This window comes from Pleurodeles waltl, chromosome 4_2 (assembly GCF_031143425.1).
Source record: "Pleurodeles waltl isolate 20211129_DDA chromosome 4_2, aPleWal1.hap1.20221129, whole genome shotgun sequence".
NCBI lineage: Eukaryota > Metazoa > Chordata > Amphibia > Caudata > Salamandridae > Pleurodeles > Pleurodeles waltl.
In genome coordinates this window covers 574,748,746-574,892,924 of record NC_090443.1, presented here as the reverse complement: position 1 = coordinate 574,892,924, position 144,179 = coordinate 574,748,746, and the positions used below count along the sequence as shown (strand labels likewise).

At 44.0% G+C, this 144,179-nt stretch overlaps 1 protein-coding gene across 1 annotated transcript; it reads left to right on the top strand.

Moving 5' to 3' along the window:
- The first annotated feature begins 26,551 nt into the window (after positions 1-26,551).
- On the top strand, positions 26,552-128,845 carry LOC138293113 (calcium-activated chloride channel regulator 1-like). Its single transcript, XM_069232131.1, has 14 exons — positions 26,552-26,835; positions 35,321-35,458; positions 43,369-43,519; positions 51,473-51,581; positions 57,932-58,100; positions 71,498-71,725; positions 75,633-75,857; positions 79,045-79,222; positions 79,582-79,688; positions 80,667-80,894; positions 82,754-83,024; positions 91,768-91,938; positions 109,086-109,322; positions 117,931-128,845. Exons 1-14 carry the CDS (start codon positions 26,677-26,679, stop codon positions 118,281-118,283), a joined length of 2,724 nt encoding a protein of 907 aa, XP_069088232.1. The 5' UTR covers positions 26,552-26,676; the 3' UTR covers positions 118,284-128,845.
- Positions 128,846-144,179: the final 15,334 nt, after the last annotated feature.

The window sequence follows — 144,179 nt, the reverse complement described above, 5'->3', positions numbered from 1 at the left end:
TCCTATTCCCAATAAAAGGCAGCCTGAAAGGAATGCTTAAAGCTGTGGTGATTGGAACTGCTAACGCGTCCCTTTATGATAATTTGTTACAAATCAGGACTCGTTTTAGGCCAATGAATCTTTTGACCCAGTTGAGAGACACCTTAGGACGAGATAGCTGATCAATATGTCAATTAATACATCTATGATGTCATCAATATTTATCACAACAATACATTCCAATTTAGTCAAAGTCATTAATCAATTCAAACACTACCATGACCTTTCAGTCATGAATAACCACACCAGTTTAGTAAAATGTTATGAGTTTTATTCAATCTCAAAACCAAGAAACATAATAGCATAGTCACGATATGTCAACTTTGGTAAGATTTCATTAAAGCGAGAATCACAAACATCAGAACATAACACGGCGTGAACATAGATCAATTTAGCAGAGTATCAATAATGTGTCAGTTCAACAAAGCATAGTCAGTTTGGTAAACACCTGTCCTAAACACTGATTAGCATCTGCATGTTGGGCTTCATGCAAAACAATTTAGAACACCAATTTGGAAAACATCTAACTATGGTCTCTGTCAAAAGTAAGCAGTTGGTACCTAGAAAGGAAAAGCAAACAGACAAATTACAAATGCATTGTCATAATTACCCTCCAAAGATTAGGTCAGCACACGGGTTCAGTCTTTGTCTTCAGGACATCAGCCAATCGCCATCTGTTAGAACTCAGCTCTGGGGCAAAAGGGCACTTCCCTCATAAGGAGGTAAAGTGTAAATGGGCAATCTAAGGACAAGGATGGTATAAGTAAAACCAAGTAAGTCACCAAACAGAGTGGCAAAGTTTCTGTGACATGTGTTTTTATCCCTTATTCGTTGTACATTCCCCCAAAATTCTATTGGACATTTGTTATACCCCACTATCTTTAACCTATCAGAAAACACATTATGTCACCTAACTCTTCACCCCATATTATCTTACAAGTCTTTGATTGGTCTCCATAATTGACGTCTTCAGAGGTGGCACGTCCGGTATGATTTCATCTTTCTGTAATTCTTTGCACATCTTTTGGTCAGTAACTTCATTGTCTTCACCGGTTTGAATGACCTTGTACATTAGATTAATCTACACTGTTTCATTTTGTTTTTAACATTTATTCTGCAAGCATGGAAAAGCTATGGGAACGGATCTAGTATGGTTACATTCGTCTTCTAGCTTGGAGAAAAAAAACATACGGGTCGTATCCTTTTGTGAGTCAGCACACTGCAAGATAGAAAAATATATTTAATATGAGAGCCAAGCAGCTAAGCTCCGGCTCATGCTAACTTAAGGCCTATAAGGATTTTAGCACAGATTCAATAACGCAATCATTAGTACAAACTTAGTTGAACATAATATAAACATTTTAGTCATCTTTATTAGTCTACGTATACATTGGCGGCCACTCCCCGTGGTCACTTTTCAGGTATATGTTTAAGCAAAATTACTAATACAGTTTTATGCGGTAGTATCACACATAAATTTATAAACATTTTATGTTAATATGGATTATATAAGCTACGCTCTCTCATTAATATAAATCAAAAACCTCGGACTGATTGGCTGAAAAACATTTCATCTGATCTGTATCTGCTTCATTCACAAATGTCTTTATTTGAATGACCAATGTCTAGTGATCTATGAGATAAGTCTGCTCCAGTCACTGGTGACACAGAGAATTTGCAACCAAGTGCATACATATATTTTTGTCCATTGTTAATAAGAAAGGGATATTAGAGAATAAGTTGCTCCCTTAGCCAATATCTTATACCTTGGTGGCTTTTAGAGGGAATTCAAGAGCAGGCTAAAAATTGGAAAATAAACCCACTATTACAACGTAGGCTCTACAGGTAAGAAATCAGTCTTATAATAAGATCTTGATGATGTTCCTAAACTCTGATAAAAGTCAGCTTCAGTTTTTTCCATCTCTCCTAATTGAGCATTAATTGGTGGCCCAATGAATTAGAGGCATGATGTTTAAAGGATACACTCTCAAATAATTGGTCACAAATAGCACATAGAATGTTTCGGACTGCAATTTTATTTTGCAAGCCAAACTATGTACAAATAGGTCGGTTCAAAAATACCGGATTTCAGGGGGTTTTAAAGTGACCTGCAAAATTATTATATCAGGGATGATGGCCTTATGTGTGAATTTGTTCAATTAAAGATAATTAAAAAAAAATGCAACCCATGTCCCTTAAGAAACGGGACAGAATTAAAAAAAGATTTCATGTATTAAAACATTTCATTGAGAGTAATATTCCCACCGACCACCCACTACTCTTTCTGACCTTTTTTCATCATTCACAAAGTAGACGGGGTCTAAGAGAACCCTTTGTAAATCAGTTACCAATGCAACATGGGAGTTGGCAAACTGATCAATGGTTTGTAACCATCTGGTTTAGCAAATGACAGGGTTTTCAACTGTAAATCTTGTGCACATCAGCCCCTAGGGGCCCCTCCCTCACCCTCTTAATCTCCTCACAATTTGTTAGCTTTTGTCCGATGTTCATAAAAGTCATCCAGTTGAAGGTTTGTTTCCGACTCTACTACTATAAATATAAATGCTTCAGAGGAAGCAGAATTTTGCAATGCACTGTAAGGCCAAGTAAATGTTTCACTAGTTTGCTTGCTCTTCGCTTGCTTCTCCTACAAATTAAAGTGCTATTTAAATCACTTTGGCCCACATTTATAGATTTTGACACAAGACTGCATTAGCATAGTCTTGCATCAAAATCCATAGTGCCTGCTAACGCCATTCTAGAGCGCCAGCCGGGCTCATTATTAATGGAGTAGTGCACGGTGGCGCAAAGGACAGGCTAGCATCTACAGAAAAAATGCTAGCCGGGATTGGCGGGGATGGTAGGAGGGGAAAAGGTGTTAGTGGGCCTGGAATGATGCTAGGTTGGTTAGCGGCAATAAATATGCCGCTAACCAGCTTAGCATCATTTCCTGACACACTACCACCCAAACATGACTCCTGTCTCAGTAAAGACAGGAGTCATGCTCGTCACTACAATTGTGTTTAGCCATGAAAATTGGTCCACAGGTCCCCTAACACCTGGTCAGACCCAGGAATTAAATAATGGTGCTAAGCAGGCTTAGCAACAATATTTGTGTCTGCCTACTCCATACATGTTATTTTTACGCTGGAGTATAAATAAGGCATTAGGGGGTTAGAGTGATATTGTGGACAGGAATGCCTACCTTCCATCTAATTAGTGCAAGGTAGTTTGCTGCATCCACAATATGGCGCTAGGTCCTATATTTTGATGCAAGATGGGTCTAGCGTCAAAATATAAATGAGTAGCTAACTTTGCAACATTTTAGCGTCAGAATAAATTATGCTAAAACTGCGCAAAGCACGTATAAATATGCACCTTTGTGTCTGTCATGGTGCTGTTCATTCTGCTACGTGTAGTTACATTCAAGGGCTCTTCACTCACTACTCTCAAGCGATGGAATGCCACTCATAGTCTGTTCACATAAGATCTGTTGTGCTAAATTGGGAGGCCAGGCCTTCCCTTAGTTAGTGCCAAGACATGGCACTCTCTTCCTCTGTCTACTTGCTCTAATTCTTCTTGTCTATCTTTCCATATGCAGTTGAAAACATACCTGTGGTGTCTGTCTTAGCACTCCTCTAGCAAGGCCTGCTCAGTTTAATCAATGTGAAGACGTCCTGCACCTGGGTAATCATGCACTATATACATTATAAATCAAATCAAATAAAATTACAAATCTAGTGGTGACGATGAGCTACTTTTATGGAGAATTTGGAAAAAACACACCCCGTACAATATTGTTCAATCATTATTTTCAGTTTGTTCAGGGATACACATTCAGTTATGGTTACTAGACAGCCTAATGCCACTGAGAACATAATAAGTTTTAGGCTTGTTTCCACAGACCAAAACAGTTTGGAGCTTTAGTCCATTACAAGTAAGCAAAGACTGAAAATCTAGATTTTCACCAAACCCCAGGCAAGAAACAATATGTCCCACTCAAAATATGCCAACTTCACAGTCTAGTACATATTCACAATCGATAGTTTTGTTTACTTTGTACCTACGCTGTGCATGCAATTATTCAGTTTGTCAAAATGGTATGTATCAGAGGTTTTTCATTCGTTTTGGAACATCTGATTAATGAATTATATTTTGTAATTGTTCAATGAGAACATGTAGAGGATGAGATGTATTGTTGACTTTATTTTTTAACCCCTTCGCTGCCAGGCCTTTTCCCCCTCAGGTGCCAGGCCTTTTTTTGGCTAGTTGGGGAAGTTCGCTCTTCGCCCCTCATTACTTTTTGTCCACATAAGCTACCCACGCCAAATTTGCATCCTTTTTTCCCAACATCCTAGGGATTCTAGAGGTACCCAGAGTTTGTGGGTACCCCTGAAGGAGACCAAGAAATTAGTTAAAATACTGTGAAAATTTCGTTTTTTAAAACAAAATAGTGGAAAGGGGCTGCAGAAGAAGGCTTGTGGTTTTTTCCCAGAAAATGGCATCAACAAAGGATTTGCAGTGTAAAATCACCATCTTCCCAGCTTTCAGGAACAGGCAAACTTGAATCAGAAAACTCAATTTTTCAACACAATTGTTGCATTTTACTGGAACATACCTAATTTTTACTATTTTTTGTGCCTTCAGCCTCCTTTCAGTTAGTGACAGAAATGTGTATGAAACCAATGCTGGATCTCAGAGAGATAAACATTTCTGAAAAGTAGAACACATTCTGAATTCAGTAAGGGGTAATTTGTGTAGATTCTACAAGGTTTCCCTACAGAAAATAACAGATGAATTAAAAGAATATTGAAATTGAGGTGAAAAAACAGCCATTTTTCTCCACGTTTCACTCTGTCACTTTTTCCTGCGATGTCAGATTTTTGAAATCAATATACCAATATGTCTGCTGGACTCTTATGGTTGCGGGGATATATAGGGCTTGTAGGTTCATCAAGAACCCTTGGTACCTAGAGCCAAAAAATGAGCTGCACCTTGCAATGGGTTTTCATTCTATACCGGGTATACAGAAATTCATTCACTGAAATATAAAGAGTAAAAAATAGGTATCAAGAAAACCTTTGTATTTCCAAAATGGGCACAAGATAAGGTGTTGGGAAGCAGTGGTTATTTGCACTTCTCTGAATTCTGGGGTGCCCATACTAACATGTGAATTATAGGGCATCTCAAATAGACATCTTTTTTACATACTGTCTTACGTTTGGAAGGAAAAAATGTAGAGAAAGACAAGGGACAATAACACTTGTTTTGCTATTCTGGGTACCCCCAAGACTCCTGATAAAAATGGTACCTCACTTGCGTGGTAGGCAACGCAACATGGACACATCACATTTTTACATTGAAATCTGACTTGTTTTTTGCAAAGTGCCTAGCTGTAGATTTTGGCCTCAAGCTCAGCCGGCACCTAGGCAAACCTACCAAACCTGTGTATTTTTCAAAACTAAACACGGAAAGCAATCCAGGATGGGGTGACTTGTGGGGCTCCCACCAGGTTCTGTTACCCAGAATCCTTTGCAAACCTCAAACTCAAAATTTGGTTAAAAAACACCTTTTCCTCACATTTTGGTGGCAGAAAGTTCTGGAATCTGAGAGGAGCCACGAAATTCCTTCCACCCAGCGTCCCCCTGAGTCTCCCGATAAACATGGTACCTCACATGTGTCGGTAGGTCTAGCGCCCGCGACAGGAAATGCCCCAAAGCACAACATGGACACATCACATTTTCCCAAAGAAAACAGAGCTGTTTTTTGGAAAGTGCCTAGCTGTGGATTTTGGCCTATAGCTCAACTGGCACCTAAGGAAACCTACCAAACCTGTGCATTTAAAACTAGACACCTAGGGGAATCCAAGATGGGGTGACTTGTGGCGCTCTCACCAGGTTCTGTAACCCAGAATCCTCGGAAAAACCTCAAAAGGTGGCCAAAAAACCCTTTTTCCTCACATTTTAGTGACAGAAAGTTCTGGAATCGGAGAGGAGACACAAATTTCCTTCCACCCAGCGTTCCCCCAAGACTCCCGACAAAAATGGTACCTCACTTGTGTGGGTAGGCCTAGTTCCCGAAAAGGAAATGCCCCCTAAAAACTATCTGGACGCATCAAAATTATCAAATACAAAACTACCTGTTTTTGAGGGGGGCACCTGCGTTTTTGGTCCTGGGCTCAGCACCATACAGGGAAACCTACCAAACCCAGATATTTCTGAAAACTAGATACTCAAGGGAGTCCAGGAAGGTGTGACTTGCGTGGATCCCCCAGAGTTTTCTTACCCAGAATCCTCAGCAAACCCCAAATTTAGCACACAAAAAATCAAATTTTTCCCACATTTCTGTGTGGGATCACCGCACCGGGACAAATTTCCTAGCACCCAACGTTCCCCTCAGGCTCCCGGTAAAAATGATACCTCACTTGTGTAGGTGGGCCAAGTGCCTGTGACAGGGAAGAGCCAAAAACATGTCAAAATTGAGAGGGAACCAAAACAGGTCCAAAAGGGCAGTTTGAAAAAAAAAAAACATTTTTAGGCTTACAAGTGCAGCAGAATTTTATCAGTATAGATGAGAAAATGCTGGGCGATAGGAATTTTGTGGATTCCTGCAGATTCTGGAAGGTTCTATCACAAAAATGGGGAAAAAATATGTAATTTTCAGCAAAGTTGGAGGTTTGCAGGGCATTTTGGGTAAGAAAATGGTGCCGGGAGCATGTGAAGCACACCACCCTGTACTCATCCAGATGTTTAGTTTTCAGATGTGTCTAGGTCTTGTGGGTTTTTCTACACGGCAGCGTCCCAAAGTCCAAAAAGTTCAGCCCTCGATATTCCAAGTGGGAGATTTTGAGAGTTAGCCAAGCTCTCATGGCCCAAATGTAAAACTAAAATTCAAAATAATCAAATGTCCTCTTGCTTGCCATGGGATAAGTTGTTTTAGTGTGAGGGGGGAGAGCTGAAAGACTGTTACCCCCTTCAGTTGGGGTGGGGGCATAACCAGTAATGTGCCCCTATGGGGAACGACCCTTGCCCATGGGGCTGCCCCTCCAAACAAAACACACACACCAATCCCTGGTGCCTAAGTGGTTTCTGCCCCCCGAGGGGGCAGATCGGCCTAATAGAAATAGGCTGATCTGCCCCCAAGGGGAGCATAAATGGCCTAAAATAAATGGAGTCGCTCCCCTTGCGTGATATTGGCAAAAAAAAAAATCCCTGGTACCTAGTGGTTTCTGCCCTCTAATAGAAATAGGCCGATCTGCCCCCAAGGGGGACAGAAATGTCCTAAAATAAATTTGCCCCCCAGGGAAAAGACCCTTGCATAAGGGGTCATGCCCCTTGCATGGAATTGACAAAAAAAAAAAAAAAATCCCTTGTGTCTAGTCGTTAATAAAAATAGACCGATCTGCCCCTATCGGGGGTAGAAATGGCCTAATACTAATTCCCCCCCCCCCAGTAGAGCGACCATTGCCTAAAGGGTCGCTCCCCTCATGTGAAACTGACAACAACAAAAATCCCTGGTGTCTAGTGGTTTCTGCCCCCCTTGGGGCCAGATTGGCCTAATAAAAATAGGCCAATCTTCCCACAAAGGGGGCAGAAATGGCCTAAATTAATTTTGCCCCCAGGAAGTGACCCTTGCCTAAGGGGTCACTCCCAACATATAAAAAAAGAAGCAAAAACAAAATGATCCCTGGTGTCTAGGTGTTTCTGCCCCCCACTCCCCTGGGGGCAGATAGGCCTAATTATATTAGGCATATCTGTCTCAAGGGAGGGGCACAAACAGCTGTGAAAAAAATTGCCACCCTGGGGAGTGGCCCTTGCCCTTGTCTAGTGGGCATTTCTGCTGCCTGATCACATCACGATCGGGCAGCAGAAATGCTGAGAAAGACATCAAAGGAAAGGAAAGGCCTTTCCTTTTCTTTGATGTCTCTCTCGGCCCCTCCACGTGATCGGAGGAGAAATGCTCAGCTTCCAGCGCGGAGGGGTAGGCCTCTGATGAGGTCAGTGCGCAATTGCGCTCTGACGTCATCAGATGCCACAGGGGGGCCGGGGAGCAGGGGTGGAAGGGGAAGCGATTCTCTTTCCATCCCTACCCTGGGGGTGCCGAGGCGAGGCTCATCTAGCGCACCCCCCATGAGCCAGTCCAAGGACATAATGGTTACCTCGTTGGTGCCTGAGCGCCGCAGCCAAGGACGTAACAGTTACATCCTTGGCTGCCAACAAGTTAAGTTAAGTAGAATATGTGATAACAGAATTAAGCACCACCCTGCCCCAGATGGGCAACTCGGTCCTCTCCAGAACTCCAGGCCATCGCTCAACCACCAATAATTAACAACACTTTCAGACCACGTAATAGTGTAAACGTGGCCGCTGTATATTAGCAATTGTTCATAATCCACATGATTGGTCATAAATCATCACAACAATAATCAATAAATAATCAATCATATGTACATGACCATAAAATGGCATCAGCCATACATCAATTTGTTCATTCACAAACCATTGCTCCCCATTCGTAAGCAGGTGGGAAGTTACCTTAATCCTCTTTGACAGTTCTCTCTGGCTCAGTTCTATTCTATGCTGTGGAAGTGAAGGTATCCTGGGATTACACGCTGCAGCTTCCAGGTTTCCCTTGCTACCGATGTGTGGTATGTGTGGCACCCTCTGGCTGTGCCTGGGCTACAAGTGCTGTGTCAGCTTTGCGGTTATCCCCCTTCTAGCTCTTCCACTGCGTCACGGTGTTCCTGCCATGAAGCATCCAAAAGACACCGCCGTGGCAGTCCTTCCCATCCGACGGCCTGCCTGTCGCCCTACTTTGTTATTGATGCTTCTTATTGGTGCTGCCTCTGCTAAATGCCCCAAATCCCCACATGCTGTGACACCCGCTTCCAGGTAGGTGTGGGTGAGTTGGGCAATGTTTGCAATCAGCAGATGACTGTTGCCCCCCTGGCCTCCACTTTTGGCCTTGCAGGGGGACACGCTTTCTCTTCCACATTGGTCAGTTCAAACCATTCTGACCAATGCCACCAGTGGGTTTGCTGGGCCACGGCCATGCACCAACCTGTGTGTTCCTGTCGCCCTAAAGGGCACATTAGACACGGTCCTCCTGCGGTACAGCTATGCCACCCTGGCCCGCTCCTCTCACAATGACTTTGTAAAAAGCAATAAAAAATTACAATTTTTACGAAATACATGCTTAGAGGTCTGTTACTATTTTGTGATTTATTCTGTGAATAAAGCAATTCAGGTGAAGCTGGAATTTCAGCAATATATTAGTGCCATTTGTACCCCTTTCCTGATCCTCAAGAGAATTATTGGGGTTGCCATTTTTATATTGTTGCCTTAGATTGGAATGACCACATTTACAGTGCTAAGCCCGGTTGCCCGGATTTCAGTTCTTTTGTGGAGATTTCAGACTATGGGGGTCATTCCGACCCCGGCGGGCGGTGGAAGCCGCCCGCCTTGCGGGAACCGCCAGAGGACCGTACCGTGGTCAAATGACCGCGGTGGTCATTCTGACTTTCCCGCTGGGCCGGCGGGCGACCGCCAGAAGGCCGCCCGCCGACCCAGCGGGAAAGCCCCTTCAACAATGAAGCCGGCTCCGAATGGAGCCGGAGGAGTTGAAGGTGTGCGACGGGTGCAGTGGCACCCGTTGCGATTTTCAGTGTCTGCTAGGCAGACACTGAAAATCATTATGGGGCCCTGTTAGGGGGCCCCTGCACTGCCCATGCCTGTGGTATGGGCAGTGCAGGGGCCCCCAGGGGCCCCACGACACCCGTTCCCGCCATCCTGTTCCTGGCGGTTTTTACCGCCAGGACCAGGATGGCGGGAAGGGGGTCGGAATCCCCATGGCGGTGCTGCGAGCAGCGTCGCCATGGAGGATTCTTTGGGGCAGAGGTAAACCGGCGGGAAAACGCTGGTTGCCCTTTTCTGACCGCGGCTTTACCGCTGCGGTCAGAATTGCCCTTGAAGCACCGCCAGCCTGTTGGCGGTGCTTCCTCCGTCCCCCGCCAGGGTCTGAATGAGGCCCTATGTCTGAGGGTTTCAAAGATTTTTATCATTGCTAAAGAGCACTGAATTATCACACAAAAAGCAAGGGGACACACAGCCTGCTTTTCAATTGCATCACCTGAAAGGCAATCAGTGATGTCTGTCTATGCATTTAAAATATTGAATAATACAGAGTAAGAAATCACATTTAACTTTATGTAAAATAATTTTATTTCAGTGATTTTCCTATGACATTTTTGCCTTACAGAAGTTGGCTCCAGAGTCCAAGGCTAGTTTACAGAAATGGAAACTGCTATGTAGTAATATATTTCATATTCTGCAAGTAGACATCATCTACCTTCCATAAGAACTATCAAGAGGGCTCACCAAAATCATATTACTATTAATAATTTGAGAAACATCTGCCAAAAAGAAGTTAAATGAATTAGCCAACACTGGAATGCAGCCCTGCTTTTCCCTAGTGATTGTAGGTAGCAGCCATGTAAATTTCAATCCATTCTCAATTTGAGCCTACACCAAGTTTTTTTATAATATATAATAAAGTAGAATCTATCTACAAAGCCGTCTGTATCTCAGATGAAGAACTCATCCTGTCCATTTTGTTAAAGGTGTTACTAAAATCAGAAAAAGAACACTAGACAGCACCTTTTTGGACAATTTATTTGTCACAAATCACATTTACAGCTATTATGCTATGTTTAGCTTTAAATTCCACAATTCCCCGTGCAGAATTTGCTGATTGAATGCCAGTTATCAAGAATGGTCAGTAAACAGTTGGTGAAAACCTTGTCCTCAATATCAAGTCTACTAACAAGTCAATAACTTTTTCTCCACTCTTCTAGAGACTTTTTTCTACAATGGGGTTAAAACGCTGCTAAACCAAGAACTGCTACTTTGAAAAACAGAAAATGCTGACTTTAGCAGATTAGACTAAAAAGGAATATTTGCATTTAAGACTATTGCTGAAAGGCCATTCAGGGCCAAGGGTTGAGGAGTTAAGGAACTGACTAGGTCTGATTATTTCACACAGTGACAGAGAACCAAACTGACTGGGCACTAGGAAGCAAACGCTGTGGGGGGGGGGAGTGGCCAGCCATCGTAAGCTGATGGATGGAGTTTAGGACTGCTCAAACAAGAGAATTATGATCCGTCCACACCAGCTGCCATCTGTGCTCCTTCAACCCTGATACAGATGGTGCTGGGTTGGAGAGCGGTGAAATTTGAGCTGTCCCACATGAAGGGAATCGCTCTGAGTGGCGGCTAATACCATGAGCGGCTCTCTGGGCCTTGTTGACCCACATACTGATGAGCAGCAGCCGCTCATGCCTTGGTAATAAGGGCCCACCTCCCATGAGCTGACACCACTGCAGCTGAGGCGGCTGAGGTCATCCAGGTGCTTGAAGGCTGACACATCTGGCCACCCACCAGCATCTTGTTTTTCCTACAGGTCTCTGCATTGTACTGAACCGGCTGCTGCTGCCAGTGTCTTGTAGCAGATCTGGCCTTTGAACCTTGACCAGCATACCTGGAGCCGCAGTTAGTGTGGTCTAGGGTTTCAGAAAGAAGCACGAGGAACCTGCACCCCTTCACCTCCAACCTTTGCAGATACCCATCAATACAAACTTATTTTTGTGGGCCTAGGTGTGGGGAATAATTACCCTAAGAGGTGCCTGCGTCAGGAGAGGGTCTGCATTGAGAGTGAGGAGGTTGGGCAGCTACAGTTATCTGCAGGCCATAGAAAACCGATTGCGGAAAACCGCCTGACCTTCTTTTGGACTGTGCATGTCCCCCTTTGGAACAGTATCTGCATGGAGGGCCTCTTAGAGGCCTAGTCAGAGCTTTGCACAAATACTGGGAGGCAGGATCATGACACCCCCCCCCCTTTCCTCCTGTCTGCTGCCGGTGAACTCCCTTGTTGCCTCCTCAGAGATTAGTGTTTGGAGCCCCAGACATCTAAGGGGCTGTGGGACTGCTTGTGCACCCCATTATGCACTTGACAATGCTATGGGTCAGACGGGTCCCAATTGCCCCTCTTGTACTCTACTTCGAAGATCCCTTTGGCTTGGATATGCCACTGCAGCATTGATCATCCCCAATGGAATCGCCATGGGGCATAATGGAGGAGCAGGATCCAAGCTGTCGGACATCGATGCCCCAGGTTGCCCGGGCTAGGAGCTCGGCACAAACAGTTTGACTGTCACTAATGCGAAACTCAATCACATATTAGAAGCAATCACTGCTACTCCACAGGACCTGGAGCATGAGTGGATGCTGTGACAACTGAACTAAGCTTGCTCAGATATGACCATCTTAAGCTTGCAGCTCGTGTCATGCATGCTGAAAGCGAGATCTCTGAGATGTGCCCCTCAATTATAGAGCTGGTGGACTAGGTTCGCTCACTAACCACTAAGAAGCAGGAAATAGAGGAGGACTCAGAGGGTTGCTCTTGCTGAAATAACCTGCGCATAGTAGGTTTCCTTGAAGGGACAGAGGGGCCCTTACACAGTGAACTTTTTTGAGACCTGGTTAAAACAGATAGTACCCATTTATTGTCTGTTTCCGCACTTCCGGTTGGAACGTGCACATCGAGTCAGCAAGAAGGCTACCGACAGGAGCCCACCCTAGGCCAGTAGTAGCACAGTGAATGAACTACAGGCACAAGGAAGCCCTGCTGCAGGCGGCACAGATGGCTGATCCACTTCCCTATGAGAATGCCTGCATTTTTTTTTTTCCAGAATATACTCTTGGAGTGAAACACCACCTGAGGCAGCCATGGCTAAGATATTCTCTGCTCTTGCCAGCTACGCACAAAATGATGGTTGCAATAAGTCCTATTTTTTAACAGAACAAGCAGATGAGTGGGACTGGGTGGAAGAGAGCTCGTATGACTCCTTCCCTCCCACTTTTCTGGTACGTCAGACTTCCCAGCTTCGGGGCTACCGTCCTGGAAAGCGAGCGGCTTGCAAAAAGGGGAATACATCGCTACAAGAAACACCGACACTGGAGCAAGCAAAAGAGTAACACATGTAGGCACTGTCTGCTGTGGCCTCATTGTGGGCGTACCGATGATCTCCACACTCCCAGACACAGAGAGAAGGTACCTCGGAGGATAAATCCACCCATTCCGCCGACAGCAGGTTGACTACAATGTTGTCTTTTGTGACACCACAGTTGGCGGATGGAAGGATTTGAGGGGTCAAAGAAGGTGCAGGTACAGTTCAAAGGTTCTTGTGTGAATGTGAGGTGGTGAGATGCTGGAGCCAATGTATTGACAATAACTGTGGACAATGGTGACTAAGTGAACCTAGAGTAGAAATAAGTCTCCTATCCGGATACGTCATTAACTATACGAGTGAATTGTTCCAAGAAGACAGCAGCCCTTACCTGACTGGCAACCTTGTCGCCCTGTTCCTGGGCGATTCCAGAGCATACATGCCTGCAGTTAGGAGCACCATCGTATGGGACTCTTAATTTGTTGTTTAGGTGGCCTCCCTATTGTTCGGGCCCATCTGGGAGGGGAGTGGAGGGTTCTGGTTTTAAAGTTAGTAGGGCCATATGGGATGGAATTGATTTAACATGTGCAATGTGTCTTCTGTGAGTATGCATAGGGGAATGAGTGTGTGGCTCACGTCCTTGCTCGTTGTTAGACCTGCTATACTATTGTCGATATGGTGAGAATTAAAGACCTGACGTGGAATATTGTGGAATAGGCACAGCGAGCAAGAAATATGCAGTTCAACAATACACTGGACAGAGAGGTACACAAATTGCACTTCTATCCACATTGCAGCTGGAGAAGATACCCAACTGCAGAAGTGCTGGCGTGGACAGTGCCATTGTACAACATATTTGTGATTTGCAAGGGGGGTATAAGTTTGGGTCCAGCCAGGGGCCCGTTTCAATGCCTGACTACTGTAATAGACCCAGAAGGGCGCTACGTGTTAGCTGAAGGTCAGCTGGATGGTAGACACATAGTACTAGGTAGCATATATGGACCTAACATGACCCAGCAGGCCTTTCTATCCTGACTGTCAGACTTGCTTAACAGATAGGCGCACATACTGTGGCTGATGGGGGGAACTCAAAGTATGGACAATCACCTGGATTGCTCATATCCACCCCTTCCATCCTCCCCGGGGGTAGTGGCCACTGCTCATTAGACACAGTGGGTCACACACTGGTTCCAGCTCAATTGCTGGCATTCGCTATATCCTGGTGCCAGAGAATACTCTTATTGTTTGCCCCACCACGACTTACATGTGTGCCTAAATCGTACTGTCTGTGACCCAGCCTCAAGACTGCTGGTGCTGGGTGCCGAGTATTTAGGTAGGACTTTTTCTGATCACAGTCCTTTGCTTTTACACTTGGAATGGGGAGCGCCCAGACTGCTGGTCCCCACTTGTTCGATTACAACCGTCCATGTTTGAAGATCCAGTCTTCTGAGATTCAACTAATGAGGCAATCTCACAGTATTTCAAGGAGAACTGGGGCACAGCCTCTTTTAAGCTCATGGACTGGGAAGCACTGAGGATAGTAATCCGGGGGTACTGCATTCGCACAGTGGTGGGTGTCAGGGTGGCATTGTAGAGGGATTTAAAAAGTATCAAGGGATCATGGCAAAACCTGGAGACGGGCACCGAAACTGAGTGTACTAAGCAGAGGGAGCATACTGAGGCACTTGAATGACATGAACAATTGATTGAGCAGTTACGCTGCTTGGACTTACAAGCGTACCAGGTGAGAAAGCGCTCAGAAGGTGAAAAATCTGGCCAACCATTAGCATGGCTTCTACATAGTACCCAGCCACACACATCAGTCACCATGATTCTTATCCCTCTGGCTCAAGTAGTCACGTATCACTCAGACATACATCAAGCAGTTATGACTTATTATCAGTCTTTGTAAGATTCCCCCACCCATACAACACTTCCTTGACTCACTCGCCCTACCTGCCATTGCACCCATGGACAGGGAGAAGTTGAATGCACCCATTACATTTCAAGAAATCCAGGGAGCCGCATCGGGTGCTGCTTCACAAAAGACTCCAGGGCTGGATGGGCTTTTGTAAGGTTTATGAGCATTTACTGGCCCCTAAAATACTGGAGCTCTATCTGACCTTCTTGATGGAGGGTCGCCTCTGCCCCTCATTAGGGGAGTCCCTATTGAAATATCTTCCCAAGCAGGGAAGGGATCCAATGGAGATGTCCTCATACAGCCTACTATCAATGATCAGGTCAGACTATGGGGGTCATTCTGACCCCGGCGGGCGGCGGGAGCCGCCCGCCTGGAGGGAACCGCCAGAAGACCGTACCGCGGTCAAAAGACCGCGGCGGTCATTCTGGGTTTCCAAAGGCCGCCCGCCAGCCCAGTGGGAAACAGCCCTCCATGAGGATGCCGGCTCCGAATGGAGCCGGCGGAGTGGAGGATGTGCGACGGGTGCAGTGGCACCCGTCGCGTATTTCAGTGTCTGCAATGCAGACACTGAAATACAAAGTGGGGCCCTCTTACGGGGGCCCCTGCAGTGCCCATGCCATTGGCATGGGCACTGCAGGGGCCCCCACGGGCCCCACGACACCCCTCACCGCCATCCTGTTCCTGGCGGGCGGAACCGCCAGGAACAGGATGGCGGTGAGGGGGTCGGAATCCCCCATGGCGGCGCAGCAAGCTGCGCCGCCATGGGGGATTCCCAGGGCAGCGGAAAACCGGCGGGAGACCTGTTCTGACCGTGGTCGAACCGCCGCGGTCAGAATGCCCAAGGGAGCACCGCCAGCCTGTTGGCGGTGCTCCCGCGGTCCCCGGCCCTGTCGGTATTTACCGCCAGGGTCGGAAATGACCCCCTATAACATTTTGAGCAAAGTAATAGCAGAGAGACTACATGAGCACATACCAAAATGAATTCAATTGGATCAGAATGGCTTTGTGCCTAGAAGATCAACCTCCCTTAACACCAGACGCCTCCACAGGGTTATGGAGTTTTCTACGGCTCAGTTGCCATACTCTGAGTGTGTAGTGCTGGACCTGGTGAAAGCATTCAATACTGTAGACTGGGCTTACCTATTCTCAGTCCTCGCCACGTTTGGCATCACGGCTAGTCAATGCAGGCTGATCCAGTTACTGCACTCAGGACCCACTGCCAGGTTGAAAATAGGCCAAAGCATTTCTCCATCTTTCTTGGTGAGCAGGGGGATGCGGCAGGGCTGTCTGCTGTCCCTCCTGCTCCTTGTACTAGTGATGGAGGTGCTCACACAGAGGCTTCATCAGATGGGGAGGGAGTTGTAGGAGGCTGGCCTGGCTTGTAGTGGGTACCAGAGGTGCTTACACCTTGTGCCAGGTCCAGTTATCCCTTATTAGTGTAGAAGAGGTGTTTCTAGCAGCTTAGGCTGATAGAAGGTAGCTATGGCAAAGCAGCTTAGGCTGAAATAGGAGACATGTAAAGCTATGGTGTCATATGCACAATATCAAACGAAAACACAATACACAGAAGTACTAAAAATAAAGGTACTTCATTTTTATGACAATATGCCAAAAGTATCTCAGTGAGTACCCTCAGTATGAGGATAAGATATATACACAAGATATATGTACACAAACCAAAATTATGCAGGTTATAGCAAGAAAAGTAATGCAAGCAGTGTAAAGTTACAGTAGATTGCAATAGGAGCACATAGGTAAAGGGGCAACACAAACCATATACTCCAAAAGTGGAATGCGAACCACGAATGGACCCCAAACCTATGTGAGCTTATAGAGGGTCGCTGGGACTGTAAGAAAACAGTAAGGGTTAGAAAAATAGCCCACCCCAAGACCCTGAAAGGTAGGTGTAAAGTGCACCTACTACCCCCAGAGAGCACAGAAGTCGTGATAGGGGGATTCTGCAGGAAGAACAAACACCAGCAATGCAACAACAGTGGATTTCCGGACCTGAGTACCTGTAAGACAAGGGGACCAAGTCCAATAGTCGCGACAGTGTTGAGAGTGGGCAGGAGCCCAGGAAATGCCAGCTGAGGGTGCAAGGAAGCTGCCACCTGTTGGAAGAAGCTTGGAGTTCTGCAAGAAAGAAGAGGACTAGGGACTTCCCCTTTAGAAGACAGATGTCCCACGTTGCGTTGAAGCTTGCAGAGGTGTTCCCACGCAGAAAGACCGCAAACAAGCCTTGCTAGCTGCAAGGGTTGCGGTAAGGGATTTTGGGTGCCGCTGTGGGCCAGGAGGGACCAGGATGTCGCCACTTGGAGAAGGAGACAGAGGGGCGCCCAGCAACGTAGGGAGCCCTCACAGAAGCAGGCAGCAACCATGGAAGTACCTGAACAGGCACTTAGAATAAAAGTGAACCGGAGTCTACCCAAAGTCACAAAAGGGAGTCCCACAATGCTGGAGGACAACTTAGAAGGTTGTGCACTGCAGAAAGGAGTGTCAGGGACCCAGGCTTGGCTGTGCACAAAGGAAATCCTGGAAGAGTGCACAGGAGCCGGAGCAGCTGCAAAACATGCGGTACCCAGCAATGCAGTCTAGTGTGGGGAAGCAAGGACTTACCTCCACCAAACTTGGACTGAAGAGTCACTGGACTGTGGGATTCGAACAGAGTTGCTGAGTTCCAGGGGCCACGCTTGTCGTGCTGAGAGGGGACTCAGAGGACCGGTGATGCAGTCTTTTGTTGCCTGCGGTTGCAGGGGGAAGATTCCATCGACCCACTGGAGATTTCTTCAGAGCTCCTGGGGCAGAGAGGAGGCAGGCTACCCCCAGAGCATGCACCACCTGGAAACAGTCGAGAAAGCCGGCAGGATGAGGCAATACAAGGTTGCTAGTAGTCGTCTTGCTACTTTGTTGCGGTTTTGACGGCCTCCTGAGCAGTCAGCGGTCGATCCCGTTGGCAGAAGGTGAAGAGGGAGTTGCAGAGGAACTCTGGTGAGCTCTTGCATTCGTTATCTGGTGAAATCCCCAAAGCAGAGACCCTAAATAGCCAGAAAAGGAGGTTTGGCTACCTAGGAAGGAGGATTGGCTACCAAGAGAAGTAAGAGCCTTTCAGAAGGAGCCTCTGACGTCACCTGCTGGCACTGGCCACTCAGAGCAGTCCAGTGTACCACAAACACCTCTGTTTTCAAGATGGCAGAGGTCTGGGACACAATATGATTGGGAGGACAGGTATGGCGACATGGGAGGCTGCAGGAGCATTGTCTCACGATGAAGTGATTATACCACAACACACCATCACTCGCAACGGGTTTCCCACCGCAGATGGAACAAAGTCACTGAAGACCAACTGATCACTACCCTCTCCCGAAACCCACCTATCGACACCACCAACACTGACACTTGTTCGGGCAAGAATTATTGCCATTTCATATTCTCTCAGACTTCTTAGCTCAAAGTCTCCTTTTTCAAAAACCCTCACCCAATCTCAATTACCTAAACTGCTTTTTATCTAATTTAGGAATATCATCTTCAGCCAGATCAACCGACCTTCCAGTTTACCATATATGTGTAAATGTTCATCATGAGTAGGGTGTAGCAGTGCTGGACCAGGGAGAGGACTAACTTTAGCAAATTAGGTACTGCTATTATTCCCTGCTATGAGGTTATGAGGAGCTGAAATCCTTGAAGTACATAAGCATATTGGATAAGGAGCATTCAACTCAATTTTCAAATGTATACCTATGACCTCGTAACACTGGAGGCTTTGCTACCGGATCCCAGCCAGAGGGAACATTGGCTAACATTAAATTTTGCCCAGCCCCGCAGAATGTGATGAAGAGGCCCCAAGACGCCATTACCTCCTCATCCCTCTCACTCATTTCCACTGCACAGGCAGGCCCCTGTCGCTCGGAAATAAGCGGCAATAGGTCTCAGAGTAATTCAATTACCGGTGAGTAATATAAGCAATATCTTTCAGCTATCCAGTAGCCTTAGATCGAACGTGGGCCTCCTTCAAAGCTGAGCTCCCATACGGGCTGTACTAGCCTGCATTATAACGCCCCTACGGGGGAAGTCCAGTTTTTGGTTAACAAAACAGATAGCTTTATTGTTGAGCAATGCACTGCCCCATCCTTTACCTTGTCCTCCCTTCCCGGTACCGTTTGAAGTAAGAACAAAGTACTTGAGTTAAAAGCAGTAATTAGCAGCAGGCACATTAACCCTCTAAGATATTTTATGATTACTCAAACCTGTAATAAACACTTTAGAGACATGACTCGATATCTAGTAATTCACAACCTGTTTTGTGCCAGAATTAAATCAAACGTTTATAGATACATGTAATACTGCTCCACCACTAGTATATCGGAACAACCCTTCTGTAAGAAGACAAGTAAAATTGTGTGTATATTGTAAAGAGTATGCGGGGAGCCATTCGGGCTCTCCCTGTTTGGACAACGTGCTCTGCGTGTCCGGGAGGGGCGCAGAGCACGGGTATAAAATAAAGAACGAACTGCGGTGACGCAGTCGCACGTGTGTTAGCAAGCAAGCATGGTCTCCGTGTACTTATTACTAGGGCGCCCTAGCAGAAACTACAGTTGCGACGAGCGGGAGATCGATATGCCACGCAAGTGATGTGATACATAACACCTCAATGACGAGGTGAAGCCCGCCCCCGCCCTCAGCGAAAAATGTACCGGTGAGAACGAGGCGCGGTGTCGGCTGCTGCGAAGGTGGAGGCGCGGCATAGCCTCGGTGACGAGGGCAATCGTTGGTCCTGGCCCGGTGGAGCCCAACCGCCTCGTGTCCTGCCAGGAGAGTGTGCGGCCCGATACGCGGCCTGGCTTCCTGCCCGAGGAAGTCAGAGACGGTGAGCCACGCCCCCGCCCCAAAGAAAGCATTACGCGGAGTGAAGCGCTCCGTCGAGCGTTCCACCTTTGAGCGTCCTGTTGCTGCGGAAGAGCAGCAGTAACTGCCAAGTGCTTTCCCTGCAGGGGCGCGGTGAAGGCGTGTCTCCGTGTCAGAACACCGGAGACTGGTGCAAGAGAAAAGCGTGAAGCACAGCTGGCAGGCAGAGACCTGTATTTAAAAAAAAAAAACTATAAAAGAAGCACAAACAAGTAGAGGGTTATCTGCCACTGACCACAAGGTACAATCTCAAAGAAATAAAAGAAAAAATATATAAAGAAAAAAAAAGAGGGTGGAGTTCAAAGAAAAGAGAATAAGAATAAATAGGAATAAAACGTAAAATTTTGTAAATCAGTGGAGCGTGAGAGTGCAAATATGAGTGCCCCGCCCCAAGATAATGCCAATCCACCACCACCACCAGGGAATCCCCAGCTCCCGGCACAGTTAAACAATAGTGTTCACTCCTCAATCACATCACTACCACCGTTTAGCCAACTGATTGACCCAGCCACTGCCGCGCCCAGATGGCGTTTGTGGATAAATCGCCTAGAAAACTATTTTTGCGCTACAAGGGAAACGGATGGGGCAGTACGAAGATCCGTAATGCTGTTGATGGGTGGAGATGAACTACAGGATCTCTTTGATTCCCTTCCTGATACAGGGGACAAGTCTGATTTTGATGCAGCGGTAACCGCTTTAAATAGACACTTTGATCCTCAACTTAACTCTGATTATGAACGTTTCAAACTGAGACAGGCGCAACAAACAGAAGTCGAGTCAATGGACATGTTTTACGCCAGGTTGAGAAAGCTGGTGAGTTTGGCACAGGACTCAACCAGCAACAAGAGATCCGAGCGCAGATCATTCAAGGCTGCAGGTCCAATGCCTTAAGAAAGCTTATTCTTCGACAGCAGGGTATGTCCCTTGAAGATATTCTGATTCTTGCACGGTCGCATGAACTGTCTGCGGTACGAGCAGACGCGATGGAGGCCTTGAGAGGCCAGTCGTTCGCTGCAGTGTCATCGACCCGTGCTGTTCAGGTAAAAGAGGAGAAGGTGGATGCTGTCCAGACACGCCAGGCAGCACCGCGCAAACCGAACCCTGCCAAATCCAGTGATAGGGCCTGTGGAAGCTGTGGCTATGAACACCGAGCGAATATGGGGTGCCCGGCAAAAGGACAGTCGTGCAACCGCTGTGGTAAAGCAAATCATTTTGCAAAAGTGTGCAGCTCCAGGAGGAATAAGCCAGGGGATCAGAAGGGAAAGGATGCTAATGTCAGAGCTGTATCCAAAAGTACTGAAGAGGTAAGGGACCACGCGATGGCGAGTGGCCCGGTTTTTGAGGAAGACGAAGAAGAGGACATTTTTGTAATTTCTTTCACGGGAGGGAGGCAACAAAAAAAGAGACCGCCTCCCATTAGCGACGTTCACGTCAATGGCATGCTCGTATCAGTACTCATTGACACAGGGGCGTCTGTCAATGTCATGGATGAAACTCTCTTCCAGAAATTAACACCTACCCCGCCACTAACCCCTACGACTACCAAGATATATAACTATGGAGGACAAGACCCCCTTCCTCTCAAAGGAACTGTGGAGGTGTCTGTGAACAGTGGGGACAGATCAACAGAGGCAAAGTTCTATGAGGTGGCTGGGGATCGCGGCACTCTGTTAGGATGTCACACGGCAGAAGAGTTAGAACTGGTGATCTTTGCACGTCAAGTCTATGACACTCAGGTGGAACGCCTTCTCAATGAGTTCCCGCAGCTCTTTGAGGGGCTGGGACGTTTGAAAGGAAAACGCATTAAACTGCACATAGACCACAGTGTGGTTCCTGTGGCGCTAAGGCATCGTCGGGTACCGTTCCATTTGCGCCCTGTTGTTGAGAAAGAGTTGCAACTGCTGGAAGACCAAGGTGTCATTGAAAAGGTAGATGGGCCTACGCCCTGGGTATCACCGTTGGTGATCGCGCCAAAACCTAAACAACCTGGAGCTATTCGCCTCTGTGTCGACATGCGGTTGCCGAATAAAGCTATTCGAAGGGAGAGGCACATAACGCCCGCAATGGATGACATCATTGCAGATCTGAATGGGGCACAGTGGTTCTCAAAACTGGATCTTAACGCTGGGTATCATCAACTGGAACTAGACCCTGAAAGTAGGAACATCACCACTTTCTTGACGCATGTGGGGCTAAGAAGATATAAGAGACTAAGGCCCTCATTCTGACCTTGGCGGTCGGCGGAGAGGCGGCGGTCGGACCGCGAACAGACCGGCGGTCAGAAAAATGGCATTCTGACCGCGGCGGTCACCGCCGCGATCGACCGCCACTTCCCCACTCCGACCGCCACGGCGGGCATGACCGCCGGGCTGGAGTTTGCGCACTCCGGCCCGGCGGTCGTCCCAAGACCGCCAACGGTATCATGACCCTGCCTACCGCCGCGGTTTCTGGCAGTCGGGAACCGCCATGCGAACCATGGCGGTAAGCACTATCGGGGCCAGGGAATTCCTTCCCTGGCACAGATAGGGGTCTCCCCCACCCCCCACTACCCACCCGAGTCCTCCCCCCACACCCTCCACCCCCCTGCCACCCCCCCAGAGGTGGTACGAACCCCCTCCCCACCCCCATCCCGACATGCACATACATGCACCCCGACATGCACACACCCCCAACATGCACATATACACACCCCCTACACACACATACACAACGGGGACACATACCCGCACACATACATGCAGACATGCGCACCTGCCGAACAGCACACATTACCCATAGACACAGCAGCACCCCCCGCCCGCATACACGCACTCACACACCCCCTCTACACACTCACACGCACACCCCCATGCACGTCCACATCACACAACACCCCCACTCCCCCTCCCCTCACGGACGGTCAACTTACCTTGTGCGTTGGTCCTCCGGGAGGCGACGGGAGCCATGGGGAGGTGACCGCCAACAGAACACCGCCAACAGAAGACCGCCACACAGATATGTGGGTCGTAATTCTGTGGGCGGTGTTCTGCTGGCGTGGCGGTGGAGGTTGACCAGTCTCCACTTTTCCGCCGACCGCCAGTGTGGCTGCTGGCGGTTCCCCGGCGGAACGCTCCCAGCGGTCGGAATGCGCACAGCGGCATACCGCCGCGGTCGGCGGTCTTCACCGCGGCGGTAACTCGGCGGTCTCGCGAAAAGACCGCCAAGGTCAGAATGAGGGCCTAAGTTTTGGGGTGTCCTCGGCCGCTGAGGTGTTTCAGAATGCGATCAGAGAGACATTGTCTGGATTACCGGGAGTAATCAACTTGAGTGATGATATCTTGATACACTCCAGGACGAGAGAGGAGCATCATCGTCATTTAAGAGCGACGTTGCAAAGACTAGCCGAAGCAGGGTTAACACTTCACAAAAAGAAGTGTGCCTTTTATCAAACATCTGTAGATTTTTTCGGTTACATCTTTTCGAAAGATGGTCTGCAAGTGGACCCACGGAAAGCTGAAGCAATCCGTCAAGCCCCTGTTCCACAAAATCCCACTGAAGTTCGCAGCTTCCTGGGGTTGGCCACGTATTGTGGAAGGTTCATACCACAGCTTGCCACCATGTCAGAACCTCTTCGACAGCTCACAAAAGGGCAACACCATTGGGACTGGACTCCAGATGCACACAGGGCGTTTGTAGACATTAAAGCTGCATTGCTGGATAGGTCTACTATGGCTTATTTCAACCCTAGCAGGCGAACAGAAGTGGTGGTGGATGCGAGCCCTGTTGGGCTTGGGGCTGTTCTTCTGCAAGAACGGAGACATCAAGAGTGGATCCCTGTTGCATATGCCAGTCGGGCTTTGTCGGCGGTTGAAATAAGGTATGCGCAGATTGAGCGTGAAGCTCTAGCTATTCGATGAGCATGTCGCCATTTTCATTTGTATCTGTATGGGCATGAGTTTCAAATAGTGACTGATCACAAGCCTTTGGTTTCGTTGTTTGCGGGTAGCCCACGTCTTGCACCTCCGAGAATTGAACGATGGACTGTTCTGCCTCAGCCTTATAGGTTTACAGTCATTTATCGACCTGGGGCGAACAATCCCGCAGACTATCTGTCTCGTCACCCTTCTCCGAAGGTATTTGATGCTCACCAAGAACAAGATGAAGAAAGTACTGAGGTTTTTGTCAGCATGGTCGTGCAGTCGGCATGTCCTAATGCTCTTCTCGTAACTGACATTGTGAGTGCTACCCAGGATGATGTGATGCTGAGTCATGTTAAAGAGGCATTGAACCATAAGAAATGGAAATATTTTCTAGAGAAGACAAATGTGTCCTGCCCAGATCAGAAGTTGGCTATGCAAAGTATATGGAAGGTGTGTGACGAACTGTCTACCGATAATGATGGGCTGATTCTGAGGGGAAGAAGAATTGTGCTTCCTCAGTGTCTCTGGTCTCGAGTGATTGAGTTGGCTCATCAAGGGCATCAAGGTGCTGCTAAAACCAAAGCGAGGTTACGTGCCAAAGTATGGTTCCCTGGTATGGACAGTCAAGTTGATGAAATGGTAGGGAAGTGTCACTCCTGTATCATCACATCGGTGGAACCTCTGAGTTGCCCAGTGGTGACCGAGCCTGCTACTTTGAAACCATGGGCCAAGGTGAGCATGGACTTTGGGAGTTTTCCAGATGGAAGGCTGACTGCTGTTTTAATTGATTCCTACACAAAATTCCCTGTGGTCGAGGTTGTATCGTCCACAGCGTTTGAAAATGTACGGCCAGTTCTGCAAAAGAGGTTTGCATTGTTTGGCCTGCCCGACGAAATTAGAACAGACAATGGTCCCCCGTTCCAGGGGCAAGAGTTTCGCTCGTATCTTGATGGGTTGGCGATTCATCATCGTAAGATAATGCCCTACTGGCCTCAGGCAAATGGGGATGTTGAGAGGTTTATGCGAACTTTGAATAGGGCCCTCAGAATTGGAGTTGAGCAAAGAGAAGACAGTGAACAGTGTTTGTACCAGTTCTTGAGTGCTTATCGTCAAACACCCCATAGCACCACTGGGTGTGCACCCTCCGCTCTGATGTTCAAGGTGTCTCCACGTGACTGTATTCCATCAGGTCCTAAGTGGAAACTTCCTGTGCTGGATGTTAAGGCCACTCAAAGACAACAGGAAGTTACTAATCAGAGGGCCAGTGTCAAACGAAGAGCCAAGTATCGAGGGTTTCAAGAAGGAGAACGAGTGGTGGTGAGGTGTCGGCGAGGAGGAGGGAAGTTTAGGACACCGTTCGAGCCTGAGGTATGGGAGGTCATTGGTGTAAAGGGATCGATGATAACTGCGTCCAGAGGAAGACAGAGAGTGACACGAAACGTGTCACATTTTCGTAGAGCTGGCATGAGGGAGTCGGCTGAAGAAGAAGGAGAAATGGATGACATAACCGGTGGTCCATCAATGATGTCCGAGGAGACTGAGAGTGTCGCCGGGCCTGCGCTAACAGAGCAAACCCGGCCTGGCTTTGCTCCTGAGTATGGAGGTTTGCGCACTAGAAGTGCGAGGTATGACTTACGCCCCAATCCTGTACCAAGTAGTCAGCTGAAAGATTTTATCTGTCAAGCAAGTTGTTCGTGAACTGTGTGTCGTTATCATCTTTCAGTGACGGAACACTGTTGGAGACGGATGTTGACAGTATGAGAAGGTCTCCAGATGTCTAAAGCGGACAGTGTTTGTGGGGATGGGGACGCAGGTTGTTCCGGAATTGCAGTGTTTTGGGTTATTCGTTATTTCTATTATCTTCTTTCATTCACTCCCTTTTGGGGGGTCCGTGGGGTAATGTTTAATCATTTAAGTTTATCCGTTAATCCTTGTCCATGTGGAGTAAAACATGGGGGGGATGTAAAGAGTATGCGGGGAGACATTCGGGCTCTCCCTGTTTGGACAACGTGCTCTGCGTGTCCGGGAGGAGCGCAGAGCACGGGTATAAAATAAAGAACGAACTGCGGTGACGCAGTCGCACATGTGTTAGCAAGCAAGCATGGTCTCCGTGTACTTATTACTAGGGCGCCCTAGCAGAAACTACATATATATAATCCTACTTTTGTGTTACACAGGGGGTTGCAGAGGGACATTACGGTCCGCCTGGGAGCAGCTTAGATAAAACTCTGGATTGTCCTCGTAGCAAAGCAGGAACCATAGAATGTCAGGCACATGCAGCCAGATGTGCGGCTCGGGTGCCCTTCCATTCAAAAATACCAATGCGATTTCCACTGTGTATCGATTACTACTCTTCCCTCTTTATCCATTCTCAACATATACGCGAATTCATTAATTTCCCTTTGCTTTATCTATTCCCTGATCGTTTTGTTCGTGGTTTGTAAAGCTCGGAGCAGAACAGACATTTTAGAATGCATAAACGTATGACTTTGGCGAACGGCGTGAAGAGGCACTGCGCGCCCCTTGCGCTCTGGTCTGGGAATTTCCCAAACTCGGGATTTCCTCTCAATGTCATACTGTTCATCTATGATTCCTTAGAAAACTGGAATTTCCCTCGAACAGTAATGTTAGAAATAACCCATGCCACAGGAGGTGAAATCGGACGTCCCTCCGGAGATTGCTTTCGTCTCCTCGCTGCCGTGCTTTGTAACGGGACACCAGTGCCTGCTGCACATTGGAATGTACGGGAGGGGAGGCTCTCTCAATGACGTCACGGCCCGCAGAAAGATGTTCCCTTCGAACGAGAAGCTGCCTTCACTTTCGCTCTGGGTATCCCCGAGTTCACGTCTTTCTTAAGTATTGAAGCACAGCGCCCTTCTGCACCAAGGCTGCAATCTGCGCAAGAATCGGTCATGCGTTTCATTAGAGCTGCCCTTCTTGTTCTGCTGCAGCTACTGCCAAGTGCCCTGTTGGCGTCTACTGTACAGCTGAAAGGCAACGGTTACGAGAATGTGGTTATTGCTATCAACCCAGGCGTACCTGAAAATGAAGATATTATCACCAAAATTAAGGTAAAAGGAGGATGTTATTACTTCTGACTGTTGTCCCCATTTAGAATTTTTTTACCGTTCACATACTTTTAAAAAAGTCTCCAAACGCCATAATTATTTCATGTATGCGGTCACGCCTACCACTGACATGTAAAGGACAGTACATATTATTTACTTTTAATGCCTCGTGCATTTTAATGTCAAAGTTGTTTTCCTTCCTGACGTTACAAGGTCACAAAACACCCTGCATATATTATATTCTAAAGGTTATGAGTTGTAAATGTAATCAATTTGACAAAGTGTATTCTACCCCATGTCAGTTGGTGCAATGAGCTGCCGTTTCATGACGTCTAGTTTACCTAAATGACAAAAGTCAGCAAAACCTCTTTAAGTTTTTGTGGGGAGTGTTATAAAGAGTTGGGGACAGGTAGCAAGTTGCAGCTTCAGACAGTACAAACTTTGCAATCAATATGCTTGTCTTTGCTGTTTTTTAAAGCCCATGTGTATTACACAAAACTACAAGCAAAGTGATGTTGTGTACAAAGCCAGGAGTGACAGAACGTGTCAGACAAAACACCAAGGGGCATATTTATACTCTGTTTGCACCAAATTTGCGTCAACTTTTTTTACGCAAATTCGGTGCAAACCTAACACCCTATTTATACTTTGATGCCCAACCCCGTGAACGTCAAAAATTCAGCCTTATTTATACTCCCCCGTCATTTTGATGCACAGGAGGGGGCGGGCCTTAAAAAATGACGCTCAGCCTGATTTGCGTTGTTTTTTAATGCCTGGGTGAGGGCAGGCGTTAAGGGACCTGTGGGCTAATTTCCATGGTCTCTGACCATGGAAGCAGTCCACAGGTGCCCAGGGACACCCCATGCCACCCTCGCCCACCCCTGGAGGACACCTATGGATGGGGGGACCCATCCCAGGTAAGTACAGGTAAGTAGCGGTAAGTATTTTTTTTTTTTAAGTGGCAAAGGGGGTGCCTAACTTGGGCCCCCCTACATGCCACTGTGTCCAATAACCATGCCTAGCAGACAGAAGTCCCCTGGGCATAGCCATTGGGAAGTGGGGCATGACTCCTGTCTTTCCTAAGACAGGAGTCATTTCAATGGGGGTTGTGCGTCAAAAAATAGCGCAAGTCTGGTTAGAGCCATGATTTTTTACTCTAACCTGATTTGCACCATTTTTTGACGCACAACCCCCATTCTTCCCTACGCCTTCGCTGCCCGGTTAGAGTAATTTTTTTTACTCTAACCAGTCCGCAGCACCGGCTAACGTCAATCCATAAATAAGGTGCCCGCCTGGCACGTTGGAATGGCGTTAGCCGGCGGTAAATTTTTTGACACAAACCAGCGGCGGCTCTGGTTTGCGTCAAAAAAGTATAAATATGGGTCCGAGCTTCCCAGCAGCATGCAAATTTACACTCAGGCCCATATTTATAGTTTTTTTAGCTCCGCATTTGCGTCATTTTTTAACGAAAAAGCGGTACAAACTTACAAAATACAACTGTGGCCCATATTTATACTTTTTTAGCGCTACATTTGCGCCGCTTTTTGACGCAAAAGCGGCACAAACTTACAAAATACGATTGTATTGTGTAAGTTTGCGCCGCTTTTGCGTTAAAAAGTGTCGGAAATGCGGCGTTAAAAAGTATAAATATGGGCCTCAGTCTTATTATGGGTGGAGGCTTGGGTTTTAGGACGGACATGTGGCTTTGAGGTTTACAAATGTTTCCAAAAGAATACTTTTGATGTATCCGATAGTATTACAAGCTGCCATGCGAGTGTAGTGAGCGGTGGTGCCTGTTTACGAATTGTCAAGCAGTTTTAAAGCAGAATGCTTACGCCCATTAAAAAGCGAGCCTTCTACTTTAAATCAGAGGTCTCACGCTAGCTTTTACTACACAATGGTATGCCTTGTTGTTCATCCCTGCTCTATGACATGTAGGAATGTGCCCCTCTTTCGTATCCTGTTTATGCATTTTTTGTTTTTTTAGGGGCAGGAGCAGACTTGCACTTGCATCGGAATTCGTTTCATACGCTGATAACCCTGTTTGGAATTGTGTTTTTTCCTTTTAAAACTGCAATTTTGACTCAAGCAGAACTCTGTTTGATGTACCGGAAGGGCTGGTAATGTTGCCAATACACCCATTCTTTGGCACAGGAGAGGTGCGCTCACACCTACATTTCCTGAGCGTTTGCACACTTCCCTAGAACAATGTAGATTCACTGCGCACACTGTTGAATACAAGGGAGGGGGTGGAGATCGTTTATTTGTGTATGTGGGCGGGGCTTTGAAGGCTAAGGGGATTTGTGCAGAGCGCAGCCCGAGGCACTTTAATTTAACAGCATCCCCCTCCCACAAAAAAAAGCTTTTGAGGCTGCTGCTGATGTCCATTCCAGGGTGTGAAACCTCCACAGGACATCCGGCTGTGGGTTGTGCAAGACCAACAAACAACGGGCCTGGAAACGTGCATGGTTTCCATTTCATTTCGTGCAAACCATGTGACATCAGCTCGTCACTGGGTGACAGCGTGAAGGAAGCTGTTATCATGTCTCATGGTATGAGCTTCCAGGTTTGGCACAGGAAGGAGACACTTTCTTCATAGTGGCCTCTGAATCACCCCAGGAGACTGCAGGAGGAGCAGGAATAACCTCGTTCTGTAGGCAAGTGAGTGGAAAAGGACCAGAGATACATATTCCGATGAGGGTGACCTTTGTTATGAGGTATCTGTGAGCACAATAGTCTAACCCGAAGTCTTGTCAGTTCACATGTGTAACAAGCACCCCCTCAGACGCGGATGTGCTCGTTTACAAAAAGGGCAAATGATCTTGAGTTGGAGTTGGGCTATAAAATCTTGTTAAATAACTCTTATTTTCACCCACTTTTCCTGTGCTCCAGGCAGGGTCGGATTGGAACTCGAAATTGGCCCGGGCACCCAAAAGAAAGTGGCCCACATTTGTGGATCACCACCTTTCATGAATCAGTGTGTCATTTACATCAGGGACTTATTTAGGGGAGAAATGTGTGGTAAATTATTCTTTTTAAAGTTTTGAAGGCCACTAGCATCACCCGAGACTGTAAACACTGTTATTTCACTACATACCACCCTCCAAGACCGGCCTTTGCTCAAAAAGCACCCTGGACGAAATCAAATTTGGGTCTCCTCCCTCCTCGATTTCCACCCTCCCCTCAATTCAATTTCTACCTTTTCTTAGTGGTGTATTTAACACTACCTTTATCAAAAGATCCTAGCAGTGAATGTTCTGGATCAAGACCAAAGGTAGGAAAGGGAACATTATTGGGTTTTTAAAAGTCTATGCCATGCCACCTTCAATGCACCTGACCTTGTCTTTAATATTATTGCTGCAGATTATCTTAATATGGGGCGTTTTGTGTCCACTGGTCAGTCAAATCCTAGCTGATTACCTTAGCAGTGGCCAGCATCTGAACACACATTTCCCCCTCGCCTTAATCACTTGTTTATATGCTAAGTTGGAGGTGAGCAGTTTTGGGAGGGGGCAACAAAAAGAAAGGAGGGGGAAGAGGAAATGGAGGAAGACAACTGAACATAATGTTAAGTTTTACATAGTAAATGAACAGGAGCTGCCGGCTGAAGTAACACAAAAAATAATAATAATTAGGTGAGCTCATTGTGTGCCTCTCTAAACCTGGATGCCCTGGGCCTCAGCCCAGCTCACCAATGCCCAAGGCCGTCCCTGTCTCCATCCCCCCTTTGTTTCACAATTCACTGTTCACTCCTTTAGTCCCTTTGCCATCTCCGTTTCTCTTCACCTTTGTTTCCCATTCTTCACTTTCTGTCTATACCAATCCATCATTCATAGCTTTTCTCCACGCAATCTTTCGTCTTCCCCACTCTGTTTGTCTCGTCGCTCCACTCCCTGCCTCTGATTTCCTTTTCTCTACCCTTTCCCTTTTCATTCCAGAATGGAGGGTGAATGAGATTTTTTTGTTTTATAACAGCAACACTGCCAAAACGGTGTTTAATTTGTATCTGCCTCCGCACAACACCAAATCCCTGTTAATTGTGCTTCTCAAAGGTTCACTGTCAACTTTTGATCTCGGTAATGGAAAACCGCACCACATGATGTGCATCTTGCAGCTGCCCAATTGTCACTCTGCAAATAACAATTAATGGGCGTAATATGTAGCTTACTCAGACCACCTCTCAACTTTAGCCGTAGCAGTCTATTTGTTAGATAAATCATCCCTGGTATGTGGTGCTGCTTTATCCACAGATGGAAAAAACGGCCCACTAGGTGGCCTCGCCACTGGCCCCTCGGGCAGTGCCCGATTGCCTGCCCTGCCAATCCGACCCTGGCTCCAGGCACCACCTTCTGTTAAAGTCATATAAGCACATATTGATTTTTTTTGGTAAGAAATACATTTTCATTCTCTACAGCTGTTAGGAGATGGTGTGTCTGGCAATGGTACAGGGTGATTCAAGAAAGAGGCAGATGACTTCAGGGAACACTTAAAGTTTCCTGCAAATATAAGCCATTGGGTTGTCTGCGTGGACTATTCTTGTTTTATACTTTTATACATTTCACTCTGTGCTCACTTCACTTTCCTTAATGAGTGTGTCTGTATATCCCTGCATGCTTTTTTTTAGTACTGGGTTCTTTTGTTGATAAAATGCCCAGATGAGTTGAACTCTGGTATTTTCCGTTTTTTTACCCCAATTTTTATGCAAGCAGTAATAAATACATACAATGGATGCAGTAGGTGAGGACAGTGGGGAGAACAGTAGATGGGGTTATCCATGTGTGTAGTTTCCATGTACCACACATTTCATGTAGTTATGATAGTTGCAGGTACATTAGATGTATCGATTTCAAACGACAGGCATCAAATGAGAGTTATAAGTTAGAGTTATGAGAAGGGGGTACAGCAGAAAGAATAAATAAAACAAAACAGATGTGTTTTGATTATATAGTTCAACTTTTTTGTCTGGCAGATAAATCATCAATCAATTATTATTAACCACATATCTACCAGAGTCATATGTAAAACATTTAGAATCATAATTATTTCAACCCCCCACATAAATTACTTCCAAAAAGGATCTTCCTCAGGTCAAGTGATTGTAGCATCATACACGTTATGCTCATTAAAGTCAAGAAATTGATTCAGAAAGCATGGAGTAGAGCCTGGCTTTTTAGATAATTGATGATGCGTGATCTCCTTTCCCTTCTTGAATGTTATGGTCACCATCACGTCACAAGCATTTTATGAAAGTGAGATTCACATTCCTCCCCTAAAGTTTGCATACTTTATGAATCTGTGTGGCAATGAACTAATTGGTTTAGCATATTACAGAAAGATCATTGAACATAGGCACAGTTTTCTCCTTGGAAATCTAAGAGGACAGCTTTAATCCACACTTTGAGTAAAGAATCTAGATCTGTAATCAGAGCTAAAGAGGATAGTGTATAGTCCAATCCGCACAATCATATTCCAGTACCTACTGCCTTTTTCCATAAGGCTTGAATCAATAAATTGCTTCAAATTCACAAACTAACAGCAGAAGAAATTGTCACCTTTCAGATGCTGACACAATAAATCATTTGCAGTGCTCAGCTAATTCTGGTAGTACAATCTATATCCATGGATGTGTATATCATCAAAACACTACTTTATCTGACTCATAACTCCCACCAATATCACTTTGCCAACAAACCTGGAAAGCTCCATATCATGGCTATTGATTTCCCTTATTGAGGGGAAAACAGCCTTTACAATGAAGACTGAACCCCACATTGTTTTCAACACGCAGGTTTAACCACGGATGCAACATTACCATGCATGTCTTTACAATCAATATTCCTTTACCACGCATGGCGAATCTTGTTGTAAATGCGTGAATGGTAATGGCATATTTGTTGTAAAGGTTTTACAGATCTTTGTCACCGCTTAACGAATCTTCACAAAATTTTCTAAAGAAATGAGCCCCGTTGAGTCTTGTTGTGCACGGAATGCCTCCGGGTGATCTGTCACGCGGGGTCCAAGAAAAAAAGGGGGGAGTCAAAAAAGGTACATTACCCACACTAATTCCCATAGGAATTTTTGAACAAGGCTACAGCCGAACCAGTGGAGAGAATTACACCAAATATGGCAGAAAGCTAGGTTTCGGTACGCAGATTACACTTTTGCTTATTTAGTGTCAATCCATCCAGTAGTTTAGGAGATATTAAAGGAAAAACACATTTGTATATCTGAGGGCACAACAACTTTGCGAAGATTAAGAGCTGGTGCAAGGCAAATGCAGAGCTCTGATTGGCTGTCAACACTTCAGCCAGGATGTGTGGGCAACCATCTAAGCCGAGTCCCACAAAAAAGTTTAAAAAAAAAAGACAAGAGGCCAGGGTAGAGTCATTCTGACCCCTTAGCTCTGGTGCTGGGGGCCCAGAGAGACCCCCCCTGGCTAAAAAACACTTAAAAAAAATAATTTTGGTACGATTTCACAACAACATCGCAAATTCGCTGAAAAAAACCCAAACAAAATAAACAAGCGGTTGTTTTTTAGAAGTCCCTGGGTAGGCCATGTTCCAGGGGCATTCATATTTTGGAAGCCCAGGGACCACCACCTCCTTGGGGCTTTAATCTAAAATGGATGCAGGGGCCTCCCAGCCCCCTTGGTAGCCCCGGGGACTGCCACCTCCTTGGGGCTCTTGCTAAAATGGATGAGGGGGGCTTCCTGAACCCCCCCGCAGCCCCAAGGACCGCCACCTTCTCTGACCAGTTTTAAAATTGAGTGCAGGGGGCGTGCACACTCCCCCACAGCTCTGGCGACCGCACCTTCCTGGGGCATTGCTGTAATCTTATGTGGTGGACCGTGTGGCCTCCCCACAGCCCTGAAAACTACTACCTCCCCGGAACACACATTAGAAAGAGAAAAGGGGGCCTGTTTCAGACCACCACCTCCATGGGGCTATTATGTTGGAGGGGGGCCCTCAAGGAGCCACAGATTGTCCTGGGTACCACCACCCCCCAGGGCCAGCTCCTGCTATGTCCTAGGGAGCCCACCCTCGCGACATAGCTGTTTCCACTAGCTTGGCTGCAGCTTCACAGCTGCCACCAAGTCACAGCAAACACTCTGCTTGCAGTGAGGAGGAGCTGTCAAACAGCTCTACCTTGCTGCAAGCAGAGGTTTCTTCTGTCTTTCTGCCTACAAAGATGCACTTAGGGAGACAGAGGAGACTGCTTTCACAGAGAGGGAGCTTTAGTAGCGTCCTCTCTGTGAAAACAAAGTTGGCACCCGCAGAGGCGGGGAGCCAGCTGGGGCCATGGGGGCCTTCAGGCTCCCCCCATGGTCCCAAACATTGTGACTGGGTGCCCTGGGAGGGCACGTAGGTCACATGGCCGGGATCAGGGTCCCTGGGACTAAGAGCGGCCTGGGGAGGGGCCATGTGGCCAACCTCTCCCCCCCAACAAAATAAATAATTAGGACACCCCCAGGGGATGGAGTCTGCAGGGCTGAGATCAACCTGGGAGGGAGCTGCAGAGCCCCCTCCCCCTAAAAAAATTAAATGTTTAGGCCGGGCACAGGGAAATGGGATCCATAGGGCTGAGATCGGCCTTGGGGTGGGGCCAGGCAGGGTTGGGTTGTAATATGGGTTAGTCACAGTGACTGGCCGCATGCCAGGCCCTGCGGCCAACCTCCACTGTGCATGGCCAAAGGGCGTATGCAGTATAGGGTTGGGTGGTTATAGGTTTTGGCTGCTGGGCCTGGCTGCTGGCCAGGCACTGCTGCCAACCCCTGCTGTGCATGGCTGAAGGCCGTGCGCAGCATAAGGTTGGGTTCTTATAGGTGTTGGCTTCAGGGCCTGGCCATAGGCCAGGCTCTGCAGCCGACCACTGATGCACACGGCCAAAGGCTGTGCATGGTTGGTGGTTGTTGGATTAATGTATAGTAATGAAAATTACTTTACGTTAAAAACACTGTAGAAATTCAGTGAAAAAAACAAAGGTTACAGGGACGTTATAGTTAGGAAATAAAATTTAAAAAAACGTAGAAATTCACAGAAAAAAACAAAGGTTACAGGGACGTTGTAGTTAGGTTCTGAATTTACTCGCACAAAACCATAGAAATTCAGCAGTTATAGATTGAGTTCTTTGCCATGCACTGTTTTTCCTCAATTTGTACTGCAATATGACATTGATATTATCAAGGGTATCCTCATAACTCTGTATTATTGTTTTGGATTGTTAGTTTTCATGTAGTTTCCCAATACCATTACTTTCAATCAAAGCAAAAGTAATTTAACTCTGACCTTACACTCTCCATTTGTTTTGGGTGAATGTTGTGTTCCTTAAATTAACAGGTCTTTTATTGGTTATTAGACAAAAAGGAGATTCCCTTGAATTATCATATTTATTTTGTGGTCTCAAATTCATAGGTACAGATTAAGCAGGAACCGATGACTCAAACCATTCCCAGACAGAAGAGTAACTTTCTCTTCTATTTCCTCATCAGGGAATGGTGACTGATGCCTCATTTTACATGTTCAACGCGACACAAAGAAGATTCTATTTCAAGGAAGTAAAGATTTTAATCCCCAAAACATGGAAACCAAACGGTTACCAGAAGAGAAAGTATGAATCATATGAAAAGGTAAGATACGTTGGTCTATAATGTGTAACACATATAAATGAATAATTATATGACAAAATGAGAGAAATGTGCATGGATATTTCAAATGTCTGACTACATTTGAACACATATTAAACACACTATCACCAAAGCATGGTGCTCCAAAACCTCTTGAACTTAGTTTTCTTTTGAAAAAGGCAGATGTTTTTGTGGAACATATTTTGATATGAGAGCATAAAAACATTGTCCATTATGTTACCAATTAAAAGTTCTGTTTTCATATTATCTACCAGAAGAGCTATCCACTCCTACTACATCTAACTTGTCTGTTGGTTTCTAATTATTCTATGTTCATTAAATGTGCCCTATGTCTTTTCCCAGGACCTTGTAGTCCTGTTTCATCTGGGTCTAACAGCCCTGTTTGTTCATTATGAATCAGTCTCTGCACAACGTAATTTATTTATCCCTTCCACACTCACACTGTTTGCTTGGTCAGGCTACACTGTCTCTTTAGACCTCTCTGCGCTGCAGCGGAGGCCATAATTCATTAATACTTAATGTAAAAGATTGCACAGATCAGCTGCCTGCATGTTTTGTACACCTGGATGTGGTGTATACGTGGCAAACATTGATCACAATGTCCCATCACTACTTAAAAGACCTATGGCCACATTTTCCCATAGATACAAAATGGGTAAAACCCTTTGATACATCTGGCCCCTAATCTCACGGGTCGTGTTACATGTGGTATGGTGCCATTAAACCAGTTCTGGTGTTCTTTCTTCTTGACAGGTAATAGGTATTTCAAGATTCTGGTATGCGTGGTACCATTGTGGTACATTCACTATTTTCTATTTTATATGTGTTGAATGTGTATGTTGTAATGCCTTCCTCAGGAAAGGTGAACCAGGACTAAAATGTTTCTGTTTGGTAACCTTCATTTTCTTCCACTGTGAAGGTAACATCCCCGCCTCATCTTTCAAGCCATGCGCTATTAGAAGTAGTGTAACTACCCACAAGATGGTGGAATTGCTAAGGCTGTGTTCACTTCAGGATGGTTACCCTAGGGGTGTGTCGAGCCTGGCAGTGCAACACACCTCTTGTAATTTTCCCACCTATCCAGGTACCAAATATGCACTGGGATAGGAGGGTCGGCATCTCTCTCTGAGGAGAACCTCACCTGCATACAAACGTTGGTGGGATTCTTTGAAGCTTCCTGCCTTGGAATACAGATTTCCAGGCCATCCTGTTGAGAGGGGAGAACAGGCTTTGTTTCTGACCTCCGGAGAGCAAAGGCTTTCACCCTTGGGGGTCCGGACCTTGTCTGTTGGTGGCAGGCTGGCTAGAACTAGTCAGTTAGAACACCAGCAGTTGGTATCTTCCAGGGGGCACCGTTAAGGTGCCCACTGTGTGCATGTATTAATAAATCCATCACTGTAATCAGTGAGGGTTTATTAATACGAGATTTTTGATACTAAACATCCCTATTTTCATTGAAACCATCATATAGCTGGGCTCGTATTGACCAGTTTCCAGCACGTGCATTTAAAATGCCTTCCCTGTTCACTTACTATGTCTAAGAATCGACAAAGGCATAGTAGGGGCATATTTGTTCATTCAGATATGCCCTAACCTGTAATATAATGCACCTTGCCTTAGCACTATAAGGCCTGCTATAGTGGTGGCTTACAAATATCACAGGCAGTCTTAGGGGTCATGGCACACAAGTGTGTACCATGTTGTGTTTTCACCTTTTGTAGGACCTTGTCATACAGCCTGAGGGGCAGCCTGCATGAGTTTGGTGCTGGGTCTCTGTGAGAAACTGGGGCTGATTGCAGAGGCCCCCTAACTTTTTGCCCCCATTTTCCTCTGTATGCTGGTGTTTTCCTGACTCTGATGGTGCCCTGGGTACTGCTAACCAGTCCCAGGGCCTGTGCTCTGTGTAAAATGGATATGCAAATTAGGCTAATTATAATTGGCTAAGTTAACCTACCTATAAGTCCCTAGTATATGGTAGGGCATGTAGGTTTAGGGACCACAGCATAGGTGGTGCACACCTAGGTGCATTGCTGAGGTGCCCAGTGTCATTTTAAAAGCAAGCCTGCCTTGCTGGCTGCTTTTAAATTAAAGTTATATGCAAATTCGACTTTGGAATTAAAGGTACTTCCAAAGTCTTAAACTACCTTATTTTTACATATAAGTCACCCCTAAGGTGTGCCCTATGTGCCCCTAGGGCTGGGTGCCATGTAACTATAAGCAGGGACTTTATAAAAATAGATTTATAAGCACTGGTGAGGTAAAAACAGCCAAATTCGTTTTTCCCTCATTGAAGTAAATGGCCTTCATAGGCTAGAATGGGCAGACTTTATTTTAAATTTTAAAGTCTCCTTAAATGTTACATACCAAGAATTTGGTATCAAATTGATTGTTATAATAAATCCCACAACTTCCAGTTGTTGGATTTAATATAACTAGTGCAGGTAAAAAGTTTAGACTCTACCTAAAAAGTTGCCAATTTCAGCTCTGCATTGTTTTTGCTGCTGTGCTCTGATTGGCCAGCCTGCAGCAGCTTCTGCCAGGCTACTTTAATGAGGTGTGAAGTGGCCTGACTTCACACAAAGGAATGTGCTTGGGGGAGAGAATCTCCCCTCAGCAGATGGTGAGGCAGGAAGGGGGAGGGCTGCCAAACTGGTCTTCAAAGGCAGAGAAGGACATTTGCAGCACCCAGCAACACACCCACATCCTGCAACCCCAGACAATTAGGTGCCCCCTTGATTAGATTAGGAGAGGGCAGGAGAGGGGTGTGTTTATGATTTTTAGCCACACCAGTGGGTGGGCTCAGCCAGATCTCTCCTCCAAAAACCAGATTCATTCATTTTGGATTTTTAGAGACTGTTGCCTTCTGGGATGGATTTTTGCCACACTTCCCAGGAAGTGGTCATCACAGGGGGACGACCCTGTCCCTGATTGGAGAACCAGGGCCCCCCTGCTTTTCACCCAGGAGCAAGGATAAAACTGGCAGACCTGCACCCACGCCTCAGATCCCCTCCAGAATTCAACAAGAAAGGAACTAAAGAAGAAGAAGGACTGCCCTGCTGGACCCCTGGCCTGCACCTGGACCCTGCACTCAGAAGGACTGCACCAGCTGCACACTTGGGCTTCACCACAAGAAGGACTTTGCCTGGCTTCAACTGGTTCAAGGAGGGACTCCCTGTTTGCTACAGGTGAAAAATTGCTAAACCAGAGTCCCCTGCACCAACTCCTGAAGAAAGCGACCAGCTGACCACTGTCCAGTGGCCAAAAAGGAGTTTGCGCCAGGTGCATTCTGGGAGTTGAAGTCCGCACCCCCAAGGACCATCACAGAACTTCTGGACCCTTGGGGTGAGCTGTGGACCCCAAAAGAACCTTAAAAGAACATCTGGGTGAAGCCCCAGAAGTTTGGAAAAGATTGGAGAATTTTTGAAAAAAAGCTCCATAAAGTGACCTACCCGACGCGGAAATTCTAGCCGGCTTGCCTCAACCGCGACCCGGCCTGACTTCGTGGTTCGTCCCGGTAAAGAAAAACATCCAAAAAAGAGACTAAGTCCGAACGTAAAAAGTTGACCGGGACCTCCCAGCCATCGTATCCGAGAAGGGCTCCATGGACGTCGGATCAAGATCCAGGTTTACCCCGGTCGAAGGATTTTCATCTCGAAAAAACGACTAAGTCCGAAGGTAAAAATCACCACCGAGGAAACCGACTTCGCGTATCCGGACAAGGGCTCCAGGAGGTCGGATTCAACTGGCAGGTTCGTCCCGGTGAAGAAAAACTTCAAAATAAAGACTAAGTCAGAAGGTAACTTTTTAACCGAGGCCTCCCGCGACTTGTAGCCGAGCAGGGCTCCATCGCGGTCGGCCTGAAAGTTTGACTTTGCCCCGGTCCTGGTGCAACCAGATGACCCGATTGGCGCTTTTTGTTTCTAAGCGCTAGAAAATAATAATACTTTAAAAATTCATATCTCCGGTTCCCCTGAACCGATTTTAATCGTTTTTGTGTCATTTTAAAGATAAAAATATAAGCTATTTTTATAAATTGGTTTTGGATTTTTAAACTGTTTCCTGTGTTTTATTTAATTACTGTTTTGTGATATTTGAATGCTTTACACTTTGTCTCCTAAGTTAAGCCTTGACGCTCGATGCCAAGCTACCAAGGGTAGAGCTGGGATTAATTTATTGAGACCTAACTGTACTTACGTGGAGGTTTGTGGCTTGTTGCTAGGTGTAGGTACCTACCTGCCCTACCAATAACCCATTTTCCAACAGTCTCTTATAGTGGCATAAGTTATGCTACAGCTCTTAGGAACTCTTTTTTAGTACTTAGGTCCTAGGTACCTGAGGTACCATTTACTAGGGATGTGCAAAGGTGGTAAAAGGCCTGACCAGTTGAGAATCAAGTGACCAGGTATCTTGTTTTGGAGAAGAAACACTGGCAATGGGGACCTGGTTAGCAGGAACCCAGTGCACATCAGTCAAAGTTGCATACTGCAACTACAACCCAGCTTCCTACAGGCATGTGCATTTCAAATGAAATCTTTGTCGCTTATCCTTTTTTTTGCTAGGATGCATTCTCTTTAAAAAAAATAGTCGATTTCTACCACACAATCTCCTTTCTATTCTCCTTCTATAAGCGATGTGTGAGTTTGTAAAAACTAACTGTTGTTTTATAGTGCTATTCTTGTGTAAAGATCAAAGTAATCCAAGAACAAAGTTTTATAGTGCTATTCTTGTGTAAAGATCAATGTAATCCAAGAACAAACACTAACTTTGAAGACCAAGTTCAGAATTCTTTTAAAGCTTACCAAGAACACCTACATGTTCCCATCAATCTGGAGTTAAATAGTCAGATTACCTTATTACTTAATCCACGGAAAATCATTGTTTATAGAGTCACCCAAACACAGTAAAACACCACACTTTCAGCCTGGCTTTGACAGTACCTGAAAAAGATAGTAAATGGTATTCCATGTTACACTTAGAAAAAAAAGTAAGGATGGTTGTCCCCTTTCTGCCTTACCCTGGACCAGAGTCATCTTTTCAAATTCCATCCACAAATATTTCCAGATGATTTCAGTTTGTTGAGTATTCTCTTTGTATGACACTGTCATGCCAGACAATGGGAAACATAATCAAACTACCCCTCCTCCAACCACAGCATGTTTAAAGGAAGCCCATTTAGTCACATCCAATCTAAAGCCCTCTTCATTACTCGTTGTTCTGATCTTTCTTTTCCATCATCTCCTACTTTCCTACTGATTTACTCTTACCTCTCTTTTGCCACAAATGTTTTGATTCTACCCCCAGTTTTCTCAAACCCGCTAATGATCCTTCCCCCCTCCTTCTGCTCTATACTTTCATTATCTTCTCTCTTTATGTAGCTCTTTTAGATCTCGTAACAGATTACTTTATATATCATGAAGATACCAGGCCCAGTTCTCCCCGTGCTGCTGCATTGCTCTTACTCCTGTTTTCTCCTTGCTTTTCCCCTGTTTTTTGAGTGCCTTTTCCTTCATTTCACCTTGTTCTCACAGCTTTTTCCTTCCTCCTCCCTCCATTTTTTGTATGCCCTCACCTTGCTTTTCCCATGTTTTGACTTCTTTCTCCTTGCTTTCCCCCCTGTTTTTTGTGGCTTCTCCATGATTGCCACATTTGATTTACTAGTAAATCCTTTGTAAAGTGCACTATGTGCCCAGGGCCTGTAAGTTAAATACTGCTAGTGAGCCTGCTGCACTGGTTGTGCCACGCTCTACAGCAGACTTTTAAACATGCCTCAGGCCTGCCATTGCAGAGCCTGTGCATGCAATTTAGACTGCCACGTCGACCTAGCAAGTGTGCTTACTTGCCAGGCCTCAAACCTTCGTTTTTATTACATTTAAGTCACCCCTGTGGTATGCCTTGTCGCCCCAAAGGCAGGGTGCAGTGTATTTAAAAAAGTTGGACATGTACTTTAAGGTTTAACATGTCTAGGTAGTGAAAAACTCTTAAATGTGTTTTTCACTATTGCAAGGACTATCTCTTAAATAGGCTTGTATAGGGATTGCCTTGAAACATCTTTTAAGTATAATTTCCAATTGGAAAAATATAGAGAAATGGAGTTTGGTGTCTCTGGACTCACAATTTAAAGAGACATCTTTTGGTAAAGGTGGTTTTTAAATTGCCGGTCTGAAAATGCCACTTTTAGAAAGCTGGCATTTTCTTACTTTAACCGTTCTGTGCCTTAGACTGCCTCCAATCCACATCTGGTCTATGTGGTTTTAGGTGACAGCTACATCTGCAGTCCATCCGCATACCAGTGGGTCTTCCTGGACAGGAAGGGAGGAGGGGCTCTCGCACACACTTTAAAGAGTAGTGACTTGACCCCACACAAAGGCCTGATAACCCCCCACAGACCTCGTGGCAGATGAGACTGGGCTGTAAGGGAAACCACTCTCTTAAGTCTCCCCCACTTCAAAGGCACATATGGGTATAAGTACTGGGCCTCTGAAACCACAGAAAGGGAACACTTTTCAACTGAGAACATTCTACCTGGAGGAAGGATCGCAGGCTGTCGGAGGGACAGACACTTTTCTGTTTGTGTTGCTGTGTTGGCCTGCTGCCTGCTTCTTCTTGCATGAGAGTGAGAGGACTGGATCTAACTCTCTACATCCTGTAAGCTAAAGTTTCTGTAAGGGCCTGACTGAGCATGCCTCCTTTTTCTGGAGTCTCAGGGAAATCAAAGACTTCATCTGCATGTTGCTACTAGCCCCTGGACTCCTCTGCTGAGAGTCCTGCTCTGTTAAGTGGTCCCAAATCCAGTCTTGGGCCCTTTGAGGTGAGTGTGGTGCTGCAAAACAAGAACTGAGGCAACAACACCGGCGTGTCACTTGAACCGACATATCCCGCTGCAGAAACGCCATTTTGCTGCTGCCTGCATTGAAGTCGCGGACACCACTTGTCGACTGTGTGACACAATGACCCCGACTTGCAACATAGCCTCAGCTTGACCCAACAATGATGCATTGGACCCAGCACTCATCGCTTTTGACATTGATGCATCAATGGCATTGCCCGATCTGGAAACAACACATCACATGCAAGCACAATGCATCCCCTCCTCTGGATCAACGCATCGTCACCGGGCATCGACACAACAAAGGTATTGTTAGAGGATCTGCGTGAATCCTCTACCTGGCCCATGCTCCATCATAGTCAGACTGCACTTTTGAATTTGCCCCGATCCAGTGCGACCTGATAGTTCTGGTGGAAAGCTATTGTCTTCTAAGCACTGCATTTTGATCTAATCATTGAACATTCAGAACTTGACTTGTGCATGTTGGATTCTTGTTGTTTGGTTTTGTTTGACTCAGATAAATATTGACTGTTTTTCTAAACTGGTGTGGAGTCCTTTTGTTGTGTATTCACTGTGTTGCTGTGAGTGTGCACAAATATGTTACACATTGCCTCTTTAGTTTAGCCTAACCACTCTATGCCAAGCTACGAGAGGGTGCGCACAGGTAAGCCTTTAATGTATAGCTTACTTTCCCTAACTAGGATTGTGGTCCCTACTCGGACAGAGTGCAATGAGTTCCTTTACATCCTTATATTAGTTACCATTTTAGGTGTTTCCTGTAGGTCGATTTTTCACATTCCTAATCCTCTACATCTGTGTTTTTTGTCTTGCAATGGATTGTATTTTAGGGAAGGTATTCCACTTTTGATCTATGCAACTTTAAGCTTATGTGATGAAGGTAATTCCCTGTGTTGTTTGTCTTCGAATAGATTGAAAATGTCTGTTTTTCTGAATATTGTTCTAAAATATGTTTGATGATTAGTCTTTTTTGTTTTATGCAGATAATACACTAGCCTGCATGCTGGGTGACTGTGATCTTGAACATGATGTTATTTTATAATTTTAGGCAAGTGTCATTGTTGCTGATTTCTATGTAAAGTATGGAGATGATCCTTACACCCTACAGTATGGGGGATGTGGTCAACAAGGCAAATATATCCACCTGACTCCTAACTTCCTACTAAATGATGACTTGATTGATGTCTATGGGTTGAGAGGTAAACTAACTATTTAATTTTTAATTATCATTAATTTTCATTAGGTGCCTGAAAACTGTTTTAGTTCATCTGCATGATTTTCATTTTCTGTATATCAGAAATTACTGTGACTGCCCTTGAATCTTGAGGAACCATTTCTATGACATCTATCTTTTACTTCAACAAACCCACAACAGGTGAATGCTGCTGTACATGGTTATGTTATCAATGCAAAAGAAAGAATGACAGAAACTCCAAGGAAAACAATTTTTAAATTACTTGAATACAGTTTATTTTGCATTCCACTTCTGCTTGGACTGTGTTGCACATTAGAAATTCTGATGAAATCTTAAAATATTTGATCTGGGGTAAGGAGTGATGGTTAATTTAAGAGTAATGGGACAGTTCTGCTGTACACTCATTGATGGGGCTGTTACAGGCCCACACATTTAGGTAGGTGGACTAAGTGGAGTAGAAGGTTTAAGAACATTCATAGAGCATTACAGTCAGTTTAACTCAGAGTATAGCTATATGTATTCTTTACAGAATTGAAGGTCCACGAGTGGATTAAAAACACTCATTCACAGAATTGAAGATTAGGATACTGCCGAGCAAGGGCATCCCTTAGAACTGCCCAACTTCAGGACTGGCACTCCCCAATCTGGCTTAGAACATATATATTTTTTGTTCTTATTTACCCATTCTTGCTCAAAATTGACAAAATAGTTAAGACAGACGCAGGAAGTAATAGTTAAGACCTAATCCCTAAGTGTACCCCCTGCTTTATTTTCTATTTTGCGCCCTGGAATGAAGAGGTGGCACTTCATTTCCTTCCAAAATTATTGTAACTGCTAATACTTTTAACAAGCCTTGAGAAAATGTATAGAGCAAGAAATTGCATAGAGCAAGAAAGCAAAGCTAAAATATTCCAGAAGGTCATGGGATATAGATAACCAACAAGAAATGTTAATTAAGAATCACTTTCAGTTGTGTTATTTATTTTTCTGCTCTACTCCCAGTATATACAATTAGAAACATGGTATTAGTGCTAAAGATTTCCAAGGTGCTTTATATTGAATATCCTCGCAGAAATGTTGACAAAATCATCTACTTTTTGAACAAGAGAATTTGTGCAAGTGAGCTCATCATTTCTAAAAGTGCATGGTAAGAATATAATGCACTGAAATATCCTATGCTTGTAGTAGAAATTGTCTGCTACCATTTTATTTCTAACAGTAAAATAGTCAGATGTTGCAACCAAGTATAGAGGAGAGGAATACAATCAAATCTTCACTACAATTTGTTTTCAGTTGCCCCCTGAAAGTATATTTGTTTACACCTATTGATTTTTAGAAATATAAGCATAGTGAACAAAGAAAAGTCAGAGTTGTCTTTTGACAATTTCTTTGTTTATTAACTAGCTTAGGGTACAATGGATAACTTGAAAAACCAGTGGCGTGTTGAACACAAGACTGCTTGTTATAATTAAAGGATTGATCCTTTTGTCGACCTTTAGTCCCTCAACAGCATACTATTTACTTCTGAGTGTCCAGCAGAAGGAAAAAAGTACTTCTGCTTACATGACTGCTTGGACCAGGAGTAGTGATGGTTTATCAGGGGTAACAAAATACAAACTAGTGATACCAACTGCTACCTCTTCTTAGCTATAATAATAGCAACAGTTTAACGGAGCACAGCGTTTAACTGGACCCAAATGTGCTTGAGAAAAGAGGGAAAGCAGAGGATAGAATGCGATTGGCAGGAGGAGAGAGCAAACAACGTGAGGCAAGAGTTGACAGGAAATGATAATGCTGAAATGGACTGTGAAAGGAAATAAAGTTAGCATGTTAGGGTATGATTTAGTTGGGTAAAGTATGCTTGGTGAGTATAACTTCATTCACTCACTGAATGAATGAGTGTGTAAGTATGCACTGCTATATATATAGCACCAATGATGGAATTAAAATCCTCAAAGTATTTTTACAAACAGCAGTAGATTAAAAATACTTGAATAAATGGAGGCAAAAGGTCATGCAACATATAAGAAAAATAGATTTGAAAGTTTGTAAACTTGACTTGAAGGAGTGGAGGGTATGTAGAATGTGCATGCCAATGAACGTGTGGGGAAAATATGTGCGCATCCTTTTTCGACTTGTGTTGCTAGCATTTTGACACTGGGCACTGTGAAACTGCCAGTTGTTCTCCCAAGGCACCTGCCGTGTTGCTAAAACAAGAGATAAAATTAGATACATCCAAGTGGCTTACTCTGTAATATCACAGTCAATTGATGCAGGAACTCAGTGGAGTAAAGGTTAAATGCCATGTTTGGGCTGTGGTGTGTATTTATACCATATACATTTGTGACTGAATAATCTTGATTCTAGGTTCACCATAGTGGCTTGTATGACTGAAATTTAAAGCCCTGCAAAAACACATAATAGCACCGATCCAGGGCAGGTAGAGAACCATAGTTTTATACATGTAATATGTCACCTCTGAGCACACATCGTCACACCTCAAGACTAGGAGTTTGATGTATAACTGTGGGACATGATAGATATTAAGGAAAATGTATCCTTACAATTAATATCTGAAATATTGAGTGTTTACTATGGTTAAAGAAGCATGTTTTACTGGAGAGGCGTTTTTGATGTTAAAAGTAAATTTTCACAGTTCCAGTTAGAAAAATGCTATGCACTGTCTTTTACAGTTCTTTTCTTAATATACATCCAAGCTGTTTTCTAATAGTGAATATAGATTTTTGATCACTATATTAAAAATGCGATATTCTAAAATGAAGCTTTGTGTTGCCTGGAAGCTTCATCTGTAATGAATTCAATTCTACTCAGTTTCCCTCATGACAGTGATTAAGTCTTGCTGGTGCATGAAAAGTTTTTTACTATTGCAGTTTGATTGCTTCTTGGAATGCAAAGATTGGAGGGTTAACCACTGTAAATGTACGTGAGCGTGTGGTAGATGGAAGTGTATATTAACAGATGGTGTAACACAGAGCCAAAATTATGTAGTGTTTTATGACATGGTTATGCAAACGAGGACTTTGGTGCAAAAAGCCACTAAATAAAGGATTATTTTCAGACATAGGGGGTCATTACGAGTCTGTCGGTCTCAGGACTGCCATGTTGGCCGCGTCGGTCATACCGCCAATGGCCGGCAGTGAAGACTGCCAAATTATGACCATGGTGGTCATCACAACAGAAAACAGTCAAACAACCGCCGGTAACTCCAGTGCTGACATGCTGCCAGGGGTGAAGGTAGGCACCTTCAGGCCAGCGGGGACCATGTTCCTGCCAGACATATTACGAGGCTGCACACCGCCAAGGTTTCTGCCACGGTCACACCACCACAAAAACAGGAAACAGATAGGAGCACCCTGCCTCACACTCAAGTATGCAGTCAGCCCCATTGCATCATAGTAAATGCAGTACAAGTTTGTTTTTACGCAATAAAGTAGTTTGTAGTTTTCACCTTAGTGGTTGCAGCTAGTGCTGTATATCTCTGGACATGTGTTTCTGGGTTTAGCCCTTCATCAGCAGAGAGCAGCTTTGTCTGTGGGGTTGCCGGAAATGCTGCCAAAAGTCCTCTCAGGTTTCTGTTCAACTCACTGGCACGCAGGTGCTTCAACCAGAGCTCATCAACTTGCTGGCTCAAGGGTGCATTCTTGAACAGGAAACAGATGGGAGCACCCTGTCTCACACTCCAGCATGCAGTCAGCCCCATTGCATCGTGGTAAATGCAGTACAAGTTTGTTTTTACTCCATAAAGTAGTCTGTAGTTTTTCATCTTAGTGGGTGCAGCTAGTGTTGTATATCTCTGGACACGTGTTTCTGGGTTTAGCCCTTCATCAGCAGAGAGCAGCTTTGTCTGTGGGGTTGCTGGAAATGCTGCCAAAAGTCCTCTCACGTTTCTGTACCACTCAATGGCACGCAGGTGCTTCAACCAGAGCTCGTCAACTTGCTGGCTCAAGGGAGCCTTTTTAAACATGAAACAGATGGGAGCACCCTGCCTCACGCTCCAGCATGCAGTCAGCCCCATTGCATCGTGGTAAATTCAGTACAGGTTCATTTTTACTCCAAACCCCCCTTCCTGTGTAAAAGGCTCCCTTGAGCCAGTGAGGTGACGAGCTTTGGAGATGCACCTGTGTGCCTGTGAGTGTTACTTGACCTGAGAGGATTTTGGCAGCGTTTCCAGCAACCCCAGATGATTTTATTTTGTTCTCTACTCTCTACTGATGAAGGGCTCAACCCAGAAACACGTGTCTAGAGATATACAGCAATGTCTGCACCAACTTTGGTGAAAAACTACAGATAATTTCCAAGTAAGCGCTAACTTCATTTACCAGGATGCAAAGGGACGAACTGTGCTGGGATGTGAGGCCGTGTGCCCCCAACCCTCCTTCCTGTACCACCACGAAAACCCAGGGGGAAACCAACTCTATAAAAGGAGACACTCACCTTCTAGAACACATACCTGACTGGAGCCGCCATGGAACCTGAACTGGAAGTTCTCCCACTGCTCCAAACAACATCCACCTGCAGACACATCAACATCCACTACCTACACAGACTCTCCCACCACCCCCTCCTTCACAGGAACTACACCTGACACACCTGCAGCCACCACACCATCATTCACGGATCCAGCCAAAACATCTGTCTTAGCCACAGTCACCACAATATCAGACCCACAGACATCCTCCCCAGTCACCACATCCGCACCCACCACAACCAATGACACCCCAACATGCAGCACATCTATCATACCTGCAGGCGCCACCCCAACAGACAGTCACCCATCCAGCATGTCATCTCCCTGCACCACCTCCCCCCCAAGATACTTAAACACCCGCACTCACCCACCCAACAGACACCCAGCAACCACAAACATTCCACGCACGCACTTGCACCTAAGACATCCAAACCGACACATCTTACAACTACTCCCTCTCTCTCCACTCCCAAACTCTTTTACAATGACCGCACCGTGTGAACAAATAATCTATGGTGCATACAGTGCCAAACAGATGATGAGTGGGGTCATGTTAGATGTAATCAGAGTAGGTGGCACAGCTGTAGGTAGCCCAGGTCCAGTGTCCAAGGTCCATAGGAAAATGGAGAAATGTCATTAGGGTGTCTCAGTGGCACGCAAGGGAGAGGAATCACTTCCTGGCAGTAGGTTTGGTCTTGGCAACTGCTCCAGCCAGATGTCTTGATGGACATCCACGTTTGCGGGGGTGCATCAGGTACATAGTGAGGAGTGCCAGAGGCCTGTGGTTCCCCTGGCAGGGCCTCCATTCCACTAACTGCGGCAGATGTGGAAGGGTCAGATTTGATGTGGCTAGTGGAAGGGGCCTGCTGGTGGGTGGTAGAAGCACGCAGGGTGGTGTTGAGGTTCCTGAGCACCCCTGCAATGGAGGCCATGGTGACATTGTCGGCCTGCCACTGCTCCATGGCCTCCTGGTGGTATTCCCCCGCAGCCCTCAATTTTCCCCCAACATGGTAATGATCTTCCCATCCTGTCCTGGGATTGTTGGTATGCTCCCAGGACTTGGGAGATGGTTTGCTTGTCAGTTGACTCCCTTGGATGCCCCACCCTCTGGCCCACAGGTTCCTCCCACACACCCGTCCCCCATGTGCCTGTGCCCCTGGCACGGTGTGCCCACTCCCAGTGTCACCAGAACCTTCATTGTCTTGGATGTGAGGGGTCGACTGAGGTTCCAGTACTGTGGGGCACACTAATGATTAAACTGTCCTTTGGACACAGGTTTGGGGATGATGGTTGGTTGTGCTGTAGAGTCTACTGGTTGGGGGGAGTTGATATGGGCAAGGTGAGGCAGGGAGTGCAGGACTGACTAGGTGTCCCGGATGGGCCAGGTAAGTTGGCAATGTCCAAACATCCAGGGGTGTTCTCCTCACTGGGGCCTTCGTCCTGGGAGGGCTGGCTGTCTCTGTCATCCTCTCTGTTAAAAATGGGATTGGCAGTCAGGTTACCCCTTGTCCAAGCAAGGATCCTCACTCTAGTCAGGGCAAAGGAGATAAATACCTGGTTAACCCACACTCATCCCATTGGTAGCTTGGCACAAGCAGGCAGGCTTATCCCAGAAGCAGAAGCAATGTTTAAGGTATTTGTACCAACACACACAGTAATACAGTGAAAACACTACAAAATGGACACCACACCAATTTAGAAAAATAGGCAATAATTATGTAAATCAAGCAAGATCAAAATGACAAAACTCCAACATACACAAGTCAAAATATTAATTTTTAAAAGAATAAGAGTCTTACTCCATAGAAAACAATGGAAATGTTGATTTTGCACAAAGTACCTGGTTGGCATCAAAAATAAGCGTGTGTTTCGGAAAAGGGAGTGATGCATCGATTCCTTCCTCGCAAGGGAGGCTGTGCGTCGTTTATTATCCAGCCGGGTCAGCGATGTGTTCTTTTTCTCCCTTGCAAGAGAGCGATGCATCGATTTCCAGATGGGGCACCTTGGATCCGCGCAGGGTCTGGATTACTTTGACGTCCAGGGTCGATGTGTGAGAAATCCGGTCCCACGGTGTTAGAAAACTGCACTGTGTGAGGTTTACATTGTTATCAGCCACAAGCGGGTGTTGTGCGTCATTTCTCCAGCTTGCGATGCATCGATCTCCCAGCCGCGATGCAGGTGTACCATTGATTTTAGCCACAAAGCCGGCGGCGTGTCATTTATCAGCCACATTGCAGATGATGCGTCAATCTTTTCACCGCACGGCGTTCTGTACATGGATTTCAGCTCTTGTTCTGCCAATTTCACCTTTCAAGGGCCCAGGGAGTGGATAGGGCACCACTTGGCAGGGCAGGAGTCTCAGCAGACAGGCCAGGTTCTGGCAGAGAAACTCTTTGATGGCCCTGAGAATGGAGGCAAGCTCAGTTCAAGCCCTTGGAGATTCTTCTCAAGCAGGAATGCACAACAAAGTCCAGTCCCCTTCACAGCCAGAAGCAGCAATTGCTGGATAGCCCAACAAAGCACAATCACAGGCAGGGGCAGCACTTCTCCTCAGCTCTTCTCCATGGCAGAGGTTCCTCCAAAAAGACTGGCAAAGTCATAATGAGGCCCATAATCTCTGTTTCAAGTGGGGGGCAGGAGCTTCTAGCACAGTCAGACATTTTAGATTCTGATTCCTATAACATAAGACATGGTGGAAATCTGAAAGCTCTGAACACATGAAGAAGGGTCTTGTCATCTTGAGCAAATGATTGTAAGATAAATTGCAGACAGGCAAACAGGGAATGCTGCAAATGTAGGCTAGTTATGTGGTAGGAATCCTGCAGGAATTAGAGCATGTAAAGTCACCAATCACTGATCAGAGGACAGTATAAAAACTGCACCTCCTCAAATCACTCCTAGATATGGTGAAGACTTGGGAGAAGGAAGATTCTTTCTGAACTTATCTAGAGAAAGGACCTAGATGCATAATATTCTTTACTTTGAACCAGCAACTGAAATTTCTTTCTAAGGGTGAGTTGTCTGGTTGGCGGTTCTGCTTCGGAAACACTAAGACTGAAGAAGGGCTGCATGGGAGAGCCAGCAGCCCATATTAGAGTGAATTGCTCTGGACCCTGTGGAGACCCAGAGTGAACTGGACACCAGGTGCCTTCACAAGAAGCCTTGGAGCTGTGGGGGAGATTTTACCCCAATCTGAAGTCATTGATTGTAGTGGATGTTAGGGAATAACAAACAAAGGAAAATAATTGGGTTTTAAAAACTGTTTTAAAAAAAATGTATTCCACATCTTCTCGAGGCAGTTCGTAATGGTTGAAATGTCCACCTGGCATTTTGCATTGGCAAAATAAGTACTTTGGACTGTTCGACAAAAGTGTCTTTGTTAATTATATTATTCATCTGTCTTACATGCTGGTGTCATGTATAAAATTAGTGTTTCTACCTAACTATTTATTGAACTTCATTCCACAGGCAGACTTTTTGTCCATGAGTGGGCTCACCTTCGATGGGGAGTATTTGATGAATACAATCTCGAAAAACCATTCTATATCTCAGGAGACAATAAACTTAAAGCCACCAGGTAATCATTTAATAGGTTTTATATTTAATTTAAATAGCGATTTTGTTCCAAATACTTAACAATAATACAAATATACATACAGGAATATGATGTTTTATTTATTAAATATGAAATTAATAAAATAAAAAACGCAAAATAATATTAATCACTTTGGTTTTCAGGAAATAAGGGCCTCATTAAAAGATTTGCGGCAGTGACTGATTGGCTGTTGTGGTGGAGGCTCAGCTTCAACCACCCTTGCCGAATGTTGAAACTGCTGCTGGTCTGGATGCATTGCCTCACCCCGAACCACCCTTTTGCCTGCATGTTGGCAGAGGCGCAGGTTACAAAATGTATTGATGTCAGTTCTTCCATGTAACAGTGGCATTGAAGACCTCTAAGTATTTTCATTTTTTTTCTGCAAAGGCCGACCACAAAAGTTGTGGACCCATTTTGGGAGAAACCAATTTCCCATAAATGCAGGAAGTGTTTTTCTCGGTGGGAAAGTGACATTTTTGTTCCAGTCTTGGGCTGTCAAGGTTCACATAGTGGCAAAGGGCAGGAAAAACATTGGTGGACTAGGTGTAATGGGACCTCCCCATATAAGGAGGCCCCTTCAATTCAATACTGGCATATGAACGCAGGCATGAATATACACGAACATGCAAAGCTGGCAAGCTTGGAATCGGTTTTCTACTAAAGGATGTCATGGCACATGCATGCTCGTTGTGATGTGTATGGGCTCATGCATCATGGCACTAGCATGCACATGTATCATGATGTATTCGTCCATTTTTAACTTGCCTTTTTAACATGACAGAGACCCATGTTAGAGTGCTAGATTCCTGTGTATGTTATGTAAATAACTGTTGAAAAATTAAAGCTAGAAGTGCGAGTAGAGAGTGAAAAAGTATGCAAGTAGCCAGCGAGAAGCACAGGGGAGCTGCGGTGGAGGGAAGAGTTGTGGGTTGTGAAATAAATGAGGGTGGGGGTGTCACAAGTTAAAAAAATAGGGAAAGGAAAGGGGAGAGAACATGGACACTAAATGTGCTTCCGTGGACTGCCCAAAACCAAATAAAAAAAGAATCCCTCAAATATGGAGTGGAAGGATAACACTCATCGATTCAGATTTTCTGGGTACAGAAATTAAATAGTCCTGGGCGCAGGACAAAAAGGAAACTATTGATACAATGTCCTATTAGGAAGATAATCATGTTCCTGTTACTGATACTGCACTCTAAATCAATCTGAAAGCAGTTTTTTAATTGCATAATTTATTTAGCATCATACTTTCACAGCAAACATTATTAGAGGGTAAAGTGAATGATCTGAATCTATCATTCATGCACATATTAATAACTGCTCATTAACTCGGACTGTAACAGTTAGCATTTTTTGTATAAATTAACCTTTCTTAGTTCAGTGCTTACACATATTATATTAAGCATTTGCATGACGCCCATTCAAGGATTTCCAAGGGTGCCACAATTGTCACAATAAAAACTCAGTAAAATTGAACATCACACATTCCTGCATCATCTGTTGATGTGAGTGGAGGCCTAAAGGACCAGATATCGCAAATGATAGCTAGGTATGGTGCTGCAGGTTATACCTGTTTTTTTTAAGTGCAATCTCATATGTTTATAGTAGGACTGCCAGAGTTTTGTGAGAATCAACATTTGTTAAATAAACATATTACTAGATCCTATTCCAAAATACTGGGGTTGTGTAGAAATCCAAGTTGCCACAATAGACAGTGATAGTGATTAAAGTTTAAAGTTACCCAAGGGATAAGAACCCTATCTGTCAGTGGAATGGCATGCTGGTGCAACAATATATAAGTACAATTATTTTGATTTTTTGTGAAAGAATGTGTATGGCTTGTCTCCCAAAATCAAGAACCTGGACATTTGTGATTCTACAGTGCTTGAAACTACAGTGCTACTGTTACTTTTAAGCCCATTTCAATTTGCCTTCTCTTCAGTGTTTAATGGCTACACCCAATCATATAAACGATATGTATTTATATCAGCCCTGTCAATGTCCTGGGTTATACTGTGGACATTCATTTCTCAGTAGCCAAATTCCTGATGTGAGGCTGGGGTCAACAAAAGTGTTCCTGTAGAATATAATTACCAGTCTGATAACATATGAAATCAACTAAATGACGCATGGTTTCATCCTACTGTGCTCAAATATGTTTTATTTTCATGTTTTAGTAATCTTTATTAAGTTTGTTTTCTTTAGTTAGAAATGCCTTTCTATAAATATGTAGCTGAATTAGCAGGAGTGCTTGCATCCAATTAGCAGTAGGATTTCTTAGCTTCCACCCATAACTACATAAAAGTCAGATGCGGGCAAATGGGTGAATTGTCAGATCCATTCCCGGTCAATAGAGGAGTAAGATAGGGTTCTGTTCTCATCCCCACATTATTTACACTGTATATTAGAGATTTAGTAGCACACTTGAAAAATGTGAGAATTATGCACTGAGTCTGGTAAACATTAGGGTCCCACCCTTTTGTTTGCAGATGATATGTTATTGCTCTCCAAGACACCAATGGGGCTTCAAAAATTACTAGATTGGTTTGAATGTTTCTGCAAGCAGAGGGGTCTGGAAAGTAACATAGACAAACCATGTACATGGTTCACAAACCTTGTCACTCCACTAGGCCCAAATCTACTCTAATGGGGATCTAATTTGAGTGGGTGCATACCTTTTATTACTTAAGGATCACATTAACAGAGCAGCTTGATAGGCATTTTCATTTAGCACTGCTTAGGGGTAAAATGAACAAGTAACCGGGAGAAGAGCAAAAGTGCATCAAGGCACCCAATTCCATCACATCGCCCCAGAAATTCAAATATATAAGCACCAATCCATAGGAGCAGCCCTTTAAGGTGCAGAGATGTGGGACTTTAGAGATGTGACTGCCCTGGGGCAGTTGAAAACCGATTTATGTGCATATTGACTGATCTCCCTATTAGCACTCCATTACTACTCCTTAGACTAGATCTAGGGCTTAGATCTATCTCTGATAAGATAGTAAGATCTATCTTGTATTGGAGAAGAATCTGGCCAACTGCCAAACTTTGTTCTTATTGACAGGGTGTGGAAGATATACTACATTTTCCAGAGTCATGTAATTTACCCTTGATTAGCTATGTAAAAATGAACCTGACAATGACTGGTGACAAGAGTCTATGGACCACCCCGGGGGAGGCCAATATAACCTCCAAGCTATCCTTCAAGTCCAATTAGTGGCAATATAAAATAGGAATCAAATATGGGCAGTCCACTCATGGTAATTTAACTGATGTTTTCCTTGTACTGAAGGAAGACTTTGCAAAAGAACCCTTCCTGCATGATATTGAACTTGTAGCTTCTCTCAATTTCGTTACCCCTCTTGTGTTGAGAACAAAAGAAACACTTTAACATGCTATATTTGTATGCCCTGCATATATGAGTAGTGGAAAGAAATGGATACTGCCATTATGTCGTAAATTGGGAGTTAGGGAGCATAGAAGACATTAAGAATTAGGAAATTAGATTCACAACTTATTGTCTTTGTGGTGTCTTGGTGTCTGACATTCACTGTGCAGAATCAAACAGAAATTGAGTATCCCTCTTTGACAACAAGGTAGTGATGCATAATCAATATTGTATTACGCACTACACTATCTACACTATCGTGACCAATACCATCACACTAATGAGGGGGGATATATTTTAAGATTTTTCTAGATTTGTTATGAAGTTAGCACAATTATTTTTTGTTTTTAATGATATGGTAACATCTATAGATGAATTCTATGGATTTTATCTTTACCCATTGACTGTATATTTATTCCTATTCCATGTATGGATGTGATGTTTTTTATATATGTGCTTTTATGCTTATACAGCCGAATAAAGATTTTTTGTTTTCTAAATTCACTACAACAGGAGTGTTTGGATCCAGTTACAGTACGATTTCTCAGCTTCCAACCATAACTACATTTCTTTGATTACTCTCTAAGCCTTAATTGTCTGTCAGTTTCTGGTTAGAGAGAGACCTGGGGGGCAGTCCTTCACCTTTTCCTGATGTGGAGCTCTTGTTCTTTGTTTCCCGGTGGGTGCCTTTTCCTGAGTCTGTGACATTTGGTGGTTAATGTTACACTGTCTGCAGCAAATGATGGGTGAAGATAGGGCCGGTGAAGAGGAGATCTGGGAGAGAAAGAGACATTAGCTGAGTTCTAGCGGTCCACAAACAGGGGTTTATTTGCAAGAGGGGGTGCACTTGCTGCAGGGTAATGTGTAATGCATTGATGGGGGAAGCGCCCTGAAGGCCGACTCCGGAACAACAAAGTCGTGGGCAATGAAAGCGGAACTACGCTTTCGTTAACCACGACTTTGTTGTTTTGTGCCTTAACCATGCATGTGCTGAACAAAGCACATGCATGGTTAAGGCACAAACAAGGGAGTCAGCCGAGGAGGACGGCGCAACGAGTCAGGTAAGTGGGGCGGGATGGGGTTTTAGTTTTAGGGGCGGGTGGGGGGTTGTTTTTTTTTTAGCTTTTGGAGCGGGGTGGGGGTTGGGGTTTTAGTTTTAGGGGCGGGGTGGGGTATTTTTAGCTTTGGGAGCGGGGGTGGGGGGTTGGGGTTTTAGTTTTAGGGGCGGGATGTGGGGTCGGAGTATTTTTAGTTTTAGGGGTGGGGTTGAGGTTTTAGTTTTGGGGAGGGGCGTGGGGTTGGTTTAGGGCGGGGGTGGGAGGATGGAGTATTTTTAGTTTTAGGGGTGGGATGGGGGTTGGGGTTTTAGTTTTAGGGGTGGGGTGGGGGGTTGGGGTATTTTTAGTGTTAGGGGCGGTGGTTTTTATGGGCGGGTGGGGGGTTCGGGGTATTTTTTGTTTTAGGGGTGGGGTGTTGGTGTTGTTTTAGGGGTGGGGGTTGGGGTAGTGTAGGTTTTAGGGATGGGGTGGGGGTTGGGGTTGTTTTAGGGGTGGGGGTTGGGGTGGTTTTAGGTTTTAGGGGTGGGTTGGGGGTCGGGTAATTTTAGGGGCGGGGTGGGGGGTTGGGTTGAGGGGCAGGGTGGGGGCTCGGAGTAGTTTTAGGGGCAGGGTGGTTTTAGGTTTTAGGGGTGGGGGTTGGGGTACTTTAGGTTTCAAGGATGGGGGGTTAGGGTTGTTTTAGGCTTTGAGGGTCGGATGGGGGTTGCGGTAATTTTAGGTACAAGGTGGGGGGTTGGGGTAGTTTTAGGGGCAAGGGTGGGGGGTTGGTGTGGTTTTAGGGGAGGGGTGGGGGTTGCGGTAAATTTTAGGGGTGGGGGTTGGGGGCCAGGGGGGACGCATGCTGGAACAATGCATGCCTATCACTAATGCCTTTACCAGGAATGCCTTTACAATGAAAAATCGTTGTTAAGGCATTCGTGGTAAAGGCATTAGTGTTAACAACGCAGTCGTTCCGACCTCGTTGTTCAGGCATGCCTTGTTCCGGCATGCCTTGTTCGGACATACATTCCAGGCAGGCATTCTGGACTGGGTAAGAAAGTACAGTGCTTCTGAAGCACAGCTGAGTGGTGCAGGGCAGTTAAAAAAGTCGCAAAACAGAGTGACCAGCGAATTGGCTCTACTTGGTTTGGGAAGGCGTTGACATTGCTTGTGCCAATAGCTGTATTGCTCGCCTTTCTGTCAATATCTGCTGTTTAATTATTCAAATTGGAGCATGTGCCCTTCAACTCAGGCCTGCAATTTGGGGAACAATTAACAGCTTTTACCGGTTGCAGTTAAAAGCAATAGCCCCTATATCTTTATCTTGGCATAGTTTTTCGTTAACTTTTTTACTTTTAATGTGCTGCAATAAATTGTATTGCTGCTTGTTGTTTACTACTATTATGTACCTCTAGGAAGTAAACCGGAACAAACTCTATCTAGAAAGTCCTCCTCAACTAAAACTATGGACATTAGCGAAAGATAGTGAAAATCTCATTTGATTTTAGTAAACATATATTTTCCATCTTTATATCTGGCAGTCTAAATCCATAATCCAAACCCAATACAGTAAATACTACATCCCAGAAAAACAGCTTCAAGCTACATAGAATTTTACAGTTCATCACTTCGTACCAAGAATGAATTCTTAGATTTCAGGAGGGACTCCGCAAGTAGATGCGCCATCGTTTTATTTCACTACAACAACTACTATATATGCATTTGAAATAAAATTCAACTAAATTCAAACTAGTGTGCCGCGTGTGTAGACATTTATTGGGGACGTGTCCCTAATCACAATGACAACTGTCTTATTGCTTATTTTCTACTGGTTTTGCTTACATATTTCTCAGAAAGAATTCCATTTAAAAATGATTTACCTCTGTTGGTACCATCTCCAGGTGTTCCTCGGATGTCCAGGGTCTGATTGTGTGTGATGGAGAGCCTTGCACTGACAGTAACTGTATCAAGGACTTCAAGACAGGTGAAGCGAAAGATGGATGCGTTTTTTTACCAGAAAAAAATCAAAATGCAAAGACATCAATAATGTATATGCAAGGTCTACCTTCAGTAAGTATTATTCTAAGTGAGCTCCAATTTATTCTTATCTTTATATTAATCAATATTTCCAAGTTATGCTATGAGAAGCCCAGTCTTTTTTTTTTTCTCAACTATGCTTTAACCACCTACAATCATCTTTGTCAAAATTGCAGTTGAATTCAATGAAACAGAATATTCGTTCAGCCTGCATTTATATTTCTGTTAGTTTGTTTTCACTTTTATCATCTGGACGTGGTATCTGCTGATTGCTATTACATTTATTTATCACAATTATGTAACCAATAACATAAACTCGTTGGTAAAACATCTGTTAATGGAATCAATCCCACTGCAAATCTGTCTCTTTCCTTTGAAAATCTCAGTTAGTAATGCAGCATCATCACACTATGCTTGGCAGCAGTATTTTAAAGGATCATATGAATACAGCTTCTTTGAGATGGACCCTCTATTGTGAATGATTGGTATTACTTCTTGCTGTGATTTGATAAACAACTCTGTTTTGCCTATACGAGTTCTCTTAGTGACCCCTAACACATAACCATGGGGTTCAGCTCTCAATCTTCTTCTCAGCCATTGTGCATGCTGTCAGCATGATTAAGTGATTTGCATTATTCTTTTTGGGGAAAAAGAATGGGACCACTCTAGCGCCATTGGGTCCAGTGATAACCTTGATTATAAACGGCTCCCCTCCATGTTGTCATTGGGCAGGGAAGTTTAGTGATAGCATTTGTGAGTTGACTGCCTTTTTCGTTTTTGGAAAAACAGCATGTACAAAAGATCTCCATCAGGTGCACCATACTACTTGTGGTGTGTGGATTGTGTTTTTTTTAGCTCAGCCTTTTTGCAGCAGATGCCATTGCAAAATTTTATGTTGGCGTTGAGAATCTTCACCCGCCTGCTTTCTGACGACATCAACTTGTAATTGAGAGTGTTGTTGGTGGAAGGCATTGGTTAGCTGATTGGCAGTCTAACTGATGGCTTCAATGTATTTCAAGCGTGCCATCCATTCCTTCAATAGAGGTACAAGTTGGTGAAGGACATCCACTCCACTTAGACTACCCACAGCCTGGCTTAATTGCCCTCCCCTTAACATCAGAAAAAGATCAGAAAATAACAAAAATATTTATTCTGATCGGGCTGTCAGTGGTTTTTCTTACCTGCTCAGTGAGCTTTCAAAATCTAATACATCCTGTTTGAGACTCTCCCTAAATATAACTTTACTATTGGAGCAAAACTCTATCTCATGATGTCTTTAATAATCCTAGATCGTATTCATATTCCACTTGGAGACCCAACATGCAGTTGGGCTTTCTAGATCCACTATCAGACTGTGGAGAGGCTATAGTCAATCTGCATCTTACGTCTTCTTTTGTAAAGTTTAGTAATAAATTAAAAAATGTTTTTTTTCACTCGTATAACCCCTCGGGTGCCCTGGACGTAATGGTTACGTCCTGGGCAGCACCGCTCGGGTGGGAGCTGCCCAGGACGTAACCGCTATGTCCAGGGCAGCACCGCTCGGGTGCCCAGGACGTAACTGTTACGCCCAGCTAGGGGCCCATGGGGGAAGCTCTAGCTTTTGCATTTCTCCTCCGATCACTGGAGGGGCCAAGAAAAACATCAAAGGAAAGGAAAGTCTTTCTCAGCATTTCTGCTGCCCGATCGCAGACCGCTAGACACCAGGGATCATTTTTTTTTTTTATGTATGTGGGGAGCATCTCCTTAGGCAAGGGTCTCTCCCTTGGGGGCAAATTTACTTTTAGGCCATTTCTGCCCCCCCTTGGGGGCAGATCAGCCCATTTTTATTAGGCCAGTCTGCCCCAAACCACTAGACACCAGGAAATTTAGTTTTTTATTTATGTTTATACATAAGGGGAGAGGCCCCTTGGGCAAGGGCCGCTTCCCAGGGGGGAAAAATATTTTGAGGCCTTTTCTGACCCCCCTGGTGGCAGATCAGCCTATTATAATAGGCTGATCTGCCCCCAGGATGGGCAGGAACCCCTAGACACCAGACATATATATTTTTTATGTTTACTTTTTTTTATATATGGGGAGCGATCCCTTAGTCAAGGGGCGCTCCCCTGGGGGCCAAATTGTATTTAGTCCATTTCTGCCCCCTTTGCAGATCGGCCTATTTTTATTAGGCCAATCAAACCACTAGACACCAGAGATTTTTTTTTGTTGGTTTCACATGAGTGGAGCGACCCCCTAGGCAAGGGTCGCTCCCCTGGGGGGGCAAATTTGTTGTAGGCCGTTTCTGCCCCCCTTGGGGGCAGATCGGCCTATTGTAATTAGGCTGATCTGCTACCTGGGGGACAGAAAACCCTAGAGACCATGGATTTTTTTGTCTATTTTATTTTTTCATATGTGGGGAGCTACCCCTTAGGCAAGGGTCGCTCCCCTGGGGGGGCAAATTGTCTTTAGGCCATTTTGATCAGCCTATTTTTGTTAGGCCAATGGTCCCCCAAGGGGAGCAGAAACCACTAAGCACCAGGGATTTTTTTTTTTGCGCCAATTTCACGCAATGGGAGCGACCCCTTAGGCAAGGATCGCTCCCCTGGGGGGGGGGGGGTTAGGCCATTTCTGCTCCCCATGGGGGCAGATCGGCCTATTTCTATTAGGCCGATTTGCCCCTGGGGGGCAGAAACCACTTAGGCACCAATGATTGGTGTGTGTGTGTTTTGTTTGGGGGGGCAGCCCCTTGGGAAAGGGTCACTCCCCCTGGGGGGCACATTACTGTTGGCCTATTTTTGGAAGGCCCATCTGCCCCCAAGTGGGGCAGAAAGCCCACCAGAGACCAGGTAAGATGTTTTTTTCCAAAATAAGAGGGTGGGGGTATGGCCATACCCCACCCCAAATAAATGGGGCTAAAGTTGTTCTGCCCACCGATGGGCAGATGGGGCAATTACCCCGGGTGTCAGGGAATAAAAAAAAAAAAACATAAAATAGTGGGGTGGTGGCTACCAACCAGTATGGGCCCCTGGTTATGCCCACAACCCAACTGAAGGAGGTAACAGACTTTTAGCTCTCCCCCTGCACACTAAAACATCTTATCCCACAGCAAGCAAGAGGACATTTGATTATTTTGAGTTTTGGTTGTACATTTGGGCCATGAGAACTTGGCTAACTCTCAAAATCGTCCCACTTCGAATGATGAGGGCTGCACTTTTTAGACTTTGGGACGCTGCCATGTAGAAAAATCCACAAGACCTAGACACATTTGAAAACTAAACATCTGGGTGATTCCAGGGTGGTGTGCTTCACATGCACCCGCACCATTTTCTTACCCACAATACCCTACAAACCTCCAACTTTGCTGGAAATCACACATTTTCCCTACATTTTTGTGATGGAACCTTCCGGAATCTGCAGGAATCCATAAAATTCCTACCACCCATCATATTCTCATCTATGCTGATAAAAATTCTGCTGCACTTGTCAGCCTAAAAATGTTTTTTTTCAAACTGCCCTTTTGGACCCGTTTTGGTTCCCCCTCAATTTTGACATGTTTTTGGCTCTTCTCTGTCACAGGCACTTGGCCCACCTACACAAGTGAGGTATCATTTTTACCAGGAGGCAGAGGGGAACATTGGGTGGTAGGAAATGTGTCCCGGTGCGGTGATCCCACAAAGAAATGGGGGCAATTTGTGATTTTTGTTTAGCTAAATTTGAGGTTCGCTGAGAATTCTGGGTAAGAAAACATTGGGGGATCCACACAAGTCACACCTCCCTGCGTTCCCGTGGGTGTCTAGTTTTCAAAAATGTCGGGGTTGGGTAGGTTTCCCTATATGGCTGCTGAGCCCAGGACCAAAAACTAAGGTTCCCCCCCGCAAAAACGGGTAGTTCAGTATTTGATAATTTTGATGTGTCCACATAGTGTTTTTTGGCATTTCCTTTCGTGGACACTAGGCCTACCCACAGAAGTGAGGTACCATTTTTATCGAAAGACTTGGGGGAATGCTGGGTGGAAGGAAATTTGTGGTTCCTCTCAGATTCCAGAACTTTCCATCACCGAAATATGAGGAAAAAGTGTTTTTGTGGCCACAAAAACGAGGTTTTCAAAGGATTGTGGGTAACAGAACCTGGTGAGAGCCCCACAAGTCACCCCATCCTGGATTCCCCTAGGAGTCTAGTTTTAAAAAATGCACAGTTTTGGTAGTTTTCCCTAGGTGCCGGCTGAGCTAGAGGCCAAAATCCACAGCTAGGCACTTTGCAAAAATCTGGTGTGTTTTCTTTGGGAGAATGTGATGTGTCCACGTTGTGTTTTGGGGCATTTCCTGTCGCAGGAGCTAAGCTTACCCACACAAGTGAGGTACCATTTTTATCGGGAGACTTGGGGGAACGCTGGGTGGAAGGAAATTTATGGCTCCTCTCAGATTCCAGAACTTTCTGTCACCGAAATATGAGTGAGGAAAAAGTGTTTTTTTGGCCAAATTTTGAGGTTTTCAAAGGATTCTGGGTAACAGAACCTGGTGAGAGCCCCACAAGTCACCCCATCTTGGATAACCCTATGTGTCTAGTTTTAAAAAATACGCAGGTTTGGTAGGGTTAGTCTAGCTGAGCTAGAGGCCAAAATCCACAGCTAGGCACTTTGCAAAACACAGGTCTGTTTTTTTTGGGAGAATGTGATGTTTCCACATTGTGTTTTGGGGCCTCTCTTGTTGTGGGCGCTAGGCCTACCCACACAAGCGAGGTACAATTTTTATCGGGAGACTTGGTGGAAGGAAATTTGTGGGTCCTCTCAGATTCCAACACTTTCTGTCACCAAAATGTGAGAAAAAAGTGTTTTTTTGGCCATGTTTTGAGGTTTGCAAAGGATTCTGTATAACAGAACCTGATGAGAGCCCCACAAGTCACCCCATCTTGGATTCCCCTAGGAGTCTAATTTTCTAAAATGCACAGGTTTGGTAGGTTTCCCAAGGTGCCCGCTGAGCTAGAGGCCAAAACCTACAGCTAGGCACATTACAAAAAACACATCAGATTTCAATGTAAAATGTGATGTGTCCATGTTGTGTTTCCTGTTCCGAGCATTAGGCCTACCCATGCAAGTGAGGTACCATTTTTACTGGGAGACTTAGGGGAACACAGCATAGCAAAAACAAGTGTTATTGCCCCTTGTGTTTCTCTAAATGTTTTCCTTCCAAATGTAAGACAGTGTGTAAAAAAGAAGTCTATTTGAGAAATGCCCTGTAATTCACATGCTTGTATGGGCACCCCGGAATTCAGAGATGTGCATATAACCACTGCTGCTCAACACCTTATCTTGTGCCCATTTTGGAAATACAAAAGTTTTCTTGATACCTATTTTTCACTCTTTATATTTCAGCGAATGAATTGCTGTATACCCGGTATAGAATGAAAACCCATTGCAAGGTGCAGCTCATTTATTGGCTCTGGGTTCCTGGGGTTCTTGATGAACCTACAAGCCTTATATATCCCCACAACCAGAATAGTCCAGCAGACGTAACGCTATATTGCTTTCAAAAATCTGATATCACAGGAAAAAGTTAACGGAGTAAAACATGGAGAAAAATTGTTGTTGTTTTCTCCTCAATTTCAATATTTTTATTTATTTCGGCTGTTATTTTCTGTAGGAAACCCTTGTGGGATCTACACAAATGACCCCTTGCTGAATTCAGAATTCTGTCTACTTTCCATAAATGTTTAGGTTTATGGGATCCAGCATTGGTTTCACACCCGTTTCTGTCACTAACTGGAAGGAGACTGAAAGCACAAAAAATAGTAAAAATGGGGAATGTCCTAGTAAAATGCCAAAATTGTGTTGAAAAATTGGGTTTTCTGATTCAAGTCTGCCTGTTGCTGAAAGCTGTGAAGATGGTGATTTTAGCACCACAAACCCTTTGTTGTTGCCATTTTCAGAGAACAAAACCACAAGCCTTCTTCTGCAGCCCTTTTTTCCCATTTGTTTAAAAAAAAAAAGAAATGTTCACTATATTTTGGCTAATTTCTTGGTTTCCTTGAGGGGGAAACCACAAAGTATGGATACCTCTAGAATCCCTGGTATGTTGGAAAAAAGGACACAAATTTGGCATGGGTACCTTATGTGGACAAAAAGTTATGAGAGCCTAAGCGCGAACTGCCCCAAATAGCCCCAAAAAAGGCCTGGCTCCTGAGGGGAAAAGGCCTGGCAGCAAAGGGGTCAAACTGTTGAGCCTTTGCCAGCATTTTGCAACTACATATCTACAGGCTCTTCTTCTTAGTATATTAGATTACAACTTTCAAATCTTATTCTCTACTGTAGTGCTCACACTTCAAAAATATTAAACAAAGAATGCATAGAGTTAAACAAATTTCCTGTACTTGTACAATCACCATTTAAATAAAGTGGCTCCACAGCTTGTGATTATGTTTTGTACATACAAATGATGAATTAATAAAAACGTTAAAAAAATGCTACACTGTCATGAGTCAGAAAGGTGGAAAACAACCAATTCCCGTCATTTTTCTGACCTACATCAGATTGATGATGTATGCATGCCAAAACATGGCTCAAATTTATTTTCTGCAATTTATGTTTCTGATTACTATGCATATAAATCGTGCAGTTAGATGTAATAAATATGCAGTTTATTCCTTCCTTGGCAGAGAGTTGTGTGATTAGAAAAGAAAGTCTAAATAATAGTACAATATTTTTCTGAGATAGCTATTAGGTCAAATAGAATGGCATAGTATAATGACGCCAGATATTTCAGAATAAAATGATCGATGGGCTCCAGAACAGAGACTGTTGGTTAATAGAAAAAATATTTTTGCTACCTGCAGTACATTCATGGCTGTGTTAATATGTAATACATGTTATTCTTTGTGGCATGATTGAAATTGATTAGTATTTTGTTTGTCTTTGCAAACAGTAATGATCATGGAACATGACAAAATGCATGATGTCTTGTGTTGAAAAACCGTCACTAGTATAGGGGCCGAAATTTGTGACTTTGTTCCACCCCTGCGGTTTTGCAAGCATCCAATCCAGAAGAGTTAACCTAAATATTGTTAGAAGAGAACGATGATGTGGAATTGTGGCCACTGCTAAGTAAGGCTCTGCGGAGGGGCAAGACTTTAGTAAAATATAGGCTCGTATTAAAGGTTTACAGAGACCTCTCTATCTTCTCTTTCAGACTGCACAACAGAGAGGAAATGTTTCTTGACCCAGCCCACATTGTTCTTTGTGACCCTTTCTGGGGACCAAATAACTTGGTATGTCCCAGTTTTCCCACTACAGACTTATTACATCTGAGCCACGCTATACTATTATCCTTTTCCAAAGACAAACAGTCTTTTATGATTATCTTGTTCAGTTTAAGGTTGAGGTTATTCCAGCTCCTGACCCTTCTTAGTAGTAGGCAGCATGCCAAAAGATCTGAGATATACGCAACACCTAATTCTTTGTGGACAATAAAGGAGGCTGTGGATTGTGTGACTGATAGCAGGCGTCTCAAAAAGGTATTGTCCATTATCCATGTCCTCCAAGGCCTTTAGATTTTTTCTGCAGTTGATTTCCATATATGTCTTTACTTTGCTTCTTCCAAGCTGTTATGAATGTGATCCTGAGATAAAGGATAGAGCTCGATAAGTGCTTAATGTCAGAATGTATTGCCAAGTTGTTCAGCAAATCAATCTCGCCTTTGTCATTTATGTTGAACTCCACAGGGCAGTCATCAGTAACTGTACGTGTCTCCATTAGGTGTAACTAACGGAGAGCTAACTTAAAGAAACCTATTCAGATTTGAACTTTACATTGGGGTCTAGTTTGCATTCTGTTGAGAATTAGAGTTAATGAAAAAATATATCTGGACCTGTGCACTTCCATCCTGCCAGGCTCAGATTAGGCAGTTCTGTTTAGAATTAAGAGCCACCAAGCTGGTTGCATCAAATCTCACCTCCTTCCTCATTAGAGTGGCATCACTGGTAACTTTATGCATTAGTCTCTAATAGTGACCCTCTGTGGCTCAGAGATTGAAAGACTAGTGTGACTAATTAAACGTGACTGAAGTTAGCATTTCAGGGACATACACTCTATAATTGAACAGTAGCAGAGTTTGAAGAGGGTCTTTTAGAGTCATCTTAGAAAAGCATCTTCATACTCTCTCATTCAGGAACAAGCAGTTTTTTGCCAGTATTTTGTCAAGTTCTCTCCGCTGTACCTTCAGTCCCACCTTCTGCTTGATGGGAAGAAGCAAGTCATACTATTGAACTTCTATGACTGCTTTTTTTAAAGCAGTAACCAGCTCCTATGCCCTTACTTGGACAAGAATTTGGTCTGACAGCAATTAATTTATTAAAGGTTTGCACTTTGAAGGGAAAACCTTCACCTGCCCTTAACAAATATCAAGTGCTTTGGTTTTCACATGCCCCTCACAAAGTGACTTCGTTCACCACTTGTTCTGTACCTGATATTAAGGGACACCTGCTCCATGAGAGGGCTGCTCAATGTCTGCACACATTTGTTAATGATTTAGTTCCCAGAGAAGATTTGGAGTTGCCATTCCACTCTCTCCTGTTCCAAGTCTTGAAATGTTATGGATTGATGACCCTGGATCTCTATAGAGATGAAGTGTACTTTTCCAGATAACTCGGATCTGAAGAGAAGAATATCCTCCATTGTTTTATTTGAAAGTTCTGAGCTTCTACCTGCATAAACCAGTTCATTCCTCCCAGGATCTTCCAGAGAAATCACCACATTTTGCAGCACGCCCATTTTCCTTTGTAACATTTACCAAATACATATATTACAAACAGGCTCACCATAAGTCTGGAAGTTCTCCTAAAGCATGCTGTGACCCTGAATGTGGGGCAAAGCATTTGTCGTTGCCAGGTTTAGGAACAACATTGGGGCTGATTTATAAGCCCCTAGCTCCTCCTTGCATCATATTAGCGTCATTTTTTATGCTAATGTGGCACTAGGAAGCCATTGCGCCACTTTGCACCCCTTGCGCCACATTATGCCTGCGCCAGGCATAATGTATGCAAGTGGGCACTCCAGCATTAGGAGGCCCCCAAAACTAGTGCAGTGAAAGCTACAAGATTTTTGCTCAAAGAAGGCATTAAAATGACACCCCCATATTATCCTATGGGCCTCCTTGCACTTTGCTCGATTAACGTAAAACTTTTTGACGTTAGTGGTGCAAAGAGTCATAATAGCATAAAAAATGTTGATGCTATTGGCCTAACGTGTGCCATGGTGCACCGCATTATAAATATGGTGCACCCATGGTGTTGTTAGGTTGGGCAGAGGCAAATAAATTGACTCATCAGTGCTAAAGCTCCAGTTTCTCGTAAATCTGCCCCATTGTGGGTTTTTTCAGCGATATGCGATGTCAAGCTCCTGAGCCACATCCAGTTACTTCTCCAAGTCTCACAGAATTAGTTTCACCAGTGGTTGAACTCTTATGGGGGCTTATCAGCTTGAATGTCATTGATTCTGTGAGTGACGCTGTATTTGCACCCTATCAGGTATCCTATCATACAACAGTGGAAACCAGTGTAGACTACTGTGACAACGGAAGTTTAGCTTTAAAGTTCATGAAGGTGGAATTGCAGGATGATTTGTCTTTAGTCCATCTGGGGTATGGATGGAATCCTTCTTATACAGCTTTCATGGCACCTTGATAATTGATGTTGATGTTTTGGGGGCATGTTTACTCCAAAATTGTTTTTATTTAGTCCCAGCAAGGTTACATTTTAATGATAGGACTCATATTAGTGTAATCATGGCATATACACATGACCTGGAAGGGACCAGTTCTTGATACTTGACAGCTGTAGCTTTCCAGCTGAGATAAATGATAGAAATCAGTCTGGCTGTCTCTGTCTGTTTTCCTTTTTCTGGGAGTAGACACTTCTGAGCGCGGCAGGCAAATTATGGCTTTCCCTACTTCCACTCATAATCCTTGATTTCCATTAAATTAGGTGATTGCAAGGCATATAGCACACCATGCCAGGCTCTGCAAGTTACATGCCAGGCTCTGCAAGTTCTTCTACAGAGCTCCCAGTCAATCATCTTTGAGTGTGAACATCCTGATCATTAGTTGGTATTTAGTTCTTAATAATGCCGTTCCTTTTTCTGTGAATTAATAAATAGCATGTTGGAAAGGGCACATGCAATTTGGTGGTCTCACATTGGATCTGGAGACAATAGTCTTTCATCAGTGCCCTGTTGCACCAGAATGAATTTGAGCACAACAGTCTGGGAATGATCAAATGGAATTTCAGAGGAGAGGCCTTTCCATGTGATGTCAACCCAGTAGTACTGCTGACCTTTCATACTATGGACACATGTTAAACTTTGTTGTTGTTCTAGGAATGTTTCATAATTTTTCTTCTTTTTGTTTGCAATCCAATTCATGTCTTATCTTTCCTTCATGATGGATTTCCTGGTACAGTGAGTTAGGAATGTCTGTGTTAGACGTATGCTAACTTTAAGCAGCACAGTGCAGAATGGCAAGACCTTGTGGATGTGACATAGGAATGTGAAGGCAGGCTAACATTTGTATGCTGTTATATGAGATTAAAAGAGGAAGAGCCTCCTGTGTTCAAAGGAGGGAGTTGAGTAAGAAAGTGCCCCTTTTGTACATGGTCACTCCAACTTTTTGCCTGGTATCTGATGCAGTTTTGACAGAAAGTGCATTGGGCTCCTGCTATCCAGGTCCCATTGCCAGATCTCTTTCCCTAAACTGCACAGTTTTTCCCCAATTTCGAATACCTTTGGTGCCTCTGTAAGTCCCTACAAAGTGGTACCCCAGGTACCTAGGGCATGAGTACCAGAGGGTCCCTAAGGAGTGCAGCATGTATTGTGCCACCCTAGGGGACCTCTCAACTAGCTCATTTAGACTGCCATTGAAGGCTGCGTGTCTTGGTGCAGACAAAATTGAAAACACAACATAGCATACAACCTGTGTGCCATGCCCACTGACACTGCATGCACAATATGTACGTCACTCCTACAGCAGGCCTTCCAGTTCTAAGGCACCATGCATTATCTTATGTGTGGACATGTCTGCAAAAGCAGAAATGCCCCTGCTATGTCTTGGTCGATTATTAGACATAGTAAGTGATCAGGGAAGCCTCTTTAAGTATGTGCTGGATGCTGGTTAATACGAGTACCCAAGGTACGTGATGGCATTGCTGAAACCAGGGATGTTTGGTATCAAATGTCTCATATTCATAAACCCTCACTAATTCCAGTGATGGATTTATTAATTCATGCACCCAGAGTGCACCTTAGAAGTGCCCCCAGAAAAACCTACCAGCTATCAGTGTGCTGGCTGACTGGTCTTAACCAGCCAGAGCAGCAACAAAGCCTGCTCTGGCAGTTCCACACCCCTTCCAACAGAATGACCTGCAAATAAACATTCCAAGGCTGGGAGCTTCAAAGATCTCACTGCCTTTGGCATGTGAAACTTGTTTCCCTCAGAGGTGAGGGGATGCTGACCCCCCCAACCCAGGGCCCATTTGGCACCTGGACAATTAGTAGTCAGAGAGGCGTGTCCTTCTTCAGGCCAGTTCCACCCCTAAGGTGAGCGACCTGATGTGGACAAGAAATTTGAAAATCTGCCATCTTGGAGACGGCAGAATATGGAACTGTGGGACAGAGTTATGCCCACTTCCCAAGGAAGTGAACATATAGGGGGCCTATTGGCTACCACCCTACACTCCCCTAGACCTCTAAATCTAGTATTTAGAGGAGCCCTGTAACCAGAAAAGCAGATTCTGCCAACCTGAAGGAAGATGGACCCTGAAGAGTAGCAAAAATAAGAATAGAAGATCAGCAGATGATTTGGCCCCACCCCAACCGGTCTGCCTGTTTTCCTCAACAGTTGTGTCAAAGATGACTTGTCCTGCAACTGCCTGTGCCTCCAAAAGCCTGGGAGGACTTCCAGCCTTCAACCAAGATCCAGGAACTCCTGTGGAGTTACAGAGCTGCACCCCTGTATCCTGCAGGCACCCCAGAAGATCTGCAAGGACTCCAGACCGTTAAAACCAGACACCGGAAAGCATCACTGCACCCGTGCCCCCAGCCAGGAGTGACGCTGGCCAAGGGTGCCTGCATTGTCCCCAGATCCTCCAGATTCGAAGCCGAACTTGGGTTTACCAATTGTGGACTTTCCAATGCCTCCTGCAGCCTCTTTGTGCAGGCCCCCCTCTACCGCGAGTGACCCAGTGACAAAACCCCGATGCCTCATGTCACCTCTGCACCTGACTACGCTTGACCAAGGAGAAGTAGACCAAAGGTGTCCCCACATCCCCCCACCTAGTGAGACCTGGTCCCACTTGTTGGCTCAGCTGGACTGGAGCCCCCAGTCCTCGCTAGCAGCGCCTTTCTACTGCGATTGCCTCAAGTGACAGAGACCCAATGCATCAGGACACCTCTGCACCCGACTGCTCTGGCCTCCGGAGATAGGGACCAAAAGAGCCCCCAAGTCCCCAAGCTTTGCCAGACCTGAGCTCCCTTGTTGGGTCACCAGGACTAGCCCCTGAGTCTTAACCAGCAGCATCTTTCTGACCGGACCAATCTCCATTGACTTCAACTGGACACCCGACGTTGAACTTCACCTCTGCACCCAGCCACTCCAGTGCTGCACTAGATGAGCTGTTGATGTGGCGTCGGACCCAGCCCAATACTCACCTTAAGTCTGGAAGATTAGTCATGTAAGTCACTAATGAGTACCTGGTTGCAGTACATTTTTCCTTCATAGGTTCACATTGCAGCTTAAGAAACATTGTGTTGACTTTTCAAAACTTAAGAATCTCACTTCCAAAATGTACTTACAAGATTGTGATGATTTTGGCACCTAATATTATATAAAGATATGTGTCATTTTTATAAATTGGTGTGCATCTCCTAATTAAGGTTTGTCCATCATTTATTGACTATGTGCCTATAGCAGATGTCTAACATTCCTCTCTGATATGCCTAAGGCTGCTCAACCAAACTATCCCATAAGAGAGCACCTTGGGATTGCTAGAGACAGTCCCTGCCTATGTATACGGGAAAACCTGGACTCTTTGCACAATATATCTCATTTTGGTATATACATATAAAGAGCCAGCTTCCTACAGTTGAGGCAAGAAGATCTCAAATAAATGTGTCAAGAGAAAGATTAGGGGCTTTCCTATAGATGTGTCTGATTTGCCTTGGTGTCTACTCCCATTTATAAAAAGTGTATCATTTTGTGGTCCGTGAAATATTTTATAATTTTAGGATTGACCCGCAACATAAATGTATTGTATTTGTGTATTGTAATGCACTGACATCATACATTAACTGTTGCTCTTGCACTGTGCTGAAAGATTTCTGGTTGAAATATGATGACACACTAAACTTTGGTCTAAATCACAATGTAATGAGGTTAAAAGGGTGTAAACGTGCTGCATTTTTATTACTTTTATAGGTGGTTGATTTCTGTGATGAAAAAACTCACAACACCGAAGTCCCACACATGCAAAACAAGATGTGCAACTACCAAAGCACATGGGAAGTCATCAAACAGTCCGCAGACTTCAAAGGAACTTCTCCAATAAGTGGCACCAGCCTCCCTGATCCACCATTATTCTCTCTACTGCAGATCAAGAACAGAGTGGTCTGCCTAGTTCTTGATATTTCTGGAAGCATGAATCTGGTAAAGAAATGCAAATATAAGCATGAAAATTATGTTTTCTAATCATGCTCTCATAAACATGTTTTTTTTAAAATAATGAAACTGTGAAATATAAATACATGTCATACGTTGCCCTTGCAGTTTACTAGGCTACATCAAGTAGCACAATTAATTGAACATTTCACTAATGCATGCAAGTGTCTGATTCTGTATAAACCTTCACGTTGAAGCTTAGTGTTCATTTTATTTTAGCATTATTTGGAAAACCTAGATGTTGAACATAATCTGAAATCATTAAATTCAAATCTTTCGCTCAGTTAATGTGCGATATTTGTGAATGGGATTTAACTAGAGAGAATGTCCTTCCGTCGGTGGTTCTTGTGCCCATGCCGATAGCTGAATTAGCCAGGATCTTAGCATCTATTCAGTGCTAGTGCATGCACTTGCAATCTTTCTACTTGTCCATCAGATCATAACGGAAGCCCACCTAATACTGACTGAGAGATTGCTGCCAAAGGGAACCACTTACAAACACAAGAGGCTTTATATGAACCAGTAGTTAAGGGGACAGCTCTGGGTGTGTGATTGATAGTGGATCGGAGTATGCTTTCTCTGTCTGTAAACATATGTTCTCTAACTCTCTGCTGCACTTGGGAATTGTGTGTTAATGTTGGAAATGTATTCACGTTTGATTGCGCACGAAGTACTTGTTCTTTTTATCCTTTATATTCTACTGTTGTCCTTTCGGAGGAGAAACTGAGGTCAAATGAGCCGAGGTTCCGACGGTGTATCCTGTTCATGCTTCTAGAATGCTAAAGAGATCAAAAACGTCTCTTGGGAATACATTGCTATGCCCTCCCTCATTCCTGTGTGTCATGCTGCAGCTGTAGGTCTGTGGGAGCCTGCACTCTGGGCCTTGGCTAACTTGACTGACATGGTCGGTGCTTTAATACCCAATGTTCACTCCCCCACCATTGCATTATTACAAGCTTCAACTCTTGCTGCTCCCATGAATGCTCCTCCACGTATGGCAATAGTGGGTCTGTATGCTTGGTCCACTCTCACGTCTTCCTCCTCTGTTTTCTTCTTAGTCTTTTTTTATTTTCTTTCAGTTGTCTGCACTATACGTTTTAAAGGCAGAAATAGATGATCCAATTCTGCTCGGGTTGAGGTGAGAGACTGTTTTGTGATATTAGTTACAAGGTTATTTCACGAAATGGAGAATAACTACTTGCACATGGATTTACTGTGAACTTTTCCAGGTAGTTTTTCACCTTTGTGGTAAATAAAATGCAGACATTTTCCACGTTCTCTGAGCAGGCAGAAAATATTAGCGGGCCTGCTGGTGTGGAGTGAGGATGACGATGGAGGGTAGGGGCTACGGGCATGCTTTTAGCTGTCAAAATTCAGCATTAGCTGCCCCTTTCTTCTGTTCTGCCATAGGCAGCAGGTGGGCTGTTCAGTGATGCTTGCCTCAGCCCCGACCTCTGAAGCCTTCTGAGAGCTCTGGTATCTCCGGGTCAGGAATTACCATGTTTGAAGATTTCTGACCCTATAATTCTGGCATCTGGCACGCTTGTAATTCTTAATTTCGTTTTTTTCACACAAAGATGCTACGCTGGGTGAAATAACACCACTCGAAATGGGGGCTGTAGTTTTTTTTTCTTGAAAGCCGGGCCTAGGGATGATCCAGTGTGCTCACTAATATATATCTCCCATTTGCTGGAAGTAGCCAAATTATAAACAGGCAATAGTAGTTCATCCAGAGCCTTTTAGTGAGTCATGATAAATACATTTTGTGCTCTGTGCTACTGATAAAGCTGTTCCAACATGAAAATGTGGGCGTCTTACCAACGTTCGCACTACAACTGTATTTGATAGTAATGTAAACATCTCTGTGGTAATTTTGACTGTAACCTAGATTTACGTGATGAGTAATTCCTTCTGCATTACGCTCAGCTTCTCACCACTAAGAATCTTCTAAAAACATTTATTCAAAACAGTGCATTTCAAATCACTTAAGATCCGTTGACAAACTGGAAGACGTGGTTCTGAAGAAAGGAAGGTGAATAAGGAACTGATTTGCACCTTGGCGAACCTTGTTTGGCATCACAAAGTGCAAATTTAAGATGTATGCCATATTATAAAAAAAAGAACAGTCTCCAGGGCCTTCATGACTGCATTTCAAAGAAACAATAGTGACGTTGAACTTACTGTTTCATTGTGTTCAGGGGGCCAATGTTCTCCTGAAAGAAGAAGGACTATGTTACTGGGCGGAGGTTCCACCTATGCAGATAGGAGCAGCATTGCTTCAGCAATGTTAGTGTTGGCTTACAGTGAATGCGTGACTGCTTTTGGAAAGATACCAATGGTTGATCCGTAGGGGGTTGGAGTGAAGCAGATTTTGACAGCATACCCCTCCCATAGGGGTCACTGAGAAGGTCCTTGGTGGTCCTTGGAACTCTCCTTGCATGCTTGCAAATGGCACTAAGTGGATTACTAAAAAAAACACATGTTTATTCGCAGGTTCTATGCAAATAAACACAGAATAAATAAAATAAAGTAAAAAAAATATCTTTTTCAAAAAAGTGTATTAATGTGCTACTTTGCAAAAAGAAAGTGCTAAGGAAGGAAGCTGCTACTTGTACGTAAAAAATATAAATTTCACCTAAACCTGTAACGGCCAATCAGGTTTAGCAAAAATGAAAAAATAAAAACATAAGAGTATAGAGGAAAGGCAGCAACCCACAGTAGCAAACCCGTAACTGTGAGCTTGAGGGCCAGGGTAAACTGTGATACTTATGGAAGGCTGGTGTCATTCCTCCTCCTCGTCCATTCTTCTCCAAAAACTTGACCATAGTCTTAGCACAATGAAGATAAGTGCCAGTCCGCAACCTACTGTAAGTCAGCGTCTGGCACATCCTCCAGTGTCAACTTGCATGTATATATGCTTCAATAATATGAGGAGTGCACAAAGTTGTTCTCTCATTAGCAAGACGTTACGACCTATCAAAATCAAGGAATGCCTCCTTCCTATTATGCACTAATAAATTGCGCAGATGCAGGGTTTTTTGTTGAAGGGACCTCACAAGTATTTGCAGCAGCCTGAGGAATACCAAATTGTATCAGACCTGCTGAAATGGACACAAAAGTCTGTTGTGGTCCGTGAAGAGTTTGGATAATGTGGCTCAATTTCTATCTTTAAACTAAAAGGGACACATTTTTCTGAAATAATTCTATATGTAAACTGACAATATTGGACAGTTTTTTACATTCGTCCAAAACTTTCCTAAATTGCTTTCTATACAGAGATTTCCCTGCAGTACACACAATGTTGTTTGGTGAAAGATGCATTTTAAGTTAGACCATTTAACTTAGGTCCTGAGTATGAGTGCCCTGGTTAATTCCGATATGTGCAGTAAGTGCTGTTACTGCACATATCACAATTTTTCATTTTGCGCAAACAGCACACTTCTGCAGCTTTCCACATGAAAATGTTGGCAGGTCATACCTGCCCAGTAAGTACCACACAATGCTGAAGATGGTGTGAAAAGCATCACATATGCGTGATATTCTCCTTTTGCCAGTCAAATTCAGGTATAGGTGCTGTTCATCTCACCAGATAAATTGAAATCCCTGTAGCATTGGATTTTGTTCTTAACCTCTGATCAGGCACTCATAATTGGGGGTTTAGAAGTTTGAACCTCTCCTGCTATTTTTAGAGTGAGCATTCTTTGTTCTAATAACTAGTATATTGAAGGATGAACTGGCCCCATGTCAAAGGGATTCACGTCATTGAAGACAGGTGATGCCTATCCGCACAATCTTAGAAATTGCATTGATGCACTTAGAAAAATGTGACTCCAATTCATGTTAAAAATGACCTTCTTCCAATAAAATGTGAATGTTTATCTTTCATTTTTTATAGGAGAATCGCATCAATCGAATGCGACAGGCTGCAGAACTGTTCCTCTTGCAGATCATTGAAATAGATTCTCACATTGGCATTGTCGTATTCAGCAGTGGCGCGATAATGAAAGCCCCGCTTACTGTCATAAAAAATGCCGAGTCGAGACAACAGTTAATTGCCCAGCTCCCAAGTACAGCTGATGGAGGAACCAATATCTGCAGTGGAATAAGGACTGGATTTGAGGTAAAGGTTTTGCTTTCTAGCCTGTGTAACAACTCATAACATGTCACCTGATACACATATTTTTAAAATACTGAATATACAAAATGCCCTGGTTTCTATGTACCGTTTGTTCTTTTACATTTAAGAAGCATAACTGTAGTAATATCAATAATGAAATCATAAAACTGTGGGAGGTTCATTCTGTTTGTATGTAATGGAGATAGAGGAATTTGTTTAGCTCTACAACTACCCTGAAGAATGTCCCAGTCCTAAAGGTGCATATATTCAACCAGAATACATCATAAAGATCATGAAGGATTTTATAGAAAAAAACAGGATTTTGCACCTTTAGGACAGAGGATTTGGGAGACTGTGAGCTCCTGTCTTTGACGTCAGGTACGCATCTGCATTAAGAGCGGTGTTGTGCTATGGTAGGAGCAGATACCAGAAAAGAAGAGCTGGAGCTCAGATCAAGCAGTAGTTTGTATCAGTGATTGAAAGAAGCGAGGTCCAGTCTGGTGTATGGCACTGTGACAGCCAGAAAGGCATTTACAATTATTATTCTGTGAACCATTTTGGTTGAATGAGAAAAATTATGGTCTCTAGAAGAAAGACCAAGAGCCAAATAAACGGAACTGTAGTCAGGAAGGCAGTTATGATTCCTTCCAGTCATTTGGAAGAAGAGGAAAGATGCTGCATAAGTGTCTGTGGCGTACAAAGCCGATTGAAGTAAGTTCATTTACCTGAGCTTTGTAAGAAGAGCTACATTGGATGTTATTCCTAAATTGCCTGCTATGTTCAAAGATTTAGAAGAATCTCCCTGAATGGTGGCTCATTACTTGATCTCACAGAGGGCCACTCTGATCTGATATAGGTAAAAATATCTAAATGCTTACCACAGTGTGAGTTACTCAGTGCGTGTTGAGATTTGTACAGGGTTCTATTGCTATTTTCCTACTGCTATTTTTACTAGAAAAGTTCACAGACCAGGCTCACTAAACAGCCCTTGCAAGCAACAAATGTGGACTCATTGCCATGGCATGGTGATGAAATGTTACGGAGGCAAAAACACCTTGCATGCTAATGATTACTGCAGTCATCAGTGATGCAGAACAGAACTGCATAAACAAGCAATTGATGTTGAGCATGCATTCATATAACATGTGAACATAAAATGCTCTAAGTTGCAAAGGTAGTACCTAATACATTTAACTGGAGCAGAGAGAAGATACCCTCATATTCCTGAAGGTGACCATGTGAAGCCAGAGCTGTCATGATTCCCAGATCCATGCATAAACATCTTATGCAGGCCCGATTTTTGCTTTGCATTCTGGGAGCTGCAACCCTCTTATTTCCATTATACAATTAGTACTACTTGTCTAGGACTGCAAAAAACCAAACCTGGACTGTAGGCGCAACTCACGTGGGCACAGGAAACCAAGGAGCTCTCTAAAGTCTAAAGCAGAGTGTGGTGGTAAGTCAGTACTTTCAACATTTATGTCATGGGAGAAATTGAAGATAAAGAATACAAGTACACTATTTCGAGAAGGACAAATACTTACACCAACCTGCACAGGAAATGTGCAGTTAAAGTTTAAAAGTGCAAAATGCACTTTAAATGAGGTGTAATAGGAAGTGAGTGATTAAAACCATTACTTTATACTGCTAGGAAAGATAACATACTACAGATTTGTAGAAAACAATGATCCTTTAGGTATGGTCAGTTAGAATTGCACCATTCTTTCTGTCCTATTTACAACCTTGAAAAAGCTCTTTGTTGAAACCTCCCCGCCCCCCCAGCAAAACACTTATTAGCAGCAATCAAATCAAAGAAATTCTAATTAATAATGTAAAGAACTCTAAAATGTGTTTGTCCAAATATAAATGTTAATATTTAAATCATGAGTGATTTCTAGAAATCTGTAACAATTGCTGTTAATTTAACTGGTATTAAGTTCCTTCCCAGATGAAGCCCAACTGTACCATCATCAACCTTTAAAATGCAGTTCCAAAATGAGTTTTCCATAGTGATTCAGTTATATCTTAAACTGCTGGGAAAGATTGTTGCAGTGAAAGTGCAGAAACATAAATGAAAATCACAAACTAATGCCAGTGCTTGTAGCAGCAATCAACAAAAATAAAAGAGAAGTGTTATTTCCTTGTTTTAGTCATAACCACTAGAGGCACATCAGCCACTTCAGACAGCACTCCACTCTAAGACATTCACTAATTCAAAACTCAAAACATCAACCCTTCCTACTCTCTTATCTCAATTTGTGACTACACTTGGGACCACTGATTTTGCAAGTACCATAGTGACCTGTCTTTGTGCTGTGTGTACCCAGTTGATGGTATGCCAGGCGTGGACAGGGACAGTGCATAAGACAGCAGATGGTTGCCTTCTTTAGAGACTCAGGGGGTCATTCCGACCCTGGGGGTCCATGACCACCAGGGCCGGGGACCACGGAAGCACCGCCAACAGGCTGGCGGTGCTTCCAGGGCCATTCTGACCGCGGCGGTAAAGCTGCGGTCAGAAAAGGGGATCCAGCGGTTTCCCGCCGGTTTCCCGCCGGTTTCCGCCGGTTTTCCCCTGGCCCAGGGAATCCTTCATGGCGGCACTGCTTGCAGCGCCGCCATGTGGATTCCGACCCCCTTCCCGCCATTCTGTTTCTGGCGGCTTTTACCGCTAGGAACAGGATGGCGGGAACGGGTGTCGTGGGGCCCCTGGGGGCCCCTGCACTGCCCATGCCACTGGCATGGGCAGTGCAGGGGCCCCCTAACAGGGGCCCACCATGATTTTCACTGTCTGCTTAGCAGACAGTGAAAATCGCGACAGGTGCTACTGCACCCGTCGCACCCCTGCAACACCGCCGGCTCCATTCGGAGCCGGCTTCTCTGTTGCAGGGGCTTTCCCGCTGGGCCGGTGGGCGCCCTTTTGGCGGTCACCCGCCGGCCCAGCGGGAAAGCCAGAATGGCATCCGCGGTCTTCTGACCGCGGAGCGACCATTTGGCGGTGACCACATGGCGGGCGGCGACCGCCGCCCGCCGCGGTCAGAATGACCGCCTCAGTGTTGCCAGTGAGTATTTAATTGGTAAAACCAACGTTTCTACCATTTCTGAGTTGTTATGCTGACTAAAATAGAAATATTGTTTAAGGAGTTTCAGTTTATTGAGTGTCAGTAATTGCTATCAATCATTCAATTGCTAGGTTATCAGAAAATTGGATGGCAATACTCATGGGTCGGAAATAGTGCTCTTAACTGATGGAGAAGACACTGGCATAAGTGCTTGCTTTGGAGAAGTCGCAAGTAGCGGTGCAACGATTCACACAATAGCACTGGGCCCAAATGCAGCCAAGGACTTGGAAAAACTAGCAGACATGACAGGTGCATCCTTTTATGATAAATTTGGTTATACATTTCGTGTGACTGTACATGGCGGTTAATGTTTTCTTTGTGCAAAAGTAGCATGTACTATTCTAAAGAAATGTCTTGGAATCAAGGAATGTTGTGTTATTTGGCCCTAGAAAAAAACCCTCTCCCTGCACATTCCTTTCTCCTTCTTTTTTCACCCCTTTGTTTTTCCTTATATTTAGTTCCTCCTTCTTCTTGCTTCTTCTGGCTTCATCTTCATTTACCTTCTTCTGCCTCCTTCTCCTCTATCTTAATAAAATACAGTTCTTTGCTTAAATTTGAAGAAAAGGGGGACTTACAGTTTTGCTTTATAAACAACTTCTGTATTTCAGAGGGCTTTAAGTTTTCTGCAACAGACAAGCTTGACTCAAATGGTTTAATTGATGCTTTCAGTGGAATCTCGGACGGAAGTGGAATTATATCACAACAGTCTATTCAGGTTTGTAGTTCACTTGTTTATTAAGACTGCTACATATTTAATTTCAATTGTAGATAAGAACTTGCCAGTACTCAGCTTCAGACTTTAGGCTACAAGCATTAATTGCCTTTTTATGGATGAAATGACTGAAATAAGTCCACCACCAAAGCCACCATCCATGATGCATAGTATTTTAATGGACCTTTGAACTAGCACCAGCCAAATAGCAGCCAATATCAGACAGAGGCCCATATTTATACTTTTTTAGCGCCACATTTGTGCCACTTTTTGATGCAAAAACGGCGCACACTTGCAAAATACAATTGTATTTTGCAAGTTTGCGCCGTTTTTGCGTCAAAAAATTACGCAAATGCGGCGCTAAAAAGTATAAATATGGGCCAGAGTGTCTTGAAGGTGGCCACTTTCTGGACTACATAGCACCTAAGCTCAAGCTGGTAAAGTGGAGCAGAGGAATCTTGCTGTAAATGAATTTGAAAGTCCCTACTTTCATACTAGTTGTTGCAACATGGATAGCTGCTAAGAGCTATTAGGGAGAGGAGAAGAGATGTGTAATGCACATGGCTGTTGTGTGAGTTATAGACTATGTACATTTTTGGTCACATATTAAATGCAGCAGGTCCCTGTGCCTAAACCGCTTTGGACGGCCAGCCACCTATGACTGTATTTGACTTATGGTGGGCTCAGTGGAGGTTGTTCTTGTGGCTAAACCACAACGAATGGCCATCTTCCGCTGTGCACTTCCATGGATGCCTACAGCCAAAGATTATTCCATAAATGATACATAACTATGCTAAAACATAATTAATAGAGATGTAGCAAAATAATGAGTTTCAGAATTTTGAAAAATAGCCGTGATGTGTCTCTGTGCAAACATTAAAAGATTACAATAGCATTTTCTGTTTAAATGTTACACTCAGTAACTCCCCATGTATTGCTTTGACTATAAACTAATGTTTTATCTTCTTTCTTTGACAATAGCTTGAAAGTATTGCTGATGCAGTTGAGCCTGGCCAGTTGTTACGCGGGACTGTAGCTTTAGACAGCACAGTAGGGAATGATACCTTCTTTGTAATCTCATGGCAACCTGATGGGACACTGCCACTGATTCAAGTCATTGATCCAAGTAACAAAATCTACACCATCAAAGACTTTGCACAGGATTCAGTTCTTCATACAGCACGTCTTCAAATCCCAGGGATTGCAACGGTAAGGATTATGCACTGACTTGTCCTCCTCTAGATAATATAGCTTTTTACTGTGCAATACATTATGCTGAATCGTATAAAACCTCTATTATTTGTGTTATAGAGTGACAGTTAAACCTTAATCTTGCAAAAGAACAGATTATCTCTCATATTCAGGATCCTTTGGGCATGTTTGTTTTTCAGCCACCTCACATTACCCATCCTCCTTACTGGTAGGGTTTTGAGAGTCCTCAGTGTGAGAGGCAAAGGGTAGGTAAAACACAGCCATTTGTATTGATGTGATTCCAAGATAATTGCCATTACTTCTCCCTGATACTAAGTGAATCACCAGTAGTGATCAGAGTACAAGATTGAGAATCACTAATTGTAATATGTAAAGCTAAGTTAACAGACATACCTACATTTTTGGAATTTGCTAATAATGATTATTGTAAATGAGCAAGTACAGATAAGGCAGATGATATTTCATTTGGTGATTCATATCTTATCCAAGAGATTTCTCAGACTCTGCCAATATTTAGGCTACAAATGTCAAGGTGTCCTACTCCTTCTGCCCCAGTTGAAGATTTAGCTAGGCAATCAACTACAATAGAAATGCAATTGGAGTACTTCATGCACTAGCTAACTACATAACATTGACACCAAATTAGCCACCACAGTGGAGGCAGTACCGTGATTTAAAAAAAATACTGACTGGCATAAATTATATGCTATTCCAGAGTTCAGCCGGGGCACAATTAAATGGCATCCCGGCTGGGTCAAGTTCTTTATATTCAACACCAATACAGAATAGGGATGAGGTACGCTTGTTGCCCTCATTAATTGTAAGTGACTCACTCTGCACTCTACCTAGAAAAGAAAGTCAAGATTCTACAGATCATGCTTTGCTTACATAAATTATTTTGAAAGATGGATAAAAACAAATAAGAACATTGAAAAGTGTATGTAAAGTGAAGTATGGGTTGATAAAAGAAAATCAAGGAATTTTCCAAGCTGGTGTGACTGTTTATCAAACTATATTTTGTACACACAATTAATGTGAAATTGTACTGTTTTTTCAAATGTTTTTTCCAAATTTCTTTTTGATTAACATGATAGGGCAGAATACTAACATCAGCAATGTTCTGATATAGAATTTGGCAGATGTAAGGTACTCAATGGGGATGGCAGATGTTTGGCAATTCCAGGAGAGCTCCCCCTGCCAAATTTAGAGTTATCCCCCAACCCTGCAGACAACCCTGTATATAGACAAGAGTTATTGTTAAGGCAATTCCTATCAATGTATGGAAAGTTTGACTGACTGTATCGTCAGCCATGAAGTATAGCCATCAAACTTTTCAAATGTTTCTTGTTTTACGAAATCAAAGTTTCAAAATGAGAGTTAATTTTTTTTAAATAAGATACAAATGACCTCCTCTTACCTTGAGTGTTTTCTCGGATGGTGTGGGGGGTCATTATTGTTTGTTCCTGTCCTTAGTGGCAGGCTTTCACAGGTGATGATAAACATGGTAAAAAAAAACTTTACACCATCCACCTGAACAGGGAAGATGGTATAAAGTCTTTCCTTCAAAGGCAACCTACTATTATGGTCTGTCAGAGGAGGTTTGCCATCAATGGAGCCAATGGGGACTCCATCGATGGAATACCTTGTATAATGCATAGACTTAAGCCATTTGGCTTTCAGAGCACTGCTCACATCATCAGTGAAGAGAAATCAAAGTTTAACTCTTGAGGTTACGTGTAGTTGACAATATGTGGTGCTTCTTTAGAAATATTTTCTTGAAATTATGATGAAAACATTTACATGGGCGGGGTTCTAAATGACCCTAGTTTTACTTTTATGTTTGTTTTTGCTTTTAGTCTGGTGAATGGACATACATATTCAACAATACCCTTGCAGCCACTCAAGTTTACAGTATGGTTGTGACATCTCGTGCAGCAAATAGCAATGTGCCACCTATTACTGTCAATGCCCACATGAGTCAAGACACAGTCAATTTTCCAAATCCGATGGTCGTATATGCAGATGTAAGCCAAGGTTTTACACCTGTCTTGGGTGCAAATGTGACTGCAATTATTGAACTGACACATGGAAAACCAGTTACACTGGATCTTGTTGATGATGGTTCAGGTAATGTAAAAATGCCTTTCTACATTTCTTTATGTAAGTTTTATGTGATGGTAGGATTGTGCAGAGGGGAAAGATGAATTGGATCTTCATTATGATTTATTAAAACAAATTATACATTATAAATATTAACATACTTTCCGGATTTGTAATGTGCAGTTGAATTGCATCCTAATTAAGTACGATGATTATGAAGTCAATGTCTCTTGCGTAACCACCTGCATAAGTTGTACTCCAGATGTTTAGAGTATTTTTCTGCCCTACATCACAGAGTAATATTACAACCATGACATAGACAACCTGTCTTGAATATTCAATTTTATATTCTCTTACTTGTTATAATGCTTAATGGGGACACTAGCAAATAAAAACATGTATTTATTAATAATTGACATTGAGAATGAACGATAATTCACTTGTGTAATTGAAGTACACAACTTAACCAGATTGTCAACAATGGATGATAGTAGAACAACAGGGGTTAGTTTAACTCTTTCACTCTTAAGAGTGTAAATACTGATGTCGAACTAAAAAATCACCTAATACAAAACAACTACAATTAAAGAAAATGGTACAGCCTTCTTTAAATTATTTCAATGTAGAACTGTTCCTTTGAACAAGAAAATGCATATTTTGGCATTGGCAACATGAGGCACGAAATGCTTCATTTGATCTATATCAGAAAATCTCATTAAAATAAGTCAACCTTTTACTTAGGAGCATACATATACACAGAGGCATGTACATGACTCTTCTTGTAATTGTTGTCCACAAACATAAAGCATAATTTGTACTATAGTTACAATGCCATAAATGCCTGCTGGCTAAAATCATTTCTATTAATTGTAAGAGGCTACTCATTCTGAACTGCTCAATCTACTGCAGTTTGTACATGAAGGGCAATAAACAATTTGGCTCTGCTTGCAGGGTGTTATAGGTAGAGTAGCAAATGTTGGTTTGCACTTCCTTTTAGGTCTCACCTGTGAACTTCCTTTTAGGTCTCACCTTTGACACTGCCTGCTCTGCATGTGCTCTCGCTTGCAAGAGATATTGCATACAACAAAGTGCTTGAAGCCACCCAAAGCTTAACATTCGTTGACTTCATTGTCACTTCTGTTTACTGACTTTTAAATGGAATGCATGCGCTTGCTTCACTTTCACTTCTTTTGGCTAGAGCAACTTGATTTCTATCTTTCCACTCATCAGACTGTGATTGAGGTACAACCGTTTTCATTTCTTCCCAGTCAACCTTCCTGCCATTTTTAGCTATGCCACACCCACATCAAACAAGCCCTTTTCTTCTTTGAAATGGATGTTTATTGTGACAACAAATTGTAACTGCTTGTATTGTGAGAACTGAGGTATCTGCTTCCAAATGTATTTTCATTAAGACATGAACATTGGCAGAATTGCTTTTTTATGTGATATGAGTTTTTACCAATTGTCATATTTCTTTCCACGCAGGGGGTGATTAACTGATATTCCCAGAATAACAGATGTGTTGTTCAGAGAAGCATTTGCAAAGCCAATAGGTCTCACTTTTGACACTATTGGCTCTGCTACTGCCTTTTGTGCCTGCTGTACAGCATGGACATTGCTGGCTTTGGCAATGATTTGTAGCCATGTTGTATAGCAGTGTGACTGCTGTGTAGCATGGCTAAAAATATAAAAAAAAACTTTGAGACATCCTGCGCTAATTTTCTTTTTTGGAAAAAAAGTGCATTAGCTCTGTCTTCATCATAGTGTTTTTCTAAATTAGTTTTAGGCACACTGCAAAGCATACATGGTGCTGACATCATTGCTACAAAACATTGCCAATAGCCCTCACAGGTGAGACCCATCGGTTTTGTCAGTGCTTGTTTAAAATATAACAGAAAACTGCATTGAACAGCACGTTATTCACCACAGTTTGAGAAACCATTAATATGGTTCTTGCCTGGTCTCAAATTTAACATTGTTGCCCATACATTTGATTTTTTCTATCATTAATACTTACCTTATTTACACTGTAGAAGCTACAGTGACTGGGATTAGTGACAAGTGATAAGAGATATTTACTACCAGCAAAAGACCTAATTCTCAAAATCTATGTTAATTAATACTTTTCTATGCTTAATAATTTGGACTGATTTGAGATTTTGCTGTTATAATTATTGGCCAACAGAAGCTTGCACCTTGACCATCAGCAATCCCTCGCCATGAATAATGTATGGATACTAAGAGTATCTCTGAAACAGTCCTCATACAGTGAAAATATGTTCGCATGCTTTGGGCTGGAGATTGTCTGACAGAATCACCCTTTCATTTGGTTCAGTCCAGATTCCGCTCCTTATCTCCAATATGTGTCTGTGTACTAGTGTATAATAGAATATCTTATGATCCCTGCCCAAAAGAATGTTTGTTTTGGGTGAGAAATTCAGATGTCTATGTGGCTAGATGGTTTTGTGTGCATGTGTGTGAGAGGGAAGTTCTGCATGGCTTCTAACGGGGTAACGCCTACCTTGTATACATTATACCTTGTGCAGGTATGATGTGGCACATGGTTTTACAGACTGGTTCAATGGTATCATTGTGCAAGTGTGTAAATATGGCACACTGTAGGGGACTGCTTTGAGCCATAGTTGCAGCAAAACAATTTCACAACAGTGGTGCAAGGGGCTTGTAAATAAGCCTCTGTATTTCAAGACTTACTAATAGACCTGTTAGCTGAGCACGTCTTACATTTACAACATGTCTTCAACATACATTGTTATTCATGTCCAGTAAAATTGAGCTACAATGCGAGAGCTGCAACATTTCTAACGCATATTCAAGTCACCCATATTCAGACATAAATGGAAATTCAGTTGTTTCCAAATGGTTAGAGGCAAACTATGAATTTATAAATGTAAGCCTGAGTCACAAAGATAACTTACACTTTTGAGTAAGTTGACTTTTGAGTAAGTTGACAACTTTTTGGTGTTCACAAAATGCACATTTATAGTTATTCACACTTTTGTAGTACGCTCAGCACTTCACATTGCCTACCACTGATACTGCAACATCCTCTCATAGAAAATAATTGAGGTAGGGACATACTGCAAAAGTGTCAGTTACTACAAAAGTGCAGTTTGTGAATTTTAAAAAGTATTACACTTAACTTAAAAGTGTAAGTGTCTAGAAAAGTTTAGTTTATGAATAAGACTTCGTAGTAAGTTTTGCAGTATGGATGTAGTGCTACAAAATACTGTACGTTTTGTAGTATGTGTGTATTACTACAAACCATGCTAAAAGTGCAATTTATGAATCAGGCCTTTTCTGTAGGTTTACCTAAATAGGGTGGTTGGTTGGTTTGCCTACCTCCTGAAAGCCTGTATTCTCTTGTGGCATTAAATTAGGTTTTAGCCTGCTTGAGTAAATTTTACTCTGTTGATTTACTCCTGTCAGTCTGATCGACTCAAAACAGGGTGGGTGGACAGAGAGTTTGGCAGACAGGGTACTCTGTCACTTTTGTGACTGAGCACTTTGTCCACCAAACTCAAAATTAGACATTATGGCCCTGATTTATTCCAAAGTGATGCAGCGCAGCATTTTGCTTATTCTATTTGTGCTGCAAATAAAAGCATTCCTCCTTGTTTTGCCATGCTATCACTGCCCCTGGGCCATGTTCGTTCAATGCGGCTAGCCACATTGGGCAGCTTCATGTCTATAAATATTCCCATGAAAACCCAGAGTTGAGGCCCCGTGATTTTCTCAATTACTTCTATCTGTTCAAGGGACTCCATTTCATGTTCCACTCTCATCTTCAGGTGAAAGGAGACTCATCTGTGTTTTAGGGCAACTGGCTTGATAGTTTAGTTGCTGTTGTGCTTGTCTGACGTCCCTTTCAAATTCCCTAATCCCACAAAGAGGTGTTGAAAGTCATGGACAATGGCATCAATCTATTTGGTGTTTATACTTGAGTGAACAAGGCCAAGTGCCTCTGCAGTAGTGCAGCTTAGAAGGGTGCCTCTGCCGTTGTCAATGATAACGAATTCCATTGTTGTCCTTTGATCATTATGCTGAATAGGGGGTATGAAAATACCAATGACTGGCAATTGAACTTGTTTGCGTGAGGGCCGGGGTTCAGGTCAAATTGTTACCTGTCTATCACATTGACTGATAGTCTATGAGCACTGTGACCTTCGTCATGATTAGCAACTTCACACTTGGGGGATTGGTGTTTGTTTTTTTTACCTTTGGCCTGTTGCTGAGACCAGAAATACTGTTTCATCTTAACAATTTTTTGATCTAGTGGTTGATCTCATAACGTGGTGCTCCAGCCCTTAGTGTAAGGCCACTGAAGTGTGGCATCTCATTCTGCATCTCAATTTCTCACAGTTTTTGTGTTGCTTTTATCTTTAGCTGGAGGGGTCTTGGGTTTCAGTTTAGTATGGACTCCATCAGTTGTTTCTGTCTTTATTTGTTGGGGGCATCCTATCGCTCTCTGAGTTCCATTTTCACCATGACTGTATGCATTGTGGTGGTGTGGACATCTGCTACTTCGTGCAACCTACCCATAGTGAAAAGTTTGTTACAATTTTGATTTTGAAACTGTTTGTAGATTTCTCTTCCTATGTAATAGAGTAGTAATGATTATTTTATCTTCGGGTTTGCTTGTCTTGTTGCAGCACAAAGGGGCAGTATCTGTGGTGCAGCAAGCTCACTGAATGCATTGACTGATAGTCTATGAGCACTGTGACCTTCGTCATGATTAGCAACTTCACACTTGGGGGATTGGTGTTTGTTTTTTTTACCTTTGGCCTGTTGCTGAGACCAGAAATACTGTTTCATCTTAACAATTTTTTGATCTAGTGGTTGATCTCATAACGTGGTGCTCCAGCCCTTAGTGTAAGGCCACTGAAGTGTGGCATCTCATTCTGCATCTCAATTTCTCACAGTTTTTGTGTTGCTTTTATCTTTAGCTGGAGGGGTCTTGGGTTTCAGTTTAGTATGGACTCCATCAGTTGTTTCTGTCTTTATTTGTTGGGGGCATCCTATCGCTCTCTGAGTTCCATTTTCACCATGACTGTATGCATTGTGGTGGTGTGGACATCTGCTACTTCGTGCAACCTACCCATAGTGAAAAGTTTGTTACAATTTTGATTTTGAAACTGTTTGTAGATTTCTCTTCCTATGTAATAGAGTAGTAATGATTATTTTATCTTCGGGTTTGCTTGTCTTGTTGCAGCACAAAGGGGCAGTATCTGTGGTGCAGCAAGCTCACTGAATGCAATTACGTTGCATGTGAACTTCCTGACATGAATGGGTCCATATTTCTGATATGAATGGGTGCTTGAGCTGCACCCTCAGCTGCCGGATGAGTGGCTGCTGGGGTTAGGAGTGTTTCTTGAGCAGAAACACCACACTCCATGGGTGGACAATGAGGTGTTGACTTTTGTTTCAGGTATTTGCCCATCTTTGTTCATGGGTGTAAGTAGTTCCTTTACTTTTCTTATTCTTTACTCTTGTTCTCTCTCTTTTGACTCCTTGTGGATGTTTTCTTTTGCTGTTTTGCTTCTGTGCAGTCCTTATTTGCTATATGTGTATAATTTTTCTCACCCCACCACATTTGACTTGTATTTCCATCATACTGCTACTCTTATTTCAGAAGTCAGTGTGGTGCCCCTAGTCAGTCACAAGAGGGTACTCCCACTGGTACTTTTCACTGAGATATACTTTCTGATGATGTGGATGTCAAAAGCTGCAGGCAGGGAGCACTCCCAACAAATTGCATGACACATTGGTTGCTGTTTGCAATGGTAGTGAGGAAGGTGAGAGGGAGCAGCCATTGATTCAGTATAGATAAAAAGGCCCAGTAATGAGCAGAACAGGTAGCACGGGTTCCATTTCTACTCTCATCGCCATTGTGGTGAGAAAGCACAGCAAGCAGCCTCAGATGGAGACGCTATGGTGCCCTCGGAATCAGGTGCAAAGCTCGCAACTGATTATTTTTTGGGTTGAGCATAGCAGCGCACAAGCACTGCTTTTCCGACGTGTTGTTATCTATGTGGGCTTTTAACCTCACCCACCTCACGCCCATTACTATCGCTCGTTCATGGGCTTGCCCTTTAAAATTAATTCATTATCATTGGTAAATGCTTTACATTTGTCTCTCCTTGGGGAGGTATTATTCCCGCCTTAGACATCAACCCTGTTACGTGGCTAATTGCTCTTTTCCCGATATGTTTGACTGCGAGCAAACATCTATTTCCTTTTGTGTGTCTCCTTCATGCTGACGCTTATGTCGGCCATGAAGCTTTGAATCGGCTCGCTTCTGTGAAGCTGTCTTATTTTTCATTTCCAAATTATGTGGTAAGAAAAGTCTGGTTAGGAGTTTACAAAGTTAATAGCTCTAACTTGAGCAAATGTGACACCCATTGTATTGCAAATCCTTGTTTAACCTATTGATGTGTACACACATGACCACTCCCATGCGCCTAATGTGGTGCTATGTGGTACATATCAGGTTGCAAGCCATCCAAGTGTTGTTTCCCCACTTAAGGAATTATTTATTGTCAGACTGAAACAGCAATGTCTAATTCAGCCATTAAGCAGTATAAATGGTTCCATATAACTATATGTAGAGATATAGACATTTGATACTCAAGACTTATTGTAGTTTGACTAGCTGTGACTGGATTCAATAATATCCAGATAACAGGTTAAATGTTAATACGACTCAAATCATTTGTTGCAATGTGTCATTCAAAAAACTATAACGGTCTAGACAGCACTCTAGTATTTAGGAATAGCCCTGATGTAGGAAGCTGTCTCTCTATAGTGTACTAAAATGAGGTACACTGTGCAGAGAGTCCAAGTATCTCTCATTAGTGTACAGAGGATTGCTTTAACAATCCAAGGTGCTCTCTTTGGGATAGTGAGATCGAGGATTCCTAGGCTCATCAAAGGGGAGTGTTGGGCACTTGTTGTACACACAGATTCAATGAATGAGACACACTCTCAATAAGGAAATTGGACACCAGTTTGTAAAAACAACATACAATTTTATATTAATTTAGACACCAAGATCTTCCAGATCAGGCAAGCACTTAATAACTTAGCGATTTTCCGAAACATAGAAAATACAGCTGTCAGAGTTGGGGCATGAGTCTCAAATGTGGTTATGTTGTAATAGTGGAGAAGCATACACTTCATATGGTCACTTGCAAATGACATGCAGGACTGCTGTTCTGGACTTAAGGTAAGTAGGGGGCAAGGTTCAAGAAAGCACCAACGGTTTAAGTTTACCTGCCCTGGTGTGTCCGGGAACAGAGGTGCTTCCAGCAGTGGTAGTCTCAAATGCTACATGCTAAAGTCAATGGGAAAAGTACCTGCATGAAAAAGGCTGGAAATAGAGACTGGGGGTCCAGTCCGGCAGACCCCAAATCAGGGCTTAGCTTTTGAGGGTCTCAGAACCACAGTGGCACCATTGGTTTCAATGGACTTGGGCTGGGGGCTCGGGTGCCTAGGTGTTTTGTCCAGCGGGTCAGTGAGTTTGAGGCTTTCACAGTTCTTGGTGCACCTACAGAAGAGGGAGATAAAACACAGCAAGACAACCTCTGGCGTGGAGTTCCTCGACGTGCAGGTAGGTTTTAGCAGTGGCAATACTTTTACTGCTGTTTGCTTTATTTTGTACCCATCTTTCTTTCCTTCTTTCCATTCTCCTTTCCTTCTTCAGCACTCTCATTCCACCTGCCTCCCACATTGTTTATTTGTAATTGCTATCTTTTATCTTACTCTCTGTAGCCATGTTTGGTTCATAGCCCCTCCTTGACCCTCATCGATAACTGTGCTATGCTATCTATTTTTTGTAATTTAAGTATTATTTGATAGGCCCTGCTTCTGTTTTATGACCTGCAAGCCACAGCTCAAAGTTAAGGGGCGTAAAAAATAATTGAATCTGTGTAGTTGTGCCTTCCCTGAATCTGGAATAGTGAGGGGGTGGGGCTTCACTATGCCGCAACATACAATATAGTTTTGATTAGGAAGCAGCTTTTTACTCACTCTAATGGATGAGTCCCCACTAAAAAGGCTCATAGTCAAAGATCACATTTTTGTCACACCTAGAAGGAGGAGCCACTGAACATGAGTGTTCTGTATCAGCTTATCAATCATTTTGCACATTAGGTCTGAGCTACTGTAGTGAGATCAGTAGCATCCAGACCCCACCACAGCATAATTTAATATACCATGTATACACTTATACATAGAATCTTCTCAGTTTCTAGAAAGCTAAAAAATTGCCATCATATGGCCCATTATTATACATATTTAGCATCATTAAAGGCAGCTTATTTAGCATTAATATCAAGTAACGCAAGTGTTTTGCGTTTTCAACAGTCTAAAGAAAAGATGCTGACAAAACTTGAATTTTTCTATTGGGGAAATAGTACATAACCTTATGCAACACATCACCTAATCATGTATCTGATAAAGCCTACCCATTGTATACACCATTGCATAACATAAATGTTGTAAGTATTCATTTTGGACTATTGAGTTTTGGGTTTTTTCTTTCTGTTGTCATAGTATATCATTTTATTTTGGAATAAGTGATATTATTTGTTTTTTGCACCTTCCCATACTAAAATTGTATTGTATAGTTTCTAGTTGTTTCTGTTGTTTCATATTTTATTTGATTATTAATTAAACATCCACTAATGCATATTGTTTCACTTTGGCAGTTAAATTGCTCTGTACATAACTGTAACATATTTTCCTCCAGGTGCTGATATTGCAAAGAATGATGGAATATACTCTAAGTTCTTTTATTCTTACAATGGAGATGGCAGATACAACTTGAAAGTCCGTGTCCATGGGAAAAACACTGATGACCCATTGAGCACCAGGAAAGCGGGGAGTCCTGCATTGTACATTCCTGGATTTGTAGTTAACGGTAGGGCAGTTTTACTCCAATGAAATGCCTATTACAGGTCTATTTTCAAATTCAGTCACTGAATGTGTTCAATTATGCTTACTCAATTCAGTCATAAAGTGAGCTATGCTTGGATGACCCTCATGAGGTTAGCATAGAGTAAACAGTGGCCATGCTTTCCATTTTACATATTTCTCTTTGTGATTATTATTTGAAAGTATAACATTTTTGCTAGAAACTATGGAGGCTATAATTTAGGTTCAGACAACTACTTATGCTTATACCTTTGTCAGAGCAGATGAAATCTCTTTAGCCAACCTTTTTTTTGTATATTACAGAAAATAATTAGTACTACTGTTTTCCTGTTAGGGTTACATGGTAAAGATATGCAGCAGCTCATGTGAGCGTCAAGTCAAGTCACACACTCCAAGGTGGGATCAGTCATTGAAAGTAAATGAGGGTGTATGTTATTTGAAGAACATGTAAAAAGGTTCACAATGAAAAACATGTAGGTTCTCTTATTGTGCTTTTTAGGGGGGTCATTACAAGGATTATTGGAGTTGCAATAAGTGCTCTGCCTGACCCCCTCATATGGGGCAGTTATAGTCTTCATCATTTGAGAGGACACAATAGTCCCCTGTCAGAGGTAATGAGGAGTGCCCCAGCACACTTACATAATGCAGATTTGGATATTACTATGAGTATTTTGCAGCGTACCCATTCTTCCAGGATGTGGGTATTGGCTGCTACCAATGGGTTAGCGCATGAGTGTTTATACATAAAGACCAGTTGGCAGGGTGCACCTTGCATTATTGTACACATGTTTTGCAAATTAAGCTTTGTGTAATGCCCAAATAATGGTCCATTTCGTTCTACTGTGGTCCAATAAAAATGTATAAATGTTATTGGCGGCATTAGGAAAAGCATATTTTGCCGCACACATTGGTGCCCACCTCCTTATTTAAGGTGTACTATGTGAGGGCTCGAGCAGACCACAGAAAGGCTTTTTCTTTGTGAACTGCTGCTACCACTAGAGGTACCTGGTGGATCAGAACTGCTCTGGGGATACTACACCAGTTTGAAGTCATTTTATCTCTGGTACAATCCTGTTTGTAGCATCCTATGCTCTTGGCTGCTAGAGAAAGCAGGCAATCACTGAGGCAAAGGCAGAAAAAGGTAGCTCCACGTGACTGAGAGGTTTAGCGAGAAGGGGGAAGCCACACCAGGAGCATTGAGAGACAGCTGTGACCTGTGAGAATAAGGTGAGACTCGGGCCTAGTGTGGATCTCTGATGTCTTTTCAGTGGAGGAACAGAGCTCCCTTCTATTTACATCCAGTGGGTGGTGGCATAAACAAGATTATCATACTCTAAAATACCTCAAGCAAGTGAGGGGGGATTGTGCAAGATTAAGGGGCCCTCCTGCTGCATAACGCACAATAAACTGAACACTTAGTAGGAAGGTCAGACAAATCCTTAATAAAGGAGAGCAGGATTTCTTTGAGTCCCTTTGCAGAAGGATGAAGGTGGTTTGGAAGAGAAGTTTGGCAATGGGACACTGGGAGAAATCTGAAAATGTCAGAGGAAGATGATAGCAGTGCTAGTAGTGATGATCAAAAATTTAAACAATAGAGAAAAGTAGACTGTTGTTGCATCACTCTGGAAAAATAGAAAAATACAGTGTCTGTGTTTGATACTGCGATGCTGAAGAGGAAAATTCAGATGTTCGATGTGGAGGGCACCTCTGTTATAATGAATCTTGGGAATGAGCCATCTGTTGTTTCCAAAGATCGAACTGGGGTTTTGATACAGCTTGACTCTGCAACAGAGGTCATTGAATATGTGAAGAGAACACATCTAAGAGTCACCATAGAGGATATATCTCTGGTGATGCAGCTCTTATTTTCAGATCACTTGACCTTTGTGGACCACTCAGGCCCTACCCTAAGGAAGAGATCAAATGGGCAGGGGCGACTCCTCCATTAGGGTGGAGGACCCCCCGCCCCAACAGCAGCAGCAGCTGCAAAACCTTTTCAAGAAATGGATGATAAACCTTGTTTGAAAGGGGCCAAGGGGAAGTGCTCATCCCTCACGCGCACAGACCAGCCCCTTCTAGTTGTCGTGAGCCGTGACTGCAAAAGGGCTCCCCTCCAAAATATCACACATTGACTTTCCTAGGACATTGGGGCCATCATTGTTGCCTGATCCCTATTGTGGAGATATAGGGCAGACTTGTTGAAGTCCGACTTGCATTATCCTGGGAATCATTTTACTGTTTCCAGGCTTTAGTGTGTAGAACTAAGCGTGAAGGAGGCAGTTACTGGAGTGCTAAAAAGGCTTTGTATTACTAGAAATCTTGGTGTCTGATGTGTCTCTGGTGCATATTGGGATGGTTTTGTTGGCTCCATGAAGCAACTCTTCTACCCCTTATCCTCCCTTAACTCCACTTCCTGCCTTCCTCTTTGATGTATATGTATGTATGTATGTATATATATATGGTATTTCTATAGTGCAAACCTAGCTATAAGTGAAGCTTTGTTCAGGATGGTTAATGCATTGTGATGTAATTTTCCTTAAACAGGTAAGTCTTGAACTCTTATAAATTGGAGCACCGTTGGGCTGGTCCTGATGGATATGGGTATGTTGTTCCTGATCCTCTGTGCATAGCTGAAAAAAGGCTTGCTGTCTTCTCTTTTTTACACTTCTTAGTCTGCAGCCTGATGGTGTCTCAGCAGTGGGTGTGCTGAGATGTACCAAAGATGTTTAACTTATCCAAAAAATAAGCCAGAGTAATGTTCATGACAGCTTTGGAAATCATGCAGCTGGTTTTGAAAATGATGTAGGCTGGCAAGGGAAGCCATATAGAGTTCCATCATTGATCGATCATTGAATGTGATCATTGAATGAGACATGCTGAAGCATGTAGATGCCCAAAAGGATTGCCAATGTGGAGACTGGGAGGCAATCAAGTAGGGCATAAGCAGCATCCAGATTTAAGAGTACTAGGGCTTGAACAGCAGTTGTGACGTCTTTTTCTAGAAAAAGTGGTTTGACTTTTTGAAGAAGAGAGAACTACTTTTTTTCTTTTTTTTCTTTTTGCATTCCACGTGAACATGGCAGAAATACTTAAGTAAACTATATCTGGTACTCTAGCAGGTTTAAGGTGTAATTTCAATATGGAGCCCGATTTGTTTTGTTCCGCTTTTATGTTTATTGGCACTATATGTGTATTTTTATTTCATAGCTGAATCAGTAGTCTTAGGAATTTATTTTAATTCAAAACATTTAAACCAAAAATTTACCTGGTGAAAGTGGGTGTATGCACTTATCTTCTGAGTATGCCTTCATTTCCTCCTCTTGGTGAGCACTGATAAATCAGTGGTCTAAGCCGAATCTATGTGGGGTATGGAGTACAGGCCACCATGATAATAGCTGCACATGCTGACTTCTTGCTCTCATTCACAGCTTGTTCTTTTTTCAAGAAGACCACATTGGAAGCCCCGCTGCAGTTACTTGGAGTTCTGCTGCTTGGCTTTGAAACCCTACTAGCCCCATCTCTCATTCCTCCTAACGTAGCAAATGTACATGAAAAAACAGAATGACTGATAGTTAAGTACTGTGGGAGAGGTGATCTCATTATAGTGTATGTTCAAGAATAAGGCTTGTAGATGTCCTCTCTTACTTTGCTAACAGTACACTAGACAGATCATTGGGTCACATTTTGTTGTGTGCACAGACCATTTGTAGGCCATTAATGCATACATAGGATCACTCGCACTTGAAAAAAGCAGTGTCCAATTCAAATGAAAGTGCTATGATCTCCTGTAGGAGTTCTTTCGTCTTTGAAGAAGATGAATCAGACAGTGCTTTTTCTAGCCCAGTACTGCCGGTGTGCTACTTTTCACCTTAAAATTGCAGATTTTGCATGCACAAACATCAAATATTTGACTTTGTGTCACTTGGCCCTTTCAGTGCATTTTTCAATATTTTCCTTTTAAATAATTTTATGTTTCCAGTATGCAAACTGGACATTTTATAAATGTTATATCATTTACATTTGTCTAGCACCAAACACCATTACTGTGACATTGTAACCATTGTAACACTTTATAGAAGTGAACACTCTGTCCAATAGGTTAGGGAATGACATCCATCAATTCACCATTGTTTATGTGTAGTTATTAGAGAATTTGCTCATTCTTACATTTTTAAATACTTTTGGCCTCATTATAACATTGGTGAAGGGGATTACTGCATCCCAAATGTGCCTGCCGTATTACAAGTTCCATTATATCCAATGGAACTTGTAATACGGTGGATGGGAAATCCTTCATTTTTGGGGCGGAGTAATCCCCTCCGCCAAAGTTGTAATCTGGCTCTTTGTGTGTGGTTTAATGCAAGTGCAAAGTAAGTGTGATTTTTCGATCTGTGAGGATGTTTTTTATTTGGCTTTCTGCGTGTGCTGAAGGACTTTTTTTTAAGTTTATATTCAAGTTCGTATTGCTTGATTTAAGCATGGTGTTATCTGCATATATATCACGAAACAGGTTGGTGTCTATGGTGCAGTCTTGTTTACATAATTGTATGTGGAGCTTATGCTATATTTATTGGCATATTTCTGTTATATCTTTTTATGTGGAGTGTGACAGTATCATTCATTGGATGCACTTTCCCATGTCTACAACTTTAGAAGCTTGAATTCATGAAAGTGAGAGGATTATTTCCTGCTTGTGCTGGATATGGAAATGTTTTTGTGTGGTATTACTGTAGGGTATGGAGTGCTGTTAGATGTACATTGGAGTTCAAACTGGGTAGATCAGAGGTGTGTTGGATACATGCGTTAAGCGCATCTCTAATGTACTGACTGAGACAATAGGTAATGCAATTTGGGTTGAGGTGATATACACATACATGTTCATAAATAATAGCTATTCACTACAATATAGCAGCTCTATGTGCATATTTGATAATACTGCAAAGCCTTCCACTCAGTTTTACTAGAGCACAGGGTTTCTGCCTTCATGCTCAGCATAGAGTGTACTTTGAGGTCCAGATTCTAGATCTCTCACCCCTTGTTATCAGTGGCATGCCAATTCTCTGGGACTTGTGTTACTCAAGGTGAGTTAGACAAATCTTTTGTATGGCTGCTGTCCCTAAAGACATAGGACCAAGCTCACTGAATTGCTTAGTACCTAATTTTCACAGATTAGACGATGAACAGAACACATATAGGGCTTCATTTATATGTTGGCAGTAAGTATACTCTGTCGCAATGATGAAACATATCGCCAACTTGAAGAACCGTTCTCAAGACCTGGATTTGGTTATAGTGGTGGCTACTCCATCACCCATATCCACACCTCTTCAACAGCTAAATGCAGTAAGTGCCATAGGAGAAATGGCTATGCCTGCCAGCCCAGTTAGGATGGGTTGACGTGTAGCAATTTCTTTTACAGTTGATCACTGCCAAGCAACCCCTGGTGCTGAGAGACATTAAGAAACAAATAATACCCTCCATGCCATGGCTGTCTCAGGATTTTCTTTTTGAAAATAAAAAAGAACACAATTTGATGAGCGTTGCATCATACTGATCCAGCCTTGCACCGAACTGTGCTTTGTATTGACAGGAACTGCTGTGACGGTGGTTCCTAGCAATGCTTTATAATAGATCGCAAGCTTAGTGGTCATTTATGAATTCAGCAGTCGGGACCTCCACCAGGGTGATAAAGGTATTTACTCTGTCACCTTGGCGGAACAACAGCTCGACCACCCAGAAATAAATCGGGGCCTTAGTCCTGGGTTGTTCTGACAGTGCATACATCACTTGCAGTACAAATAATGTGTTTTTTTTTTGTAAACTGTTAGAAATGGGGTCTTTGGTTGACAGTCAGGTTACCCCCTGTTCAAGCAAGGACCCTCACTCTAGTTAGGATAAAAGAGAATCACCCTCAGCTAACCCCTGCTTACCCCCTTGGTAGCTTGGCAGAGCAGTAGGCTTAACCTCAGAGTGCTAGGTGTAAAGTATTTGTACCAACACCCACAGTAACTTAATGAAAACACTACAAAATGACACAACACCAGTTTAGAAAAATAGGAAATATTTATCTAGACAAAACAAGACCAAAACGACAAAAATCCAACATACACAAGTCAAGTTATGATTTTTTAAAGGTTTAAAATAAAAAGAGTCTTTAGGTAGTTGTAACAACACACTAGCGCTGCTAGCGTGTAAATGTACCTGGTTTGCGTCAAAAATAACCCCGCACGGGCGGTGTGCGTCGAAAATAACCCTGCAAGGTTATATGCGTCGAAAACAACTCGGCACGGCGATGCGCGTCGAAAAAGCCAGCCACGCGACGGTCCGAAAGTCCCGCGGCGCAGGTTGCGATCTCTCAGCCTTCGTCAGCGATGCTGCGCGTCGTTTCTCCTGCTCCGGGCGTCGATTCTCCGGTCGCGTTTCCTGCGGCGTCGTTTCTCAGCTGCGGAGCCGGCGTCGCGTCGTTTTCTCAGCCGCGATCGGATTCGCGTCGATCTTTTCTCCGCACGGCGCTCGGTGCGTGTATTTTTGTCCTTAGGCTGCCAGCCTCTCCTTTCAGGGTCCCAGGAACTGGAAGGGCACCACAGAGCAGAGTAGGGGTCTCTCCAGAGACTCCAGGTGCTGGCAGGAAGAAGTCTTTGCTATCCCTGAGACTTCAACAACAGGAGGCAAGCTCTACATCAAGCCCTTGGAGATTTCTTCTTCAAGATGGAAGGCACACAAAGTCCAGTCTTTGCCCTCTTACTCTGGCAGAAGCAGCACTGCAGGAAAGCTCCACAAAGCACAGTCACAGGCAGGGCAGCACGTTTTCCTCAGCTATCAGCTCTTCTCCAGGCAGAGGTTCCCCTTGGTTCCAGAAGTGTTTCTCAAGTTTGTAAGTTTGGGTGCCCTTCTTATACCCATTTTAGTCTTTGAAGTCACCTTTCTTCAAAGGGGACTCACACCTTCTTGTGAAATCCTGCCTTGCCCAGGCAAGGCCTCAGACACACACCAGGGGGCTGGAGACAGCATTGTCAGAGGCAGGCACAGTCCTTTCAGATGAGAGTGACCACTCCACCCCTCCCTCCTAGCAGAGATGGCTAATCAGGAAATGCAGATCACACCCCAGCTCCCTTTGTGTCACTGTCTGGTGTGAGGTGAAAAACAACCCAACTGTCAAACTGACCCAGACAGGGAATCCACAAACCAGGCAGAGTCACAGAATGGTTTAAGCAAGAAAATGCTCACTTTCTAAAAGTGGCATTTCCAAACGCACAATCTTAAAATCAACTTTACTAAAAGATGTATTTTTAAATTGTGAGTTCAGGGATCCCAAACTCCACATGTCCATCTACTCTCTAGGGGAATCTACACTTTAATCATATTTAAAGGTAGCCCCCATATTATCCTATGAGAGAGAGACAGACCTTGCAACAGTGAAAACGAAATTGGCAGTATTTCACTGTCAGGACATATAAACCACATTACTATATGTCCTACCTTATCCATACACTGCACCCTGCCCTTGGGGCTACCTAGGGCCTACCTTAGGGGTGCCTTACATGTAAGGAAAGGGAAGGTTTAGGCCTGGCAAGTGGGTACACTTGCCAAGTCGAATTTACAGTGTAAAAATACACATACAGACACTGCAGGGGCAGGTCTGAGACATGATTACAGAGCTACTTATGTGGGTGGCACAACCAGTGCTGCAGGCCCACTAGTAGCATTTGATTTACAGGCCCTGGCACCTCTAGTGCACATTACTAGGGACTTACTAGTAATTCAAATATGCCAATCATGGATGAACCACTTACATACAATTTAAACAGGAGCACTTGCACTTTAGCACTGGTTAGCAGTGGTAAAGTGCCCAGAGTAACAAAAACAGCAACATCAGAGTCCAGCACACATCAACAACCTGGGGAACAGAGGCAAAAAGTTAAGGGAGACCACGCCAAGGATGAAAAGTCTAACACGTGTCCCCCCCAGCTAAAAGTGGGGAGCAACTACCCAACCTCATGGGAGTTCTCATCACTAAGGCGGAAGAACCTGGACAGACCATCAGCATTGGCGTGCTCTGTACCGGGTCGATGTTCCACCGTAAAGTCCATCCCCTGTAGGGAAATGGACCACCTCAACAGTTTTGGGTTCTCACCCCTCATCTGCATTAACCATCTGAGGGGTCTGTGGTCGGTCTGAACTCGGAAGTGAGTCCCAAACAAGTAGGGTCTTAGCTTCTTCAGTGCCCAGACCACAGCAAACGCTTCACGTTCTATGGCACTCCACCTACGTTCCCTGGGTAGTAACCTCCTGCTAATGAAGGCTACGGGTTGATCTAGGCCCTCTTCATTCAGCTGTGAGAGTACTGCTCCAATACCATGCTCTGAGGCGTCTGTCTGTACAACAAACTCCGTGGAGTAGTCAGGTGCCTTCAGCACAGGTGCTGTGCACATGGCAGCCTTCAGGGCATCAAAAGCGTTCTGGCAAGCCTCTGTCCAGATCACTTTCTTGGGTTGCTTCTTAGAAGTCAACTCAGTTAAGGGGGTAACAATGGTACCATATCCCTTAACGAACCTCCGATAGTATCCTGTGAGACCTAAAAAGGCTCTCACTTCAGTCTGGGTCTTGGGAGGCTCCCAAGCCAGAATCGTGTCAATCTTAGGCTGTAGGGGTGCCACCTGGCCACTCCCCACCTGGTGTCCTAAGTACACAACAGAACCCTGCCCTATTTGGCACTTGCTCGCCTTAATAGTGAGGCCTGCCTTCTGCAGGGCCTCTAACACTCTCCAGAGGTGTTGCAGGTGTTCCTCCCATGTGGAACTAAACACAGCAATGTCATCCAGGTAGGCGGCACTGAACTCATCCAGTCCCGCCAACACCTGGTTGACCAACCTCTGAAAGGTGGCAGGGGCATTCTTCATCCCAAAGGGCATCACATTGAAGTGGAAGTGCCCATCGGGGGTAGAGAATGCTGACCTCTCCTTTGCCCCTTCAGTTAAGGCAATCTGCCAGTACCCAGATGTTAAATCAAACGTACTGAGGTACTTGGCAGCTCCTAACCGATCAATGAGCTCATCAGCTCGGGGTATGGGGTGTGCGTCAGTCTTGCTGACCGCATTGAGACCCCGGTAGTCCACACAGAACCTAAGTTCTGGAGTGGCACCAGGAGCAGTAGCCTTTGGGACCAAGACCACTGGGCTGGCCCAAGGACTGCTGGAGTGCTCAATAACCCTTAGGGCTAACATTTTGGAGACTTCCTCCTTAATGCAAGCCCTCACCCTGTCAGTCACCCTGTAAACCTTATGTTTAACAGGTGTACTGTCCCCAGTGTCCACATCATGTGTGCACAGGTGTGTGACTCCTGGGATCAGGGAAAACAGTGAGGCGAACTGTCCCAGCACGTGGCGACAGTCCCTCTGCTGTTCCTCAGTCAGGGAGGGGGAGAGGATCACTCCCTCCACAGACCCATCTTTCTCCCCTGCAGACAGGAGGTCAGGAAGAGGCTCACTCTCTTCCTCCACCCCGTCATCTGTCGCTAGGAGCATGGATAGCTCAGTTCGCTCAAAGTGTGGTTTGAGGCGGTTGACATGTAGGACCCTCAAGGGGTTCCTGGGGGATTGCAAGTCTACCAGATAGGTGACCTCGCTCTTTCTTTCCACCACCTCAAAAGGCCCAGTCCACTTATCTTGGAGAGCCCTAGGCTCCACTGGTGCCATGACCCACACTTTTTGTCCAGGCTGAAACTCAACCAGAGTGGCATTCTGGTCGTACCACCGTTTCATGTCCTCCTGGCTTGCTTACAGGTTCTCCTGAGCGAGACTCCTGAAGCGGGCAGTCTGGTTTCTTAGTGCCAGCATGTAGCTAAATACATCCTGGGGTGGTTTACTAGGAGCTTTCTCCAAAGCCTCCTTCACCAGACTGAGCGGTCCCCTCACAGGGTGGCCATAGATGAGCTCAAAGGGGCTAAAGCCAAGTCCCTTTTGAGGCACCTCCCTGTAAGCGAACAGAAGGCATGGCAAGAGGACGTCCCACTTACGCCTCAAGGGCTCTGACAGGCCCTGAATCATGCCTTTCAAGGTGCGGTTGAATCTCTCAACCAGACCATTACTTTGGGGGTGGTAAGGGGTGGTGAACTTGTAGGTTACCCCACACACCTTCCACAGAGACTTCATATAAGTGGATATGAAGTTTGTACCCCTATCAGATACTACCTCCTTGGGGAACCCCATGCGGGTAAAAACCCCCATCAAGGCACGTCCCACCACGGGGGCGGTGACCGTCCTTAGAGGAATAGCTTCTGGGTACCGTGTGGCATGGTCCACCAAGACCAGGATGAACCTGTTGCCCATGGCTGTCTTGGGATCCAGAGGCCCCACAATGTCAATTCCTACCCTTTCAAAGGGAGTACTGACTACCGGTAAAGGTTGGAGGGGAGCTTTGCATTTCCCCCCACTCTTGCCACTTGCCTGACAAGTCTGACAAGATCTACAATAAGCAGCTGACTGCTTGTTCATCAAGGGCCAGTAAAAGTGGGAGACAAGCCTCTTATAGGTCTTGTCCTGCCCTAGATGTCCTGCCAAAGGCACATCATGAGCCAAACCCAGTAGGAAGGTCCTGAAGCCCTGGGGTACCACCAGCATACGCGCTGACCCCGGCTCAGGAACCTTAGGCTCACTATACAGGAGGCCATCCTCCCAATAAATCAGGTGAGTACCTGGCGCCCCGCCAGCCGCCTGGGCTGCAGCCTGCTGCCGCAGTCCCTCAAGAGTAGGGCACTCCTTCTGCGCTGTGCAGAATACTTCCCTGGTGGGTCCCCCTTCCTGCTGCCACTGCGACAGCTCGGGGACCTCCCCCAGTTCAGCCACCTGTTCCCCTGTAGGTTCCGCGGCATCACCCTCAGGCTCTGCCTCCTCCCGGACCGTGGGAACTTCTGGGGCGGGTTTCCCGCGCCTCCTGCCTTTCCTCTTCTTGGCGGTCCCCTGGGCCACTGTTTCAGGCTCCAGGGGCTCTTGACTACCCTGATTGGCTGCCATAGACCGGGTGGATACGCATACCCACCCAGGCAGACCCAACATCTCCAAGTGAGACCTGTGTTCCACCTCCTTCCAAGGGGAATCTTCCAGGTCGTTGCCTAGCAAACAATCAACAGGCATGGTTGGACTCACAGCTACTTTCCAGGAACCCGAGACCCCCCCCCATTCAAAGGGAACCTGCGCCACTCTGCAGAGGCGCTCAGAATTGTCTACTGCAACTACTTGGTGAAGTACCCGGGGATCAATCTGCTCTTCAGACACCAGGTGACTCCTCACTGTAGTCACACTGGCTCCAGTGTCTCTTAGAGCCTCCACCCTCTGTCCATTGATGGTCACCCATTGCCTGTACTTCTTAGTGTTATCAGGCACTAGGTTTCTCTGGACCATCTCACTGTCCCCTAGTGAGACAAGGGTCATTTCTGCTGGTTCCCACCCACCTGAAACCAACTCCTCCCCAAGCGCTACACTGGCCAAACCCTGGGACGGTGCACCAGTGGGTGCCGGTGTACTTTTGGGGCATTTGGGGTCCCCCCTCACATGACCCACCTGGTCACATGAATAGTACTTACGTAGGGGACCACCTGCCATTGGCTTCCCTTTGGAGAACCATGGCTTCTTTTCACTGGGGGGTTGGGAATCCTTACCCTGGGAATCAGTTTGGGGCCCTTTAGAGAACTCATCCTGTTTGCCCTTACCCCCCCCTTTCGTCTGAGAGGGACCCTGCCCACCCTTGGCGTGGTCTCCCCCATACCTCTTTTGGACCCTGGTGCTCTCCCAGCGGTCCGCTTCCTGTGCAAGCTTCCTGGGGTCAGTCAGCTTGCTGTCAATGAGGTGCTGGCGCAGCTCTGGAAAACATAAACTGTACAAGTGCTCCCAAGCAATTAAATTGTAAAGCCCCTCATACGTGTTTACCTTACTGCCCTTCACCCAACCATCCAGTGACCTGCAACAAGAATCAACACATTCCAGCCATGTTTGGGATTCCTTTCTCTTGTAGGATCTAAACTTCTCCTTGTACTGCTCAGGGGTGAGACCATACCTGGTAAGTAAGGCCTCCTTCATGGCAGGGTAGGTGAGACTCTGAGCATCCCCTAAGGCCGTCAGTGTGTCCCTCCCCTCTGCCTCAAAATGCTTCCACAGGGCTGCCCCCCAATGAGCTTCAGGGACCAGGTTCATGTGGAGAGCTGACTCATAACCCTTGAACCACAAGTAGATATCATCCTCCCTCTTATAATCCCTCACAAGGTCTTTTGGGATGTGTACCCTTCTCTCAGGCTGCACTGTAGAATTGCTGCCACCATCCCTACTGGACTGACTCCTCTGATCCATCTCTTTTAAACTGAGCTCATGAGCCATGTTTATCTTCCTTTCCTCAAGGTCCAGCTTTCTCTGTTCCACCTCACGGGCCAGCTTTCTCTGTTCCCCCTCTAGACTGAGCTTTTTCAGCTCCAACTGGTACTCCCTCTCTGCCTGTCTGTCCTGTAACTCTCCAGGTGTCAGACTCTTGGAGGACACACTGCTACCTGCCCTGGAGATCCTCCCCTGAGACATAGCAGGCCCACCCACTACATCAGTGTGAGTGACTTGCAACTCCTCTTCCCCCTCTGGCTCCTCATCTGTGTGCCCCTCAGCTGCTTTGGCTGTCACCCAGGCCCTCAGCGCCTTTTGCAGCTCATCCTTCTTGGATGAGCTCTTAATGGGACAGCCAACATTACTACAAAACTGCTTCAACTGAGCCACTTTGTAGCTCTCCAATTTCTCCAAGTCAAAAGCAGCTTCAGCTAGGGCATCTCCAGACTGAGACATGATGAGAGGTTAAAAAAAAATATGCACAGTTCCAAAAACAGAAAAGCAAGTTCTCAAATGAAGTTTCAGCAAAGTCAATCACGGGATCAGCAAAAAGAAACTGAATGCAGAGAAAAACAGTCCAAGTAAAAAAACAAAAATCACAAGACTAGTAGTATGTGGTCACGTAGTGGTCTGAGATCAAAACAGTAGTGTACACTTAATTACTGTATGTCAAGTACAAATACAAGTCCAAATCCCGACCGCTGGTCACCAATGTTAGAAATGGGGTCTTTGGTTGACAGTCAGGTTACCCCCTGTTCAAGCAAGGACCCTCACTCTAGTTAGGATAAAAGAGAATCACCCTCAGCTAACCCCTGCTTACCCCCTTGGTAGCTTGGCAGAGCAGTAGGCTTAACCTCAGAGTGCTAGGTGTAAAGTATTTGTACCAACACCCACAGTAACTTAATGAAAACACTACAAAATGACACAACACCAGTTTAGAAAAATAGGAAATATTTATCTAGACAAAACAAGACCAAAACGACAAAAATCCAACATACACAAGTCAAGTTATGATTTTTTAAAGGTTTAAAATAAAAAGAGTCTTTAGGTAGTTGTAACAACACACTAGCGCTGCTAGCGTGTAAATGTACCTGGTTTGCGTCAAAAATAACCCCGCACGGGCGGTGTGCGTCGAAAATAACCCTGCAAGGTTATATGCGTCGAAAACAACTCGGCACGGCGATGCGCGTCGAAAAAGCCAGCCACGCGACGGTCCGAAAGTCCCGCGGCGCAGGTTGCGATCTCTCAGCCTTCGTCAGCGATGCTGCGCGTCGTTTCTCCTGCTCCGGGCGTCGATTCTCCGGTCGCGTTTCCTGCGGCGTCGTTTCTCAGCTGCGGAGCCGGCGTCGCGTCGTTTTCTCAGCCGCGATCGGATTCGCGTCGATCTTTTCTCCGCACGGCGCTCGGTGCGTGTAGTTTTGTCCTTAGGCTGCCAGCCTCTCCTTTCAGGGTCCCAGGAACTGGAAGGGCACCACAGAGCAGAGTAGGGGTCTCTCCAGAGACTCCAGGTGCTGGCAGGAAGAAGTCTTTGCTATCCCTGAGACTTCAACAACAGGAGGCAAGCTCTACATCAAGCCCTTGGAGATTTCTTCTTCAAGATGGAAGGCACACAAAGTCCAGTCTTTGCCCTCTTTCTCTGGCAGAAGCAGCACTGCAGGAAAGCTCCACAAAGCACAGTCACAGGCAGGGCAGCACGTTTTCCTCAGCTATCAGCTCTTCTCCAGGCAGAGGTTCCCCTTGGTTCCAGAAGTGTTTCTCAAGTTTGTAAGTTTGGGTGCCCTTCTTATACCCATTTTAGTCTTTGAAGTCACCTTTCTTCAAAGGGGACTCACACCTTCTTGTGAAATCCTGCCTTGCCCAGGCAAGGCCTCAGACACACACCAGGGGGCTGGAGACAGCATTGTCAGAGGCAGGCACAGTCCTTTCAGATGAGAGTGACCACTCCACCCCTCCCTCCTAGCAGAGATGGCTAATCAGGAAATGCAGATCACACCCCAGCTCCCTTTGTGTCACTGTCTGGTGTGAGGTGAAAAACAACCCAACTGTCAAACTGACCCAGACAGGGAATCCACAAACCAGGCAGAGTCACAGAATGGTTTAAGCAAGAAAATGCTCACTTTCTAAAAGTGGCATTTCCAAACGCACAATCTTAAAATCAACTTTACTAAAAGATGTATTTTTAAATTGTGAGTTCAGGGATCCCAAACTCCACATGTCCATCTACTCTCTAGGGGAATCTACACTTTAATCATATTTAAAGGTAGCCCCCATATTATCCTATGAGAGAGAGACAGACCTTGCAACAGTGAAAACGAAATTGGCAGTATTTCACTGTCAGGACATATAAACCACATTACTATATGTCCTACCTTATCCATACACTGCACCCTGCCCTTGGGGCTACCTAGGGCCTCCCTTAGGGGTGCCTTACATGTAAGGAAAGGGAAGGTTTAGGCCTGGCAAGTGGGTACACTTGCCAAGTCGAATTTACAGTGTAAAAATACACATACAGACACTGCAGGGGCAGGTCTGAGACATGATTACAGAGCTACTTATGTGGGTGGCACAACCAGTGCTGCAGGCCCACTAGTAGCATTTGATTTACAGGCCCTGGCACCTCTAGTGCACATTACTAGGGACTTACTAGTAATTCAAATATGCCAATCATGGATGAACCACTTACATACAATTTAAACAGGAGCACTTGCACTTTAGCACTGGTTAGCAGTGGTAAAGTGCCCAGAGTAACAAAAACAGCAAAATCAGAGTCCAGCACACATCAACAACCTGGGGAACAGAGGCAAAAAGTTAAGGGAGACCACGCCAAGGATGAAAAGTCTAACATAAACAATATGACTTTTTTTTAATTTTTACATAAATAAACTTTTTGAAGTTCTATCAGAAGTATGTTATGGAAATTACAGCCTTCTATCACATATCACAAAGATATGTTGAAGGATTAGTCTCCAGCTACACCACAATGTCTGATGTAACTGCTTGAATCAGTACATCTGAAAAAGTGATACAGAGCATTTGGCAGCTCTAAGAGTAGATTATCGCTAATTGGTCACAAGGGTGTTGTAGACTTGAAGGACAGAATTTTATTTTAGAGTTTTATATAGCACAATCTAATCCCAATGTGTTTCAGATCACCTTACCTGTATTTGTATTTGTATTTAATGGATGTATAGGGCACAGATTACTCCCTAGCATGGGTATTTAGGTGTAAATATCAAGGTCTGCAGTGAATACAGCCTCAAATTGTGGTCAAATCTTAGTTTTCAGGAAACAGCCAAGTCTTCAATACGTTTCTAAACCTAAGTAGGTTAGCTATGTCCCTATTATTATCAGATAGACAATTCCATCTGGCGGCAGCTGCCATGGTAAATAATTAGCCTCTAACTGTTTTCCGGTGGAATGTAAGAACCACCATGGTACCATGATCGGCAATGTTCACGCCTGTGAAGGAAGGTACTATGTGATTTGAGAGCAGCGAGGTGACTTTTAAGAGGTATAAGTGCACTTACATATCAAACAGACAGCATTGAAATGAACTCCCTGTCCCACTATGAACCAGTGTAAACTGGCTAAGACAGGAGAGATGCTGGATCTACTCTGGAGACCACAACTTAGTTTTGCTGTATAATTTTGAAACAAAATAGCCAAGATAAATGGAATTATAAAAATCGAATGGGGTGTGAGACAAAAGCATTCAGGATGAGAATATTCTGTCAATGTAAATTGGTAGTGGACATGAATTAACTAGTGCAGCTGGAAAAGGCAGAATTTGACCACAGGCAAGACTTGATCAGTCAGAAACAAAGAGTTGATCTGAATGTCAATGTTTGGAAACCATTGGGGGAACCATTGTGGGGGTGGGTCCTAAACTGTAAGGACGAACATTTGCAAGTAGAGGAGCAGGAGGGTTAGTGGGACAAAGAATTGCTGTTTTTGACCTGTTCAATATTGAAAAATGTGCATTCAGCCTGTGATATACATAGGTCAACCATTTCCGAAAGTTGTCCATAGATTGACTATATTCACCTTCTACTCTGCCGATGATCTGAGTATCATCCGCATAAAGGAAAAATGTTAGCCCAAAAGATTTGATTTAAGTGAGCCAGAGGAATCATGTACAGTTTAAATAGTAATTGTGAGAGAATTCAAACCTGCTGAATGTCCTAGAAACATCATATGGCATTAGATACAAAGGGAGCCTCGAAAACACCTATTAGTAAAAGAATCTTTGAGTCAGCATTGTGTCAGCCTGAATATTTCCAGACTGGTGAGCTTGCCAAGATTGGTATAGTCAAAAGTATCAAGCCCCAGTGAGAATTAAAAAGAACAATGTTGTGGGCACAACAGCATCAGTGACAGATCTTATGTCATGCAGATCAGAGACAATAGTGAGTTCAGAACTTTTACCAGAGCAGAAACCCATCTGGGCCAGATGCTTTAAGCCGTTAACTGTTACAAATTGAAACTTGATACTGTCCCATTATCCCATATTGTAAATATGTAGATATGCATATATTCTAAGTTGTCTAGCCTGACTACTGTTACCTATCTATCTAGCTTGTATTGTAGCTAGCATTCAAACATCTGTCTTTCTAGTACCCACCCCCTTTAATGACCTTTTGTACTGTCAAAATTATCTTTCCTGCTAAAATGGAAGCATTGATGTGGATACAAGTACATGTGCCATCACCTGCTTTGTGAGGGATAAATAACAAATGATAAATTATCTTTTCTAATTGTTATCCTGTCACAGGTACAATCCAGATGAACCCACCAAGACCAGTATTTACAGATAACTCCACCCAAGCTAGTGTCGGAATTTTCACTAGAACTGCCTCTGGTGGCAGTTTCATTGTATCAAACGTCCCACCAGGGCCTCTTCCTGATAAATTCCCGCCATGTAGAATTGTCGATCTTGATGCCAGACCACACAATCGCACCATTTATTTGACTTGGACAGCGCCAGGGGATAACCTGGATGAGGGACAAGGTGAGTCTTGTGCAGACTACGGCCTTTCTTTATACAGGTCTGGGGCAAGAATATATATTTCTTGTTAATATGATATAGATGTTGCTGTATTGTAAACACAAAATCATATAAGTGTGCCTTACTACATTCAGATAATGAGTGGATTTTAATCTCAGCCAAACTTCATTCTTTATAATATTTACTGACAAAATTATCTCTGAATTAAAGCCATATCCGTAACTATTAGAAAGGAAAGTGTTCAGTTGAATCACACCCTTTTCCACTTGTTTAAATTAATCTCCTGTAGTAGGGTGTTATTGTTTGGGTCACAAAGCTCTTTATTCAAATGTTTTTCTTTTCCTACGTGGTGGAAATATCTTTGACATGGCATAACTCTACATCTCAGAATTGTTAATGGAGAGTGTTGTAATTTATGCCCTGCATTATGCCGTACTCTTGTATTTCTCCTCTGAATAATTCCATTGTAACAACCATTTGTAAACACATCACTTCTGATTCAGAACATGGCATAAGTTAATTCTATGCTGGAGTGTATTGCAATGTATTTTAATGTACCATAGGGAACATATTGTCATACAACTGCGAACATATTGTCTTGTGCCCTGAAGCAAGAACAGTAATAATGACACTTTATAAGAAACATTGCTAACATGGAGGCACAGCAGTTTGTAAATTCTCATAAGCAGCACAAATAACTTGCCAATGTAAGGGAGCTAAAAGATGGCTGTATAGAATAAAACAAATGTACGCTATAACTGATATATGATTAAGATTTGTAGTTGCAGTCTTTTCTGCAACATTGTTACTGAAACCACTCCATAAAGGAGATTGCCATCAACTATTTAGAATGGAGCCCCATCCTATTGTGCTATAAAGTTGAAATATCAATTTATAAACAAGTTGGTGATTTATATCATCACATAATTCTCATCACAGACTTATCCATTGTGTGTTATTGAAACTTCACATTTTACTTTTAGTCTCACTCTGTCTCCATAATATCTTGCCACTTCAGCCCGCATCACAAAAACAGGATAAAATTCACATGTTATTGAGAAATCTAGAGCAACACATACGTGGTTACCACTAAATATCTGCTCCTTTTCTATTCTCCCCACAGCAACAAAGTGACAAAGTCTATTATACTGATTATCCCTGTACTTGAACATAAGTGTAAAACTAAGTTTTTTAAACCAGAGAGAGCAGTTGACGTCTAGTCCATTTTTCTACAGGCAACTATTGCAGTCAACTTTGAAACAGAAAATGTTTGTAACTTTTTGTACTAATTGATTAGTCTTTTTGAAGGGCAATATATAAAGAATACCATTAGCCTCATCTAGTCCCCAGAGTCGGAATTGGAAGATTATTATGTAGATCAAGCAGTGGATCCTGATCTGGATCACTACTTGGTCCGCCTCTTTCCCTTGGATTACACCTCAGTGAACTCTGAGGTCATCCAGCTCGCTAGACTACCTGCATATCTACAATGGTAAGTATGCATGTAGTCCAGGAGGAGGGGAGCTTTTTAGTGAAGACTCTCACAGAGACTGAAAGGTTGGTTCAACGTCTTCCTATGCTAAAGGACTGCTCAAATCTTCCCCAGAAAAATGTAAAGAACTGAATAGAAACAGAATTGTTACTCAACAAGTAGAACAAAAACTTTAAGGCTTCCCCAAATTACCCCATATACATTAGGTACCTCCAGACTTGGGTAGATAGGTAGACAATTAGGTAAACAAGCTGTGGGGGCTACTACTCACTAAAGGATAGCTAACACTGTTGTCTAGGTACTACAGAGCACTATGGAATAAAATAGAGGAGATTCTGAAACAGTTAATCCTGAGCGTTACTGAAAAAAATAGGAGCAAATAGTTTGCAAAGGCAAAATAATTTTCAGGGCAAATATACATTGTGTGTGATGCTGACTGTCCTTCTAAGGGCAACAGTATACGTGTCTTACTGTGCAGACACTCATGGCTATCTATGTATGTCCAGATTTTACCCAAAAATACAGCAACATCTCATCAACCTGCCATTCAGTGGAGAACACCTTTTCGGACTGCAGGTTGATAGATAGTTAGGATTTTTTTTTTTTTTTTTTTCTGAAAAGTATTACAGTGGACCAGGTTTCGAGGGTCCTTTTGTAAACACCTGGCCAGGGGTGGTTCAAAGCCTCTCTTCCTTGATCAAGGATAATCATTTCAAAGGCAATGCCACTCATACCAACATCAGGCAGCTAGAAGTTATAACTACAGAAGAGGAAACTACAGGTGTAGTGGCAGAGAAGGCACCAACAAAGGGCCTCTCCCTACTAAACCCGAAGGGGCGCATTCACAATGCCCACAGCATAGGGCGGCACAGCAAGTGCCTTGCTATGCTGCCCTGCACCACTGGGAAATGGCAGAAACACACTGTATCTACAAGATACAGAACATTTCTGCCCTCTCCCCCTGCGCTGGTGCACAAATTGTTACCATGATACAACACAGGTCCCCTTGCACCATGGTGCAAGGGTGCCTGCATTGTGGGGATGATTGTTTTTGTGCAGGAAGGGACATTTTACTACATGAAAACAATCATAAGCAATGTGTTCCTCTTTCTATGTGTGCTGCAGAATGTAACACACATGAAAAGAGGAAAAAATGTGGGGCAATAAAGATATGTCTCCCAGTTGCGTCACTCTTATGCCACCCCTGAGGTGGCAGAGGAACCTCCAGCAGTCCCAAACTTGTGAAACTGGGAATTAATGTGTCAGATACCTTCGGGTTCGATGTGTGTTGCCTGGGAACACCTCAAGCAACACCCATGGACAGCCCCTTTCATGCATGTGTTATGCGTGAAAGGGGTCCATATTTACAAGCCACTGAAAAGCCATGCAAGGTGGCTTTGCATGTCCTTGTAAATATGGGTTGTCACACTATGCCACTCTCCAGTGTCGCAGTGTGCTGCTAGGGCCTCATAAATGAGGCCCTAACAGTTCACAAATACCCCTGACTTGTTGGTGGAAAACCAAACAATTTGACAAATGGGGGTTAAGCATTGTACAACAAGGTTGCTGCCTCAACCCACCTGCAAACCTTCCCAAAATCCTACTGCCCCCAGAAACACAAGCTCAGTCCAAAGCATGTCCACTTGTTCCAAGAAGAGGTGTCAAGGGGGCCACAGAACCCACACCCCACTATTCCAGAGGACAGGTGTGTGGGAAACTGGCCCTTTGTCACAATATTCCCCTCTCACACACACACACTTTTTACCTGGTCTCTGAATGCAGCTTGGGCTGAAGTGTACTAGGTGCCTGTTAACCAGGTCACCAGTGCCAGTGTTCTTCTCCTAAAAATTGATAAAATTATTGTTATAATTGCCAACACCTTTAGCTGTCACTATAAGTCCCTAATAAATGGTACTTTTGTATCCAGGGCATGGGGTACGAAGTGTAGGCCCCTGAGGGCAGCAGCACAGATTCTTCCATTGCAGGGTGAGTGTCCTGGTGCAATCCTAAAGTACAAAACTGACATGGCACAAAGCCTGTGTGACCTGTCCACTACACAACGCATGCAATATAGGTAAGCCATCCCTTTCGCAGGACTTCCAGCTCTAAGGTAGGATGCACTATATTGCATGTGTGGGCATAGATGCATGAGCAATATGCCCCTCGTGTGTCCTTGCCAAACCTGTGGCATGGTAAGTGAACAGAGCAGCCATTTTATATCCAGGTGCTTGACACTGGTCAGTACGAGTTTCAAAGCTACATGATGGCCATTCTGAGGCATGGGTTGTTTGGTATCAAACAACTTGGAACAAAAAATCCAAACTGGAACCAGCATTTGGATTATTGCAAAATGTACCCAGGGGCTACCTCAGACGCACCCACCTCAAAAGCTGACTAACCATGGTATGGTTGCTGGCTGGTCAGAACCAGCCTGCTACCACCAGACAAGATTCTGGAACCCTGGGGTGAGTGCCTCTGCTCTCTGGCTTCAGAAACCAAAGCCCTTCCTGGGCAGAGGTGTTACATCTAAGCCAACCCCCCCCCACGAATGCGCACTGTCCTGCCAGTGAGCTTCAAAGGGCTTGCAACTCGACCTCCAGCCCCATTGCAAACACCCACTTTTGGCATGAGCAACAGCAAAAAATATTCACAAAGGACAGGAGGAGTTGCCAATCCCAGCTTGCACAACCCCTAAGGTGCTGCATGTGAGGTGACCTTTCCATTTCATTATCTTCCATCTTGCATGGTAGGAAAATAGCCTATCAGGGATAGGGAAGTGTCATAGTGGGTATAGCCACCCTAAGGTCGATGACCGATTGATCACTACTAGGGACTCCCCTAAACACCCACTAAATGCAGTATTTAGTGGGCACTCCTAGATCTGTAGATCAGATTCTAAGGACAAAGGGAGGCCTGCTGGACTCAACAATCATCACTGAGGGGCTGCATGGATGTTGGACAGACCTTACTAAATCCCAGAGGACCTCCAACCCTCTGAAAATCACCAAAGATCTTCCTCCAGGGTGTAGGCCTCACTCCCTGCAACAAAAATGCAAAAGACCAGTGAAGTCCAGTTCAATGACCAGGTGCTGACCAGGGAACCAATCCCAGCAGCTGGACCAAATTTCACCGAACAAACCTGGAGGTGAAATCATGCAAGTGTGCCAAGTTTGGTGGCACTGTGACCTCCAGTGGCTGAACCATACTGGGCAACATACTTGGCACCAAATGTTGGACACCCAGAAGAAAAGTCCATTCCAGCCTCTCAAAGGACCAGGAGCAAGCCTCAGTTGAGGGACTTCAGGAAATGCAATAGCCAACCCTAGAGTGGTCCTGCTGACCTGCAATCCACCCTCAAAATGGCCTGCTTCCAAGGGCACCTTTGCACACATCTCCTGGCTCACCTATCTGCTCTACACCTGGCCTACCTGGGCCCTGCACCGGAGAACAAGCTTTGCCCTATGGGTCCCCCACCCTTTGCAACCTGTAAACTACAAGGAGACCCAACGGACTCACCTTGAAGTCTGCCTGTGTATTGCTTTTCCAAGTGGTCCCCTGCAGTGGTCTTATACCAGCTCAAAGGACTTTTCAGCAGCTGCTCCTGACGAAACTAGGAGCTGCCTGAACTTCTCTGGCTGGTCCACAGAGCATCTTGATGACCTCAACCTACAAACAAAAGGAGTCATTGGTAAACACATTGCCTGATTTTATATGCATTTTCTCCCATTGATTCCTATGGTGTGTAAGTGCGTGCAAAAATATTTTTTTTCTGCTAAACTTTGAAAAATCATTACTTAAAAAGTACTTACCTAATTTTGATGATCTTGGTCTTAAACCATTGATAAAAATGTGAAATATTTTTGTAAAGTGGTCTCAAGTTATTCTTTTGAGTGTTTGACCACATGTATTGATACTGTGAGAACAACAAATGCTTAGCACTTCTCCAAGATTACCTCTGTAAACCAAGGTGGGTTTGCTTGGACTTTCTGCACAGTGCACATCATCTCTGTACACTATATAGTGAGCCAGGTGTATACTCACTGTATTTCCTCATACCCAAAAAAGACTGGTCTCTCAGACCAATGCTCGATCTGTGACATCATATTAGAATATTCCAAAATGACTACACTTCAAGAAGTCACCCCATTTCTGAAGAAAGGAGACTTAATGCAGCTCTCAATCTCAAAGACTCCTATTTCCTTATTCAAATCCACACTGCACTTTGTGGTAAGTGATCAAGTGGCCACTAATCTACAAACAATGGTGCCTCTTTTTCAATCAATCATATTCCAATGAGCTCACTCATGTACCTTCTAGGGATGGTGGCATCTTGGATCGCAATATTATCAATGTGGTACATGAGGCCTTTGCAAGAGTGTCACAAGCTCAGGATCACTGGGAAAATCTAGTGTTGATACAGGCCAAAGCACACCATGCTCTGCAGTGGCACCAACCTACATGGTGCAAGGCAGGCCTTTTTCAGACCTGGCCCCAGATGATACCATTGCTACAGAAGCCTCTCTCCTGGGATAGGATGCTCACTTAGAACATCACATCATACATGGACAATGCCCTGCACAATATCAGATTCACCACATCAATTTTCTGAAACTTCTAGCTAAACAACTCACTATCAAAGCTTTTCTTCAAATCATTCAGGAAAAAGTGGTTCTGGCCATAATTGACAATATGACTGCCATGTACTAAATACAGAAGAATGGAGACACACATTCACTGCAGCTCTCACAGCTAGCGCAGACCATTTGACACTATGCAGGTCACAACAAGCTACACCTAGTTTCACAATATCTCCCAGGAGCATCCATCAACTTTGCAGACCTACTCAGCAGTTCACATCTGCAAATCCATGAGTGGGAACTCTTCCCACAAGTCCTTGGGACATACTTCAGGAAGTGGGGCACTCCATAAATAGACCTATTTGCAACAGCCAAGAATGTAAAATACTTAGGCCCATATTTATACTTTTTGACGCAAACCAGCACCAGCGCTGGTTTGCGTCATTTTACCGCTGGCTAACGCCATTCCTACGCGCCATGCGGGTGCCTTATTTAAGGAATGACGTTAGCCGGTGCTGCAGACTGGTCAGAGTAAAAAAAAATGACTCAAACCAGGCAGCGCTGGCGTAGGGGAAAATGGGGGTAGTACGTCAAAAAATGGTGCAAGTCGGGTTTGAGGCAAAAATCATGCGTTGGTCATCTTAGCAAAGACAAGAGTCATGTCCCCTTGCCCAATGGCCATCCCCAGGGTACTTCTGTCCCCTGGGCATGGCCATTGGGCACAGTGGCATGTAGGGGGGCCCAAATTAGGCCCCCGTATGCCACTTAAACAAAATTTATACTTACCTCAACTTACCTGTACTTACCTGGGATGGGTCCCAGCAACAAAGATGTGTCCTCCAGGAGTGGGTGAGGGTGGCAGGTGGTGTCCCTGGGGTCAGGGAAGGGCACCTCTGGACTCTTTCCATGGTCAGAGACCATGGAAGTGAGCCCACAGGTCCCTTAACGCCTACCCTGACCTAGGCGTTAAAAAACGGCGCACATTAGGCTGTGCGCTGTTTTTTAAGGCCCACCCTCTCCTGTGCGTCAAAATGACGCAGGAGTATAAATAAGGCGCACAGGCCTTAAAGTCATTTTTTGGGTGGGAACGTCTACCTTGCATGTCATTAACGCTAGGCAGTTTCTCTCATCCAAAAAATGACTCACACGGAGGAATTTTGATGTCCGCGGGCTCCGGCGTCAAAGTTTAAATATGGTGCACGGTTTGCAGCGCAAACAGAGTATAAATATGCCCCTTCAAACCTTGCAACCAGGTACCCACACCTACAATACGTAGGAAATGCCCTATATATATCAATTGGTCAGAGATATTTGCTTAGACCTTTCTGCCTCGCCCACTGCTTTCAGTAGTCATCAGGAAGCTCAGACAAGCATCTCTCAACCGCACCCTAGTTGCTACAACCTGGGCTACAGAGCTTTGGCCCCATCAGTCATCCCAGGAAACTTCCTCTCAAACCAGATCTTCTCACTTCAGAAACATGGACAAATCAGACACCTCGAACCAGCACAGCTCAGCCTTGCGATTTGGTACATAAGGTCCTAAAGTTTGGCTATTTGTATCTCACACAACAATGCATGTAGGTCCATAAAGAGGCCAGACACCATAGGATGTGCACTTGTTACTCAGCAAAATGCAAGAGAGAGAATCTCAATATAGAACTTACCGGACTTATGAGCCCATCTTTTGAACAGCTGAACTCATGCCTGCTCCAGTTCCTTTCCTTTTTAATTCCTAAAGCGTCTTGCTAGCGAAACGCATGCGCAAGAGCATACGACGCAGGCTCGACCCTAAAAAGGGGCCACAATTGCTTTCTGGACATTATTCACATTGTTGATATTTGTAAAGCAGCTATAAAGTAAATGCCGCACACTCACCAAGCACTATTGTTTGGATATATTAGCATGCCAACAAGCGTTGGTCAGTCAAACATTACTAAGACCAGTTTCATACATCCATATCGTGCATTATCCACACAGTAGCCACAGCAGCTGGGAGAATACTGATTTTCAGTCTATGATGTAAAACTGCTTGGACAGAACGGGAACAATAAATATTACTAAGTGGGTAGACGCATGCATATTTATCACTGTAAATCATTGAGAATAGAAAATAATCAAGGGATGAAGGTGTATACAAATCAATATAACATACTAAGAACCAGTTGAATACCGTAAAGCAGCTAAATAATGTATGTATACATCAACTTGACTAGGGGGCAGTGGTAGCATATGCGTAAGGAAAAACACCAGAGGAGAAGCTGGTCTTGGGTTTGATACAACATGAGGACATCTATTAGGTCCATACAAACAAAGAGGGATTGTTAATGGGCTAGCCTGACCAACCATTTAAACTTCAGGTTGGAGTATAAAAATCAGATCCTTTTACACCGAAGTACCTGTAGAAGTCTGCTGTTTCCTCGCCGTCTCCTTTTATCATTTAACCACAGCAATTGTTTTTTTTTGTTTGTTTAGGAAAGCACTTTGATTAAATTTACATATTTTTTGCCATGCAAGTTCACTTTTCTTTGTTCCTTCTCTCCAGCCACAAGCTACGTGATCAAAATGAGTGAAAGTCCACTGGAGCTCAGAGACAATTTTGAGAATGCTTCAGCACTTAATACTTCTACTGTGACACCTCGTCCTGCTGGCTCCCATGAAGTGTTCTTGTATGTGCCAGAGCTTGAGAGTCCAGAAAACAACACTATCATCTACTTTGCAATGCAGGCCATAGACAACTCATCGCTTGTCTCAGACATATCAAATATAGCACAAGCAATAATTGTAATTCCAAGGGATGCTGTTGACAAGAATGGTGGAAAGGATGTATTTGCCTCTGCTCTTTGGATTGTCATTGGATCAGCTGTGGCACTCTTTTGCAGCATAAATCTTTTGTAGATCAACAAGCTATGCATTATTCCACCACCTAGTTGTTGGGTCTGTAAGTGTTAATTTACAAACTTTTCCTTCGTAGAAGAAGTCTGTAAGATTCAAGTGTGATGTTGAATATAAGTCCCACAATTTCCCTTAACATGACCTCCATTTTCGATTGTTACCTGCTCTGAAGGATAAGCACGGAACAGATCCTTTGAAGCTAACGTGAACTCACTTTTCATTTGTACAGAACCATATTGTTGCTTTCAGATTTGCCAAGTCGTCTGGCATACAGGGTGAACGCTTATTCTAAAAGTATTTCTCACATCGCAACTTCCAGTTAAAACACTCAGGTGTCTATTCCATGTTAAGATCTTGGGTGCTTCGAGCTTGAGCAAACAAAATAATCTACTAAAACACAGTCCTTTACAAAGAAGTAATTTTAATTATGTAGGAGTGATCAAGAAAATATTCTCTCCTTTCAATAATGCTTAAATATGTGTAATGCAAACACTTGAAAAAACGGTGGGGGTCATTTAGACTGTGGTGAAAATGAGGCATTTGCTAAACACTGGTAGATGCCCCTTTCAGTAAAGTTGTTTTTCCTCCTACATAATTTAGAGGGAGGAAGTTCTAGTTTCTAGTTGTATCCCTCATAAAGCTGTGCCATAGGAAACCCTTCCCCACCATATGACACAAAGTTGTTGGCTTATAGGCATCAAAATTGTATCTGTATGTAGGACAGACTTCTTAGTGCCATGATTTCCTATATTGGTTATATCAATACCAATCCCCACACACTAGTAGAAAACTCACAGGTCAATTTTCATTTTATTTTGCAGAAGCAAACGACTGCTTTGGGGCTTGGTTTCTGTAAGACAAAAAATATGGAAAAAAAGTGACACCATGAAATAGCGACCAGTCTGACATTATGTTTTCAATATAAGTGCTGCTGCCATAGTTGAAGGAACACCTTCCTTAAGAAACTCACACATGAACATGCACAACCTCAAAATATGGTGGGCTGGCTGAGAAAGGCCTTTTTCCACACCAGTGGTTTAATGACCAGCCCACCATATTCTAAACAATCCTGTAGCTCTAAATGTTGGCTAAATAAGACTATAGAAAGATTTATTATAACTAATTACTTAGCTGAGATTTGGTTGCTGTCCATTGTATTTATTTATGATTTTGTATTGGTTATAGATCATGTGCATAATGATGTTATTGCAGTCTTCTACCTGTGTATTTAAAGGGGCAAATGCTAATTGAAATTGTATGTCTTAAATGAAGACAAATGTGCACATTAACTGTATGGAGTTTACAATAGCAACTGTATGAATATTTGTGCAGATGCAAATGTATGATAGTTTATAACTTGAACTTTAGCACAACTATTTATATTATATTTGCCAAAGTCATGCCAGTGTGCATCAACTGCTGATTATACAGTAGACTTAGAGGGCCGTCACATAGATAGAAATGCAGAAGTAGAGGAGTCATTTAAAAACATTTCCTCAATGTACTTAAGAACTTTTTTGCTATTCACAAAACAGGTGTTGTGGTATGCTGGCAAAGACACACGGGGCACAATTTCTAGGTTGAAGCTAGGCAGTGTGCATGTGAAGAGACATGCTGTATCCCCTTTGTGGGCTTCGAGTATGCCCATCATTTTGTATTGTTTTTTTGTGTGCCATTCTGAAAACCTGGCTCTTTAGTGGTGCATTGTCTGTATTTGTTCCTCTTTTTTGTGTTTGGTTCCCTCCCGTGGTTACCGGCGCTATTTCATTTACTTGTTTCCTCTTGTCTAATTAGGTTAGTTTTAGTGCACAGTTTTTTTTTTTTAGTTTTTTTTTTTAAAGTTTTTTTTTTACTTCTCGGCTCGTGTTTTCAGAATGTGGTGTTTGTGTGTTTTTTGAGTGAAATGTGCTCAGCTGATGGCATTGGCATTTGTATTTTACAACCAGAGGGTAGTGTGTGTATGCGTGTGTAACTTTGTTTTATGATATTCTTTGGAAGCCCACAAGACTTTTGTCTTGACAGAACGGCACCTGCTTCATGGATGCCGTGCTTTATGTGTGTCTTACACTTACATAGAAAATACTCCCAGTATGTGCTGAGCTAAAAAGCCAGAGAGAGGGGGCTGCTAGATGATTAAGCGAAAATGACATTTTTGCATTAGCCATTCCATGATAGGAGATGCTTTCCTTGCAGAGGATGTCAGACGCATCTATCACACGCTCACCAAATAAACCTGTCAGGGTTGGGACATGAAACAGCCAGTGCTCACATTGTTATGCTGGGCATAAAACAGATCGTATCCCTGAGATGCCTCCACAAAGCAAATGGTGCAGTCCTTTTTCTACTTCCATACCATGAGCCATACATCTTCTTTGTCAGGATTGTTTGTGACCTGTAGGGCTCTTTTTAACGACAGCTTTTGTTTGCTCCTCCTGCCCTATCTTCTTTAATCTCTGCCCACTTTCCCTGTTTGTTTAGTGATCTGGTGGCATGCATAGTCTCCACGCTTAAACTGCGTCAATGAAAACATATTCCACAACGACTTATGCTATATGCTATTTACTTACAATTTTCTCTTTATTTAATTCACTGCTAGGCTTAGGTGCAAATCACATTAGTTAGTTAATGATTTTCAAAGCTTACAAGTGGTCCCATGCCAGGTGCGCCACTAGCAACAGTTCTGGATTTTAAACCAACAGCACATTACGGGCAGTGACTTTCCTCGTAAGTGATATATTGACAACAATGAACACGGTTTAATTTACCTTGAACGTCTCATCTTCTAACAACAAGACAAGCGTCTTAGAGTTAGAGGCATGGAGGTGGTGAGGTTAAGATGCTTGTGAGGTGGCCCTAAACAAGGCTACACGGAGTCCAGTGCTCTGAAATGATATTGAACGTCATTTACTAATACTCCAATCCAGCATGCAGCATAATATGCCTAAAACTGGAAGGAATGTCGCTGCTATTGACACACCTCAAAATCTACAAGATTTGCATGCCCTGCCCATAGCGCTATGTCTACAATCCTTATGTATTCCTGCAATACTAACTCCTGGGCAATGATAGGAAAAAAACACATACAGGCATGTTCAGAATCGTCACTACACTGAGGGCTGTTCTGCGTGGCGCTGCATATAAACATGGTTTTCATCACGTCCCCACGCTGCACATGTTAACTGTCCTCTCCTTTCCACATTCAATATGAATGCAGCTGCCGAAGTTGCAAAATAAGGGCCCACACCAGCTTACTTGGAATGAGCTTCATCTGCAACATGAACATCACCTATATCTTGCGAAGCACTTGTATTAAAAGCAGATGCTGCCCTTAAATGCTTCCTAGATCAGACAAAATAGAACAAACCACTTCCGAATACCTACCAACCATAGAATAAAAAAGTAACCTAGGCTTTACTAATGCTTAAACAAGAAAATTAACTGTTATCACTATAAAAGTATTAAGAAAAATATTGATCTTAAATTATGGAAAAAGTTTAATGGTGCAAAACACACTGGTACCAGCATGCTACACAGAAGATGAACACGTTTCATCAAGGTGCTGCCCTTTTGCTGTTTCTTACGCAGACTCACTCCACACTATTTTCATGCACAAAAACTATTTACTCTTTCTTTTACACCCAGTGTGTAGTAATTGTATAGCTCTCTAATCCCAGGTGACACAGCACCCATGATATTGTGCTGCATGGCTAAATATTTATAAGGTCCAAAAGACAAGGCCTATAGCTTTGACAATTCTTGTTCTGGGATTCTATTCCATATCTCAGGTAACGTTTTGAAGCTACTTATTTCTACTGTGCAGATTAGCATGCAGTGCACAATCTTGTCCTGCACACCCCGTTCAAATTTGGTTGTGATCCGTTCAACCAGGCATTGTGGAAGGGTAATTATTCCACCAGTTGGGTGAAGTAAATCGGTAACTATTTTCAGGGTGCGAAAGTGTCAACTTTCAGTATCTGAATTAAGTGTTTGCAGTTTAAAATGCTTCTGTTAGTTGCCTAGACTGCTTCTGAGACCACTGTGGCTTTTATGTAGCTCAGCATGTGCAGTTTAAACATCAGTCACATTGCAATGACTTGATGGGCTGTTTTGAAATAGCCATGTATGCTTTTTCAAACTACTATTCCCACTGGTGCACTAAGTGAAATCCCATATGTTCCCAGCCATGTACTGTAAAGTCATACTTAAATCTTAGTGCTGATAGTTTACAAAATGCACTACTCTTGTTTTGGTTGTACACTGGGTTTGTCTTTCATGTTACACTGTTCTGATGGACAGGCATTTCAGAATGTAATAATAAACTGCATCCTCAAATGATAGTTAAACTGTTAGGCCTTAGATAGACGTAGTCTTGCACTGCAAGATGTTTCAGAAAAGAGCCATCACTTGGAAAAATTCCGTTCTGCTTCAGAATTCAGGATGGAAAACCAAAGCTTTCTAACTTTATTTCATGAAAGCTTGAGAAACTCTTGGTAATGTTACTGCTTTGCAGGGTCTGTCTTTCTGAAATCCTAGAACAACCAAAATATTGATAGTGTGTAAAGGTTACAAAGCCTTGGCACAGATGTAGGCCTGTCAGTAGCTTGCCCTTTTCTGTCATTGTATTTGTGTATTTTATTTACTTATTTATTTTTGCCATTGTTTGGGGGTCAAAGATCCAAAACATTTCAATAAGGTTGAATGATTTTGCTGACTCTTTTTGAAGTTCCATATATATTTTTGTCTCATTTCTCCCTTGAGTGCAGATGTAGGTTGTGGAGATTTAGCCACTTATGCACTGCTTGAATTCTCTCCTTGAATTAAGTCTAAGCACTAAAATATATTCAGATTTTCATCACTATTGTGTATAAAGACTCCCTTGCAAGGGTATTAATATGTTATGTTAACAGCATTGACATAACATGCTTCTGCCATTTGTACTGTATCATAGCGATTTCAGAAACTGGATACCCATTTCATATTTGTGGGGTTCCTCGTTGAGTGAGTGCATGATCGTCTGATGATTTTTTGTTATACGAAGAGCAGAATGTTCCACATATTGCTTAGTGATGGTGAACTATGTGCATGGGTGTTTGATTCATATTATTAGTCTGAACATGTTTGCATTGCTTGCTTTGAAATATTACTGCTGTTGAATGGTGCTGTTTCCACTTATCTAGCTACACAACAGTTGCACAAGTAGCAATAATATATTTTGCTATTGTCTTCTGGTTGCCTTGGGTAAAGTTATGGATGGATGTTGTCATAGTTGAGTGGCAAAGACAGTGTAGGTTTTGGTGCTGTCTGAGGATTTGCTGTGGTCTGCCAAATATGTTTAGTAGTTCTGTGAGAGAATTTTTCCTGGGTATGGAGTTCACTGTTCTGATGGGGACAGCGCCTTGCTGACTTAATGTATTCATAAAAGTTGTCTCCATATTGAGGGTACGAAATTACAAACCCCAAAATATGCACAGAAAATTAAAAAAATTGCATTGCCATTAAAAAATACCTGGTTTGGTGGAGTCGTTTGATTGACTTGTATAAGTTTGAAGCCAAAGGCTTGATGGTTTATATGTTACCACTTCTCTTGAGCAGCTATGCTTTCTTAAACTATTTCAATAAGAGTCTCTATAGTCTAAAATCTTGTGTTATGGGTCTGCCAACTTTTTATGCTAGTGTGTACTGCTACGTCGTCACATATAGCATCATAGCTGAGTATCTCCACCCCTGGATTTACTGATACAAGAGGCACTAACAACTCCAGCTGCTGGTGGGTAAAGTTACTAGGGGTTTACTGGGGAGGCTTACCAGTCCTAAGTCCCCCAATAATCTTGCATTGCTTCACCTTTCAGCTGCCAGTGTCTCCTGGTGAATGTCATTGAAAGTCATTTTGTCTGTGGATTTACCTTGCATGATGTAATTCTGAAGAAGCCAATAATGGATGTTGCCAGCCACATCAGAATTAAAGGGCAAGTTGGAGTGAGGCGCAAAGTATTATTGTACCTTTTAAAATAGGCTTTAAAGCAAGACATTTATTACAGGAATGCTCAAAAGTTCAGAATTGTTACCAGTGCCTTTTTTCGTGTAAATAGGAATAGAATCATGAAAAGGAATCATGAATCATGAATAGGAATAGGAATCATAGAATAGGGTACCTTAATCGTGTATACTAAATGATTTGCAACTGCATTTATAGAGCTTCAGGCAATGTTAATGCACCCTTATCTGAAAATGCAGACTCCAAGCTACGTGCTGTTTTATTTCCTTGATGTAAGTACTGAAATGCAGACTGTGTCATTGGAAGGGCTCTTAAATGGTACTACCAATGCACTAATAGACTCAGATGACTTAATCATTGATGTAGGTATGATCAATACACAAAACAGTGACTGCATAAAAAAAAAGCATAGAGAAAGCATGTGTAAAGTTGTTTACAATTAAAATGCAAATCAGTGATTATGGATTGTTTATAGTATTTAGTGTAGAAATACAAAGATTGAACTGAGCAGTGGAATTTTACAGGCATGCTTCAATACCAATCAGACAGGTTTGTTTTCATATACAGACCAAAGTGAAAGTAGTCATTGGATTAATTCTCCAACGTTCTTAAATATCTAGTTTACTAAATACTCAACATGAAGTAATTTCCTCTGAGTCTGGGAAGGCAAAGATGTATTGGATCACATGGAATTTTTTTGCCACATGTACAAAACAGGCACTTATGCCCTACCTACAAGTTTCTGAGACTGTTATCCCCATGGAAATACCTCTCTGGGTAGATTCTAGTCTTTTGCTTTCATAGAGGCCAAAAACATTGGGTATGATAATTCAGGGACCAGAGACACCAGGGCCAGCAATATATAGAGTGCACTTTCTCTGTTTGCACAACGCTGACCATTAAACAGGTGCGCCAGGTGCAGACAGAGAAAGTGTGCCCTATTACAATAAATGCGCTGCTCCCAGGGCAGCCGCAAAATTGTGCTGCCCTGAGGACCTCACATTCAAGTGAAAAACGAAGCGGCTTTGAAGCAGCCGCTCCGTGTTTGACTGTGCAGGTGAAAACATGGCTGCACTTTTAAGGGGGATTAGAGATCCCCTTGCAGGCGGGTGCAGTGAGTGATTGCACCCGCCTCAAGGGAATGTCTGGGGGTCCATAGGACCCCTTTTCCCCTCTGAAGAGGGCTGCCATCAGGGGGCACACAGACAGTGTGCCATCTTTTAGGTATTGCACTCTCAATGACCTTCCTGACAGCCTCTTTGCCTCTGCGTGCACCCCTTCCTGCCTTCATACTTCAGCTGGGGAGAGCAGAAAAATACTCCCCTGAGCTGAAGGCAAAGGATATCTGTCTTCCTGCTGCCCTCACCAGACTACTCCAAAGGCTGAGAAAGAAAGACCTCCCTACAATTACCACCATCTCCAAACAGGTGATCAACATTTGTAGAGTTTGACCGTTTATTTCACCTGGAAGGTGGGGAAACATGCATAATTGTATCCAGTATTGCATTTGCATTCTGTATTTTGGGTGGAAAATGTGTAATCCTCGCTATCGATAAATTAAGGGCCAGATGTACTAACTTTAGTATCTGCAAGTACTAAATAGCAAATTTTTGTGATTCGCTATTTGGTAATCACATACACTAATGTATTAAAGTTGTTTTACACTTTTTGCGATTGCTAGCAGGTGGCAAAAAGACCTACCTCATGAATTCTTATAAGGTAGGTCTCAGTTTGTGACCCATTGGGAATCACAAAAATCACAGGGATCGTGGCCTGCTGGGGTCAGCAGATCTCCATGTCTGTGACTGCTTTTAAATAAAGTAATCTGCGTTTCAAGAAACAAAAAAAAGTTTTTCTCTAAATTTTTCAATAGTTGGTAGTTGTCCGTGGGACCACTGCCTGCTCTTAAAACATATATTTTTTCATTCTTAATTAGGAAGGAGTCCCACAGGGACTTCTTCCCTTTTTTTAATGTCTTACCACCAACTTTGAGTTGGCGGGGAAGTGGAAATGTTGTGCAACCGCATTTCACTTGCAAAACATTCATACATACCAATAAATCAGTATTTGTAAGAGACGCCCCAAACTCGCCCTTTCCAAATACCAATTCACAAACCAAATTGTGATTCAGTAGCAGGTTATCACAATTTCGGCTTTGGGCATTCGAAAAGGCATTTTAACATTCACAAATGGCCCGATTCTATGAATCGAGTCTTTTGCGAATGCATAAAAGCTTCGTACTTATGCCCTAAGTGCCTTAGTATAAAGCAAGACATTGATTTAGTCCTGGTATAATGACAGGTTCAGTAATTGGAAGATGTGCACATTTATTTGGTAGACTACACCCCTGTCCCATTGTCAATCATACACAATTTTGAACAATATTCTAAGGCTACCTGTAGTCATTCAGCATTAATATTTTTAATGTATCGCCTCATAAATAGAGCAATACTTTCTTAGCACATCTAATCAGTAGATATGCAAAATAGTAATATTAAAATGACAGGACTGACTAATGGTTCATCTTTGTGATTATGCAAGAATGAATGTATAGGTTTTGCAATCAAAAGTGTTACACTAACGTAACTTTGCAGCACTGTTGATTTCACTTACCAACATCTTCTAGACATTGTATTTCTTTTAAAGTGACTTTATAAATTGATTACACTGGATATATAGTTCCATTGTATATTATTCATGTACATTAGGTTCTATGTAGATGTATAAGATTATGTGATAGCTTCATTTTTAAATGTTTTATATTTTCTTTTACTTTTATATGTAGCTAAGTGTAAATTACATAGCAATAAATGTTGTTCTTTTTCAATTGATATATGTACAACTCCTATGTATTACTTTAGTCTTTTCAGCAACAGTATTCATGCAATATATTCTTAAGATGTTTAAACTTTGAAATGGTATCTCAATCTGCTGGTTAATGTTTCAACATATTGCATGTATATCGGAAGTCAGACTCGTATTTATGAACTACAAACTGAAATGGATGGCTCTTTATGCGTAGAGTTAGAAGCTTCATTATGATGTGCACTAAAAGAAAACAAAGTGCACCTATGTCAGGGTATGAATTTTTTGTTTTGTGAGAGATGGGCAGTACATTTATTATTAAGCCCACTTACTACCAAAGAGATGTAGACGCTCCTACTGTTTTTGTATATTTCAGGGTAATAATACCTCCATTTTCTCCTGCATATCTTCATTACCACACATCATATCCTGAATATGTTATGAAATAATTCCTGATCTGTCTGTGGGTGTATGTTATATTGACTAAAAGCAGGCTATAATTTTGGTTAATCTTCATAGAGCATCTTTACTGCCAAAGCTTGTGATGGAAGACATTATTTTAGGTAAAATAGCTACAACTTGGGTTGAGTGCCAATAATTTAATGCCTTTGCATAGAGAAGGCTATACGCTTTGAGTTGATAGATTTCTGATCATTAAAAGTCTTGCATCTACTTCAAACTGTAGTAAAAAAGAGTAGGCATGGAACAGCAAATCAAATTAAAAAATGTTACCTATCTAAAGGCCTATCCATGAGCATGATTCCAAATTTGGTAGTAATACATTGTGCTATTGGGGCACATATTTTAGTCCTTTTCTCAGTTGCAGTCTGCTATCCACAATTTGCCATACCACCCTGCCTTGCAAGTTTATGCATTTTATTGTGCTACAAAGTGCTTTGCAAGAGATACCACCATTAAATCTAAGAACCTAATATGTCTACTGCCCTCTCTCTTCCTGCTCCAAAAATTCTCACTCTGTCTAAAATTTTGTGCATTTTTCAAGACCTTAGCAACAAAAGTTGGGGCTCTTTGCTTTTGTTTGGTGGGTCTGAAAATTTAAGTGTCCTTTCACAGAATCACCATTGGCATTAGAAGTAGATGCTGGACAAATCATGTAATGACCATTTTAGAACAGTTCGATGGGAGAAGATCCGGGACATAAGAGCACTTGTCCTCTGTTCACAGCTAAGCTATTTGTATTGTTAATATAACACTGAGCACACTGACAATCCTAAAACTTTGTATTTGCCTCATAAAATTGCAAAACAGACATAATTGTGAATATAGTTTTTGGTTTGCATTTCTAGGTGATCAAATATTTTGTTGATGTGACTGTTTAATAATGTCCAAATAAACAAAAAAGCTAAGTTTGTACTCCACAAACACAATGATCATCACAAGTACCCTTGCCAATTTCAACAAAAGAAAGCTCGGTAAGCTATGCGCTCCACTCACATTTTGTTTATATCATTGGGTATATTTTTATCCCACACTGAGGTATTGCAGCAACCTCTTCTCCCCTAGGTTATAAACCTTCTTAACCTCTAATAAGAAGGACTATGTTGTAGATATAATTTTAATGTATAATAATAAAGCCATATTTTTACAGTAAGGAACTCAGGATATTTTTAGCAGAAATATTTTCCATTTCCTAAACTATACACATCGAATTGTGCAATATATATTTTTGCAAACATTCATAAACATGCTTATGATATAGTGCTGTGATGTTAAACTCTAAAATAAAAATGCTGTTTTTAATTTCTTTGTAGTTTCTTTTTTGTGCTATGTTCTAGAATCTGGCAAAAAGAGGCAGTCATATAGAGTGCATTGTGATTATTGACATTAAGGGGGTTATTCCAACTTTGGAGGAGGTGTTAATCCGTCCTAAAAGTGACGGATATACCACCAGCCGTATTACGAGTTCCATAGGATATAATGGACTCGTAATACGGCTGGTGGTATATCCGTCACTTTACCGTCACTTTTAGGACGGATTAACACCTCCTCCAAAGTTGGAATAACCCCCTAAGTTCCTTCCCAATAATGTTTGCCTTTTTTATTTTCTCACAGGCTTCCACAGATGTTGCTTGTTTCACATAATTCCCTTTCCACAGATTACCTAACAATGCATTAGGCGGGAAAATGGAAAATTAAAGTAAAATTTACTTTCATTTTCCATTTTCCTGCCCAAGGCTTTGTATGATTTACGGCCACGGTTTCACCATCAATGCAAGCACTCCCAAAGCAAATTGTTTTGACAGCCATCCACCAAACCTTTTACTTTTTTTTGTAATTCAGACACAAACTTTCAAAGCAGGAGGTTTTTCAAAAACACTAATGACCTCCCACAACCTGGGAGTAATTTTTATTTTTCCTCATCACCTGTTTTTTTCAGGCTGTTATGAACAGGGCAAAAAATATATTACGCTCTTCACCCTAAGTTGGTCAGATGGTGTAATTTCCTTCCTCCAATGGTCATCATAGAGGAGTTCTGTTGACAGAGCCCACAGGGGCTGAGTCGATGGAATACTTCCAGTTCACCTATTCCTAATTGGGGTGGGCAGACTGAGTATATGGTGCAGTATCATGTTTGCCAAATTCAAAATCAGGCCCTGAGTTGTTGGACTTTTGCCTCTCTTGTGAGAGTAAAGCTCCATTTATTCAGGTTCTAGAGTACTGGTGTAAACCACCTGACCCTATCCTAACACATGTGACCCTGTCAGAAAGCTTCCCACTTTTGTCCCATCTGAAGAGGTTTAGATGTTTAGATTCCACAGACGTCTTATCCTATGTATTTTGCAAAGTCACTTAGGACCTTGACAGAGGCCATCTATGCAAGGTGGATCCAGCGTTTTTGGTCATCCATGCCACAACCATGTTGTGCAGGGTGATGACAAATGTGTTGAACTTGCAGGCATAATTCCTGAGCTGAAAGTAAGAAAAGAGTGAAGACAAAAGTAAAGGATTGTAGCAATTGCCAAGAGAATGTTTCTATGTTACAGTAAAAAATATTTCAAACATTGAAGAACTGGCTTTTCAATTGACCATTGACAATAGGTAGGGCTAGGAACTCACACCAGGATACCTTTGCAGGTGATAATATGATTTGGAAATACACATAATATAACATAGGTTGGATTGAGGACCACTAGCATTGGAGCACACAAGTGGAGGAGGGTTTATTGTGCAACATTTGATCAGTCAACCAAAGAACAGTTGGGTTTAAGACTGGCGCCAAGGTTTATGTGAACTATAATACAAAGCAATAGTACAAAGCAACATTAGCACTCTCAGTAGACCTGGTGGCATTTTGAAACCTGCATATTCTGTCTATTCTGGTTTAGGGGACTGGCCTATTGGCACATCTGTCCTTTTCCAGTGTCTGTCGTTCTTGGCCTATTTCCCTGGTGGTGCGCTCAGAACATTTAATAACTCACCTGTTAACCAAAATGTTGAATTTTTGAACATTCTTAATAAATGCTAACATGAGAAACATAACTTAGAATTAAGTGTAAGTGATAAGGTTTTACAGACCTGAAGGATTCGGGGAAAGAGGCCATTTCGTACATCCACAATCAGTTTATGCAAGATTCCCAGCCTTACCCACAAGGAACAAAAAGAGTCACAAAACGTTTTTTTGTATAACAAAGGTAATTTTGGAAAAGATGAATAAAGTATTCTTCGGTTGATTTCGCAGTGCAGGACAAGTTTACCTTTATTTCCATAAAGGTGGATGTGGCAATGGGACCAAAAAGTGACAATCTCCATCTAGCATGCAGTACTTGAGACCTACAAGATTACAGACTCAATTCAATAGGAGAAAAGAATAGCAACTCACATATTCGCAATGTTGCACAGGCATTCACACATGAGCGGACAAAGTGGGATGGCTTCAGTGTCCACACTTTTAAAAAACGCATAGCCCCCAATTGGCAAAGGTAAAATTGTCCATGAATATGTTATCTATTTTACACCGTTCAGGAATAAACAAAGTTATTCCTGACAGGCTTGAATGCCAGGGGAAACGGCACTCGTAAATCCAACAACACGTATGGGAAGTGGACGTTCCGAGGAATGCTTTGCCTTGGAATTTTGAGAACACTCACATACATATACGTTTGCAAAGGGCTGGAGAAACTCCTCTTCCAAGGTGGGAAGGGCACAGAATTCCCTTTGCGATTGTTGAGGAAAAAGAAGGGATTTCTCCATAAGGGAAAATGTTTTCCCTGCGTTTGCATAGGGACTTAGGGCCAGATGTAGCAAACTTTTGCGAGTCACAAATGGCCCGAATCGCTATTTGCGACTCCGCAAAATCGGAAATGGGATGTAAAAATCCCATTTCCGACTCGCAAAAAGCGATGCGAGCCGTTACCGACTCGCAAAATTTGCGACCCCATTTTGCGACCCGCAAATAGGAAGTCGCAATTTGCGAGTCGCAAACCATATGCAATAGCAACTCGCAAATTGCGACTAATCGCAAAAAGCCCAGTTTGCATGTCCAATTTACCACTAACTCAGAGCAGGTGGAAACCATTACCAAAGTATAAAAGGAGACCCAGAAGGCATCTGGGTTACTCAAGATGGCAGAGATATACCTGATAGCAGTGAGGAGGAGAGCCCACGCAGACCAGCAGTGGAGGAGGAGGAGCCAGAGACAGGAGAAGATTTACAGAACAAGGCAGACACTCTTCCAGCAAACTGAGGAGGAAATATACGATAAATACAGACTTAGCAGCACAGCTGTACTAGATTTAATAGATTTACTCAAACCACAGCTAGAACGCCAAACTGTGCGCCATCCCTACGCATGTGCAAGTGCTATGCTCACTCCACCTCTTGGCCTCGGGGAGCTATCAGGGGGTCATTGCTGTGGCAGGTGGGGTATCCCAAAGTGCACTATCAAGGTTCCTCAGGGCATTCCTAGATGCCTTACTCACACACATGTCCCGATACATATAACTACCCAGGAATGAGGCAGAAATCTACAGCACAAAGTTGGACTTTTACCGGATTGCCAACTTTCCCCATGTCATAGGGTGTGTAGATGGGACACATATTCAAATATGACCCCCTGCAAACCTGGAATATCCGCAATAGAAAGTGTACCCACTCACTCAATATTCAGGTTGTTTGTGACGCCCATTATGTCATCACTGACATTGTAGCTACATTTCCAGGCAGTACTCATGACTCCTACATTTTTAGGCACAGTGGGATACACCAACGCCTGGAACGTGGGGAGTTTGGAGACGGATACCTCCTAGGTAGAGCTGCATACACCTTGTAGACATGCACACAGATCAATGTGCACACCAACCAGGACTTTCTAACACTGTACATTTTGTGCCCAACAGGTGACAGTGCATATGCACTACGGCCATGGATACTGGCTCCGTACTTAACACCCAGCAATGAATGTGAGAGGCGATACAACAGTGCACATAAGAGGACCAGGAACCTGATTGAAAGAACCTTTGGATTGCTGAAAGCATGGTTCAGATGCCTTCACCGAAGTGGAGGTGCCCTCCAGTATACCCCCATAATGGCATTCAAAATAGTTGTCGCATGCGCTATCCTGCACAACATTGCTACCCGACGTGGGCTACCTCTCACGCCTGCAGACCCAGATTCTGAGGATGAAGAGCAAGAGCAACCACATCGCCATCATGGGGATAGGAGCATCGCAAATCAAGGCAGACTGAGACGGGAACACATTGCAACCCAATACTTTGGAAGGTACGTGCCAACTTCTACCATACTCACCAATTAAACAAACACTCCATTTGTTAAGTGGAACAAACAAATTATTTAATATGTGCAAAAAACAAACTATATACAATGATAAACTGTTCAGGGACTTCAAAAAGTCCACCTGGCATGGGACACATTGCCATCATGTGCCCCAACATCAGGGACAGTGGTTAGTTCACAGCCTACGGCGGCCTCTACCAGCCTGGCTGGTACCAGGTTGCTCAGCAGTGCTCTGCCTCGTACTCCCACTCCGTAGCACCCTGGTGTCACCAGCAGAGACACTGCTGACAGTGGAGCCCTCCTCACTGTCTTGTGGGGTGTCCCCTGTACCCCTGGACACCTGCCGTGCCTCCATGAGGTCTATCACATGGGTGATCCGGCCCAGGCCCCTTGCCACATCACCCGCAAAGTGGCCCATTTCAACCTGGAGGCCGACTGTTCTCCTTGACAGCCCAGTTGTGTTCACTGCCAGTCTGCAAATAGAGGAGGCCATCCTGTCCAGCCTTTGGAGCAGCTGGCGGTCCCTGCGCCGCACACCCTCACTCTGTGTAAGCAGTCCAGCCACCAGTTCACGCATTGACAGGGCTAGGTCACCAGTGTTGTTGCCAATTACCTCCAGTTGTGCATGAACCTGCTGCATGCTCTTTTCATGGTTCCTTTCTAAGCGCTGCAGAACCCCACTAATCCGCCCTAACTGTTGATTCTGCAGGCGCTGACCCCGTAGCAGTTGTGCCTTCGTCGGTGTGGTGGATGGAAGCCCTGACTCTGCCTGCAGCCCTGCTCTCCTCATCCTGCATCGCCTGCGCAGCGGTGGAGGCCCTGTGATGTGTGATGTGGCACTCCTGGTTGTTGCTGGTGCAGGCTCCGAGACCACTGTTGCAGCGGGTGTTGCCATTGAGGAGATGGTGTTGGTGGTGCAGGTGGGAGTGGTGGCTGCTCCTGTTGTCTCCTCATGGGGCTGGCTGACCAGTGGCACCTGGCTGCTGTGGCTGGTGGTGGTGTCTTGTGGGAGACCTGTGGGACATGGGGAAAACACTGTCAGTGTCTACTCTCTGTTGCACACTTCCTAATATACATTTGCCTATTAACTGCCTGTAGGAAGTTGGCTCTGTATGTGCTATTTCAAAGTAAGGAATAGCATGCACAGAGTCCAAGGGTTCCCCTTAGAGGTAAGATAGTGGCAAAAAGAGATAATACTAATGCTCTATTTTGTGGTAGTGTGGTCGAGCAGTAGGCTTATCAAAGGAGTAGTGTTAAGCATTTGTTGTACATACACACAGGCAATAAATGAGGAACACACACTCAGAGACAAATCCAGCCAATAGGTTTTGTTATAGAAAAATATATTTTCTTAGTTTATTTTAAGAACCACAGGTTCAAATTCTACATGTAATATCTCATTTGAAAGGTATTGCAGGTAAGTACTTTAGGAACTTTGAATAATCACAGTAGCATATATACTTTTCACATAAAACACAAATAGCTGTTTTAAAAGTGGACACAGTGCAATTTTCACAGTTCCTGAGGGAGGTAAGTTATTGTTAGTTTTATCAGGTAAGTAAATCACTTACAAGTCTCAGGTTTGGGTCCAAGGTAGCCCACCGTTGGGGGTTCAGAGCAACCCCAAAGTTACCACACCAGCAGCTCAGGGCCGGTCAGGTGCAGAGGTCAAAGAGGAGCCCAAAACACATAGGCTTCAATGGAGAGAAGGGGGTGCCCTGGTTCCAGTCTGCCAGCAGGTAAGTACCCGCGTCTTCGGAGGGCAGACCAGGGGGGTTTTGTAGGGCACCGGTGGGGACACAAGTCAGCACAAAAAGTACACCATCAGCAGCGCGGGGGCGGCCGGGTGCAGTGTGCAAACACGAGTCGGATTCTCTGTAGATTTCAATGAGAGATCAAGGGATATCTTCAGCGGTGCAGGCAGGCAAGGGGGGGGCTCCTCGGGGTAGCCACCACCTGGGCAAGGGAGAGGGCCTCCTGGGGGTCACTCCTGCACAGAAGTTCCGTTCCTTCAGGTGCTGGGGGCTGCGGGTGCAGGGTCTTTTCCAGCCGTCGGGACTTTAGGTTCAGGCAGTCGCGGTCAGGGGGAGCCTGGGGATTCCCTCTGCAGGCGTCGCTGTGGGGGCTCATGGGGGACAACTTTGGTTACTCACGGTCTCGGAGTCGCCGGAGGGTCCTCCCTGAGGTGTTGGTTCTCCACCAGTCGAGTCGGGGTCGCCGGGTGCAGTGTTGCAAGTCTCACGCTTCTTGCGGGGAGTTGCAGGGGTCTTTAAATCTGCTCCTTTGAAACAAAGTTGCAGTCTTTTGGAGCAGGGCCGCTGTCCTCGGGAGTTCCTTGTTTTTCTTGAAGCAGGGCAGTCCTCTGAGGATTCAGAGGTCGCTGGTCCTTTGGAAAGCGTCGCTGGAGCAGGTTTCTTTGGAAGGCAGGAGACAGGCCGGTAGGATTGGGGCCAAAGCAGTTGGTGTCTTCTGTTCTTCCTCTGCAGGGGTTTTTCAGCTCAGCAGTCTTCTTCTTCTTGTAGGTTTCAGGAATCTAAATTCTTAGGTTCAGGGAAGCCCTTAAATACTAAATTTAAGGGCGTGTTTATGTCTGGGGGGTTAGTAGCCAATGGCTACTAGCCCTGAGGGTGGGTACACCCTCTTTGTGCCTCCTCCCAAGGGGAGGGGGTCACATCCCTAATCCTATTGGGGAATCCTCCATCTGCAAGATGGAGGATTTCTAAAAGTTAGAGTCACTTCAGCTCAGGACACCTTAGGGGCTGTCCTGACTGGCCAGTGACTCCTCCTTGTTTTTCTCATTATTTTCTCCGGCCTTGCCGCCAAAAGTGGGGGCCGTGGCCGGAGGGGGCAGGCAACTCCACTAGCTGGAGTGTCCTGCGGTGCTGGAACAAAGGGGTGAGCCTTTGAGGCTCACCGCCAGGTGTTACAGCTCCTGCCTGGGGGAGGTGTTAGCATCTCCACCCAGTGCAGGCTTTGTTACTGGCCTCAGAGTGACAAAGGCACTCTCCCCATGGGGCCAGCAACATGTCTCGGTTGTGGCAGGCTGCTGGAACCAGTCAGCCTACACAGATAGTTGGTTAAGGTTTCAGGGGGCACCTCTAAGGTGCCCTCTGGGGTGTATTTCACAATAAAATGTACACTGGCATCAGTGTGCATTTATTGTGCTGAGAAGTTTGATACCAAACTTCCCAGTTTTCAGTGTAGCCATTATGGTGCTGTGGAGTCCGTGTTTGACAGACTCCCAGACCATATACTCTTATGGCTACCCTGCACTTACAATGTCTAAGGTTTGGCTTAGACACTGTAGGGGCACAGTACTCATGCACTGGTGCCCTCACCTATGGTATAGTGCACCCTGCCTTAGGGCTGTAAGGCCTACTAGAGGGGTGACTTATCTATACTGCATAGGCAGTGTGAGGTTGGCATGGCACTCTGAGGGGAGTGCCATGTCGACTTACTCGTTTTGTTCTCACCAGCACACACAAGCTGGTAAGCAGTGTGTCTGTGCTGAGTGAGGGGTCCCCAGGGTGGCATAAGATATGCTGCAGCCCTTAGTGACCTTCCCTGGCATCAGGGCCCTTGGTACCAGGGGTACCAGTTACAAGGGACTTACCTGGATGCCAGGGTGTGCCAATTGTGGAATCAAAAGTACAGGTTAGGGAAAGAACACTGGTGCTGGGGCCTGGTTAGCAGGCCTCAGCACACTTTCAATTCAAAACATAGCGTCAGCAAAGGCAAAAAGTCAGGGGGTAACCATGCCAAGGAGGCATTTCCTTACACTGCCTACTTGACTACATTGTTCATAATGCATCATGCTGGTATATGATACTCTGAAATGGAGCTATCTTGGTTGTGCATGCCCCTGTGTACATGGTGGGTGGGGGTATTGCATTGATGGGGGTACAGGCATATCACATGGTACTCACCGGTTGATGTTCTGGGCTCAGAGGTGTCCAGTTCTCCAAATCCAGTTACTGACTCCGGCTCCAGGGTCTCCTCCACCCTTTCCTCCAAGGGTGTGGGTGGTGGTATGGAAGATGGTCCCCCTCCTGTGCCTCTCATCTCCCGGAGCCTTTCTGCCACCCTCTCCTTGGTCTGGGAGCGAAGGTCGTACCACCTCTTCTTTAGTTCATCCAAACTCCTGTGGCTGACCCCCAGGGAGTTTACCTTCTCCTGAATTTCCTGCCAAATTCGTTTTTTGGCAGAGTCTGGCACATTGAGGGCTGCCTTCCCAAAAAGCTCATCATGGTGCTGACAGCACTCCTCTGTGAGCACCTCCAGCTCCTTCTCTGCAAACTTCAGCTTTCTCTTCCTGGGAGTGTCAGCCATGGTTGCTGTTGCTCTGTTAGCTGTGCTGCAGTTAAAAAGGGTGTGGTCCTCCCTCCTCCCAGGTGTATTTGTAAACTTCCTGGCTGTGATGTCATCATCATGTGCCAGGAAGTGTTTTCCAGAGTGTTCTGGAGTGGTTTCTGGAGTGTTCTGCAGCACCTGCATTCAATTTTCAGCACAGTCGCAATTTGCGACACCCACTCGCAAATTGCGAGTCCGTTTTTTGCGCGGTCGCAGAAAGCGACCTCGCAAACAGCGGACTCGCTATCTGCAGTGCGACACCGGGTGCGAGTCGCAATTTGTCCCCGCAAATTCTACCTGCATTCCAGTTAGCGACACGCAAATTGCGAGTCGCAAATTGCGAGTCGCTAATTTTTTTGTACCTACATCTGGCCCTTAATTCCTCGTGGGTTGACTGCTCTGCGATTGTACATGGGGAATAGTCACCTTGGGAACAGTCACATTAAATTCCCAGATGCACGTCTGCAAACCCTCACCGGGTGCCGCGTTCCAAGCATACTGCTGGGAATGTGCATGAATTTCTCTTCCTGGGAGTGTCAGCCATGGTTGCTGTTGCTCTGTTAGCTGTGCTGCAGTTAAAAAGGGTGTGGTCCTCCCTCCTCCCAGGTGTATTTGTAAACTTCCTGGCTGTGATGTCATCATCATGTGCCAGGAAGTGTTTTCCAGAGTGTTCTGGAATGGTTTCTGGAGTGTTCTGCAGCACCTGCATTCAATTTTCAGCACAGTCGCAATTTGCGACACCCACTCGCAAATTGCGAGTACTTTTTTTGCGCGTTCGCAGAAAGCGACCTCGCAAACAGCGGACTCGCTATCTGCAGTGCGACACCGGGTGCGAGTCGCAATTTGTCCCCGCAATTTCTACCTGCATTCCAGTTAGCGACACGCAAATTGCGAGTCGCACATGGTCGCAAATTGCGAGTCGCTAATTTTTTTGTACCTACATCTGGCCCTTAATTCCTCGTGGGTTGACTGCTCTGCGATTGTACATGGGGAATAGTCACCTTGGGAACAGTCACATTAAATTCCCAGATGCACGTCTGCAAACCCTCACCGGGTGCCGCGTTCCAAGCATACTGCTGGGAATGTGCATGAATTTCAAAATGTAGTAAATACGCAACACATGCAAGCTTAAATGTACAGGTTCAGATTTACTTCTTGCTTCTCAATCTGGCCCTTAGAGTTTATATTTTGCTTTCTAACTTCAAAAACATACTCTCCAAAAGCGAATCAGGCAGATGATGAGAGAACGAGACTGGATGCTTGCATTTATTCAAACCTATTTCCCTGCAGTGTTTTTTGTAATGGAAATGTGTTGGAATTGAAGTATTTATTTTGTTGAATAGGTTTTCAATGAAACACAAAACTTGAAATGTTAACCATGCTTGAGCATACTTGATTTAGCACCAGTGTATTTGCAATTCATCTCGCCATAGGACAAGCCAAAGGGGTGGAAGGTATACTAAGGGCCATATTTATACTTTTTGACGCAAAACTGCGGTAACGCAGTTTTGCGTCAAAAAAATTAGCGCTGGCTAACGCCATTCTGAAGCACCATGCGGGCGCCGTATTTATTCAATGACGTTAGCCGACGTTAGCCGGCGTTAGCCGCCGGCGCTGCCTGGTGTGCGTGAAAAAAAACGACGTACACCAGGCAGTGCCGGCGTAGGGGGATATGGAGCTTGGGCGCCAAAAAATGGGGCAAGTCAGGCTGAGGCAAATTTTTCGCCTCAACCCGATTTGCGCCATTTTATTCGACTCCCAACCCCCATAGAAATGACTCATGTCTTAGCAAAGACAGGAGTCATGCCCCCTTGCCCAATGGCCATGCCCAGAGGACTTCTGTCCCCTGGGCATAGTGGCATGTAGGGGGGCACAAATCAGGCCCCCCTATGCCACAATTTTTTTTTTTTAAAAACACTTACCTGAACTTACCTTAATGTCCCTGGGATGGGTCCCTCCATCCTTAGGCGTCCTCCTGGGGTGGGCAAGGGTGACAGGGGGGGTCCTGGGGGCATGGGAGGGCACCTCTAGGCTCCTTCCGAGCCCACAGGTCCCTTAACACCTGCCTTGACCAGGCGCTAAAAAACGGCACAAAAGCGGCCGTACGTCATTTTTTTTGACCCGCCCACTCCCGGGCGTGAATTTTGCCCGGGAGTGTAAATACGGCGCACATGCCTCGGAGTCAATTTTTTAGACGGGAGCACCTACCTTGCATATCATTAACGCAAAGTAGGTGTCCACGCTAAAAAATGACGCGAACTCCATGGACTTTGGCGCTAGACGCGTCTAACGCCAAAGTATAAATATGGAGTTAGTTTTGCGTCGGAATTGCATAAAAAAAAACGACGCAATTCCGGCGCAAACATAGTATAAATATGCCCCTAAATATCTCCAGGGGTCGTATTATGGCAAGTGCCCCGAGGGCGCACCAGGCATGTGCGCCTGCTTTGAGCGCCTCCAAGACACTTTGGCATTACAGAAATGGCCGCAGACACATGTACAGCCCTTTCTCTTATACAGATAGTGCTGGTACACATTTAGCACCAGCGCTATCACCAGAGGGTGTTTCCTCATTTAGGTGGGGTTGTGGCCCCATGTAAACGAGGGAATCTTTTTGGCTCTGCACCCATGCTGTATTATAGATGCAGGTGCAGAGGCAAAGAAGCTTTCAGGAGGCACAATGACAGTGTGTCCCATACCAGGTGGCACACTGTTAATGCGTCCCCTGAAGGCAGCCGGCTGGAGGTGGGGGAAGGGGTTCCTATGGACCCCCCCAGACATCCCCTTGCAGGCAGGTGCAATCACTCACTGCACCCACCTGCAAGGGGACCTCTAATCCCTCTTAAAACTGCAGGTTGGTTGCATCCTGCACAGTGAAACAAGTAGCAGCTGCTTCAACGCCACTACATTTTTCACTTGAACAAGCTGCCCTGGGGACAGCGCTTTCAATATATTAGGGTGCACTATCCCTGCTTGTGGCTGGAGCACCTGTTTTAAGGTGCACCATGGTGCAAGCCGAAAAAATGGTAATGATGTATTATGTGGCTTCAGGTGAGCATACACTGTTTCAGTCACCTGGACCCGTATTACCTATAGGGGTCACTTTCCCTGTTTGCTGTATGGCACACTTAAAAGCAGATGCGCTGGGTGCAAACAGGGAAAGTGCAGCCTATTAGCCATAAATCCATCCAGACGGCCCATTCCTGCAATGACTACACAACGGTTGGTTATTTGTTTGGAAAATGTTGGCCGCAGTTTTATTAAAGAGTTGGTTTACAGGATGCCCGTCCTGCTTTTATGAGGGCCATAAATCATTATGTCATATCGTTATATATGAGCGATTAAAAATTGCCATAGATGCTATATCTCCCCTAGGACAGCAGATTCAAGAGAAATACAAAGCTGCTGTTTAAAAGCTGCTCCGTGTTCCCTTTAAATGCATCCATAGGGCTGCCTTTAGAAGGCACCACCTTTTTATTGGTGCATTTTCAGTGTACCTTCTAAAGGCATGTTTGCCTCTGCGCCTCATGCACATAAGGGAAGGGCCGCTAATGTAACTGTATTACAGAAGGGGTCACAGAAGCATATGCAGCCCCTTCTGTAATAACAAAGTGCCTAGGGGGCACGTAAAACGAGCACAAACGCCCATTGTGCCCCAGGGCACTTTGTATAATACGGCCCCAGGTTTCATCTTTCAATGTCGCATTTGTGCATATCATATGCATGCAGACCTTACTCAGCCACCACCCATTCCTGCAAATCTCCAGACCATGGTTCAGTAATCATACCTGCCTCTTGTAGTCAGTGTATTGCTATTCTTGTCTTCCCAGAAAGAAGGTAAGTATCGCAAATCTATTGGCACCATTCTTCTTCTTTGGTCTCGGATACAGGCCCAAAAAAGTCCTTTAATGGAAAAGCAATGAAGTGCCCCACTGCCCTTTTCAGTTCCTTCACTACTTTTATACAATGCATCTCTCCAACTCCATATGACTAAAACACACATCAGAAGCCAGCATATCGAATCTGCATCCTGGGCAGCCCTCAAGGTGCATCATAAACATCTTGTGCATAATGGCCAAAGTCAAGTAAACCAAATGCACTATTTTAAATTGGATCACAAGTCTGCCAAGTCCCAGTGATGGTATCCTAAACATACTTATAGTAGACTCTGGAAGTAACATTTAAAAATGCTCCTGACCTAAAAAACAGAAACTTCCTGAGCATCACAGCTATTTGTCTTTTTAGCAGTATACCCTGTTTAGACAGGTTTGGTTCTGCCAAGCAAAAGAAAATGCTGAGGTGCCCACAAAAACATGACGGCCCAGTTGGCATTCAGCAGTCTTAAAATAATTAAAACAATGCAATTAAAATGTATATTCTGTTTATTTAATTATATGTAGTTTGGGTTAACGTGAGAAATCGGATTGTTGGTTGAGTGGGGTATTAACTGTGATCTCTATCCGGGTGAACCACAAAAGTCACTAACTTAACCTGTGCTTAACCTCTGGTAGCTTGGCATAAAAGCAGTCAGGCTTAACTTAAAGGAAATGTGCAAAGTATTTATGAGGCATGCAAGCTGCAATAATGTGAAAACACAACCCGGGAAAAACCCACAACAATTTAGAAAAATAAAGTACATTTTAATAAATTATTTGACACCAAAACATCAAAAATACAATCAGTAGAATTGTGTAAGATCGAAGTAAAAAAATGTGGCCGACCACAATGAAGCACAAGTCATATACAAAGAGTGGAGTGGGTCTGGTCTGCGCTTACCTTTAGACTTAATTTTTTTTTGACAAAAAGTCTCTAAGAAGATAGAAGTTCAGTGGTGCAAGGCTGCACAGGGTGTCCGAGGAAGAGGAGCCATCATCAGGGATCCACTGGATTAATTTGTAGTGAAGATTTCCAAGTTTAGACTAAGGGCCTGATTTAGAACTTGGCAGATGGGTTACTTTGTCACAACAGTGATGAATAACCCGTCTGCCGAAATCTAAACTCCATATTGTTGTGACAGAGTAACCCATCTGCTGAGTTCTAAATCAGGCCCTTAGTCTCATTTTGTGAAACTTGAAAATCTCCAGTGGGATGAGGCTAAGGCTGTAGCAGACGAGGTCTCCATGAGCCCGCAACCGTTCTGCAAAGAACCATTGAACAGGATTTTCTGCTGCAGAGAAAAACGAAGTGGGAGCTATTGCTAAGTCAGGCTAATTGGTGATGCATCTTGGGCAGATAAATGAGTAGGTTGACTCCGGTTCTCTCTCCGTTCTCAGAGCAGTTTTTAGACAAAAATGGTCAAAGTCCCAAGTTCTGGAATTTGGCTATCTGTGCACCTTTGCCACCTCTTCCAGGGGGCCATTACTAAAGTGGCATGGTTGACTCAGGCTGGGCCCAGTTGTGAGTTCAAGATTGTTGGAGCATTTTCTGTCTCTGAGGCTCTGTTCGGGAGGCCAGCCAACTAGCCCTTGGAGTCACTCAAATAGTCCTGATTCAAGCAGCAGAACAGGGCTCAAGCATCAGGGCAGGCCTCGGAGGGTTCAAGACAACCTTCAGGTAGCAAAGCAGTCCATCCAGGTGTATAAAAGCAGTCTTCTAAAGTACATAGCAGGCCACAGCAGCAGGCAGTCTTCTGAGAGTCCTTCCACAGGTCGAGAAAGTAAACTGTAGAGTGGATCTGAGGGGAGTATTTTGATAGCTCATGTCTACTTTGAAGTAGGAGAAGTCTCTAAAAACTCCCTTTGAGGTGCATGGAGTTTCCTGCCTTCCTTGCCCCTGCCCCACCTTGTTTACATGAACAATAAAATACTGTGAAGTCCTTTGTATGAATGCAGGGTACGGCCTATTTGCATGAAAGTGGGGCTGTGCCCACCTCCGCCCTCCCATCCTGCCAGTAAGGGCCCATTTAGGCACACCTATTCCCTCTATTGTGAGGATATCTGGGAGGAGTAAACAATGTCCAAATGCCAACTATACCCAGTGATGTGACCCAGGAACAAGCTTCAGGCTCTAAATAGCTTTGCAGAAAAATACCAACTTTCTAAAAGTGATATTTTAAAAACCTTAAAACTTAAACTTAAAAACTGACTTCACCATTAAAGAGGATTTTAAATGGCAATTTCTCAGACACCAAACATGAAATCCGTTACCTGCTCCCAATCAAAAGTTAGCATTAATTAGATGATATATATCAACTGAATGTTATCTCTGGGGCAGATAGGCCTCACAGTAGGGAATAACGAATTTAGGAGTTTTTCACTACCAGGACATGTAAAACTTAAAAGTACATATCCAGCCTTTTAATTACAATGTACCCAGCCCCGTTCCCAGAGCCTACCTCAGGGGTGAAGTATATGCACTGAAAAGGGAGTTTAAAGCTTGGCAAGGAAGTTATATTGTCAAGTCAAATTGGCAGGTTAAAACTACAGGCAGGCTTTAGTGAAAAGCCTGGGATACATTTTAACCGCTTCGCTGCCAGGGCTTTTCCCCCTCCTGTGCCAGGCCTTTTTTTGCCTATTTGGGGCAGTTCACGCTTAGGCCCTCATAACTTTTTGTCCACATAAGCTAACCAAGCCAAATTTGCATCCTTTTTTTCCAACATCCTAGGGATTCTAGAGATACCCAGACTTTGTGGGTTCCCCTGAAGGAGGCCAAGAAATTGGCCAAAATACAGGGAAAATTTAGTTTTTTTAAAAAAAAATTGAAAAAGTGGCTGCAGAAGAAGGTTTGTGGTTTTTCCCCTGAAAATGGCATCAACAAAGGGTTTGCGGTGCTAAACTCAGCAGCTTCCCAGCTTTCAGGAACAGGCAGACTTGAATCAGAAAACCCAATTTTCCGACACAATTTTGGCATTTTACTGGGACATACCCAATTTTTGCAATTTTTTGTGCTTTCAGCCTCCTTCCAGTCAGTGACAGAAATGGGCATGAAACCAATGCTGGATCCCAGAAACCTAAACATTTCTGAAAAGTAGACAAAATTATGAATTCAGCAAGGGG

Excerpts from the sequence above, each read along its gene's own strand:
- LOC138293113 (XM_069232131.1), top strand. The coding sequence starts at position 26,677 with ATGCGTTTCATTAGAGCTGCCCTTCTTGTTCTGCTGCAGCTACTGCCA. Across the intron at positions 51,582-57,931 it reads AATAAACTTAAAGCCACCAG|GTGTTCCTCGGATGTCCAGG; the intron begins GTAATCATTTAA and ends TACCATCTCCAG. Across the intron at positions 79,223-79,581 it reads AAAACTAGCAGACATGACAG|AGGGCTTTAAGTTTTCTGCA; the intron begins GTGCATCCTTTT and ends TCTGTATTTCAG.